Below are 144,179 nucleotides of genomic sequence, written 5' to 3'. Positions count from 1 at the left end.
CACGGCTGTAATTTCCAGGTGCTCCCCACCCTGACTGTTCTTTCCCAGTCAGGGGGCAGGCAGCCAACATCTCCTGGGTCGGATCAGGCCCCGATGTGGCTTCAGGTTCCCTGCCTGCATATGAAGGAGGAGGGTGAGTACCTGGCAGTGTAGCCCCCTACTCTGGGCCTCCCCTGCCACCCCTCACCTCACTCCCAGTCATCCTGCTCATGTCCACAGCTGGCTGGCAGGGAGAGCGACTTCCCCCATGCAGGACTGCGGACAGCACCTGCTTGGGGCCACAGCTGGGACATGGTGGAGCTGGGGCTAGAGCTCAGAATCTGGCCTGGGAAGGCCCCAGTCTGGCTTGGCCTGCCTGGCACTCTTGGAGCATCACCTGGCAGCCTATGCCATGCAGTTAGCAGGTCCAGACACAGGTGTGTGCCAGAGGAGCAAGAAGCTGGGCCTGTGGCTGACCAGGGAGGGGAGCGAGGCCCTTGTCTGAAGGGGTGGCTGCTGCCTGGCTTTAGCCACCTGTGGCTTTGTGGGGCTGCAGTTCACAGGTGGCAGGCCACAGTCCCCTTCCACCTTTAAAGACATGCTGGAAATTCAGATTTTAGACAAATATCTTCTGATATTAAAATGTTGGCCATCAGTTAAAAATGTTAAGATGCTCTGTGAGGACCAGATAACACAAATCTATGGCCTAGAGTGGCCTCCAGTGACCGTTACACCCTCTGAATCATGAGCCTTTCATTAAAATTTTGCACCCAATTTATAAATGAGGCTACTGAAGCCCAGAGACCTGCGTGACTGCCCCCATGGGGATCCAGGTCTATACATTCTACCCCACCCGTTGGTCCCCTTGCCAGTCTGGCTGCCTCGCTGAAGGTTTGATAGTGGCTGCAAACCAAACAGCTGCAGCTGCTGCTGCTCCTGCTTGGTGCATGATACAGAGGGCCTTGTCAGAGTCCTGCCAACAATAGACACCTGGAAAGGGGCTTCCAAAGCCAGGCCTGGCACTCGGAACAGTCTGCAGGTCCTGGGCCTGTCCCAGGGATCCCGTCAAGGCTGAAATGACAGCAATGGGACCCACAGCCTGGACCTGTCTCAAGGAGGCTGCCAGGATCACCTTTTTGGGCCTTTCCTATCTGCTGCTCCTGACACACAGGGAAGGGTCCTGAGGACTCCAAGGCCATAGTGTCCCAAGCTGAGCTGTGGCAGCCTCTTGGGACTGAAAGTACACCTCTTGCCACTTCCCTCGGAGCAATTTTTGTGCTTCTGGCTGGAACCAGGTAAACAATTCTACCTCCTCCTCATCACTGAAATCGGGAGCACTCATGTTTACATACCACTCATGGTGTGCTATGAACCGTGTTAAGCACCTCTCCTGCACCATTTCACACATTCCTAGCTATGGTCTTCTGAGAGAGGTATCATTTTTGTTTTTGTTATACAGATGGGCTGACATTGCCTGTGGCAATACTGGAATTTAATGACAGAATCAATACTGGGACCCAGACCTATCTAGTCTCAGAGTCCTTGCTTATCAACAGTATGTGTCTTCCTTCCCACATAGTCCTGGGTTCAAGTCCTGCCCCAACTGTCACTCTGTATCCCTGAGCCTTGGTTTCCTCCTCTGTAAATAGGCTAGCAATCCCCATGTGCAAGTTTGTTATCAAGCTGTGAGCAAAGAATTAACACAGCAGGTCTAGTTGCTCAATCTTTATATGTCCTTGGGGGAGCCTAGAATCAAGAGTGACCCTTGGCCAATTCCTTGGAATGTGGCCCTCAGAATCTTCTTTTTGCTACTGATTGATGATGTTGTGTATGCCTGGATCAATGGGGCATTGCTGGAAAGTACCATCCAGGATTTTTCTGTGCAAGCATCAGGACAGCTGATGTATTGGGTGGGCCAAAATATTCATTCGTTTTTTTCCGTTAGATGGCTCTAGTAGCACTTAGTTGTCTTTAACTTAAATTGAAACAATTTTGTTAGATTGTATGTGAAAGCTGTCATATCAGCATGCATTTAAAAAAGACATCAAAATAGGTGAATTTTTGTCCTGCCATTTTAATATTGAAGATGGAAGAAAAAAGCAACATTTTCAGCATATTGTGCTTTATTATTTCAAGAAAGATAAAAATGCAACTGAAATGCACAAAAAGATTTGTGCAGTGTATGGAGAAGGTGCTGTGACTGATCGAACGTGGTTTGTGAAGTTTCGTGCTGGAGATTTCTCGCTGGATCATGCTCCACAGTCGGGTAGACCAGTTAAAGTTGATAGCAATCAAATCGAAACAATAATTGAAAATAATCAATGTTATGTCACTTGGGAGATAGCCGACACCCTCAAAATATCCAAATCAAGCGTTGAAAATCATTCGCACAAACTTGGTTACGTTTAATCGCTTTGATGTTTGGGTTCCACATAAGTTAAGTGAAAAAAACCTTCTTGCCTGTATTTCCACATACGATAGTCTACTTAGACGCGATGAAAACATTCCATTTTTAAAACAAATTGTGACGTGTGATGAAAAGTGGATACTCTATAACCATGTGGAATGGAAAAGATCGTGGAGCAAGCAAAATGAACTACCACCAGCCACACCAAAGGCTGGTCTTCATCCAAAGAAGGTGATGTTGTATATATGGTGGGATTGGAAGGGAGTCCTCTATTATGAGCTCCTTCTGGAAAACCAAACAATTAAATTCCAACAAGTACTGCTCCCAATTAGACAAACTGAAAGCGGCTCTCGACGAAAAGCGTCCAGAATTAGTCAACAGAAAACCCATAAACTTCCATAATGCAAGACTGCACGTTTCTTTGATAACCAGGCAAAAACTGTTACAGCTTGATAACCAGCTTTGATAACCAGCTTTGATAACAGCTTTGATAACCAGGCAAAAACTGTTACAGCTTGGCTGGGAAGTTCTGATTCATCAGCCGTATTCACTAGACTTTGCACCTTCAGATTTCCTTGACTTCAGTCTTTATAAAATTCTCTTAGTGGAAAAAGTTTCAATTCCCTGGAAGACTGTAAAAGGCACCTGGAACAGTTCTTTGCTCAAAAAGATAAAAAGTTTTGGGAAGATGGAATTATGAAGTTGCCTGGAAACTGGCAGAAGGTAGTGGAACAAAACGGTGAATATGTTGTTCAATAAAGTTCTTGGTGAAAATGAAAAACGTGTCCTTTATTTTTACTTAAAAAACCGAAGACACTTTTTGTCCCATCCAATATCTGGTTTCTTCTCTGGGATCCTAAGTGTTGGTTGCCAAAGCAGGATGTGCCTATGTGACCAGCTCTCTGTAAAGCCTGGATCCGGAGACTTGAATGGGCTTCTCTGGACAGAGATACTTCACACAGGTCCCTGTAGTTCTCTGCTACAGAGAAAAGTGTGTCCTATGTAGCCCCAGTGGGGGAAGGACTTGGAAGCCTGAGCCTGACCTTCCTGGACCTTATCTGATGCACATCTTTTTCTTTTTTGCTTTTACTTTGTGTCCTTTTCTGTAATAAACCTAGACATGTGTATAACCTGGTATTGAGTCTTGTGAGTTCTAGGATGGTCTTGAGACCCCTGAAAACAGAAGCTTAGAGGGAAGTTATGTAAAGTGTCACCCATGGCTGGAACATGGAGAGGGCCTCGGCAATGGTGGCCAGAATGACTACTTCTGGGACTTCAGCCTGTTTCCAGCTTTTCCTGTTGACTTCATCCTCTCCTCTGACCACTGGTGGGGTTTGACCTTGACCCTCAGCTCTGCTCTTTGCTTTCCTAACTGGATTTAGCATTCACTCCCCCATGACTTCTTCAGAGATTCCACCAGAACATCCCGGATCAGGGCTGGGCCCTGTCCCTGGCTGGGGATACAAAGTGAAGATGGTGACCCATGACCTGATGGGTGAGGTCAGTCAGTTCCACAGCCCAGCCTACCCCTGAGAAGTGATAAGTTGTGTGGCCCAGGCAGGAGAGCAGACCTGCAAGGGAAGGGAAGGGTCCAGAAGGCTGTAAGATTTGAATGAAGCTCTTCCCTTTGCACGTGCTGAAGCCATGTCTTTTCATGGTCTCCTGGGGCCAGTGCTAAGACACTGCTTCCCTGTCCCAGAAGGGGGTCAGTGTAACTGGTTTAGTTCTATGGGGCCAGAGTGCAGGAAATGGAATCAGGCCCTGGGAGGGTGGGGCAGGTCTGGAACCTGCGGAAGAAAGGAAAATGTATGTGGACAGACAGTAAATATTGTTGAATGAATGAATGGTGTTAAAGCCCACCAGTCAAAGACCACCAGGAATATACAGTCATAGACAGTCTACAGCAAAGGGAGAGCACACATTCTAAAAGGACCATGGGAGCTGGGAGGGACTTGTAGAATGTGGGCTTGTGCTGGATGATTCTAAGGAGCATTTTGGGGAACGCAGATCAGCTCTAGACTGGATGCAGGGGCAATTTGGCGATTCTTAATAACATTTACTTAGGAGATAGGAGGAACAAAGAAGTTTAGAATTGTCATTAGTAAAGAAGCAGTAGTCACTCAGGGATCCCAAGAGAGGGACAGTTGGTATTTGTGTGGCTGTGTGATTTTCTCTGTCTAGTTCTACCATGTTCATGGGGTGGCCTTGCCTGATTATTGTTGTACTCTACAGAGGTTGTTTGTGTTCAGTTGGGAACAATATAGCCTCTGTGGCAGCTGCCAGCTGCTGGGACATTTTTCATGTTCTTGGTGCATCATCCAAGTGACTCCATATTTTCCTCTTCTCTGGGGCCACCTTTCCCCACCTCCTTTCATTTCTAGGTGACATAACCTAGGATGGTCCCTGCTGGCATATTTCTGAGAATTCTTAGGCGGTATGGACTCATTTTGGAAATTGGTGGCCCACGATGAATCACACTTCTCAGCGTGCATATCTTGCGCTGTCCATTTCCTCAGAATGTGGGCTGAGCCTGTGACTTGTTTTAACAAACAGAATAAATCAGAAGTGACTCTGGGCCAGTGACAGTCCTGAGTCTGAGGCCTCAGGAGGCCTTTCTACTTTTACACTCTTGAGAGCTGGATGTAAGAAGTCCGGCTTTCCTGCTGGAAAGCCTACTGGGAAAGACCACATGGAGGGAAGGAGGAGGAACAAGGAACTGGACAACAGTGAGAATGGAGGCTTCAGAAGTATGACCGCAGCTGAGCCAGACCTGCCAGTTCCTGGCAATTTGAGCCATACTAACTGAAGCCCCATCAGATGAATGAAGAAGCCATCCTGAATATTTGGCCTCAGCAGACATCATGTGGAACTGTACTCTGTCTGAACTCCTGATCCTCGTGGCCTTTATTTTCCTTTGATGAAGGTGTGGGAACAATATTTTGCAGTATCTTAACATTCTCTTAACTTTCTCTTACTCTACCATAGAAATGGTGGAAATGCAGTGATGGATTGTAGCTGGCTCTGGCCTCAGATATGGAGGCTGTGAGGAATAGTGCATTCTACAACAAACAGGTGAATGCATGCCCCAACTAAGCACAGCCCTGCTTGGCCTTAGGTGTCAGTTGCCAGGTGGAAATGAGGACCACGGCTGCCCAGCTTTCAATCTGTCAAGAGAGGTTAGCGATTTCAGTGCATGTGAAATCTCCCAAGTTTTAAATTCTGACTCAACATGTTTTTTAAACTCTGTGTATATACCCTTCCTCCAAAGGCAAAAAAAAAAGGAAAATCTACCTGCAGTTTTATTTTGGCTTGTGGTTTATCATTTTGTAACCTCTCATCTAGAGCAATGCTTCTCAACACTTTTACTATTAGAAAGTATTTTCATTAAAAAAAATCAAGCATTTCATGCTCCCTGAGTAGTAGGAACTCTTAGTTTTTTGTTGCTGTGTAAGAAATGAGCCCAAAGTTTAGTGGCTTAAAACAATATGTATTTATTATCTCACAGTTACTGTGGGTCAGGAATCAGGTGTGGCTTATCTGGTGTCACTGACTCAGGGATACTTACAAAACTGTGGTCAAGGTGTCTGAAGGCTTGACTGGGGAAGGATCCACTTCCAAGCTCACACATACGGTTTTTGGCAGAACCTGTGGGCTGTTAGACTGAGGACCTCAGTTTCTCACTGGCTGTGGGCCTGAGGCCATCCTCAACTCCTTAGCACATTGGCCTCTTCATAGGGCAGCTCACAACACGGCAGCTGGCTTCACCAAAGAGAGCAAGAGAGAAAAAAGTGCCAGTGAAAGAGAGTGCGTGAGCAAGGTGATGTCACCTTCTTTTACAGCCTGATCTCAGAAATGACATGCATCACTTTTTCTGTGTTCTATTTTTTAGGAGCTTATCACTATGGCCAGCCCTCCCATTAAGTGAGCTACAGGACTGTTCTCACACCCAAATTCACCAGGCAGAGACGAGAACCAAAAGTGACAGTGACCACCAGTCACTGCAGATCCAGAGAAGGGCCAGAGCTTGCTCCCACAGCCATTGTCATGGGATAGAGGCTGATATCTCAAAGCACCTTGCCTCTTGGGGGCTAGCCAGCCACCATCACTGGGATTCAACCCAAGGTCTCTTCTGGCAAGGTGGAAGCAAGTGATTATCACAACACAACAACTATATAGTTGACCCTTGAACAATGCAGGGGTTAGGGGTTCAGTGGAAAACTGGCTTATAGCCTTATAGCTGGACCTTTTTATCCAAGGTTCCACAGCTGTGGATTCCACCGACTGAAGATTGGTACATATTTGCTGAAAAAATCCAGGTATAAATGGACCTGTGCAGTTCAAACCCACGTTGTTCAAGGGTTAAAGGTAGTGGGGTGGGAGATGGTGGGGCACACCCACGCACTTTCGGAGTAAGTACACATTAAGGCAACATTTTTGGATGTCAAAACATATTATGAGATTTAAACCTACGCCTTGTCTTGTTATCTCCCCTTCTCTGATACTCAAGCATGAGGACAAATCAGAAGATCACACAACATTCATTTTAAATGATCTCACTTTTTTGTTATAAAGCAGAAACTAACACACCATTGTAAAGCAATTATACCCCAATAAAGATGTTAAATAAATAAATAAATAAACGGAGAAAAAAATGATCTCACTTTTGTTTATAAATAAATGTATATGATATTTAAGTATATTCATATGATTGTCTCTAGGAGGTAAAATTATATGCAAATTTAATTTTTATCTGCATATTCTATGATGAAAATGAGTTACTTTTGTATTAAGAAATTATTTTACAAACACATATGTAGATTGTAGCAGTTTATTATTTAAAAACCACACATTAGAAGCATTTAAAATATTCAAGACTTGGGTTAAGTAATTATGATATAAATACAATAAACCTTTACGTGGTCATTAAAATTGTGCTTGCAAAAAATTTTCTAAAAGTTTTTAGCAGCACAGAAAAAATTTTTAAAGTTTTTAACAACACAGGAAAATCCTTATAAAATAAAAAATTAGGTATAATTTCATTTACACATTAAAATTTGGCTCCAATTGCAATGTGTGGAGGGTGGGGGTTTTCCCCACACCATCAAGCAATTCTCTGACAGCAACTGGGCGTCCTACAATTCAATTCAATTCTGAAACTATCTACCTGGAAATAGATTCCACAGTTTAAGAGCTCAGTCCCTCCAAACTACCCTCTGCTTCAGATGCCAGTTCCCAGTCTAGGTTGTTACTGGTACTTCTGACTGATTGGCTGCCATGCCACTTGTTGCAATGACCCCCTCCTTGGGCTGGATTAATTTGCTAGAAGGGTTCACAGAACTCAGTAAACTTGTTTACTCACTAGACTACGAGTTTATTACAAAGGATTTTAAAAGATACAAATCAACAGCCAATGAAGAGATACACAGGGGAGGTCCCAAATGAAGGAGCTTCTGTCTCCATAGAACTCAGCATGGTCACGCAGGAAAGTGTTCTGGTTCACTAACCTGGAAATTCTCCAAACCCCCTCACCTTTTGGGTTTTTATGAAGGCATCATTACATAGGCATAGTTGATTAAACATTGGCTACTGGTGACTGATTCAACCTTCAGTCCCTCTTCCCTCCCTGGAAATCAGGAGTTGGGACTTAAAGTTCCAGCCCTCTTCCAGTTGGGTCCCTTGGCAACCAGCTCCCATCATTAGGTGCTTTCCAAAAGTCACCTCATTAACATAAACACAGTTGAGATGGAAAGGTACTTGTTATGAATAACAAGAATCCCATTTCAGCTTTATGAATCTGTTTTCAGGAACTGAGGACCAGAAGTCAAATATTTTAACAAAAGATGCTCCCATTGCTCTTATCATTCAGAAAATTCCAAGGGCTTTGGGAGCTGTGAGCCAGGAACCATGGACAAATATACTTTGATCATCATCTGAATGACCAAATACATATTTCTTATAAATCACAGTATTGAACATATGAAGCCAGTTGGACTCAATTTACGTAATCAAATCAACACAGCTGAGGCCACAAATACCAAATGTCTGGCATGCAGTACACACTCTACCAGTATTGTGTCAATTAATCCGTTTCTCCAGCCAAATCAATTAACTGGTCTGGGCAATTGGTTTGTGGGAGGCTGGATTTGACTGGGGGAGGCTGATTAGGTCATCTGATTGGGGTTTGAAATGCCAATTTGTTAGATTACCTGTATTTGATTGCCTTTGTTTGAACATTTTGAATGATTCATGCAAATTGTGGTTAGACAGAAATGTTAGTTTATATGTGCCTAGGAACATACACTGAAAGAAATCCACCAAAGGGTAATAGTGGTTATCTCTGGATGATGAGATTGTGATAATTATAGTTTATTTTTTATACTTGTCATAGATACTATTTTGTTCCTACATTTTTACTCTCTTTTGCCTGTGAGATGTCTCTGCCCATTGACTGTGACTCTACAGTGCTTCCCTCTAGGACAAGCATACTACCCAGCCCCACTGACATTGAACATGACATTGACTTGCTCAACCAATGGAGTGTGGGCACAAGTGACTTGTACAATGTCAGAGTAGAAACTTTAAAAGCCATTGTGTGGTTTGGCCAGATCTGTTTTTCTTGCTATGAGAAGAGCATGTCCCAATGAGACTGATCCTTCAGCCTGCATCCTGGAATGAAGATACACAGAACAGAGCCTGCTGACCCACTGCCAATATAAAACATGAGTGAGAAATATTGATAAATCTTTGTTACTGTAAGCCACTGAGATTTGGGGGATCATTTGTTACTGTAGCATATCTCAGTGAAAGCTGACTAATTCTTTCTACAAGTAATATGCATGAGATTTATAATCAGTTTCTAAAGTTATTAAAATACATATTACTCTCTAGGTATTTAGTGTTTTATTCTAAATCTTTTTATCTGTCCAGAGTCTGTGTTATGAAAAAAAGCCTTGGATAGTCTCACTAAATTAGAGTTTGACGACGACAGAGGTCTGAAATTTATCTGAGAATAATTCAAGTAAAGTAAAAGTTGTTCTGAGATCTTCTGCCAGCCTGACCCTATGAGGATGCTCAGAAGGAGTCTGCTGGCCCTGAGTGGAGCTGAAGATGGTCAAGAAGCAAGACGTAGGTATTAGAGGTTGGCATTATTTCTGCTTGCCCAGTACCCTCCCCACTTCTGGTAAAAATGCCCTTGTTTTTCCACAAGGAAGCAGCCCTCCTCTACAGTCAGCCCCAGAGGTCTGATGGGCTGACCCACTTCCCCCACTTCAGGGCTGAGTGTGTAACCTAGACCTGGCCAGTCAGAGCAGTGAGACCTCCTGGCCTTGGCAACTGGCTCAGGGAGTCATATAGCCCTCAGCAAGCTGTAATACTATGTGTTTAAAAACCACTTTATTCTCCTCCTGTGCCAGCTCTGGCCAGTGGAATACGGGCAGAAGTGATGGATGCCACTTTTAGGCCTGCACCCTAACACATCTCTCACATGGGATATTCTCTCTTTTGCCTTTCCCTGATAACCATAAAGTCTCACATTGAAAATGGTCACAAAATGGGAGGAGCCTGGACACCTTGGTGACTTAGAGCAAAGCCCCCATCCCTCAAACATGTTGGACTGTAATATAAATAAGGAGTGACTTCAGGATTTACATGTTACCATGGCAAAGTCTAGCCTACTCTGACAAATATATGACCCAAACCCAGGCCAGACTATTAGAATTAGAGTCAGCTCTAAGGACTCTAGCTTAGAAAGAGTTACTCTCTTTTTCCTGGAATTGCTAAGCTACTATAGGATCTAAACCTGGAATGCTAAGCCCATCATTCATTCATTCATTCCACAAGTTTTTCTTGAACCCCTAAAATACTCCTGGCACCAGTCTAGTCTCATAAGCCAGGGCTACACAGTGGGGAACAGCAAGTCTGAGAATGAGGCTAACAGAAAAAAGCCAAGCTGAGAAACAGAGCATTGATTTAGACTGCTGGATCCACCCATATCGGTAACTACTTGCACTCTTTTTCTTAAACCATTTTTAGTGGGGTTTCTGACACTTGCATGTAATAATTCATAACTAATTCAAGGGTAGTCCTGAAAAGAAAGCAATGTCACAGGTCTGTGTTGTCATCCAGATGGGCTCTTAGAGATAGGGTGCAGATATCGGCCCAGACAGAGCTTGCCAGAGCAGTCCGGTGGGCACACAAATGATATGGTGTGCAGGACTGGGCATGCCCTGGGTCACTGGAACACAGCCTCAAGGATGGGGGAGGGAAGAGCAGCCCTGGCACCGAAACTGCACCAAGATTTGCTATGACGCCCAGCCAGTGTTCCGACTGCTCAGGTCAGTTCCGCCAGCACTGACCTTGCTCCTGACCTCAGGCTTTCAGGCTGCTCTTTCCTGGGCTATGACTGACTGTGGGCTTGGATTTGACAAAAATCTGCAAGTCAAAACTGGAAGGGACAAAAATAAAAGTCAATTCAATTGCATCTAGCACATGCTTATAGTGCTCCTACTGTATTCCATTTTCATTACTGGTTTGGAAAAACTGTCTTAAACACTTTCTGCATGTTAAGGACTTTATCCTTTCTCCCTCCCTCCCTCCCTCCCTTCCTTCCTTCCTTCCTTCCTTTTTTCCTTTCTTCCTTCTTTCCTTTCTGCCTTTATTTTATTCAACAGTAACTGTACATAATCTCAGCCAGGCCCTGTGCTCTGTAGTGATCACTGAAAGATCAGTGGGACATAGGGGCCCTGGATTCACAGAAAGTGTGCTAGTTGTTAATGCTGTTTACTAAATATTTTTAGCTCTTCATCTTCTGGGCAGATGGTAGGGTCACACTTCCTCCCCTCCTTGTTTGAGTAGGTTTGAATGACTAATGAGTCAGACAAATGAGTTTGTGAATTTAATTGCTTATGCAGGATCTGCTAAAGCTCTTCTTCCCACTGTTATGGTGACTATTAATATTTCAAATGATGCCTGCTTCTTCAGCCTGAGTCATGGAGACAGAAAATACGGAGCAGAACCCATACATAACCCATTATAAACATGTAACATGAGAAAGAAATAAACTTTTGTTGTTATAATTCACTAAGAGTTTAGGGTTCTTTGTTATTTCAGCATGGCCTTCCCTATCCTGACTGATACACACATTTGCCAAAGTATGTAACATTGAGTAACATTCACGACAGAGATACTTCCATAGGGTAGCTCCATAGCTATACCAAGAATACCTCCTCAGAAACACTGGGTTCCTCCCTGGTTATAAGTCTTCTCTCCTGCTAGGGCCTCTGCCTGCATGCTTTTGCTCTTCCCACAGCAGATTGCAACTGACTTCTCATCAGTCTGCCTGGGGTCTGACTTCTGGACTGAGAAGTCCTGGGCAGGATTACCTGCCAACAGTTGGGCCTTTCTGAAGATGTATTAGTTTCCAGGGCTGCTGTGACAAATTGCCACAAACAAGAGATATTTATTCTCTTGCAGTTATGCAGGCCAGAAAACCAAAACCAAGGCCAAACAGGGCCCACTCCCCTCTGAGGTTCTAGAAGAGAATCCATTCTTTGCTTCTTCTAACTGTTGGTTGATGATATCTTCCTTGGCTTGTGGCCATGTGACTCCAATATCTGCCTCCATGTTCATATCACCTACTCCTCTGTGTCTGTCTCCTCTTCTGTATGTCTCTTATAAGGTCGTTTGTCATTGGACTTAGGGCCCACCCAGATAATCCAGAATGAGCTCCTCATCTCATGATCCTTAACTTAATTACATCTGCAAAGACTCTTTTATCCAAATGAGGTCACATGCACAGGTTCTAGGGGTTTGGTCATAGACATATCTTTTGGGGGTCCACCAGTAAAACCCTACATGTGTCCCTAATCCCAAAGAGCGGGGTAAGGGAATGTCAGAGCCTAAAACAATGACTCTTTTGTTTGGTTTTTACATTTTTATTTTAACGGAATGTTTAGGCAATATAAAATAGACAGTGAAAAGTAAAATAAGCAAAGCCTCAGGACTCTATTGCTTGAAAGGACATGGGCCAGCATCTGCACTAGTTCTCTTCTTTCCACCTGAGTAGACGTGGTGTCCAGGGCTGGAATGAGAATGTTCACATTATCAGGGTGCTGTCTTTTCCCCCCAACAGTACTTCATGTGAACTCTCCATCTGTCCAAATAGTCCAAAACTTATGCCTTAGAAATGATTCTGACTACTGAATGTGAGTTCATTATTACCTGGGTTATTTTAAGAGTGCTTAATGGTTTTTTTTTCTAATTTTACAAGCAATAATGCTCATTAGAGAAATGTTGGAAATGACCAAAAAGTGTATAAGAAACCTCCCCAAATCCTACCATCCAGAATTAATTGGTAAGATTTTGTTAAATATCCTCTCAGTATTTACTCCAACCATATATTTGTTGCACTTTATTCCCAAACCAGATTGGGGACATAGGTTCTGGTGAAGATGGAATAAGCACACTATCCTACCCCTCCACTAAATGCAATGAAAACTTTGGACAGAATGAGTGGAGCAGCTTGAGGACTATGAAAAACAAATGAGATGCCCAGTTTCCAGCCTGGAATGTAAGGAGCTTGGAAGCCATCACTCCACCCAAATGGCAAAAAGTTAAACAAACTGAAAAATCAACAAGTCTTCTTAGATCTGTCAGAGAAATGAGGTAATAGGGCAAACCACTGTCCCCCAAATTAGACAGACAGACAGGTTGATACACAATCACAAATTACCAGAGTAGAAACTGCAGAGCAGAAACCTACAGAGGAACCAGCTCCTGAACTACAAATGACAAGTTGGAAGCACCGTGTGGACAAGTCTGAGAGTTAAAAGCTCCAGGCAAACCAGTCTTGCAGGGTGGGGGGGGGGGGTTACCCATACTTTTGTGAGTTTTCCCTCCAGGAGCTCTACTAGATTCTCACAGTGAATATCAGAGAAAAGTCCCCTTGCGCTTCCTGCAGAGAGAGGGAAAAGTAACCATTTTAAAATATGCCAGAACTCTCTGTTCTTCTTAAAAGGCCTGTCCTCAAGTGTAATTATTTTGCCAGAGCCTTACCTATTGGAGTTATCTGACTGACCTGGGGGAAGGAAAATACCTATTTTCATCTCCCTTTAAGCCTTCTACCTGGGGGAAGAGAAATACCCAATTCTATTCCTCTCTAGTCATTCTGTCCTACCTAAGGCAGTGAAAAACTGAGAAGGACTTGTGAAGTTCACAGTCCCGTGGCACAGCCTCACTTAAAGACTGAGACCTAATCATAAGACTATGAAACACTTCCCTCTCCCCTCACACATTACTACCACATTATTAAAGGCCTATTTACCAGAATCTCTTTTACCTAGTCCATCATGTCTGGCTTTCAACAAAAAAGATTACAAGGCATACTAAAAGGCAAAAACACAGTTTGAAGAGATCAGACCCATACTCAGATATGGCAGAACAAGCATCAGACCCATACTCAGATATGGCAGAGATATTGATATTATCATACTGAGAATTTAAAGCAATTATGATTAATATGCTAAGGACTTAAATGGAAAAAGAGGACAACATGCAAGAACAGGTAGGCAATGTAAGCAGAGAGATGGAAATTATAAGAAAGGGTAAAAAAGAAATGCTTGTGATGGAAATTGCTGTAACAATAATGAATGATTTTGATGAACTCGTCTGTAGACTGGATGTAACTGAAGAAGGTATCTCTGAGCTTGAGAATATGTCAATAGAAACTTCAAAAACTGAAAAGCAAAGAGATAAAATACTGAAAAAAATGGAACATAAAATTCAAGAACTGTGGTACAAACTATAAGAGGTGTAACATATATGTAGTGAGAATACCCAGAGAGCGGTCAAGATGGCAGAATAGGAGGACCTGGGGTTCACTTCCCCACAAATACATCAAGAATACATTTACAAGTGGAACAATTCACACAGAGCACCTGCTGAACACTAGCAGAGGACCAGACACCTAAAAGGACAAGAAAAGATCCCTGCATAACTGTGTAGGACAAAGGAGAGAAAAAGAAAAAAGGAAACAGGATGGGACCCGCCCCCCTGTAGGGCAGCTGAAGGAGAGGAGAAGTTACCGCAGATGGGGAAGCCCCCTGACCGGAGGTGCAATACGCTGAAATGGCAGGGGGTGGTGGTGGAGGGGCCTTCAGGGGCTATTGGAAGAAAGTGCAGTGGCTCGTCTGTGGCAGGCAGGAAAGAGTGAGACTTGCATGGACGGTCTGTACCAGAGCCCTGTGTGCCCCAGCCTGAGACAGGTGTCTGCCAATGCAAGTCGGGGTTGGTTGGGTGCTGAAGCGTGGGGTTAGGAGAGTGGACCCGGGGAGAGGACTGCTGTCGGCTGCGTGGAGATAGCCTGAGGGGATGGGACTGAGGAGTTCTGCAGGTAGGAATGCTCCTGGAGGAAGCGTGGACTGCCTTGGAAGTGAGGCGCCATTGTTGAGTGGCGTGCAAGGGGCGGGGCCACCATTGCGGCCACTCTCCCCACACGCCAGCCCCTGCTTCCAAGGGCACTGGGAGAAATTCAAAACAGAGCGAGTGTGCGCCCCAGTCATAGGCACCTTATCCCCCTCCTGCTTGAGCAAGCACGTGCGCCCCAATTGGTTGCCACCTCTGGCCCCTCCCACCTAAGCAAGGAAGTGTACCTCAGTCAGTTGCTCCCTTCGCCACTTCTCACCTGGGTGGGGAGCAGACGCTTGAGGGTGGTCCACACGCAGAGGTGGGGCCAAAACCAGGTAGTGTAGGGGATGGTACTGGAAGCAGGAATGTGTTGTGAGATTACTTAGAGGTAGGAGCTCAAAAAACCATCTGATTCCATAAAATTATGTATGAACTCCTGGACTCACCTCTGATCTGTACATGTACACACATGAATCTGACTCTAAACAGCAAATCTATAGCTTTGAGATCTGAACCATATAGTAGACCACCATCCAGGTCCCAGATTAGCCACTGGGTGGTGCATATATAGGATAGGTATAAATACACTGCAAAAGCCTTGAAAACTGAACTGAGATTAGAACCACAACCCTCAGAACACTGCTAAAACAAACAAACAAATAAAAACCAACAACATTCTCTACAGCATTTAAAAAAGACTTAGAGTCCCATAATGTAATATTCAAAATATCCTGGAGACAAAAGTATTTGACATATGAAGAACTAGGAAAATATTGACATTAACTCACACAGGACAATATAATCAACAGACTCCATCCCAGAGGTGACACAGATGCTGCTCCAAGAAAACTTTAAAGCAATGATTATATTCATGCTCCAGGAGGTAAGGGCGAACAACTTTTGAAATGGATGGAAAGAAAGTCTCAGTGGATAAATAAAAGATACTAAAAAGAACTAAGTGGAAATTTTAGCTTTGGAAAATGCATTAGCCAAAATAAAGAAGTTCCCTGATTAGAAAAGGAGCCACTGAACCTGAAGATAGATCAGTAAAATTTATCCAAAATGAACAACAGAGGAAAAAATGTAGAAAAAATGAATAGAGTCTCCAGAACTTATGAAGAAATATCAAAAGGTCTAACATTTATGTCATCACAGTCCCAAAAGGAGAGGAGAAACAATGTAGAAAAAATATTTGAAAAATAATGGCTGAAAACTCCCCAAGTTTGGCAAAAAAAAAAAAAAAAAAAAAATCAAGAAGCTAAGTGAATCCCAGACAGGAAAAACTTAAAGAAATTCACACCCAGATACATTATAATCAAACAGCTGAAAACTTATGTAGGGAAATATGTAGAGAAATATGTACATATACACACTAGCTGAGAGAAATAAAAATTCAAATGACTGCAGATTTTACATTAGAAACCATGGAACACAGACGGTCATGGAAAGAATATTTTTATGCTGTTAAAGAGGCTGTCAACATTGAATTTCAGATCCAGCAAAAATATCCTTTAGGAATGAGTTGAAATAAAGACATTATCAGAGGAAAGAAAATTTAAGATAATTTGTTGCCAGCACTAAAACAATTGCTAAAAGAATTTCTTCAGGCAGAAGAAAAATGAAATGAAAATGAAACCTGGAAAATCAGAAATAAAGTAAGAGTAACAGAAATGGTAAATACCTGGGTAAATATAATAGGCTATTCTCTTAGTTTCTTTAAAATATGTTTGATGTTAAAAGTAAAAATTATAGTATTGCCTGATGGGGTTTCAATGTATGTAGATGTAGATGTAATACATAAGACTACAATGTAAAGGGAGAAGGTATGGTGAAGTTTTCTATATTTTACTTGAATTTAAAATATTAATTCTGGGCTTCCCTGGTGGTGCAGTAGTTAAGAATCTGCCTGCCAGTGCAGGGGACACAGTTTCGATCCCTGGTCCAGGAAGATCCCACATGCTGCAGAGCAACTAAGCCCATGCACCACAACTACTGAGCATGCACTCTAGAGCCTGCGAGCCACAACTACTGAGCCCATGTGCCACAACTACTGAAGCCCATGCACCTAGAACCTGTGCTCCTCAACAAGGGAAGCCACCGCAGTGTGAAGCCTGCACACCACAACAAAGAGTAGCACCTGCTCTCCACAACTAGAGAAAGCCCGAGTGTAGCAATGAAAACCCAACAACGAAGACCCAATGCAGCCAAAAATAAATAAAAATAGATAAAAAATAAATACATTTTTTTAAAAAGAAAAAAATTACTTTAAAAAATTAAAAAATAAAATATTGATTCTGAGTAGACTGTGAAAAGCTAATTATATGTATCATAATCCCTAGAGTTACCACTAAAAAATCTATACAAAGACATATATAAGATAAATTAAATAAATATATTAAAATGGAATACTAAACATTTTCCAAATAATCCAAAAGATGGCATCTTTAGGCCAAAACCTCACTGTCTTAATTACTGAAGCTTTGGTATAAATCTACAAAACAGGGTTAGCTCTTCAACTTTGTTCTTTCCCAAAGTTGTTTTGACTATTCTAGGTCCTTTGCATTTCCATATGAATTTTAGAATCAGCTAGTTGATTTCCACAAAGATGTCTCCTAGAATTATGAACGAGATTGCACTGAATCCCTAGACCAACTTTGGGAGAATTGACATATGACAATATAGAGTCTTCCAATCCATGAACAAAGTATAGCTCTCCATTTATTTTATTTACATATTCTTTAATTTTCAGAAATATTTATTAGCAGAGTCAATATATAGGTTTTTCACATCTTTTTTCAGATGTCATATTTTAATACCATTTTAAATATTTGTTTTTAACTTTAATATCTGATTTTTCAATCCTAGTATGTAGAAACATAATTGATTTTTGTATATTGACTTTGAATTCTGCAACCTTGCTAAACTCATAAGTTCTGGTAGCTAGTAATTTTATATATTTCATCAGATTTTCATAGGGGATCATGTCATCTGCGAATAAAGTCAGTTTTTCTTCTTGTTTCCCAATTTAGATGACTTTTATTCCTTTTTCATGTCTTATTGAACTGCTTAGAATCTCCAGTACAATTTTGACTCTTGAGTGTGAACATTCTTTTCTTGTTTCTGATCATAGGGGGAAAGCATTCAATCTTTCACTATTACTATGATGTTAGCTGGAGGTTTTTCATTGAGTTAAGGAAGTTCTCCACTGTTCCTAGTTTGCTGAGATAGTTCTTATCAGGAATGGATGTTGGATTTTGTCAAATGCTTTTTCTCCATTTATCGAAATGATCATATGGTTTTTCTTTTTCAGTTTCTTAATATGTTGTACTAGTTTCCCAATATGGTGTCCTAGTTTCCCAGGGTTTCTATAACAAATTACCACAAACTTGGTGGCTTAAAAACACGGAAATTTATTCTCTTACAGTAATGCAGTCTAGAAGTCTGAAATCAAGGTGCCAGCAGAGTCATACTCACACTGTAGGCTCTAGGGAAGGATCCTTCCTTGTGTCTTCTAGCTTCTCAAGGCTCCAGTAGTTCATTGTGTAGTGGCTGGATAGCTCCAATCTCAGCAAACCTCTATCTTCACATAGCCTTCTACATGTTTGTTATGTGTGACCTCTCTTCTCTTCTTATAAAGATACCAGTCATTGGATTTAGGGCTCACCCTAAACCCAGGAGGATTTTGTTTCAAGTCCCTTAACTAATTACATCTGCAAAGTATTTCCAAATAAGGTCACATTCTGAATTTCTGAGTGGACATGAATTTTAGGAGAAAATATTTCAACTCACTACATGTGACCAAATACATTGTTTGATTTTTGAATCTTGAATCAAACTTACAATTCAACACCCATTTATGATAAAAACCCTGCAGAACATAGGCATAGAGGGAACTTTCCTCAACATAATAAAGGCCATATATGACAAACCCACAGCCAACATCGTCCTCAATGGTGAAAAACTGAAAGCATTTCCACTAAGATCAGGAACAAGACAAGGTTGCCCACTCTCACCACTCTTATTCAACATAGTTTTGGAAGTTTTAGCCACGGCAATCAGAGAAGAAAAGAAAAGAAAAGGAATCCAAATCAGAAAAGAAGTAAAGCTGTCACTGTTTGCAGATGACATGATACTACACATAGAGAATCCTAAAGATGCTACCAGACAACTACTAGAGCTAATCAATGAATTTGGTAAAGTAGCAGGATACAAAAGTAATGCACAGAAATCTCTGGCATTCCTATACACTAATGATGAAGAATCTGAAAGTGAAATTAAGAAAACACTCCCATTTACCATTGCAACAAAAAGAATAAAATATCTAGGAATAAACCTACCTAAGGAGAAAAAAGACCTGTATGCAGAAAATTATAAGACACTGTTGAAAGAAATTAATGATACAAATAGATGGAGAGATATACCATGTTCTTGGATTGGAAGAATCAATATTGTGAAAATGACTCTACTACCCAAAACAATCTACAGATTCAATGCAATCCCTATCAAAGGGCTACTGGCATTTTTCACAGAACTAGAACAAAAAATTTCACAATTTGTATGAAAACACAAAAGACCCCAAATAGCCAAAGCAATCTTGAGAACGAAAAACGGAGCTGGAGGAATCAGGTTCCCAGACTTCAGACTATACTACAAAGCTACCAAGACAGTATGGTACTGGCACAAAAACAGAAAGATAGATCAACAGAACAGGATAGAAAGCCCAGAGATAAACCCACGCACATATGGTCACCTTATCTTTGATAAAGGAGGCAGGAATGTACAGTGGAGAAAGTACAGCCTCTTCAATAAGTGGTGCTGGGAAAAATGGACAGCTACTTGTAAAAGTATGAGATTAGAACACTCCCTAACACCATACACAAAAATAAGCTCAAAATGGATTAAAGACCTAAATGTAAGGCCAGAAACTATCAAACTCTTAGAGGAAAACATAGGAAGAACACTCTATGACATAAATCACAGCAAGATCCTGTTTGACCCACCTCCTAGAGAAATGGAAATAAAAACAAAAATAAACAAATGAGACCTAATGAAACTTAAAAGCTTTTGCACAGCAAAGGAAACCATAGACAAGACCAAAAGACAACCCTCAGAATGGGAGAAAATATTTGCAAATGAAGCAACTGACAAAGGATTAATCTCCAAAATTTACAAGCAGCTCATGCAGCTCAATAACAAAAAAACAAACAACCCAATCCAAAAATGGGCAGAAGACCTAAATAGACATTTCTCCAAAGAAGATATACAGATTGTCAACAAACACATGAAAGAATGCTCAACATCATTAATCATTAGAGAAATGCAAATCAAAACTACAATGAGATATCATCTCACACCAGTCAGAATGGCCATCATCAAAAAATCTACAAACAATAAATGCTGGAGAGGGTGTGGAGAAAAGGGGCCCTCTTGCACTGCTGGTGGGAATTGGTACAGCCACTATGGAGAACAGTATGGAGGTTCCTTAAAAATCTACAAATAGAACTACCATATGACCCAGCAATCCCACTACTGGGCATATACCCTGAGAAAACCATAATTCAAAGAGTCATGCACCAAAATGTTCATTGCAGCTCTATTTACAATAGCCCGGAGATGGAAACAACCTAAGTGTCCATCAACAGATGAATGGATAAAGAAGATGTGGCACATATATACAATGGAATATTACTCAGCCATAAAAAGAAACAAAATTGAGTTATTTGTAGTGAGGTGGTTGGACCTAGAGTCTGTCATACAGAGTGAAGTAAGTCAGAAAGCGAGAGACAAATACTGTATGTTAACACATATATATGGAATCTAAGGGGAAAAAAATGCCATGAAGAACCTAGTGATAAGATGGGAATAAAGACACAGACCTACTAGAGAGTGGACTTGAGGATATGGGGAGGGGGAAGGGTAAGCTGTGACAAAGTGAGAGAGTGGTGTTGGCATTTATAAGCTACCAAACGTAAAATAGATAGCTAGTGGGAAGCAGCCGCATAGCACAGGGATATCGACTCGGTGCTTTGTGACCACCTAGAGGGGTGGGATAGGGAGGGTGGGAGGGAGGGAGACGCAAGAGGGAAGGGATATTGGAACATATGTATATGTATATACAAAGTTTCTGCTTTATTATAAAGCAGAAACTAACACACTATTGTAAAGCAATTATACTCCAATAAAGATGTAAAAAAAAAAACAAAAAAAACTTACCTTCTTGGGCTAAACCCCAAGAAGGCTAAACCCCCCATTGGTCATGATGTGTTAATATTTTATTGTTAAATTGGATTTGCTAAACTTTTGTTTAAGAATCTTGCATCTATATTGATAAGGAATTTTAGTCTGGAGTTTTCTTTTCTTGCAATGTCTTTGCCTGGTTTTGATATCAGGATAATACTGGCCTAATGAAGTAGTTGGGAAACAGTCTCTTCATTTCAATTTTATGGAAGCGCTTGTATAGAATTGCGATGACTTCTTTCTTAAATGTTTGCCATAATTCCCCAGTGAAACCATGTGGGCCTGCAGTTTTCTTTGTGGGAACTACAAATTTAATTTCTTTAATGAATATAGTGCTATTTGGATTATCTATTTTTTCTTGAGTTAGCTTTGGTAGTTTGTGGCTTTCAAGGAATTTGTGTATTTCATCTAGGTTTTCAAATTTATAGACATAAATTTTTTTCATAATATTCATTTATTACTCTTCAAATACCTGTAGAAATCACTGATGATGTAAGCTCTCTCATTTCTGTTATTAGTATTTGAGTCCCCTCTTCCATTCTAATCAGTTTGGCTAGAAATTTATTAACTTTATTCCTCTGATCTATTGTTATTTTTTCACGTTATTGATTTCCCTTTGATCTTTATTATAACCTTTCTTTTTATTTTTGTTTAATTTGCTCTCCCTTTTCTAGTTTCCTCTTAAGTACTGCTCTACCTGCATCCCACAAGTTTTGATATGTTGTGCTTTCATTTTTATTCAGTTTTCAAAATCCTTTCTAATCTTCCTTTTGATTTATTCTTTCACATATGGGTTATTTAGAATTGTTCTATTGAGTTTCCAAATAGTTGGAGATTTCCCAGATATCTTTCTATCATTCAATTCTAATTTAATTCCATTGTGGTCAGAGAACATGGTTTGTATAACTTAAATCCTTTTAAATTTATGAAGACATGAATCTCAAGGGTATTATATTGAATGAAGTTACACTCAAAAGGTTACAAACTATACCAAAACCAGACAAAGATGTCACAAAGAAAGAAAATTACAGGCCAATATCACTGATGAACATAGATGCAAAAATCCTCAACAAAGTACTATCAAACAGAATCTAACAGCACATTAGAAGGATCATGCACTATGATCAAGTGGGGTTTATCCCAGGAATGCAAGGATTCTTCAGTATATGCAAATCAATCAACGTGATACACCATATTAACAAATTGAAGGAGAAAAACCATATGATCATCTCAATAGATGCAGAGAAAGCTTTCAACAAAATTCAACACCCATTTATGATAAAAACTTGTGGAGAACAGTATGGAGGTTCCTTAAAAAACTAAAAATAGAACTACCACATGATCCAGCAATCCCACTACTGGGCATATACCCTGAGAAAACCATAATTCAAAAAGAGTCATGTACCAAAATGTTCATTGCAGCTCTCTTTACAATAACCAGGACATGGAAGCAACCTAAGTGCCCATCAACAGATGAATGGATAAAGGAGATGTGGCACATATATACAATGGAATATTACTCAGCCATAAAAAGGAATGAAACTGAGTTATTTGTAGTAAGGTGGATGGACCTAGAGACTGTCATACAGAGTGAAGTAAATCAGAAAGAGAAAAACAAATACCGTATGTTAACACATATACGTGGAATCTAAAAAAAGAAAAAAATATTGGTCAGAAGAACCTACGGGGGGAAGGATACAGGGAGGGGGAACGGTAAGATGGGATAAAGTGAGAGAGTGGCATGGACATATATAAACTACCAAACGTAAAATAGATAGCTAGTGGGAAGCAGCCGCATAGCACAGGGAGATCAGCTCGGTGCTTTGTGACCACCTAGAGGGGTGCGATAGGGAGGGTGGGAGGGAGGGAGGTGCAAGAGGGAAGAGGTATGGGGACATATGTAGATGTATAACTGATACACTTTGTTATAAAGCAAAAACCAACACAACATTGTAAAGCAATTATACTCCAATAAAGATGTTAAAAAAAAGAAAAAGGATACAAACTGTAATGATTCATTTATATGACATTCTGGAAAAGACAAAACCATAGGAAGAGAGAACAGATCAGTGGTGGCCAGTAGTTAAGTACAGGGGCTGGGTTTTCTACAAGGGGGGTGGTGTGGGGGTGTTTTTTTGGGGTGACAAAACTATTCTCTATTCTAATTGTGCTTACGGCCAGACTTCCCCAAAGCTGGAAGCTGAACTTCCTCCTCCAATTACCTAGACATTAAACATGTCCTTATTTGACCCCTATGTGTGGGACTTGGCTGGGCAGTGTGGGGAACAAAGGAGACCTATGCCCTGCCGCTTGTGGGGCATCAAACATGATTAAGTAGAGAAGCAAGGCATAAACACCACAGTATCCCAGTCTGATGTACCAAAGCCATGACTCTACATTCCATAGCTTGTGTTGATCTTTGACCTGAGATTTGTGGTGCAGAACCCCTGTCAAGCCGCTCTCAGGTAAAATTTTTCCAATTCTGTAATTTCTCAACCACCTCATGTTTTAAAACCAGTGCATTCATAGTTCTTCTCCCACCCTTCGGCCAGGGTGGCATCTAACTTCTAGGGTGCAGAGGTGATGGAGAGGAACTGATTTCAAGATGCCTACAGCAGTAGCCACTTTGGTTCCTCAGCCTTGGTGCCTTCTGCAGCTTTTGGGCCGCCCACACTCCCACACTGACCCAGCCACATCCCGCTTCATTTGGTGCTGCTCACACAGGCCTACCTACCCCCTAATCCCTCCTGGAGCCCAAGAACTCTGAGTAGTTGCCCACATGTCTCCCTAGAGGCTGCACTCAGGCCCAGAGCGCTTGCTGCTCTCTGGTCTGCAGTGCTAGACTTGACCTTCTTGGTGGACTCCCAGGTCCTTGGACTCGTCTGGGAAGCAAGACCAGGTGTCCTCTCTCTCAGTTCTGGCCCAGCCTGTGCTCTGGGTAGCCCCCTGGGAGGTAGGGGAAGTTGAAATCAGGGTCCCTTCTCAGAGGCTCATACCAGCTGGTCTCAACTATACTTGCCTACATCCCCAGGAGGCTCCATACCTGCCTGGGAGACCTGGCCTCCTCAGCATCCTGCCCATTAAGGGCTCACACTCTGCTTTGGAATTGAACATCTTCTGTCTTTTGTAACTGAAGGCCTTGCTCTAAGAACCATGGATGATCCTAGCCATTGTTTTGAGAAGTCCCGCAGTAAGTACCTGACTGAGCCCTGTGACTTCATTTGGTCATTTCTCCAGGAAACACCCGCCTCAGAAGGCCATGAAGATAGACAGCTGCAGCACTGCCTGAACAAGAGATAGGCAGGGAGCAGGAAATACAGAGGAAAAAAATCCCAGTTATTCTGCCAAAGTGGTTTTGGAGACAATCGGTCAGAAATAGGTTTGAATACCTTACCTACTTCCTAACTTTGTGACCCCAGCAGCTTCCTAATCCTTAATCCTTGGACACCATCAGGGCCAGTCTGCAGTGAGAAGCAGTAGCACGTGGCCATCAGAGCCCAGCAGAGGAGAGGGACTCCACACGATGAAGGACTGCCCAGGTTTAGGGACCTGTGGGGTCAGACCATCTGCCGAGGAGCCATGTGACTTTTGAAAAGGCCCCATTCCTGGTGTGAGCCTGTTTCCTAATCTGTAATACAGGATAACAATACATAACTCACAGGGTCACTGTACAAATCAAAAGAGATCATGTAAGCAGAGTGCACCTGGCAGCATCATCAGCATATCACTCCTGCCCTGATGATGACGGTGATGATGGTGATATTGACAATGACAATGACATTGATGATGTGATGATGAGAGCAATAACAATGATGGAGATGGTGACAGTGATGATGACCAAAGGGATCTGATGGGCCAGGGGTGAGAGACTCCTGAAACCTGAGACAGAGGGATCCTCCTTGTCCTGATATGAACCCCCTGTGTCACAACCTTGAAAATCTCTGGGGAAAGGAGGCAAATGAATAATCCTCCTTGCTTCTTGGAACAGAGGTGTGTGTCTGGTTAGAGACCCATTACCAGGGCGACCTGGGCTCCCTCCTTGGGCTTATCTGGGACGTGATCGGTGCTGTGTTTGTCTAGTGGGCACAGCCTGACTGAACCCTGGTGTAGGGAAGAGACACTGGGCAGATAGTTGGGGCCACTGGGAGGATCTCTGACTCTAGACTGGGCAGTCTGGTTCAGACTCCCAAGGTGGCAGGGAACTACTTTAAACAATTTTGAACAATGTGTTTATTTGTGCATTAAAGAGAACATTTTAAATTCAACTTCTATACAACTTACTATACACAGGTATGTACAAACAGAGAGGATGGGCATTCTCATGTCCTGGATCTGTCTTGATGCCACCTCCCTCACCCTTGCAGCCCAGATGAGGGTCTGAAGCAGCTCCTCACCCTGTCCCACCTGGGCCACGGGGAGTCCCTCTGTGTGTGACAGGACCTCCCTGCACAGCTACAGGAATTTGCTGAGCTGTTAGTGTTCCACAGAGGCTATGTTCCTCATGCCCTTTCTTCCCTCTCCCACCTCCCTCCCCAAACAGGCATCCATTTCTAACCATATGATATCTAACCTTTCTTACCTTTCTCTCCACGTTCTATAATCAGACACACACCCAGGTTTTTTGTTTTTTTAATTAATTAATTTAATTAATTAATTAATTATTTTTACATCTTTATTGGAGTATAATTGCTTTACAATGTTGTGTTAGTTTCTGCTGTATAACAAAGTGAATCAGCTATACATATACATATATCCCCATATCTCCTCCTTCTTGCGCCTCCCTCCCAGCCTCCCTGTCCCACCCCTCTAGGTGGTCACAAAGCACGGAGCTGATCTCCCTGTGCTATGCGGCTGCTTCCCACTATCTATTTAACTTTTGGTAGTGTATATATGTCCATGTGACTCTCTCACTTTGTCCCAGCTTACCCTTTCCCCTCCCTGTGTCCTCAAGTCCATATTCTACATCTGTGCCTTTATTCCTGTCCTTCCCCTATGTTCGTCAGAACTTTTTTTTTTTTTTTTAGATTCCATATATATGTGTTAGCATATGGTATTTGTTTTTCTCTTTCTGATTTACTTCACTCTGTATGAGAGTCTCTAGGTCCATCCACCTCAGTACAAATAACTCAATTTCTTTTCTTTTTATGGCTGAGTAATATTTCATTGTATATATGTGCTACATCTTCTTTATCCATTCATCTGTTGATGGACACTTAGATTGTTTCCATGTCCTGGCTACTGTAAATACTGCTGCAATGAACATTGAGGTACATGACTTTTTTTTTTTTTAACATCTTTATTGTGGTATAATTGCTTTACAATGGTGTATTAGTTTCTGCTTTATAACAAAGTGAATCAGTTATACATATACATATGTTCCCATATCTCTTCCCTCTTGTGTCTCCCTCCCACCCACCCTCCCTATCCCACCCCTCCAGGCGGTCACAAAGCACCGAGCCGATATCCCTGTGCCATGCGGCTGTTTCCCACTAGCTATCTACCTTACGTTTGTTAGTGTATATATGTCCATGCCTCTCTCTCGCCCTGTCACAGCTCACCTTTCCCCCTCCCCATATCCTCAAGTACGTTCTCCAGTAGGTCTGTGTCTTTATTCCTGTCTTACCCCTAGGTTCTTCATGACATTTTTTTTCTTAAATTCCATATATATGTGTTAGCATACAGTATTTGTCTTTTTCTTTCTGACTTACTTCACTCTGTATGACAGACTCTAGGTCTACCCACCTCATTACAAATAGCTCAATTTCGTTTCTTTTTATGGCTGAGTAATATTCCATTGTATATATGTGCCACATCTTCTTTATCCATTCATCCTATGGTGGGCACTTAGGTTGTTTCCATCTCTGGGCTATTGTAAATAGAGCTGCAATGAACATTTTGGTACATGACTCTTTTTGAATTTTGGTTTTCTCAGGGTATATGCCCAGTAGTGGGATTGCTGGGTCATATGGTGGTTCTATTTTTAGTTTATTAAGGATCCTCCATACTGTTCTCCATAGTGGCTTTATCAATTTACATTCCCACCAACGGTGCAAGAGGGTTGCCTTTTCTCTACACCCTCTCCAGCATTTATTGTTTGTAGATCTTTTGATGATGGCCATTCTGACTGGTGTGAGATGATATCGTTTTGTAGTTTTGACTTGCGTTTCTCTAATGATTAGTGATGTTGAGCATCTTTCATGTGTTTGTTGGCAATCTGTATATCTTCTTTGGAGAAATGTCTGTTTATGTCTTCTGCCCATTTTTGGATTGGGTTGTTTGTTTGATATTGAGCTGCATGAGCTGCTTGTATATTTTGGAGATGAAACTTTGTCAGTTGCTTCATTTGCAAATATTTTCTCCCATTCTGAGGGTTGTCTTTTCATCTTGTTTATTCTCTCCTTTGCTGTGCAAAAGCCTCTAAGTTTCATTAGGTCCCATTTGTTTATTTTTTATTTCCATTTCTCTAGGAGGTGTGTCAAAAAAGATCTTACTGTGATTTATGTTATAAAGTGCTCTGCCTGTGTTTCCCTCTAAGAGTTTGATGGTGTCTGGCCTTACATTTAGGTCTTTAATCCATTTTGAGTTTATTTTTGTGTATGGTGTTAGGGAGTGTTCTAATTTCATTCTTTTACATGTAGCTGTCCGGTTTTCCTAACACCACTTATTGAAGAGGCTGTCTTTTCTCCACTGTATATTCTTGGCTCCTTTATCAAAGATAAGATGACCATATGTGCATGGATTTATCTCTGGGCTTTCTATCCTGTTCCACTGATCTATATTTCTGTTTTTGTGCCAGTACCATACTGTCTTGATTACTGTACCTTTGTAATATAGTCTGAAATCAGGCAGCAGGATTCCCCCAGCTCCGTTTTTCGTTCTCAAGATTGCTTTGGCTATTCGGGGTCTTTTGTGTTTCCATACAAATTGTGAAATTTTTTGCTCTAGTCTATGAAAAATGCCATTGGTAGTTTGATAGGGATTGCATTGAATTTGTAGATTGCTTTGGGTAGTATAGTCATTTTCACAATGTTGATTCTTCCAACCCAAGAACTGGGTAAATCTCTCCATCTCTTTGTATCATCTTTAATTTCTTTCATTAGTGTCTTGTAGTTTTCTGCATACAGGTCTTTTTTCTCCTTAGGTAGGTTTATTCCTAGATATTTTATTCTTTTTGTTGTAATAGTAATTGGGAGTGTTTTCTTAATTTCACTTTCAGATTTTTCATCATTAGTGTATAGGAATGCAAGAGATTTCTGTGCCTTAATTTTGTATCCTGCTACTTTACCAAATTCATTGATTAGCTCTAGTAGGTGTCTGGTAGCATCTTTAGGTTTCTCAAACAGTGACAGTTTTACTTTTTCTTTTCCAATTTAGATTCCTTTTTCTTCTCTGATTACTGTGGCTAAAACTTCCAAAACTATGTTGGATAATAGTGGTGAGAGTGGGCAACCTTGTCTTGTTCCTGATCTTAGTGGATATGGTTTCAGTTTTTCACCATTGAGAATGATGTTGGCTGTGAGTTTGTCATATAAGGTCTTTATTATGTTGAGGTAAGTTCCCTCTATGCCTACTTCTGCAGGGTTTTTATCATAAATGGGTGTTGAATTTTGTCAAAAGCTTTCTCTGCATCTATTGAGATGATCATATGGCTTTTCTGCTTCAATTTGTTAATATTGTGAATCACATTGTTTGATACGCGTGTACTGAAGAATCCTTGCATTTTTGTGATAAACCCCACTTGATCATGGTGTATGATCCTTTTAACGTGATGCTGGGTTCTGTTTGGTAGTATTTTGTTGAGGATTTTTGCATCTATGTTCATCCGTGATATTGGCCTGTAGTTTTCTTTTTCGTGACATCTTTGTCTGGTTTGGGTATCAGGGTGATAGTGGACTCATAGAATGAATTTGAGAGTGTTCCTCCCTCTGCTATATTTTGGAAGAGTTTGAGAAGGATAGGTGTTAGCTCTTTTCTAAATGTTTGATAGAATTTGCCTGTGAAGCCATCTGGTCCTGGGCTTTTGTTTGTTGGAAGATTGTTTTTTTTATAAATTTATTTATTTAGTTAGGTATTTTTGGCTGTGTTGGGTCTTCGTTTCTGTGTGAGAGCTTTTTCCAATTGCGGCGAGAGGGGGCCACTCTTCATGGTGGTGTGCGGGTCTCTCACTGTCGCAGCCTCTCATTGTGGAGCACAGTCTCCAGATGCGCAGGCTCAGTAGTTGTGGCTCACAGGCCCAGCTCCTCTGCGGCATGTGGGATCCTCCCAGACCAGAGCTCAAACCCGTGTCCACTGCATTGGCAGCCAGAATCTCAACCACTGCGCCACCAGGGAAGCCCCTGTTGGAAGATTTTTTTGTTTGGTTTGGTTTTATTTTTTTGTGGTACGTGGGCCTCTCACTGTGTGGCCTCTCCCGTTGCGGATCACAGGCTCTGGACGCGCAGGCTCAGAGGCCATGGCTCATGGGCCCAGCCGCTCCGCAGCATGTGGAATCTTCCCAGACTGGGGGACGAACCTGTGTCCCCTGCATCAACAGGCGGACTCTCAACCACTGTGCCACCAGGGAAGCCCTGTTAGAAGATTTTTAATCACAGTTTCAACTTCAGTGCTTGTGATTGGTCTGTTTATATTTTCTATTTCTTTCTGGTTCAGTGTCGAAAGGTTGTGCTTTTCTAAGAATTTGTCCATTTCTTCCAGTTGTCCATTTTATTTGAATATAGTAGCTTGTAGTAATCTCTCATGATCCTTTGTGTTTCTGCAGTGTCATTTGTTACTTCTCCTTTTCATTTCTAATTCTGTTGATTTGAGTCTTTTCCCCTTTTTTCTTGATGAGTCTGGCTAATGGTTTGTCAACTTTATCTTCTCAAAGAACAAGCTTTTAGTTTTATTGAACTTTGCTACTCTTTCCTTCATTTCTTTATTTCTGATCTGATTTTTATGATTTCTCTCCTTCTGCTAACTTTGGGGGGTTTTTTGTTCTTCTTTCTCTAATTGCTTTAGTTGTAAGGTGAGGTTGTTTGTTTGAGATGTTTCTTGTTTCTTGAAGTAGGATTGTGTTGCTATAAACTTCCCTCTTAGAACTGCTGCATCCCATAGGTTTTGGGTCATCGAGATTTCATTGTCATTTGTTTCTAGGTATTTTTTGAGTTCCTCTTTGATTTCTTCAGTGATCTCTTTGTTATTTAGTAGTGTATTGCTTAGCCTCCATGTGTTTGTATTTTTTACAGTTTTTTTCCTGTAATTGATTTCTAGTCTCATAGTGTTGTGGTCAGAAAAGATACTTGATATGATTTCAATTTTCTTAAATTTACTAGGGCTTGATTTGTGACCCAAGATGTGATGTATCCTGGAGAATGTTCCATGAGCACTTGAGAAGAAAGTGTATTCAGTTGTTTTTGGATGGAATGTCCTGTAAATATCAATTAAGTCCATTTCATTTAATGTGTCATTTAAAGCTTGTGTTTCCTTATTTATTTTCATTTTGGATGATCTGTCTTTTGGTGAAAGTGGGGTGTTAAAGTCCCCTACTATGATGTGTTACTGTTGATTTCCCCTTTTATGGCTGTTAGCATTTGCCTTATGTATTGAGGTGCTCCTATGTTGGGTGCATAAATATTTACAATTGTTATATCTTCTTCTTGGATTGGTCTCTTGATCATTATGTAGTGTCCTTCTTTGTCTCTTGTAATAGTCTTTATTTTAAAGTCTATATTGTCTGATATGGGACTTGCTACTCCAGCCTTCTTCTGATTTCCATTTACATGGAATATCATTTTCCATCCCCCCACTTTCAGTCTGTATGTGTCCCTAGGTCTGAAGTAGGTCTCTTGTAGACAGCATATATATGGGTCTTGTTTTTGTGTCCATTCAGCCAGTCTATGTCTTTTAGTTGGAGCATTTAATCCATTTACATTTAAGGTAATTATCAATATGTATCTTCCTATTACCATTTTCTTAATTTGGGGGGGTTTGTTTCTGTAGGTCTTTTCCTTCTCTTGTGTTTCCTGCCTAGAGAAGTTCCTTTAGCATTTGTTGTAAGGCTGGTTTGGTGGTGCTGAATTCTCTTAGCTTTTGCTTTTCTGTAAAGGTTTTAATTTCTCCATTGAATCTGAATGATATCCTTGCTGGGCAGAGTAATCTTGGCTGTAGGTTTTTCCCTTTCATCACTTTAAATATGTCCTGCCACTCCCTTCTGGCTTACAGAGTTTCTGCTGAAAGATCAGCTGTTAACCTTATGGGGAATTCCCTTGTATGTTATTTGTTACTTTTCCCTTGCTGCTTTTAATATTTTTTCTTTGTATTTAATTTTTCATAGTTTAATTAATATGTGTCTTGGCATGTTTCTCCTTCGATTTATCCTGTATAAGACTCTCTGTGCTTCCTGGACTTGATTTACTATTTCATTTCGCATATTAGGGAAGTCTTCAACTATAATCTCTTGAAATATTTTCTCAGTCACTTTCTTTTTCTCTTCTTCTTCTGGGACCCCTATAATTTGAATGCTGGTGCATTTAATGTTGTCCCAGAGGTCTCTGAGACTGTCTTCAATTCTTTTCATTCTTTTTTCTTTATTCTGTTCTGTGGTAGTTATTTTCACTATTTTATCTTCCAGGTCACTTATCCGTTCTTCTGCCTCAGTTGTTCTGCTGTTGCTTCCTTCTAAAGAATTTTGAATTTCATTTATTGTGTTGTCCATCATTGTTTGTTTGCTCTTTAGTTCTTCTAGGTCCTTGTTAAGCGTTTCTTGTATTTTCTCCATTCTATTTCCAAGATTTTGGATCATCTTTACTATCATTACTCTGAATTCTTTTTCAGGTAGACTGCTTATTTCCTCTTCATTTGTTTGGTCTGGTGGGTTTTTACTTTGATCCTTCATCTGCTGTGTGCTTCTCTGTCTTCTCATTTTGCTTAACTTACTGTGTTTGGGGTCTCCTTTTCACAGGCTGCAGGTTTGTAGTTCCTGTTGTTTTTGGTGTCTGCCTCCAGTGGGTAAGTTTTGTTCGGTGGCTGTGTAGGCTTCCTGATGGAGGGGACAGGTGCCTGTATTCTTGTGGATGAGGCTGGAACTTGTGTTTCTGGTGGGCAGGACTGCATCTGGTCGTGTGTTTTGGGGTGTCTGTGAGCTTATTATGATTTTAGGTATCCTGTCTGCTAATGGGTGGGGTTGTGTTCCTGTCTTGCTAGTTGTTTGGCATGGGGTGTACAGCACTGGAGTTTGCTGGTTGTTGAGTGGAGCTGGGTCTTAGCATTGGGGCGGAGATCTCTGGGAGAGCTCTCACTGATTCCTATTACGTGGGGGTGGGAGGTCTCTGGTGGTCCAATGTCCTGAATTCGGCTCTCCCACCTCAGATGCTCAGGCCTGACAGCTGGCTGAAGGCATCAAGACCCTTTTGGGAAGTTTGAGGTCTTTGGCTAGTGTTCAGTAGGTGTTCTGTAGGAGTTGTTCTACATGTAGATGTATTTTTGATGTATTTGTGGGGAGGAAGGTTATCTCCACATCTTACTCCTCCACCATATTGAAGGTCCTACTCACCCAGGGTTTTTTGTTGTTTCTTTTGTTTTGTTCACTTTACAAAAGTGGGATATTGCATTTCCTTCTCTGTATCCTGCTTTTCTCATGGAAAAGTTTACCATAGAAGTCCCTCCAAGTAAATTGTCTTGAATTTAATTCATTTTTCTAAGCTGCTTAACCTTCCATGAAATAGTTGTGCCACACATTACTGTATCTCTTCCTTATCGACAAGCAATCTCTTTTTTCCCACTGCTTGTGTTATACTAATTGGCAAATGAAGGTGGGGGGGGGCCTGTGGTGGTGGAAGGTGCTGGAGGGAGAAGGTAAAGTTGATGAAGCTGGAGTTGTTGTTGGTGATTACGTTTCCATGTGCCAGGGACTGTATGGGGTCAGTCGCATGTCTCGTGTGTCACCTAGGATGAGCCCAAACTAGGATACAGAGCACAGCTGTCAGCTGAATTGCTGGCCAGGGGCCTTGTGCACTTATTTGCATGGGTGGCTGTCTTATTTGCACTTTTCTTAGTTTCTGGGGTTGCAGAGGCTTGGCATGAGAGAAGGGTGCAGATGGAGGGAGTGGAGGATGCAGGAGGTACAGGTCTTTGGGGTTCCTGTGGGGAGAGGCAGAGGCTGAGTCTTCAAGAGACATTTTGTGAGAACTAAAGTGCGTGCTTTTCAGGTTACAGGTACCCAGTGAGGCAAGACAGGAATCGAAACAGGAGGCTGCAAACACATCAGTCACTGAAGACACGGGGGCCATAGTACCTGTGGGAACTGCTAGTGAGGGCTTGGGAGAGAGTGTCACTCAGCAGTCACAGGCTCAAACATGTAAGATGCCCCTGGAGGCCCCCAGAAATGCAGAGGACCAGGGCTGGTGTTTCCATACATGGGAGCCAGGCTTGCTTGGTGGGAAGGCTAAGGGGCAGTGTACAGAGTGGTGGGATGGCTGGAACCAGGGCTGGGCAGGAGCAGGAGCCAGGCCAGCTGGAGTAGGTAGCTTCAGCAGGGCACTGGGCTGTCTGTTCTCTCCTTAAACCCACAGGATTCAAAAAAAAGAAAGAAAGAAAACCCACAAGATTCACAGCCCAGGAGGGCTGCTCCGATTGGCCATGCCTGCCTGGCCCTTGCTCCTCGAGGCCACGGCAGGCTGGGCCCATGATCAAAGGTGCCACTAAGACCCATGGGGCATGGTGATTCCCCAAGTGAAAGTGGAGTACCATGACTTGAAGCAGGAGGAATTGACACTGGGGCACCTGTACTTCATTATGTCCACTTTACAGATGGGGATATTGAGGCACTGAGACGGGGAGCCATTTACCAAAGTTTGCTGTCTCATTTGGTTTCCCCAGAAACAGACTCTGAGACAAGGATTTGTGTACTAGTGTTAATAGTTAACTGAGTGCTGCAGTAGGTTATTTGGGTGCAAGTTTGTGGGAAGCACTCTGAGGGAGTGAGGAAGGGAGAAACATCCATAAACAGTGTGTTAATGAGCAGGCTACTGCTGGGGCTCAGTCTCCTGGGGAGCTTCCAGACACTTGGAGGCACACTCTTTGAGAGGTCCCACTGAGTGGCAAGGAGGCTGGGACACTGACACCCCCACTCTCATCCTGGGGGGGGGGTCACTTCCTCAACATCTCAGGCCTGCCCTACCCAGAGGCGGAGATATGTCTGGAATAATCAAATGACCTCATAGACCAAGACCTGGGCGTGCCATGTGACCTTAGGATAGGCCTTGGCTGTGGACAGGGCACCTACTGGCAGTGTCTGTACAGTTCCATTCCTGGAACGGGGCGGACCGGGGGATGCAAGCGACAGCAATCAGCCTTACTCTGTTATCATGCCCTACTTCCCGCCTCATATCGAAGTATTTTATATATATCATGTAGTTGCTGGTGGGGGCCAGTTGGCACCTCCTCTCTGCAGGGCAGTTTAACAATGGGCCACTTTAGATGTGAGGAACAGATGTCCCCCCACAAGACTCAAGCCACAGGAGTGAACGGAAACCAAATTTCAGTGTCAAAGTTGTCAGAGGGCCTGAGAAGATGCTGAGCACCTGGGCTCTCTCTTCTTTTTTACTTTGCAGCTTCATTTGGTCAGTTAGTCCTGCCCCAGCCCTCCAGAGCCGCAGGAGCACCCACTTCAAGCTGCGGTCCAGGGTCCAGAGCATGAATCAGGAAGGAAGATACCTTCTTGTGAGGGAGGAAATCTCTCCCCAGGCTCTGCCTCCAACGGGTGTCCCTGAGGCCAGATCTGGGTCTGTTCTGACCAAGGTGGTGGTGTTGGCTTGGGGTTGGTAGCACCTCCTTACACCCTGGCCACAACCTCGATGTGCACTGGACCTGGAAGAGTGACCCTAGACCGGGCCTGTGGCAGCCAATGCACCAGTGTCCCCAGCCCAGGGTTAGAGTCACCTCGAGACTTCTCCATGGCACAGGTGGACTGGGGAGCCCTTCCCAGCACACACTCAGCCAGAGTCTAGACCCCTCAGTCCCCAGTGTCCTTATCCTTGGGAGGAAAGCCAGGGAGAGAAGGCCTAGGGCAAGAGCCCCAGCCACTATGCAGGAGGGCCTGCTGCAGGCCTGGACAGGTGTTGGGAGCCTGGCACGTGTCCTTGTTTGCATTTCCCAGTGCTCGGGGTGCTAACCAGGGTCTGGGGTCCAGGGAGCTGTCCATCCTGGTTTCCTCTACCCCTGGAGCATCCCCAGTCCTGGCAGCCTCTATGCTGAGGTAACAGCAGCTACCACGAAATCTCTGAGCAGCTTACCATTTATATTGTTAAATTAATTTTAAATACTCAGGTAATACATGAATACATTTTTCTTATGCAAATGAAATTATTTCAGTAAAGCCAAGACTCCTTGACCACTTGCCCCTTGCCGAATCTCAGGCCCCAGGTAACACTGTTTGGATTTGCTGACTCTCCTTGCTGGTCTTCCCTATGCATTTACAGACACGTGCATCCACCTGTAGCATATGCAAGCATCTCTGTGTGTATGTTATAAATAGCATAATCTGTTCCTATTTTTCTGCAGCTTGATTTTTTCAACATCAACCGTCTTGTCGAGTGGAGTATATGTTAGTGCATGCTTCTCTGCCGTTCATCTAATGGCTGCTGTACTCCCCAGTATGACCGACTGGCTGGTGAAGTGTTTCTCCTACTGATGGATATTTGGGGTCTGGGTAAGATTCTGCAGTTCCCTTCCTTGGGTTAGATGGTTTCTCCTCCATTATTGTAGGGCATCTCTAAACCCCTTTGGCTCCTTCTTCGCTACCTGCTCCATGGCTGGTTCCTCCACTGCCTTGCCACAATTTTTATCTCTGTGCCAGCGAGCCCACATCTCCACCTCCAGTGGGAACCTCATCTGGCCACCTCTACTGGACTGCCTCCGGGCATAGCTGCCAACACACTAGCCTCTACATTTCATAAGGGACAGTGACCAATAACAATTGTTGAGCCAGACACTGTTGGTCATGCTGTGTCCTTCTAGAAGAAATTTTTTTTTTTTTTTTTTTTTTTTTTTTTTGCGGTACGCGGGCCTCTCACTGTTGTGGCCTCTCCCATTGTGGAGCACAGGCTCTGGACGCACAGGCTCAGCGGCCATGGCTCACGGGCCCAGCCGCTCCGCAGCATGTGGGATCTTCCCGGACCAGGGCATGAACCCGTGTCCCCTGCATCGGCAGGTGGACTCTCAACCACTGCGCCACCAGGGAAGCCCTAGAAGAAATTTTTAAGGGCAGCCTTAGGGGGGCATGTTTACACACCGAAAGTTTCCTCGATCGCCACTGTGGAGGGCAGCCAATGCCAGGGCCAGCTGTGATACATGACCCAGCCTGCACCTCAAGGAGGAGCCTTGCAGAAAGCAAGAAACCTGGGTCACATCCTGCCCTGCCTCTTCCCAGCTCTGGGCCCCCTTGCCAGTCAGGACCATATCTGAGCCTTGAGGGGGAGATAAAGATTCCAGTTAAATGACACTGCAAGGCAGCCCAGACAAATTGGGAAGGAGGGGACACTCTAGAGGATGACTCATCTGGCTCATGCAGTAAATCAAAGGCAAGAAAAGCAAAAGGGTGAGGAGCACTATAGATTAAAAGAAATTAAGAATTATAACATCCAAATATCCTGTATGGTCTTTGTGTGAGATCTTTTCTTCCCAAAAGAAAAGAGACTTTATTTCTGAGGCAACAGGGAAATATGATCGTGGATTGGGCATTAAATGACACCAAAGGCTTCTTGATTACTTAGTGTCATAATGGTATTTATGTAGGAAAATGTCCTTATGAGGTATATAGGGGATTTTAGGATTTTAGTTATTTTCTGTAAGATGTCTAATTACCAGTGGCCTCTTTATTCATCCGTAGTGTAAGAATATTACAAGAAGCAATTTTTATTTCTAAAAATGGAAGAATAAAGCTGTTTGCAAAAAAATTGAAAAATTAAATAAGAATCAAAGTCAGTAATACCGTAGTGAAACCAAGTATATTCATTTACTGATAGTGAGAGTGTAGAAGCATATGGGAAGATAATTTGGCAATAAGCAGCAAGAGCCGTAAAAATGTTTGTTCATATCCTCTAGCCCAAGAATCTCACTTCTGGGAATTTACTCTGATGAAATAATCCAAAAGAGGGGGAACCTCTCACAGCAAGGCGTGGCTGTTTGACTTACATACTTTGGCTTGATGGCGTTGGAAAGCAAAGTGCTAAGAGCTGTGTCGCAACTTGGAGGCCTGAGCAATGCACTGTGATTACAGCCACACGAAGGCACGTGTGCCTGGGGTCCATGGCAGCAGAGAGCCAGGAGAGTGAGAGTGCTGCCACGTCTGGGGAAGGGGCAGCCCTGCTGGGAAGCAGGAGCTGGAGGTTTTTCCAAGCTGGTACCATGCTGTCTTGGCCACAAATATAACTTCCTTGGAAATGGATTGTGAGCCTGGAGTGGCTTGTGATTATTCCCTTGTTGAGAATCCAGCACAGCGACTTTCAATAGGGCAAAGCTGGGCTTTCAGGGGTACTGGGAAGCCCTGTCCTTGCCCCATGTCTCCCAAGAGCCCTTCTCCGCCAGTCTTGGAACTCTGACAGGCCTTCCCCACTAGGGTGAGATTGTCAGACCCTCTCCTGAAATCTTGGGTGGAAAAGGAGGGGAGGAGTGAGGGCCTATAGAGGGGAGAGGGAACAGAATAAAGTAGACTTACTGGTTTAGGTCCTTGGCACAAGTTATCCTGCTACCTCAAAACCTTAGAATGAGGCATGGCATAAAATCTCTCTTCACCATTTCTTCACCATAGTCTACAGTAGATATTATTATCCTCATGTCAAATGGGAAACATGAGGATACAGAGGAAACATGAGTCCACAGTAGATATTATTATCCCCATGTCAGATGGGAAACAGATGAGGAAACTGAGGCTCCAAGAGATTGGTAATTTCACTAAGTTTACTGGTTTCATGTGTAAAGCTGAGTTGCTAACCCAGATCTGTGTCTTTGGGGTCAGGCTCTGGGGAGCAGGCACTGAAGATAAACAGACATGAAGAACCAGCCCTCACCAGGTTGTCTCTCTCTACGGTGTCCTCTGGGACTTCTAGAACAGGAAACTGAGGCCAAACCCTTACAGGCGTGCACAGGTGACTGCACTTCCAGCTTCCTCGATTCTTACCCCATAATCTGATTTCAAACCCTACTGTCAGGGTTCTGGGCCCTTATGTCCCATTTAAGTATGGATTTAAGGCTTACAGAGCTTTCTGCTGATCACACTTGTCATCTCTGAGGGTCTCAGAGAGGAGACTTAAGAGATGGGTCATGTACAGGGTCTTCCACAAGGAAGTGGAGGAACAAGGACTTGAGCCCTGACTACTGATCATGGAAGGGACATATCATAAGATAGATTCGTATTTTACTTTTATTAAAAATTGTGGTAAAATACACAAAAATTTACCATTTAAGCCATTTTAAAGCATACATTTCAGTAGCAATAAGTATATTTATAATGTTCACCCATCACTACTATCTAGTTCCAGAACTTTTTCATCATCTCAAATGAAAACCCCACACCCATTAACAGTCACTTCCCATTCTTCCCTGGCTCCAGCCACTGGAAACCATTAATCACTTTCACCTGACAACCACTAATCTGCTTTCTATCTCTATGGATTTGCCTATTGTGGATTTTTCATTAAAATGGATTACAATATGTCATCCTTTGTATCTGGCTTCTTGCAGTTAGCATAATGTTTTTCAGGTTCATCCAAGTTGCAGCAAGTGTCAGCAATTCATTCTTTTTTTAGATGAATAATATTCCATTGTATTCATAAACTGCCTTTTGTTTATCCATTCATCTGTTGGCAGACATTAGGTTATTTACCCATTTGGGCCATACTGAATAATGCTGCTATAAACATTAGTGTACAAGTATTTACTTGAGTACCTGTTTTCAACTTTTTTGGGTATATACATAGGAGTGGAATTGCTGGGCCATATTACTGTATGACATTTAACTTTTTGCGGAACCACCAAACTGTTTTCCACAGTGACCGCATCATTTTCCAATTTCTCCACATACTCGCCAGCACTTGTTATTTTCTGTTGTTATTATTATTATTGCCATCCTAGTGGATGTGAAGTGGCATCTCATTGTGGTTTTGATTTGCATTTTCCTAATGATTAGGGATGTTGAGCATATTTTCATGTGTTTCTTGGCCATTTGTATACCTTCTTCTTCTTTGGAGAAATGTCTATTCAAGTCCTTTGTTCATTTTTAATTTTTTTTTTTTTTTTTTTTTGCGGTACGCAGGCCTCTCACCACTGTGGCCTTTCCCATTGCGGAGTACAGGCTCCAGGCGCGCAGGCTCAGCAGCCATGGCTCATGGGCCCAGCCACTCCGCAGCATGTGGGATCTTCCCGGACCGGGGCACAAACCCATGTCCCCTGCATCGGCAGGTGGACTCTCAACCACTGCGCCACCAGGGAAGCCCCTTTGTTCATTTTTAAAATTGGATTGTTTGTCCTTTTTGTTGAGTTATAAGAGTGCTTTATATATTCTGGATATTAGACCTTTATCAGATATATGAATTGTAATATTTTCTTCTGTGGGTTGTCTTTTCACTCTCTTTTTTAAAAATTAATTTCTAAATTGAGGTTTAATTGAAAATTAAGAATTTTCTATACTTAAGATGATTAATTTAGATACAATTTGATGATTTGATATACACTGGGAAATAATCACCACATTCAAGCTAACATATCCATCTCTTCAGATAGTTAGCATTGTGTCTGTGTGTGGTGAGAACACTTAAGATCTAACCTCTCAGCAAATTTCAAGTATACAATCAAGTGTTGTTAATATGGTCACATTGTTATACTTTAGAACTTTAGTACTTATATATCTTGCATAACTAATATTTTGTACTCCTTGACCAACCATCTCCCCATTTCCTCATCCCCCATCTCCTGACAACTACCATTTTATTCTCTGCTTCTATGAGTTCAACTATTTTAGATTCTACATGTAAGTGAGATCATGCAGTATTTGTCTTTATATCTGGATTATTGCACTTAGAGTAATATCCTCCAGGTTCATTCATGTTTCCATGTTGTCACAAATCACAAGATTTCCTTCTTTTTTACAGCTTGAATAATATTCCATGTGAGACATATATATATATAGGTATCTGTATGTGTATATATATATATATCTCACATTTTCTTTATCCATTCACTTGTTGATAGACATTTAGGTTGTTTCCATAACTTGGCTTCTGTGAATAATACTGAAATGGACATGGCAGTGCAGATATCTCTTTGAAATTCTGATTTCATTTCTTTTGTATATATACTCAAAATTGAAAGATTGCTGGATCATAAGGTAGTTCTATTTTTAATTTTTTGAGGAACATCGTAATGTTTTCTATTAAGGCCATACCAACTTATGTTCCCACCAAAAGTGCACAGGGGTTCCCTTTTCTCCACATTCTCACCAACACTCGTTATCTTTCATCTCTCTGATAATAGCCATTCAACAGATATAAGGTGATAACTCACTGTGGTTTTGATTTGCTTTTCTCTAATGACTAGTGAAGCTGAACATCTTTTCATATACCTGTTGGCCATTTTTATGTCTTATTTTGAGAATGTCTATTCACATCCTTTGTCCATCTTTCAATTGAGTTATTTGGTTTTTTGTTATTGAGTTGTTCATGTTCCTTTTTTATTTTGCGTATTAACCCCTTATTAGAAATATGGTTTGCAAATATTTTCTCCCATTCCATGGATTGCTTTTTCATTCTGTTGATTGTTTCCTTTGCTGGGCAGAAGCTTTCTGGTTTGATGAAATCACACTTTCTTTTTGGTTTGGTTGCCTGTGTTTTTGGTGTCATTTTCCAAAAAATCATTGCCTAGACCAATGTCAAGAAGCTTTTCCTCTATGTTTTCTTCTAGTAGTTTTATGGTTTCAGGTCTTATGTTTAAGTTTTTAATCCATTTGGGCTTGACTTTTTGTGTATGGAGTGATATAACTATCCAACTTCATTATTCTGCATGTGGATATCCAGTTTTCCCAACACTACTTATTTAAGAAATTATCATTTTCCCATTTTGTATTCTTGGTACCCTAGTCAAAGATCAATTGATTGTAGATGTTTAGACTTATTTCTGGGCTATCTATTCTTTTCGTGGTCTATATGTCTCTTTTTAATGCCAGCATCATACTGTTTTGATTATTGTAGCTTTATCACATATTTTGAAATGGGGAATTGTGGTGCCTCCAGCTTTGTTCTTTTTGCTCAAGATTGCTTTGGCTATTCATGGTCTTTTGTGGTTCCATATGAATTTTAGGATTTTTTTTTCTATTTCTGTAAAGAATGCCATTAGGATTTTGATAGGGATTGCATTGAATCTCTAGATTGCTTTTGGTAGTATCACAATCTTAACAATATTAAGTCTTCTAACCCATGAGCACAAGTTGTCTTTCCATTTATTTATGTTTTTTTTAATTTATTTCAGCAATGTTTAGTAGTTTTCAGTGTGCAAGTCTTAAACCTCCTTGATTAAATTTATTCATAAGTATTTTATTCTTTTTGATGCTATTGTAAATAAAATTATTTTTCTTAACTTCCTTCTCAGATTGTTCAGGCTAGTATACAGACATGCAACTAGTCTTTGTATGTTTTTGTTTGGGGGTGTTTTGTATCCTGCAACTTTACTGAGGTTTTTTTTTTTCTTTAGTCCTAGCATGTTTTTTTTTCTTGATTCTTCAGGATTTTCTACACTTAAGATAGTGTTATCTGTGAATAGAGAGAGTTTTACTTCTTTTCCAACTGCATATCTTTTTTTCTTTTTCTTGCCTCATTTTTCTTGCTAGAACTTCTAGTATAATGTTGACTAAGGCAGCAAAAACAAGTTCCTTGGTCTTGTTCCAGATCTTTGGGATCAGTTCTCTGTTGAATATGTTGTTAGCTGTTGGGTCTCCATATATGGCTTTTATCAATTTGAGAAAGTTCCTTTCTCTTCCTAGTCTTTTGTACTACTGTACGGTCAGCATTTTTTATCATGAAAAGGTGTTACATTTTATCAAACACCTTTTCTGCATCAATAGAGATGGTCATTTTATCCTTTATCCTATTAATATGGTGTATTGTATTGATTTTCATACAGAACCATTCCTGGGACAAATCCTGCTTGATCATGGTGTAAAACCCTCTTAATAGCTGCTGAATTTGGTTTACTAGTACTTTGTTGAGGATTTTTGCATCTGTTTTCATAAGAAATATTGGTGTGTACTTTTCTTGTTATATCTTTATCTGGCTTTGGTATCAGTGTAATGCTGCCCTTATATAATGAGTTCAAAGTGTTCCCTTCTCTTCTATTTTTTTGGAAGAGTTTGAGAAGTGGTGTTAATTCTTCTCTAAATGATCAGTGGAATTTACCAGTGAAGACACCTGGTCCTGAACTTTTCTTTGCTGGGTGGTTTTTTAAGTATTAATTCAATCTCTTTACTTGTTATAGGTCTATTCAGATTTTTAATTTCTTCTTTAGTCAGTTGTTTGTGTTTCTAGGAATTTGTCCATTTCATCTAATTTGTTGGCATACATAGTATTCATGGTACATAGTATTCTTCTATAATCTCTTAAATTTCTGTAATGTTGGTAGTAATGTTCTCACTTTTATTTCTGATTTTAATAATCAGCGTCTTTGTTTTTCTTAGCTAATTTAGCTACAGGTTTGTCAATTTTGTTAACCTTTTCAAAGAAACAACTTTTGGTTTTGTTGATTTTCTATGTTGTTTTTGTATCTTCTGTTTCATTTCACTTCACCCTAATCTTTATTATTTCCTTCCTTCCACTATCTTTAGTTTTACTTTGTTTCTTTTCTCACTTCCTAAGGTTGAATGTTAGGTTATTGATTTGAGACCTTCTTTTTCTAATGTAGGTTTCTTTTCAGCTATAAATTTCCCTCTGAGCAGTGCCTTTACTGCATCTCATAAGTTTTGGTATTTTGTGTTTTCATTTTTATTTATCTCAAAGTATTTTCTAATCTCCTTGGTAATGTCTTCTTTAACTTATTGCTTAAGAGCATGTTGTTTACTTTCCACATATTTGTGAATTTTCCTTCTGTTATAGATTTCTAGTTTCATTCCATGTGGACATTCTCTGTCCTAGAGAATGTTCCATGTGCACTTGAGAATACTGTATTCTGCTGTCATTATATGGACTGTTATGTATATTTTCTCCTTGGTCTAGTTGGTTAATACTATTGTTTAAGTATAGTTGACCCTTGAACAATACAGGGGTTGGGGCACCAACCTTCCACACAGTTGAAAATCCACATATAATTTTACAGCCAGCCCTCTGTATCTGCAGTTCCACATCATGGATTCAACCAACTGCAGATCATGTAGTACTGTAGTATGCATTTAGTGAAAAAAAATCCACATATAAGTGGACCCATGCAGTTCAAACTGAGGTTGTTCAAGGGTTAACTGTATGCTATTTATTTATTGATCTTCTGTCTCATGTTTCTATCATTATTGAAAGAGGTGTATTGAGGTCTCCAACTATTATTGTAGAACTATCTATTTTCCCTTCAATTCTGTCAATTTTTGTTTGGTATGTTTGGGGGCTTTATTGTTAGATGCATATGTGTTTATAACTGTTATATCTTTTTATTTTTACAATTTTTATTGGGGTATAGTTGATCCACAATGCTGTGTTAGTTTCAGGTGTAGAGCAAAGTGAATCAGTTATACATATACATATATCCACTCTTTTTTTTAGATCCTTTTCCCATATAGGCCATTACAGAGCATTGAGTAGAGTTCCCTGTGCTATACTATAGGTTCTTATTAGTTACCTATTTTATATATAGTAATGTATATATGTCAATCCCAATATCCCAATTTATCCCCCAACCCTTATCCTCTGGTAACCATAAGTTTGTTTTCTGCATCTGTGACTACTTCTGTTTTGTAACTAAGTTCATTTTTACCCTCTTTTTAGATTCCAAATATAAGTGATATCATATGATATTTGTCTTTCTGTGTCTTACTTCACTAAGTATGATAATTTCTAGGTCCATCCATGTTGCTGCAAATGGCATTATTTTGTTCTTTTTTGTGGCTGAGTAATATTCCATTGTACCCATCTTCTTTACCCATTTTTCTGTTGATGGACATTTAGGTTGCTTCCATGTCCTGATTATTGTAAATAGTGACGTGGTGAACATTGGGGTACATGTATCTCTTTGAATTATGGTTTTCTCTGGGTATATGCTTAAGGGTGACATTGCTGGGTCATCTGGTAGTCCTATTTTTAGTTTTTTAAGGAACCTCCATACTGTTCTCCATAGCGACTGTACCAATTTACATTCCAACCAACAGTGTAGGAAGGTTCCCTTTTCTCCACACCCTCTCCAGCATTTATTGTTTGTAGCATTTTTGATGATGGCCCATCTGACCAGTGTGAGGTGATATCTCATTGTAGTTTTGATTTGCATTTCTCTAATAATTCTCTAATATTAGAGATGTTGAGCATCTTTTTATGTGCTTTTTGGCCATGTATGTCTTCTTTGGTGAAATGTTTATTTAGAGCTTCTGCATTTTTTGATTGAGTTATTTTTCTGATATTGATCTGCATGAGTTGTTTGTATATTTTGGTGATTAATCCCTTGCACATATTTTCTCCCATTCTGAGGGTTGTCTTTTTGTTTTGCTTACATTTCTATCATTATTGAAAATGGTGTATTGAAATCTCCAACTATTATTGTATTGTATTTTTATTTATACAGTATGCCTGAGAGCTTTATTGTTAGGTGCATAGGTGTTTATAATTGTTATATCTTTTTGGATAGATTTAAACTTTTAGCAGTATATAATGCCATTCTCTGTCTCATGTAAAATTTTTTTACTTAAAGTCTATTTTTTCTGATATTAGTAGAGTCACTTCAGTTTTCCTTTGGTTATTATTTGCATGGAATATCTCTTTCTATCCTTTCACTTTCAATTTTTATGTGTGTCTTTGGATCTAAAGTGAGTCTTTTGTAGACAGCATATAGATAGATCACTTTTTTAAAAAATCCATTCTGCTACCTCTACCTTTTAATTTGAGAGTTTAATTCATTTACATTTAAAGTAATAACGATAAGGAAGAACTTAATGTTGCCATTTTTCTGTTTATTTCCTTATGTCATACCTTTTTTGTTCCTCAATTCCTCCAATACTGCCTTCTCTTGTGCTTTATTGATGTTTTGTAGTCTACTATTGATTCCCTTTTTATTTCCTTTTCCGTACACCATGTAGTTAATTTTCTTAGTGGCTGCTTTGGGGATTACAATTAACATGTTAAAGTTATAACAACCTAGTTTTAATTAATACCAACTTCTTTTCAACAGAATACAGAAACTCTGCTCCTGTATATGTCCATCCCTCCCCTTTTATTATTTATTTATTGTCACAAATTGCATCTTTATACATGTGTGCTCACTTACATAGATTTATAACCATTGTTTTATGTATTTGTATTTTGAATCATATAGGGAAAAAAAGAGGAGATGCAAACAAAAAGTATAAATATACTACCTTTTATATTTACCTATGTAGTTACCTTTACCAGTGTTTTTTATTTCTTCATATGACTTTGACTTACTGCTTATGTCTTTTCATTTCAGTTAGAAGAATTCCATTTAGCATTTCTTGTAGGACAGTTCTACTACCAATGAACTCCCTCAGCTTTCCTTTATCTAGGAACGTTTTAATTTTTCTTTCATTTTTAAACTATATTTTTCTAGATAAAAAATTCTTGGTTGACAGTTTTTCTTTTCTTTCAGCATTTTAAATATGTCAACCTTCTGGTCTCCATGGTTTCTAATGGGAAATAACCTATTAATCTTATTGAGGTTCCATTATATGTGACTAGTCACTTCTGTCTTGCTACTTTCAAGAGTCTCTCTTTGTCTTTGTTTTTCAACATTTTCATTATGTGTGTCAGTGTGGATCTCTGAGTTTATCCCACCTGGAATTTGTTGAGTTTCACAGGTGTGTAGATTTACGTGTTTTTATTAAATTTGGTAAGTTTCTAGCCATTATTTCCTCAAATATTCTTTTTGCTCCTTACTCTCTCTTCTTCTGAGACTTCTATGATGCATATGTTGGTATGCTTTATGGTGTCCCATAGATCTCTTAGGATCTGTTAATTTTTCTTCATTCTGTTTTCTTTCTAATTGTAAGACATTTAGTTTGTTTGAACTATTTTTAAGTTCTCTTATTATTCTTCTGTTAGCTCAAATTTGCTTTGGTCCCCACTAGTAAATTTTTCATTTTAGGTTTTGTGCTTTTCATCTTTAAGTCCATTTGGGCTGCCATAACAGAATATCATAGACTGGATGGCTTTTTTTTTTTTAAGCATTGACTAATTTAATCCTCACATCCACGGTGGCATTAGTACTTTTGTTTTAAATTAATTTATTTATTTTTGCTGTGTTGGGTCTTCGTTTCTGTGCGAGGGCTTTCTCTAGTTGTGACAAGCAGGGGCCACTCTTTATCACGGTGCGCTGGCCTCTCACTATCACGGCCTCTCTTGTTGCGGAGCACAGGCTCCAGGTGCACAGGCTTAGTAGTTGTGGCTCATAGGCCTAGTTGCTCTGCAGCATGTGGGATCCTCCCAGACCAGGGCTCCAACCCGTGTTCCCTGCATTAGCAGGCAGATTCTCAACCACTGCACCACCAGGGAAGCCCCTGGATGGCTTTTAAACAAAAAAAAATTTAGGAGGAATTCCCTGGCAGTCCAGTGGGTAGGACTCCGTACTTCCATTGCAGGGGGTATGGGTTCGATCCCTGGTGGGGGAACTAAGATCCCACAAGCCACGCAGCACAGCCAAAAACAAACGAACAAACAAAATGTACTTCTCACAGTTCTGGAGGGTGGAAGTCTGAGAGCAAGGTGTCAGCAGATTTGGTGTCTGATGAGAGCCCACTTTTTGTTTCACAGACTACCATCTTTTCACTATACCCTCACATGGTGGAAGGGGCAAGCAAGCTCTCCAAGGTCTCTTTTATAAAGGCAGTAATCCCATTCATGAGGGCACTCCTTTTCCTCAAAAGTTCCACCTCACATTGGGGATTAGGTTTCAACACAAATTTTGGGGGGACAAAAACATTGAGTCTAAAGCAATCTCTAAAATTTCTATTTGGTTCCTTTTTATATTTTCTATTTCTTTATCAATATTCTCTATTTGTTGAGACATCCTTCTCCTGGTTTCCATTCACTCTTTGTCCATAGTTTCCTTCTTTTTTTATTTTCCTTTGAGTATAGTTATGACAGTTAAATTAGTATTTTTCTAGTAATTCCAATATGTATGCTTCCTCAGGGACACTTTCTGTTAATTTTTTTTCTTGTTAATAGGCCATAGTTTTTGGTTTTTTGAATGACTCATTTTTTTTGTTGTTGTTTAAAACAGTGGGCATTTAAAATACTATGCTGTGGTAATCTGGAAATCAGATTCTACCTCTTCATCAGGATTTTTTGTTGTTGCTTGCTGTGAGCTTCAGCTGCTTGTTTGTTTAGTGACTTTTTAAAACTACTTTTGTAAAAACTGTATTCTTTGTTATGTGTGGCCTCTCAAGTCTCTGTTTCTTTAAGTTAGGCATCAGCTAGTGGTTCAGTAGAAATTTTTTCAGATGCCTTGAGCTGAGAGAGAGAGAGAGAGAGAGAGAGAGAAAGAGACAGAGAGAAGAAAAAAGAACAAAATACTGTTCAGGTCTTTGCAGATTGTCTCTGTGTTGAGGCACCCTGTCAATGCTTAGCAAGGTCATTTACAACTTCATCTTGGCCTTCACTTCATGCTTTTGTGAAGCCTAAGGTCATCAAGAGGTAAAAGCTTAGGGTCTTCTCAGGAATTTTCTAAGCACAAATCTTTCCTTGGGTATACACAAGGTTTTTTAGGTCCCTCATTATATGTGGGAGCTTTTCAAAGCCCTTATTCTTCAGAGTATCTCATCTTCCAACTTTTCTTCCCAGGTTTCTGGCATGTCTATTGTTTGCCCCAATTGTTATTTTCTTCCTCAGGTGATAGCAACTTGGTTCACTTGCCTTTCAATGTTTTTGATGAATATCCTCAATGCAGCCACTTCTCCACCCAGAGAGTTTGAAGTTGGCAAAACAAAGGCAAGTCCCTTGCATTTGTCCTTCAGGGAACCTCATAGATACGTCAAAACAGGCAAACATACATCCTTGGGAACAGGGTTCACTCTGTTCCTGGATACCACACTGGGAATGTGGACTGCTGTTTTCAACTACTGCCACTCCAAGGAGGGAATTGGGAAAGGGTATGTTAAACTGCCACAAAGCTCTCCCATAATGTTTCAGTGGCCTTTCTTTTGGTTAGGTTTTTGCTTGGTTGCTGTAAATATTTGACTATTTTCTAGAGTTCTGATAAGGTTGCTTTTAGAAATTTTTGCCAAGTTTTTTCAGTGTTTTGGGGGAGGAATGGACCCCCAGAATTTCCTACTCTACCATTTTCTGTAATGCCACCCATATCTTACTTTTTAAGAAACTGTCAAACTTATTTCCAAAATTATTACACCATTTGACATTCCTACCAACAGTTTTGAGAGTTCTAGTGTCTCCATATCTCAGCCAACACTTGGTATGGTCAGTCTTTTTAATTCTAGCCATTTGTTCAGATTGTCTCCTATTCACCCTGTTGGCAAGGGAGGGAATCCCACCTCAAATAGCATGAGCTGGCCGAACACATGACACCTAACACTGGACAGATGAGACAGACAACAGTTTATTAGTCACATATACTCATAGCTCAGGGGAAGAGGACGTCATATGCCATGCAGGGCCACATGGGGCCTGCACTCAGGAGCAGAGTGAACCAGCAGGGGCTGTGGGACACAGGATTTGTAGTGACAAGAGGGTGGACTGACCCTTTGCTCCTGTGGGAGGCTGTGATTGGCTTGTTTGAATAACTTCATGGGCTAGCAGAGAGATGAAACCGCTTAGGCTGTGGACTGGGTGGGGTGTAGCTGGTCTAGCTGATAGAGGAGCTAGCTGGGTGGGGAGCCTTTCCCTCTGGATGGGGGCATGTCTGACAAGAGCAGGGAATTTTGGTTCCCATGAGGCTCAAAGATGTCAAGTCCTTATAATACACCATTCAGTTAGGTGAGTGTTGGCATCACATCATAACTTTAATTTGCATTTTCCTAATGACTGATGAGGTTGAGCAACTGTTCACATGCTTATTTGACACCCATATATTTCTTCTGGTGTAATGACTGACTGAATAGATCAACTCATTTTCCTACACATGAACAAGGTATATGCTTCCATTTAGTTAGATCTTTTAAATTTTTTGTCAGCAATGTATTGTTGTTTTCAGTGTACAGGTGTCATGCATCTTTTGTTTGATTTATTTGTATTTCACTTTTTTGTTGCCATTAAAAATGTTCCTTTAAAATCTTCAATTTCTTACTATGGAGGTTCTAGCCAGTTCATTAAGGCAAGAGAAAGAAATAAAACCAATCCAGATTGGAAGAGAAGAAGTAAAAGTCTTTATTCAGAGACCACATGATTGTCTATCTATGTAAAATCTGGTAGAATCTATAAAAAAGCTACTGGAACTAATAAATGAATTTAACAAGGTTGTGGGATACAAGATCCAAATACAAAAGTCAATTTTATTCCTATATATTAGCAATGAACTATTGCAGATTAACATATTAATTCTCCTAAAATTAACCTTTAGATTCAATGCAATCTCAATTAAAATCCAGCAAGCTGGGAGTTCCCTGGTGGTGCAGTGGATAAGACTCCACGCTCCCAATGTAGGGGGCCTGGGTTCGATCCCTGGTCAGGGAACTAGATCTCACATGCACACCGCAACTAAGAGTTCATTTGCCACAACTAAGGAGTCCACATGCCACAACTAAGGAGCCCTCCTGCCACAACTAAGACCTGGCTCAACGAAATAAATAAATAAATATTTTTTTTAAAATCCAGCAGGCTTTTTTGTAGAAATTGACAATTTAAAAAATTGTAAAATTTAGGAAAATATTAAAATCACACAAAATAGTCAAAATAACTTTGGTAAAGAAGAACAAAATTAGAATACTATCACTACCTGATTTTAATACTAGTTACAAAGCTATATAATCAAAATTGTGTGGTATTTGCATATAGAGAAATAGACCAATGGAACATAATAGGGTTGAGAAATTAGACTCACACATGTATGGAGAACTAATTTTTGACAAATATGTGAAGGCAATTCAGTGAAAAAAGGATAGTTTTTTTCAACAAATGTTTCTGGAAAAATGGGATGTTCATATTGGGAAGAAAAAAGCCCTCAACATATACCTCACATCTTACACATAAATTAACAAAAAATGGATCTGAGACTAAATGTAGAATGCATAAGTATAAAACTTCTACAAGAAAACACAAGAGAAAATATTTGTGACCTTGAGTTAGGCCTAAGGCTGAGTAATTAACTATTTTCCAGTTTTCTATATTATAAATAAACCTAGGTTTTTAGTTAAAAATGCTAACTTGACACACACATTAGACCTCTGCTCCATATAAACATCCCACTAAAATGAAAATAAGCAGGCTTTCAAAAATGCAAAGAATAGCAAATTAAACTCAAAGAACATAGGAGGAGGAAATAATACTGATAGGAGAAAAAATGAATGAATATAAAAGAAGCATACACATAGTGAGAATTTAGAAACCGAAAATATTAGCTATTAGAAGATTATGACGTTTATAAACACCTAGAGAGATTGATTAAGAAAAAAAAGAAGACACAAATAACAAGTAACGAAAAAGGGAATGTTACAACATATTCTTTTTTATAAATAAAAATCATGTATATTTAAGGTATACAATATGATGTTTTGATATACAAATCATAGTGAAATGATTACTACAGTTAAGCTAATTAACACATTCTTCTCCTCACAGGGTTACCCGTGTGATCTTACTTAACTGTAACTTTGTACTCTTTGACCAACATCTCATTTCCCCCACCACCGCCCTGCTTCTGGTAACTACCATTCTCTCTGCTTCTATATATTCAACAGTTTTAGATTCCACATGTCAGTGATGTCATGCAATATTTGTCTTTTTGTGTGTGGCTTATTTCACTTACCATAATGTCCTCCAGGTTCATCCACATTGTCACAAACGGCAGGATCTCATATTCTTTAGACATTAAAAATATCATAAGATGTTATGTAAAACTTTACGACAATAAATTTGAAAATCTAGATACAATAGATTCCTGAAAAAAGCACAACCGAAAATAAGTTGTGCTAAGTACAACTTAGTAAAATGGAAAGAATAAAGAATAAATAGAAAGAATGAATAGAAAGAATAAATAGAAAATATGAAGAGTTTAAATATTAAAGTGATTTAATCTATAATTTAAGACCTTCCTACAAAACATTGCAGGCCTAGTTGGCTTCACTGGTGAATTGTCCCACACATATAAGGAAGAAACTGCAATCATCTCACTTAACTCTTCCAGAGAAAAAGAGGGAACATTTTCATAAGAAAAGGTTACAGCAAGTCTGGACCTCTTCTTCAGAGAAGTAAGCCTGCCTGGGAAAATGGCCTCAGTTGCCTTCCTCAGAGCATTGTTTCCTTGAAAGCATATGGAGTATAGATACAGGTAGAATGCCGCTGTGCACCAAGAATCGATGACGGGCCCTGATAACTGCGGATCTTCAGTCTGTGTGACTATGTCCGGATCAGGAGACCTGTGAATTGGCATGGAGGCCAAGGGCCCAAGTGACTGGAGGGAAACCAAGGCAGTGGCTTCTCTGTGTTGAAGTGTGATAGATTTGTATCGTGTCGAGTTAGCCAAACTAAAACTGTTTCCCAGAATTTCCATCCCTGCATAGTTCCAGGTTATCATGGGTCTTGTCTTGTTCTTCATTCACTGACCTCAGCTTGGAAGCCCTGGGCAGCTGGCACACTCTGCTTTTGGCAGAGATGGAGGTGGGCTGCAAGGACTAACAGGAGGGAGGAGAACCTGGGGCCCTGAGCCAAGGCCCTGCCCTGCACTCAAGATAAGAATCGACAGAGCTAAGGGGAGAGGGTGACAAAGGGGGCCACCCCATCCAGCTGTTGTGCAAGAAGAAAGGAATGTCTCTGGTCAAATTTCAGGGCTAATGGGAACTGTTTTCTGGTCCTGGCTCAGCCCCAGCAGGCCCCCTCCTCACTGGCCCAGAAGATCTGAAGTATGGAAGGTAAGAGAAGCATTTCTCATTGTCAGGGAGAAGACATTCTCACCCCAGTTTACAGACAAGAAAACTGGAACTCAAGGAGTCAATAAAGCAGCCAAAGGACCAGGCAGGTGGGAGCAGGCTGGAAGCAGCCCAGGGTTGCTAACTGCTGACACTGGGCTGTGGAAGGAGGAGCTGGATGGGCTCATGCTGGGAAAGGGCAAACCTCTGCAGCAGTTGTAATTACTGACCTGGAGAACAGGAGGTCTGAGAGTCGGGAAGGCCGACAGGAGTCAGGGGCACAGAAGCCAAGGTGAGCTTGGGCCAGCAGGGTCAGAGCTGTGCTGTGGACTGACCCAAAGGGCATGGTCAGGTCAGGAGGCAGGGCATCGGAGTGGCCCAGGAGTATCACCTGGATCCCACTCAGAGGCCTCTGGGGCTTCCTGGGCCCAACATGGTCACCCAGTGTTTGAGGCCCTCTGTGTTCACATCCCTGAACCCCTCCAGTCATTCCCATGATTCTGCCTTTATAGGTCAGTCTCTTCTCTCTCCATAAGCACAGTTCCATCTCATCTCACAATTGACCCCGCCTGAAATAGTCTGTACTTACAAACTACAGCTTACTAAAACCCTGAGCTTCTGTCCCCTACTTCCAGCTTTATCTCAGGAAGGGCTTCCAGGGATCATTTCCTGACCACTCCTACCACAGGAACCTGGAATTTCTCTGGATCCTGGAACATGTCAGTGAATCACTCAACACTGGCAGAAAAACTAGTGTATGCTGGGCACTCATGGAGAAAAGAGCACCCACCATCCTCACTTCTTGGAGCTGACAGTTGTGGGGGAGACAGACAAGCAGGGGAAGGAGCAAATATACCATGGCAACTTTGACATGGTGATGAAGGGAATGATCAGTGTGCTGAGAATGGAGATGAGAGCTGAGGCCTCTCTGAGGTGGGGAGGTGGGGAAGGAGCCTGCTACAGAAATCTGCTGGCATTCCTGAGTGGGCCTGAGATGCAGCAGGAAGGTAGGAGGCTGGTGCTGCTTGTTGGGGGGAGAGGTCCAGGCAGAGTGGGACAGGTTGCATGTGCTGAGGACCTGGTAGCACATTTGGGCTTTGTTCTTAGATCAATAGGAAACCACGGGTAGACTCCTGGGAAATGTGTAGGAACCATTTGCGTTTGGGAAACTTACTCTGGCTGCTGGGAGTGGGGAGAATGGGAGAGGTTAAGACTGGATCCTGGGACATACCTGAGGCCATGGCAGTCGTCTGGTAAAGATGACGTTCTTGAACCAGGGTGGTGGCGGTGGGAATAAGAAGCAAATGGATTTGGGGAAATCCTTCAGTGCTACCCACCCTTCCAGACGGATTTCATCTGCACTCAGGACTTAGCCATCACAGGTATGCTCCCAGTTCCCACACCCTGCACCTCTTGCCAGATCCGGACCTACTCCCAGGATCCTCCCAGACACTACACCCAGGCGTCCTCAGGCACCCCTGAATCCCATAGGGCCAAATGAAACTTACATAATCTTCCCCCACCCCCAACCCCCTGCTCACTGCTGGCGCCTGCTTCTCCTCTTGCATCCTCTATCAGGGTGATGTCACAAAAGCCAGAAAACTAGTCAGCACTCTAGACCAGGGCTTTCAGACTTTAAGGTACACATAAATCACCTAAATACAGGTTCTGATTCAGCAGTTCTGGGAGGCCCCAAATTCTGCATTTCTGACAAATCCCCAATGCTATTGGTCCTCGGAGCCCAGTTGGAAGAGGGTGGCTTTTGGTCTTCCCTCTCCCTCATCTCCCCCTCCACATTCTGAATACTTCCTGAATCTGTCCCCTCTCCCCTTCTCCTACCACACCTGTGTTCAGGTCCCATGGTCTTTAACCTGGATTGTTTCAGCACCTCCTGACCAGTCTTCCTTTGGTTCATGTTGCTAAGTAGTGTTTCTAGGAGAAATCAAATGTTCCATGAGAAGTATTACTTATCCAGGCGCCTTGGCCACAGTTGCCAACAGGGTTATGACCAAGGGCAGGCTGCTGTCCAAGATGCTCCTTACCACTCATGCTGTACAAGCCTGGAGGATGTGCACAAGGCGGAGTCCTGGAGGGACTATCAAGATCAAAGCCAGGAAATGGACTCTAATGGGGTCATCCCATCAACCCTCTGACAGTGGGCCTGAAGGTCCTGAGCCAAAGCAAGAGAGAGCCTTTTTTGTTTTTTCCGTTTTTTGGGTTTTTTCAGTGTGGAAATTTAATTTATTTCCCTCCCAAGTAGCCAGAATATACATACCCTCTTAGCTCTGAGAAATGTGATAATGAAAATACCAACAGGATCGATCATACATTAAAAAAAAGAAAGAAAAGTACATACTGCACAGGAAACATCCCTCAGTCCACCCTAACCTAGTAGTGCAAGTTAATGGTATGTTTCTGGCATTGTCACCTTTCACTTGATTTATAATAATTTTACAGGACATATTTAAAGCAAAGATTTTTATTTTATTTTTTAACCCTAGCAGATTTTTTTAAAAAGAGGTTATATTAAATGACAATACATTCTGTTTTTTTTCTTTTTTTATTAATTTTTAGTGGAGTATAGTTTCTTTACAATGTTGTGTTAGTTTCTGCTGTGCAGCAAAGTGAATCAGTTATACATATACATATATCCACTCTTTTTATTTTATTTATTTATTTATTTATTTTTTGCGGTACGCGGGCCTCTCACCGTTGTGGCCTCTCCTGTTGCGGAGCACAGGCTCCAGACGCACAGGTTCAGCGGCCATGGCTCACGGGCCTAGCCGCTCCGCGGCACGTGGGATCCTCCCGGACCGGGGCACGAACCCGTGTCCCCTGCATCTGCAGGCGGACTCTCAACCACTGCGCCACCAGGAAAGCCCTATTTCTTTCCTTTTTATGGCTGAGTAATATTCCATTGTATATATGTACCACATCTTCTTTATCCATTCCTCTGTAAATGACAATACATTTTGAATCGGGGTAAGAAAAAAATTTAAAACTGCAAACTTCTATCAGTTTACTCAAAATAAAAATACACATAGAATTATGGAAATTTAGGTTGACTATTTCCACTATGTAAATTTTGAAAGGCTTGCAAATTATTTTTCAAGTTTTTTTTTTTTACATCTTTATTGGAGTATAATTGCTTTACAATGGTGTGTTAGTTTCTGCTTTATAACAAAGTGAATCAGCTATACATGTACATATATCCCCATCTCTCCTCCCTCTTGCGTCTCCCTCCCACCCTCCCTAATTTTTCAAGTTTTTAAAGTACATCTTAATCCCTCAGTAAAGTATACCTATATTTGCTGGGTGCTAGTTTCTGGGAGGGAAACCACCCCACGTGCTCAATCAGTGGGTTTCAGATTTTCGTAGTGTGGACTAAAATCACTTGTTAAAATACAGATGCCCTAGCCCCCAAAAAGATTCTGATTCTGTCTCCCTTGGGGAGTTAGTATTTTAAAAGAAAAAAACAAAAGCAATTCAGGAGATGCAGATGCCCACCCAACTTTGGTGCTGGCTGCTCTTCTTCACTGATGTCAATGGCCCCACCTGGCGGTCTTAGGGTGAGTTACACGCGCTCCTAAAGGGAGGTTACCAGTGAGTCCCCTTCTTGGACATGGGATAGGCTCGTTACACACAGTATCTCTTCTAATTTTCCCCCAAACTCCTTACATGTGATATCCTCATCCTGTTTCACTGATGGGGAAAATAAGACTCAGAGAATAGAGGTGACTAGCCTTATCGTGATGATCCTTTTGCACTATCTACAAATATCATTATGTTGTACACCTGAAACTAATATAATGTTATTTGCTAATTATACCTCAATAAAAGAAAAGGGAAAAAAAGGAAAGAGAGTGTTGACAGTTAAAGATTTCCACAGAGGATTCGGGAGTGTGTGAATTGGGCTGCAGCAGAACCTCCTGGGACCCTCAAGCCCACCCAACCCAGGGGGAGTTCGGGAGCTTAGCTGTCTGTGGGGCCCAATAGTACCAGGCTGGCCAAGGCCGGGGCACCTGCCCTCTCCCAGGACAAAGTCAGCTCTGTGGTGGCAGCTGCCAGCCAGCAAGCCCTGTGCACAATATACTGGTTGTTTCTTCCCTGTACATGCGAACGGAAGAACAGGAGCCACCTGGCACTTGATGAAAAACTAATTAGAATCCTCATATTGCATTTTTTATCCTCACCTAAAAGATGTCCACAACTTGCTTTTTTCTCTCGGTGTGGTTTTTGAGATTTACTCATTGTAAATAAATCAAGTAATTAAGTTTTTCAAAATGCCTTTGTATGCACGTTTCACAATTTATTGAATGACATTTAGGTTGATTTGGTTTTGCTTTGTTTTGGTTTCTGCAATTACAAATAATGCTTAATAGCCCTGTGACTTTGGAAAGTTACTTTGAACCTCTCTGGGCTTCTGTTTACAGAAGCTAGGCTTATAGCTACTTATCTGTAAAATGGGGGTAGCAGTAGGTTTGTGATTAGGATTAAATGAATTCATAAATGTAAACAATGTGTCTCAATCAAGGGCAATTTTGTACCCAGGGAAAATTTGGCAACGTCTGGAGACATTTTTGGTTGTCACAACTTGGGGAAGGAGGCTGCAGCTGTTACTGGAATCTGGTAGGTAGAGGCCAGGGATGCTGCTAAACATCCTACATTGCACAAGACAGCTCCCATGCACAAAGAATTATCCAGCGCAAAATGTCAGTATCACCAAAGTTGAGAAACCCTGGAATAGTGCATGGCGCAAAATAAGCACTCAGTGAATATTAGTTATTTTTCAAGAGTGGCAGTGAAAATTCTTTTTCTTATTTTCTATATACAAGCATGAGTCTCTCTCACAGAAACAATCACTGCCTACAAGTACTCACGGAACACTTACCAAAATTGTTTTACTCAGCCATAAGGAGCACCTCAGTAAATTTTAAAATATAGCAATTGTGCAGAGTACTTTCTTACCAAGAAGCAATAATTGAGAATATAATTACAAAAAGAGAGCTTCTTCCTGCCCCACCCTTATTCTCTCATACCTACTAGAATTCCAAAGCCACCAGAATTTTATTTTTTGTTTGTTTGTTTGTTTTGCGGTACGCGGGCCTCTCACCGCTGCGGCCTCTCCCGTCGCGGAGCACTGGCTCCGGATGCGCAGGCTCAGTGGCCATGGCCCACGGGCCCAGCTGCTCCGGGGCATGTGGGATCTTCCCGGACCGGGGCACGAACCCGCGTCCCCTGCATCGGCAGGCGGACTCTCAACCACTGTGTCACCAGGGAAGCCCCGCCACCAGAATTTTAAAATTTAACAAGTAACTATTTTTTAAAAGGAGTAACATAGAGTGAAATATTAATTTATAAAGTAATATTAATAATAATATTATATATTAAAAGATATAGAGTACAACCAAAGGAAAACACAGGAAAAAAACCCACAACAATCTTATGAAATTTTATAAAATCCAGAAAATTTAAAACAAATGAGGTAAGCATTCACTCTAGAAAGAAAATAAATAATAAAATAAATACCAAGAGTAAGAGGAGGAAATTAATAAAAATTTAAAAAGAAATCAATGAAATAAGAAACAAAAATAGCCCCAATAAATAACTATTTTTTGAATGCCAGTAAAATAGACAAAACTCTGACAAATGCACCTTTAAGGGGGAAGAAGCTAGAAACAGAAATGAGCAATATTGGGAAAGAATATGACCTTAGATTTATAGGAGATTATAACTGTAAGAATTCTGTTTGGATAGAGTACTGTCTGTATGTATTTGATTTCACTGCCATGAAAACCACAATAAAGGGATGAAAAGAGGTAAATAAACCCACAAAAAGAAAAGGGGGAGAATTGAGAGGGAAAAACATCAATAAAAATTTGGAAGCTAGAAAGCAGATATTTGAATCATAATTGACTTACATTCCAGATAATCAAAACAATAAGCCAGGAGTGAGGAAAGCTGAGAAACTTGATTAAAACCTCAAACTAGATTAAAACCCTGTACCACAACATGGACCATGTGATCCACCAGCAGCTGCAGATCAGCAAAGCCCCTTGGTTACACCAGCTTCCACGCCACAACCAGTGCACAGGTGATGGTGATATCTGCTTGCAGCAGCAGCAAAGTCTTGGTGTGTCCTGGATAACACTCTACAACCAGGGACTAGTTGGCCCTGCAATGGCACCACCAGGAAAAAAGCTATGCCTCCCTGCCCTTCACCTGGTGGCCTAAGGTGACCCAGGTCCAGTATCTTCTGTTGTAGATACCCAGAAATAGCAGGTAAACCCTGTAAGCACCTCCTGCCCCCACAGACGGCACCAGCCAGTGCTGAGCAGGAGCCCAGCAGTACCAGAAGAACAAAGCTGACCAGAATGCATGGCAGGGCTCAGAAAACTAAACTGTCATTGGAACTAAAGTCTACAAAAGTAGACAGAACCCACAGACAAACCTGGTGACTGCCTGATAGCATGGAAGATTGAATGGGACTGAGAGTTCCCTCACATAACCACCCAAATGGAAGGGTGCTATAGAAAGTCACTTGTCATACCAAGAGGCAGGAAAACCACTATCCAAATGAGAAAAGATAATCAAGTGAGGCCAATACTGAGATGAATCAGATGTTGGAATTATCTGACAAGGATTTGAAAGCAGCTGGCATAAAAAAATGCTTCAACAATCCATCACAAATTGTCTGGAAACACATGAAAAAATAGAAAGTTTCAGCAAAGAAAAAAGTTATTAAAAAAGAATCCAATGAAAATTGTAGAACTGAAAAATGCAACATCCAAAATTTAAAAACTCACTGAATAGACACAACAGTAGAGTGGAGATGACAGAAGATAGAATTAGTGAACTTGAAGACAATCTGAACAACAGAGACTAGACTGAAAAAGTAATGAACAGAGACTCAGGGACCTGTGGGTCTATATTAAAGGATCCATGTAATCAAGTTTCCAGAGGAGAGGAGGAAGATGTGGGACCAAAAAGGCATTCAAAGAAACAATAGCTGAAAATTTCCCAAACTTTGTGAAAGACATAAACCTCCAGATTCAAGAATCAGAGAGAATCCAAAATATGAGAAACCCAAAGAAATCTACACCAAGACACATCATAATTATACTTCTGAAAACTAAAAACAGAGGAAAAAATCTTGAAAACAGCTAAAGTGAAATAATGTACTACCTACAAAGGAACAGCAATTCAAATGACAGTGGATTTCTCATCTGAAACCATGGGGGCCGGAAGGAAGTGGCACAAAATTTTTCAAGTGATGAATGAAAAACTGTCAGCTCTGAAGCATAAATTTGGTGATACTGTCCTTCAGAAAATAGGAGGAAATAAAGACATTCTCAGATAAAGAACATCTAACAGAATTTACTGCCAGCAGACCTATCCTTAAAGAATGGCTAAAAAGAGCTCTCCAGAAAGAAAGGAAATGATGACAGAAGAGAGCCCTCAGAAAGGAAAGAAGAACAATAAAGAACAATAAAATTAGTAAACAGAAGTAAGCACAATAGATTATCCTTCACCTCATGAGTTTCCTTTATTATATTTTATGGATGAAGCAAAAGTTATAGCACCACTGGGTGTTATAACTTTTAATATATCAACAGTTGCTTTAAATGTAAATCGTCTAAATACACCAATTAAAAGATAGAGCTTTGGGAAAAAAGACAGATATTTGGAAGAGTAGATTAAAAAATAATAACGCAACTATATGTTGTTTATAAGAAATTCATTTCAAACATGATGACAGAGGTAGGTTCAAAGAAAAAGGATGGAAAATATAGTATCTCCAAGCCCAGACATTCTCTCATTGGAGTATTTTACCAAACATTCAAATAATTAATAACTGATTTTAATCTATTTCAGAAAATAGGAGAGGAAGGACACTTCCCAACTATTTTTATGAGCCTGTATTATTCTGATCCCAACATCAGAAAAGATAGCACAAAAAAGAAAACTACAGACCAATATCCCTCATGAATTTAGATGCAAAAGTCCTCAAGAAAAATTTAGCAAATTAAATACAAGAACATATAAAAAGACGATACACCACAACTAAGTGGGATTTTTTTCCAGTTATAAAAGTTGGTTAAATATTCAAAAATCAAGGATGAAGGTCATATGATTATTCCAATTTATGCAGGAAAAACATTTGACTAAATTCAACTACCTAACCGTTCATGGTAAAAATTCTCTGGAATAAAAGGGGATTTAACCTCACAAAGAGCATCTACAAAATCAATAGCTAACATCATACTTAATGGCATGACCTTTCCTCTAAGACTGAGAAAACAAGGCAACAATGTCTGCTTTCACCACTCTGAATCAACATAATACTGGAATTTCTAAACACTGTGACAAGGCAAGAAAAGGCAAAAAAAAAAAAAAAAGTCATACAGATTGGAAAGAAAGAAATAAAACTGTCTCTACTTGCAGACAACATGATTGTCTATGTTGCAAAATTCCAAGGAATGTATAAAAATCATCTAGAATAAGTGAGTTCAGTAAGATGGCAGGATACAAAGTTACCATGAAAAAGTACTTCTATATACTGATGACACACAAGTGGAAGCCAAAATTAAAAATACCATTTAGAATTGCTCCAAAGAAATGAAATACTTAGGTATAAATCTAACAAAACATGCACAAGATCAGTATGGTAAAATTTATAAAATGCTGATGAAAGAAAGAAATCAGTGAAGACATAAATAATTGAAGATATATACCTTGTTCAACATTTGAAAGATTCAACACAGCAAAGATGCTAATTCTCCCCAAACTGATCTACAGATTTACCACAATCTCTATCAAGATCTTAACAAACTTTATTTTTATAGATACAGAAAGCCTTATTCAAAATTTTAGATGGAAAAGGAAAGGCCCTACAATAGCCAAAACAAAGTTTAAAAAGAAAAGTAGGAGTAATCATTCTTTGAGATGTTAAGCTTTTACTATTAGCTACAGTAATAAAAACCGTATAATATTGGCAGAGGGATAGTCATATAGATTAATTGAACAGATAGAAAATGAAGAAACAGACCTACACAAATATGTTCATTTATTTTTAAACAAAGGAACAAAGCATTTCAAAGAGAGAGAGATGAGCCTTTCAGTAAGTGGTGCTGGAGCAAGTAGGTACCCACAGCAAAAACAAAAAACCTTGAACTAATCCTCCAATTTTATACAAATTTTAACTCAAAATGGACCATGGACCACGAAAAATGTAAACCTTCTAGGAAAAAAATAGGAGAAGACCTATTCAAGACCTAGATTAGGCAAAGAGTTCTTACCTGAAAGCATGATCCATAAAAGGAAAATTTGATTAATTGGACCTCATAAAATTTAAAACTTTTGTTGAGAAATTGACCCTATTAATGAATATGAAAAGACACATTACAGACTGGAAGAAAATATCTGCAAATCACATATTTAACAAAGGACTTGTATCTAGAATATACAAAGAACTCCTCAAACCCAACATTAAAAAGATAATCCAATTTTTAAAATAGGCAAAAGAAATGTGTAAACATTTTATCAAAGATAAAGATATATGAGATATACAGTTGGAAAATAAGCACATGAAAAGATGTTCAACATCATTAGAAAAATGCCAAATAAAACTATAATGAGGGCTTCCCTGGTGGCGCAGTGGTTGAGAGTCCGCCTGCCGATGCAGGGGACGTGGGTTCGTGCCCCGGTCCGGGAAGATCCCACGTGCCGCGGAGCGGCTGGGCCCGTGAGCCATGGCCGCTGAGCCTGCGCGTCCGGAGCCTGTGCTCTGCAACAGGAGAGGCCACAACAGTGAGAGGCCCGCGTACCGCAAAAAAAAAACCCAAAAAACCCCCAAAAACTATAATGAGACATCACTACATACCATTGAGAATGACAGAAATAAAAATAGTAATAACACAAATGATGGTGAGGATGTGGAGAAACTGGGTCCATCATACATTACTGGTGGGAATGTAAAATAATACAGTGTAATATAATTTTTAAAAATGCTGTCTTGACCCAGTTTTGAGGCCCTGGCTAGAGGTTGGTCAGTTCTCCTTCTTGAGCAGCCAATTAAGCCCATACTCCCAACTATTGAGTTTACTGGGCTTTCATTCATACTATTAGACACTATACACCTGCCCTAATCACCCCAAGGCCGGGTACCATACAACCAAGGACAGACCCTATGCCCCAGGGCTGACTGAAATTACTCAAATTATCCAGTGCTAAACCTGCTTACCTTGCCTGAACCATTCCTTCCTGCAGAAACCACAATAAATATGCTTGCCCACAATTCCCCCGTCCCTCTGCCTCCTAACTGACCCTAGTACTTCCTTGTGTGGCCCTGTGTGAAGTGCTCTGTTCTCTCCTATTGAACTTTGATTAACCATTTTTTCTCTCTTGACCTGTGTCTGGCCTCACCATATCCCACTCAAGGTAATATGATTAAAACATACAGGTACTCTGGAAAATAGTTTGGCAGTTTCTATTAAACTAAAAATGAAATTACCATATGAACAGCAATTAGTCTCTTGGGCTTTTAGCATAGAGAAATGAAAACTTGTTTTTATGCAGAAACTTCCACATGAATGTTCTAGCAGCTTTATTCATAATAGCACCAAAATAGAAATGACCCTAATGTCTTTCAACTGACGAATGTTTAAAGAAACTATGGCACATCCATACCATGGAATGCTATTCAGCAATAAAAAGGATGGAACTATTGATAACATGCAACATCTCAGATGAACATAATGGAAATTATACTGCACTAATCTCAAGAGGATACATACTGCATAATTCTATTTATATAACATTTGTAAAAGAACATAATTATAGAGATTAGTGGCTAACCAGGCCAGGGCTGGCTGTGGAGGGGAGGATGTGACTGTAAAGGGGAGCACAACGGAGACTTGAAGTGATGGTACGGTTAAGTATCTTGATTACAGTGTTGGTTCCCTGAAGCTACACATGTGACAAAGTTGCATACAGCTACACATGCACACGCATGCATGCACACATATGCGCACGAGTGCATATACTAACTGGTGAAATCTGAATAAACTCAATGGTTTGTACCTAATGTCAGTTTTCTGGGTTTGATATTGTTCCGTAGTTTTGCAGGATGTAAATATCAGGGGTGGTAGGGTGAAGGGTGCATGGGACCCCCTGCACATTTCTTTGCAACTTCATGTGAATCTATAATTATTTCAAAATGAAAAGTTTTTTTTTAAGGGGAAAGGGGACTCCTGTGAAGGAAAAAAAAAAAAAAAAAACTTCAAAATCTTCAAAGGTCTCAGAAATTGGCATCAGCTACAGCTGCACCTGAAATTTATACTTTTTTTTTAAGTGTAGGGGAGGATAAAATCAAGAAGGACGGGAGAAAGCACTTTGAGAGGAAATTAGACCTCAGATTCTCTCCCTCCCTCTGCTTAGCCAGGTGTCTGCCCCTCCCTACTCGGAGGGTTTGTTTTCTGTTGAGAGTAAAGCAGAGGGTTTTCTAGGTATTTATTCCTACTCAACTCTAAGAATGCTGGCAAGTAAAGGGAGGGTGGGAAATTTCATCTTTGTGCTGGAAAAAGAGTTATCCTGCAGTCCTGGTACAACTTCTCTCTTTGGCCTCCTATATATCCATGTGCACCCTTCTTCCCATACACAGAGCACTCTCCCCAAGGGGGCAACATAGAGGCCAGTGTAGCTCAGAGTAGCCAGCAGGTCCCAATGTGGCTTCTTGTGGTCCAGTAACCTGGGAACTAAAAGACGACTGCCTCCAACACACAGAACATATAACTGTCGGTAGGAATAGGACAATTGTAGCAAACAAACAAACACAGTCTAATTCAGAAAGTGGGAGGATGGTAGACATACAGTAGTCACTGGTTCTTGCCCACTTGGTTTTCTAGGAACACCACAGTCTCCCTTCTCTGGAAGTAGTGTTATTGATCAGCCCACCTAGCAGTCTTTTGTCCACTGGCTTCTAAAGCTTTGTCCCTGCCTTCTGGCAGTTATATTTTCTTTCATGGTCACATAAGACTTGGGAATTAAAGCATCTGCTTCCTGCTGGTGCATGTGTGGGAGATTGGGCACATCTTTGGGGGTTAAAAGATTATAGAACTGTAGGTGGTCTCTTTGACATTTCCCTAAAAAACCTAGTAGGCTTCCAGTCTACTCTCATCCTATTAGTTCCATGTGACAGTACCCATAGCCAAAGGTCTGCCTGGACATAGTTTTTAAATTTTAAGACTTGCATCATCTGCCTTTGTGGTCTGCTCATTACCCAATTTCATGGCTTAATGAATCTGAGGCCATTTTTAAATTAATCAACTTAGTTTGTAAAGCAACACTCTCAATCTACTTTCTGCCAGCAAGCTTCTGGTTTCTGAATGGCAGGGCATCAATCTTATCTCCTGCCAAATATTACCATGATTTTGGAGGAATTCAACCTAGAACTGGTGTGGTGTCTGCTCCATGAAATGTTCAGAAACCAGGCTTCTTTCAGCTCCCTTTCTTATTCTGATATCATGGGCCTCATTCTCGTGGTCCAAGACAGCAGCTCCACATTCTAGGCAGCAGGAAAGAAGAAGGACTAAGGGGAAGGTTGCAGCAATGGATGGGGCCTTCTTTGGGGACAGGAAGAATAGGTGCCATTTGTTGGAAGAAGCATAAATGGGGATATTTGGTAGTCACAGGGGTGGATGGTGGCAGAGATATTTATCTGCTCAAAAAAATTCATTTTTTCCTTCCATTGTTGCTGAGAAGCAGCTGCTCAGATGGAACTAAGTTATTTCCAAGCTTGTGAAAACCTTTCCCAAGTCTTCTTCACATTTGGTGGGGATATGTGACTAGTTCTTGCCAATTGAGTGTGAGGAGAAGTGCTGTGAGTGACTTGAGGTTGAGCTAGTTAAGAAGCATTTGTGCTTTCTCTGCATCTCTCCTCTCTTTACCAGTGGATACAGAGGTCTCCAAACCAAGGGCAGGAGTTCTTGACAGTTTTTATGATATGAGCCTCTTGGCAGACACCCTGTTCATAATAATGTTTTTTAAAATGATAAAATAAGGGGGGGAGGGATAAATTGGGAGTTTGGGATTGACATATACACACTATTATATATAAAAGATAACTAATAAGAACCTACTGTATAGCACTATTCAGTGCTCTGTAATGACCTATATGGGAATGGAGTCTAGAAGAGAGTGGATATATGTATATGCATAACTGAATCACTTTTCTGTACAACAGAAACTAACACAACATTGTAAATCAACTATACCCCAATAAAAAAATTAATTAAAAAAAGCATTAAATAAAATACTGGGTTGGCCAAAAATTTCCTTTGGTTTTTAAGTAAAAATAAAAGACGCATTTTTCATTTTCACCAAGAATTTTATTGAACAATATATTCACCATTTTGTTCCACTACCTTCTGCCAGTTTTCAGGCAACTTCATAATTCCATCTTCCCAAAACTTTTTATCTTTTTAAGCAAAGTACTGTTCCAGGTGCCTTTTACAGTCTTCCAGGGGATTGAAAGTTTTTCCATTAAGAGAATTTTGTAAAGACTGAAATAAATGGAAAGCCAAAGGTGCAATGTCTGGTGAACACGGCAGATGAATCAGAACTTCCCAGCCAAGCTGTAACAGTTTCTGCCTAGTCATCAGAGAAACATGCGGCCTTGTGTTACCCTGATGGAAGATTACGCGTTTTCTGTTGACTAATTCCAGACGCTTTTTGTCAAGAGCTGTTTTCAGTTGGTCTAATTGGGAGCAGTACATGTTGGAATTTAATCGTTTGGTTTTCTGGAAGGAGCTCATAATAGAGGACTCCTTTCTAATCCCAGCACATATAAAACATCACCTTCTTTGAATGAAGACTGGCCTTTGGTGTGGTTGGTGGTTGTTCATTTCGTTTTACCCATGATCTCTTCCATTCTATATTATTGTACAGTTCCACTTTTCATCAGCCGTCACAATTTGTTTCAAAAATGGAAAGTTTTCATTATGTTTAAGTAGAGGATCGTATACAGAAATACAGTCAAGAAGGTTTTTTTCACTTAACTTATGTGGAACCCAAACATCAAAGCGATGAACATAACCAAGCTGGTGCAAATGATTTTCAGTGCTTGATTTGGATATTTTGAGTATGTCGGCTATCTCCCAGGTGGTAAAACGTTGATTGTTCTCAATTAATGTCTCAATTTGACCGTTATCAACTTCAACTGATCTACCCGACTGTGGAGCATCGTCCAGTGAGAAATCTGCAGCACAAAACTTCGCAAATCACTTTTGACACGTTCGATCAGTCACAGCACCTTCTCCATATAATGCACAAATCTTTTTTTGCATTTCAGTTACATTTATACCTTTCTTGAAATAATAAGGCATAATATGACAAAAATGTTGCTTTTTTTCTTCCATCTTCAATATTAAAATGGCTACACAAAAATTCACCAATTTTGAGAAGCTTTTTTTAAATGCATTCTGATATGACAACTGTCACATACAACCTAACAAAATTGTTTCAAATGAAGTTAAAGACAACTAAGAGCTACCAGAGCCACCTTAAGGAAAAAAAACAGATGAACTTTTAGCCAACCCAATACAGAGGATAACAAAGGAAACCGGTTATATTGAAATAGTTACCAAAATATTTTAAGTGTTATGACATAATAGTATTTATGCATTTAAATAGCATGTTAAATGCATGTTCTACTGGTGGGTCTAATATCTACCACATTTTCAAAGTCGTAAATGAGTGAAAATGATATTTCTAGATATACCTAACATTTTCCTTTAGGATGATGAAACTGTTTTAGAAATAGAGAGAGATATGGTTGCACAACATTGTGAATGTAGTAAATATTACTGAATTGTACACTTTAAAATGGTTAATTTTAAGTTATGTAAATTTTACCTCAATTAAAAAAAGAAAAAATGAAATTGGAGGAAATGATCTCTATTGTACAATTGTGAGAGGATATGAAAATATCAGGCTGAGGTTTGTCATTGGTTATAGTCACATCCTACTGTGGTTTGTTATTTAGACTCAAAATGGCAGGAAAAGCTAAACTTGACCCATCTGGGTTTGCTGCACCCCTCCCTGATTTCTATCCACAGATCTCTTGGGGGTACATGGACCCCAGAATGAGAACCCCTGTCCTAGGGGATGACAGAGCCGTAAGAGGAAAGGCCCCTGAGTCACTAGTAGGAAGAAAAATCACCTGCTGAATGGTTACATGAGCAAGAAATTTTGTATCTTTATTAGAGAAGCTAGTATTATCCTGAGCCAATACACTCCTATTTCTGCTTAAATTACTTCAAGTCAGGTTTCCAACACCCTATATCCCATAATAAGCAGCAAAGTAACAAAATATTTTTTGTCCAGGGCAGTATCAATGATTAATCTGCCTGTAGGCCTTAAATCAAACAGCCCTAAAGGCTGTCCTACATTTGGACTTTCAGTGATGGGAGTCAGTAAATATCCTTATTCGGTACGCATGTTTGAGAATGTTTTGGTTTGTTTATTTTATTTTGTTATTTAAGGCCAAAGCCTTGTAAACAATTCAAATCTTTGAGGAGTGTGGCTGGAGTCGGGCCAGGGATGAGACCTCCACTTTCTTATTCATGCCTTTCTGTAATTTAGTCTTTTTTTTTTAAACCATGACCACAAATTATTTTTATCACAATGAATAAGGTGGTTTAATCTTAGGGAAAAAAACTATATATGGACAAACTTCAGAGATATTTTGGGTTCAGTTCCAAACCACTGCACTAAAGCAAATATCACGTTAAAGTGAGTCACACAAATTTTTTGGTTTCCCAGTGCATATAAAAGTTATGTTTACACGGTAGTGTATTTAGTGTGCAATAGCATTATGTCTAAAAAAATGTACATACCTTAATTAAGAAATACCTTACTGCTGGGACTTCCCTGGTGGTCCAGCGGTTAAGACTTCACCTTCCAATGAAGAGGGTGTGGGTTCAATCCCTGGTCGGGGAGCTAAGATCCCACATGCCTCGCGGCCAAAAAACCAAAACATAAAACAGAAGCAATATTGTAACAAATTCAATAAAGACTTAAAAAAAATTTTTTTAAAAAAAGAAATGCCTTACTGCTAAAAATTGCTAACCATCTGAGCCTTCAGCAAGTCATAATCTTCTTTTTCTAAAAAAATAATTAATTTATTTTTGGCTGCATTGGGTCTTTGTTGTGGTGCATGGGCTTCTCATTGCAGTGGCTTCTCTTGTTGCAGAGCATGGGCTCTAGGCGCACGGGCTTCAGTAGTTGTGGCTTGCGGGCTCTAGAGTGCAGGCTCAGTAGTTGTGGCGCACGGGCTTAGTTGCTCTGAGGCATGTGGGATCTTCCCGGACCAGGGCTGGAACCCGTGTCCCCTGCATTGGCAGGTGGATTCTCAACCACTGTGCCACCAAGGAAAGCCCAAGTCATAATCTTCTTGTTGGTGGAGGGTCTTGTCTTGATGTTTATGGCTGCTGACTGATCAGGGTGGTGATCGCTGAAGGCTAGGATGGCTGTGGCAATTTCTTAAAATAAGACAATAATGAAGTTTGCCATATTGATTGACTTCCTTTCATGAACCATTTCTCTGTAGCATGCAATGCCATTTGATAGTGTTTTGCCCAAAGAAGAGCTTCTCTCAAAATTGGAGTTAATCCTCTCAAATACTCTTGCTGCCTTATCAACTAAGTTTATGTAATATTCTAAATCCTTTGTTGTCATTTCAAGAATCTTCACCAGGTGTAGATTCCATCTAAAAAAACCATTTTCTTTGCTCATCCATAAGAAAAAACTCCTCATCCATTAAGTTTTATAATGAGATTGCAGCAATTCAGTCACATCTTCAGGCTCTTCTTCTAATTCAAGTTCTCTTGCTACTTCCATAACATCTGCAGTTACTTCCTCCACTAAAGTCTTGAACCCCCTTAAAGTCTTCCATGAGTGTTGGAATCAACTTTCTTCAAACTTCCATTAATACTGATATGTTGACATCTTCTCATGAGTCATGAATGGCATCTAGAATGGTGAAACTTTTCCAGAAGGTTTTTGATTGACTTTGCCTTGATCAGACGAATCACTATCTATGGCAGTTATAGCTTTATAAAATCTGTTTCTTAAATAAGAAGACTAGAAAGTCAAAATTACTTCTTGATCCATGGGCTTCAGAATAGATGTTGTGTTAGCAGGCATGAAAACATTAATGTTGTACATCTCCATCAGAGCTCTTGGGTGACCAGGTGCTCATTGTCAATGAGCAGCAGTATTTTGAAAAGAATCTTTTTTTCTGAGCAGTAGGTCTCAACAGTAGTTTTTTCGGTAAACTGTGATTCAAACAGGTGTGCTGTCATCCAGGCTTTGTTGTTCCATTTATATAGCACAGGCAGAGTAGATTGAGCATAATTCTTAAGGACCCTAGGATTTTTGGAATGGTAAATGAGCATTGACTTCAAGTCACCAGCTACATTAACCCCTAATGAGGCAGTCTGCCTGTCTTTTGAAGCTTTGAAGCCAGGCATTGACTTCTCCTCTCTAACTATGAATGTCCTAGATGACATCTTCTTCCAATATAATGCTGTTTTGTCTACATTGAAAATCTGTTTAGTGTAGCCACCTTCATTCATTATTTTAGCTAAATCTTCTGGACAACTTGCTGCAGCTCCTACATCAGCACTTGTTGCTTCACCTTGTACTTTTATGTTATGGAGACGGCTTCTTTCCTTAAACCTTGTAAATCATCCTCTGCTAGCTTCAAACTTTTCTTCTGCAGCTTCCTCACCTCTTTCAGTCTTCATAGAATTGAAGAGAGTTAGGACCTTGCTCTGGATTAGGCTTTGGCTTAAGGGAATGTTGTGGCTGGTTTGATCTTCTATCCAGACCATTAAAATGTTCTTCATATCAGCAACAGGGCCGTTTCACTTTCTGGTCGTTCATCAGTTCACTGAAGTAGCACATTTAATTTCCTTTAAGAACTTTTCCTTTGCATTCACAGCTTGGCTAACTGTTTGGCATAAGAGGTCTAGCCTTCAGCCTATCTCAGCTTTTGACATGCCTTCCTCACTAAGCTTAATCATCTCTAGCTTTTGATTTAAAGTGAGAGATGTGTGACACTTCCTTTCATTTGAACACTTAGAGGCTATTGTAGGGTTATTAACTGGCCTAATTTCAATATTGTTGTGTCTCAGGAATTAGGGAGGACTGAAGAGAGGTATAAAGACAGAGGAAAGGCTGGTCAGTGGAGCAGTCAAAACACACACAACACTTATTAAATCTGTTGTCTTACGTGGGCCCAGTTCGTGGCGCTTCAAAACAATTACAAGAGTAACATCAAAGATCATTGATCACAGATCACCGTAACAAATATAGTAACAATGAAAAAGTTTGAAATATTGTGAGAATTATCAAGCATGACATAGAGACATGAAGTGAGCAAATGCTGATGGAAACTGATGCCAATAGACTTGCTTAATGCAGAGTTCCCACAAACTTTCCATTTGTAAAAAATGCACTATCCTTGAAGCACAATAAAGTGAAGTACAACAAAATGAGGTATGCATTTGCAGCTGGAGCTGTTAGAATCTAAGCCTGTAGATGCTAGTGGCCATCTTTCCTGCCTGGTTGCACAGTCCTTGTGAAGCCAGTGGGGAGGAAAGCTGAGTGGAGGGTGGAAGAGTGAGATTGGATTGATTCTTTTTTTTTTTTTTTTTGCGGTACGCGGGCCTCTCACTGCTGTGGCTTCTCCCGCCGCAGAGCACAGCCTCTGGACGCCCAGGCCCAGCGGCCATGGCTCACGGGCCCAGCCGCTCCATGGCATGTGGGATCTTCCCGGACCGGGGCACGAACCCGTGTCCCCTGCATCGGCAGGCAGACTCCCAACCACTGTGCCACTAGGGAAGCCCCTGGATTGATTCTTGTTGATATTTTAAGATGTCTGAACTTTTCAGTTATGTGATACCTGAATACATAAATGACCTCTTTCTTCATCAAGCCTATTTGAGTTTGGGTTTTATAACTTACACAGGGAAGTCTTGCCTAATATGAGGGGCACTTTGATCTGGATCTGGAAAGGCATTTGGTGGGGTTCTCTTCAGATATTCAGAAAGAAGAGGATGTGCACAGGCAGGGCCACCATTGGTTCCTTCTCTGTGGTAGCTAGTCTACTGAGATGGCCCCAAATAAGTCTCTCCTTCCCTTTACGTGCATGCAGCTCCTGCACTGCTTATGTTCTCTTCTCTTAAATCTGGACTGGGCTTGTGACTGTTTTGACCAATAGAATACAGAGAAAGTGACATTCTTCAAAGGGTCTGCCACTTCCTCTCTCTTGGAGCCCTGGGTTGCCATGAAAGATGTTCAGGATAACCTGCTAGAGAGAAGCCACAAAGAAAAGTGGGAGGATAAAACACTACAAAGGGAGGGCTTGCTGGGGACATGGAGGTGCCAGAATCCAACCCCAGCCACCATCTCAGTAGAGGCATGAGAGACCCCAAGTGAGACCTGGAGCACTAGAATAATGAGATGTAATAAACTCATGGTTCTATGCAAGTTTTTTTGTTATGCAACTGGACTTCCCTGCCCCCATACACATGGTACCAATCACAAAAAGTAGCTCCTTCTGGTCAGATGAATTACAAAAATTCACCCCTCTCTCCAGGCTGGAGCACAGGTTGCCAGGGCACAGCATTCTCATGGGGTGCAGAGAGTGCCACTGGCTCCTCCCTCAGTCTGGTGAGACTTTGTAGAGCACAGGGACTGCACAACCCCAGTATTCAGAAGCCTGGGGTTGGAGGCTGTGGAAGGATGCCCACAGGCAGCCAGTCAGTCTGCACTTGTTCTTAGCAACCCCCTACCTCTCCTGGGCTTTCATGTTACCCTGCTGTTGTCTAGTGTCCTCTGACACTAGAGCACTGGACCGTTGATGCTGAAAACTCAGCCTTCGTGCACTGGTGCTGAATTGAATCTTGGAGTTTTGGGTGAAGAGGAAAAGAATAGCTTTATTGCTTTGCCAGGCAAACGGGGGACACAGCAGGGTTGTGCCCCTGAAAAACTGTGTGTCCCAACCTGGAAGGATTTGGTGAGTTTTATAGCAATGGTTCAAGGGCAGGGTTGCTGATAAGATTAGGGTGTGTGCAGGGCATTCACTCCTTTAATCTGGTCTCTGGTAATCTCTTGATGAGCTTCTCTGGTTCCTTTAATCTGGCCTCAAGTGGTCTTCTCTGGAATGATAATGCTGACATCTTCTATTTGTTGGGGGTTTTAGTTCTGTAAAGAGTTCAAAGATAGTTATGTGTATCCCTTGAGGTAGTACCAGGACCCTGCCCCAAGGCTGCACTATTATTTCTTGGCTGTTCCTCCCTTGTCTCTGCAACCCCTCCCTTCCCTGATTAGCAACGGTTTGAAAAGCTTCTGTGCCCAGGAGTCCTACGGTCTCAATCTTTTCCTTGCCCTTCTAGCCCTCCTCTGCCCCAAAAGCAGCCAACCATTTCCCATATGCTCTAGCCCAGTATAGCAAGAGAGGGTGTCTCATTTTCTTGCTATTGTTAGTTCCTGGAACCCGTTTCACTCTCATTTCTTCAGAGTTGATTTTCCAGGAAAGAGCCAGGAGCCCATCCTAGTTTGCCATGTAGGTGAGTGGACAGCTATTCCTTTTTCCTCAGGCCATGCCTGTCCTCATGCACCTCTAATGAGTTTTAACAGTCTGTTGAGTGTTTCTCTTGTCCCTAGGCTGTGAGCTTACTGAGGGCAGGCTGGGGCCTGATTCATCTCTTTGCCTTGGTCCCAGCACAGGGCCTTGACCACCAGTCAACTAATGTGCACTCATGCAAGCATCATCAATCCTTTCTCTGCTCATTTTCAATCTCCACCTGAATAGAACATCTTGCTCTTTGAACACAGCTGCGGACAGTTACTCCGGGCTAGGATCCCACCAGAATTGTCCCTGAATTTACTGGACTGAATGACCATTAATGGACCGAAACGTGCCATTAATTAGTTTTTTCTTCATATCTGAGGCAGGATGAATCAAGCCACTGTTCACGACTGCATGTCTTGTCTTTAGGCAGCTCAAGATACTGGCTAAGGGTCAAAAGTCTGAGAGCTTGTCCCTGTTTCCATGTAATAAGCGACACGAAAGGGAGGAAGATCAAGGAAATTGAGGGAAGAGAGGAACAAAAATGAACAGCGTGAGACAAAAAAAAAAGAGAAAGAAAGGAAAAAAAAAGAGCTAGTTGAAAAGCGTAGGAGCGTTAAGAAGATGAGAAAGTAGAAGCAACAAGGCAGGAAACGAGCGAGGAGAGCGGGAAGAGGAGAGGGAGGTCTGACCCTGGAGCGCGCCCGGCCGGCTCACTGCTCCCCATCGCGGGGGTGGGGGAAGAGAGGGACGAGCGGAGAGCGACCTCCCCGGATGCTGAATGGTCGCGCCCGGCGGCGGCGGCCAATGGGCGGCCGGGATGTTGGAGCGGCAGCGTCGGTCGCGGCGCTCGCAGGCTTGGGGTGGGTGGGGGGAGGGGGAAGGGGTGGGACGGCGGCGGCCGCCATGATGCTTGTTTGCTTTCAATGAAAACGAGGGGGGCGCAGAGGAGGAGGAGGCGGCGGCGTCGGTGGCGGCGGCGTCGGCTGCGCGAAGGGGAAGGCAGCGGTGGGTGCAGTGAGGAGGGTGAGGCCGGAGGCCGAGAGGCCGGGAGGCCGTAGTGGCGGCCCATCGAGGCGGCTGAAGAGGGCGGCTGACGCGGTGGATCTCGGAGGGAGAACAAAGAGCAGCGGCTGAGGCGGCAGAGGAGCGGCGACGGCGGCGCTGCAGCAGCGGGCGGGACTGGTATGGTGGTTCCACAGGTCAGACCCCGCTGCACTCACAGGGAGGAGGCGGCGGCAGCGGCGGAGGAAGGCGGCGCACCCCAAGAGGTGAGCGAGACCAGTCCGAGGCCCGGCTGGGCGCTGCTCCCCACACTGCTGCCCACGGGCCCCTCTCGGTCGTGTCCCCGGGACCGTAGCGCGGGGGACTCGAGCAAGAACACCTTGAGTTTTGCGTGCAGCGGGCCCGAAGACTGGAGGAGATGGTGGCTGTTGGGGGTCCCTAGACGCGCGGCTGTCGCCATCCAGTTGGTCCCCGGACCGCGCCCCCGCGCCGAGTCCGGGGCTGGGGGGTGTTGTTTGACGGCGGGGGCGGGGCCGCGCAGGGGCCGCCAGGGTTGGGGGATGCCCTGGCTGTCGACCCTGTCTCTGGTCACCCGGAGGAGGGGAGTTGGTGTCCGGGACTCTTGGCTGGGATGGGTGGCAACTTTGGAGAAGTGGCGGTGTGGGATTGCGCGGAGTGGAGTGTGGAACTTCGCAGTTACCGCAAAGCGGGAAACCAACTGTTTACCCCCTCCCCCAAATGTATTTAAAATTCAGTTTAACACAAATTTTTTGGGGGGTGGGGGGATGGGAATGACATGGTTAAAGAAACCCTTAGCACCAGATGAAGAGATTTATGATATTGCTGAGGACTCAGAGATAGTTCTAATTACTTTAAGTTTTGTGTAATAACCTGAATCGTATCTCTTTTCTTTTTTTCTAAACACCAATCATTATTTTCTTTGGAAATTTTTTTTTTGACTTTTTCTCCTACAGCTTCCCCTGAGAGCCTGCTAATGAACACCTGTAACCTCTTCTTGAACTGTTACTGCAAATGACAACATTGTGAATGGTCATCTTGCTTTTCCTTTTTGGATTTGTTATTGTGTTAAGCTGACGTTTAAATAATCTCCTTTAACATGAGTTCCCATACTTACCTGTTTTCCAGGTGGATTGCCCCATTAGTGGTAGTGTGGAATCTTGCCTCTTTGTGTCTGGGGGTTTTAATTTTGGAGAGGAAGAGAGTGAATATGAACAAGTGAAAAATAAAATGGCATATAATAGCACTTTGTGTTTTTCACAGTGCACTAGAATTTATCATCCCAAAACAGTTTTGTAGGCTTTAGGAGCTGTGTCCATTGATCAAAAGGTTTTGAAGACTTGTTTTATAATTGCTATCAGAGCAATTATCGCAGTCTTTAGAATGTGATGACTTGTAGAATAAAAATTGCTTAATATTTTTAGACCAGTGATCTAGTCCAGTCAACTTGCTTTAAACAAAATATTTGAATAGCTGCTGTTGAGGAAACAGGCCTAGAAAGGTTAAAGTGACTTGCCCAAGATATTACAGTTAAGAGGGAAAGGACCAGGTTTTGTGTAAATGGGAGAGCACATGGGAGTGAGGTACTTGATGGAGATTAGTTTTTTTGGGAGGGTGGAGTGCGTTTTAATGGCTGGAAGTTATTTGAGGTAGTTGAGTCTGGTCAGTTCTCAGTAGGTGAATAAGATACTTAATGAAATGGTCAAAAAACGAGGATGTGACAAAAGACAAAGTTTCCTGTGAGACTCAGAATATTTTGCATAGTTTCAGAAGTGTCTTGATCATTGGTAACGTAGATGAGGAAGCTCTTTTGAATGCCTGTTTGATTTGTAGGTATTTTCAGGTTTCTTAAACCTTGGTGGCAAAGTAAAACTTTTCAGACTCTTGAACAGATATGAGTTGGTTACAGAATTTGGTCCTGGCTACAAATAAAGGCATTTGCTTCTGTACTTATGGTTCATAAATAATGCATTTATTTTGGTTAATGTGTAGGCATTCCACCACGTTCATATTAGCCTTTTTTATATTTAAAGCATAAACCTTTTTCATATCATAGTGCAACAGAAAGGGATAATATATGTAAGGCATCCTGGAATAAAATGGTCAAGGTTGCTCACAGCTGCAGCCTTTGGGCCATGAGAGGTGAGGGCCGTCTTCAGCACACTGGTAACTTTCCCATATGGAAGGTATACTGGTTGGGAAACTGCTTTTAAAGTGTTTATTTGCATGTAAGATGGGGACTCATTTAGACTGCCTTAATCTTACCCTTCTCTGGGCTTTACCTCTCCCTCATCCATTTTTATTTTCTTGGTAAGTTATGTGCAAGGAATAGTATATGCTGGACATAATGTTAGACCCTGGGAATTAAAAAGTGAATAACACCCATTTGCTGTCTTCTTTTTGTAGTCTTAGTAGGTGTACAGAGTGCTGTGGGGAGAACAGTAGAGAACGATGAAATTTGTAGAATGTGTGGGAGCAGTTTACAGAAAATAGCACGGAATAGGTGTTTGTCAAACTGGAGAGATGGGGTCATTTCAGACAAAAGGAACTGTGGGTGCACTGAGGTGCCAAGTGTTGGGGTAAGGCCAATATCGATGTGTTACTGAAACAGGGAGAGATGAGACACTCTCTCATCTCTCCCTGGAGAGACTGGAGATGAGCCCGCAAAGGTGTGTCCATCCTAGATTTTGAAGAACCATACTTACTAAGCTAAAAGTGAGGTTTATATCTTTATTCTGTAGCAAAGGAGTGAGCCAAAATATTTTTCATAGGGGAACAAGGTGATTTAGAGATCATTTGGGCATCAGTGTGGAGAATTAAGTGGAGCCATACATATAAAAAAGTCACATTTGAGATACTGTGGAGTTAGTGACTCTGAATCTATTTTAAACTTGGCTATAGGGTCTTTTGTGTCTGATCCATTTTATAGTGGGCTTGAGGGCTCGGTTCAATTGCTCTATAATACAGGGTAATTTAAAATCAAAATGTTTTGAAAAAAAGTTAAGAGCAATAAAAAAAAATGAAACCCATATAATGGTACATGTGAAAGTTCAGGCATTCAGAACTTGTCTTCTGAGTTAGGCTTAGGCAGACTGTAGAGCTTAAGCTGGAAAAATCAACTCTCTGCTCACCAGAAATGAGAGCCACCAAGCTTAACGGTTATGGCTGTCCTAATGGTCTGTGAGGATATGGACTGTAAACATTTTGTGAAATTGGGGAGAGGGCAGAGTTTTTTCTCCTGTATATTATTGGAATTGAAATATTGAAAATTTCTTAAAACCTCAGAACTCCTCATACAGCTGTTAATTTATATAGTCAGTTCTGCTGTAAAGCAACATGTGAGTTCCTAAAAATCACCATGATATGGAAAATTGTGCAGTAAAAACTACAGGCCTTTTGGGAAAAGTGGAACTAAAGCACAACACTCAAAACTTTGTCAGTGACTTATTTTAATAAAAAGGAACCTGGTGGGCTTCCCTGGTGGCACAGTGGCTGAGAGTCCGCCTGCCGATGCAGGGAACATGGGTTCGTGCCCTGGTCCGGGAAGATCCCACATGCCGCGGAGCGGCTAGGCCCGTGAGCCGTGGCCACTGAGCCTGCGCGTCCAGAGCCTGTGCTCCGAAATGGGAGAGGCCACAACAGTGAGAGGCCCGCGTACCGCAAAAAAAAAAAAAAAGGAACCTGGTAAAAATGGTAGCATAGTTTTACACATGTTAAATGGTTATGGTATACATAAATACTACAATAAATGTGTCACTTTACCTTGAAAAAGACCTGGTTTGCTTGTGTTAATGGGCATCAGAAAGGTTGCTGCTTGTGAGTTATTGTACAGTGGTGGAAGGAGAGTTACCTGAAATCGAATGGAATGTTACAGTAACACCAGAGGTGGGTGGGTGTGGCTCAGCTCTTGTGCACACACACAGAGTGAACTGATGTAGCTGGTAGGTGTTTTAAGGTGTGTGTATTTTGTGTATTTCTATGCAGCTCAGTTCAGCTGGGGGCAGGTTTCTACCTTCGTCTAGTTTTTTTCACAGAAAAAATCACACATAAGCAAATGGGAATTTTGTGTTAAGCTCAAATTTTCTAATATATCGGTTACGTTGGAACAGATTATTTTCAGAATAAGTGATACAGCAGAACTGATTATACTTGAACACAGCATTTTAAAATAGGGCTAAAACTCAGTTCCAAAAATACTGGAAACACCCATGTGTCAGGCACCATAATAGACTTGCTCCTCTAATAGGGCTTATGCTCTTTTATTCTAAATGGGTTTATAATGGTATGGAGAGAAAAACAGATAAACCAATAAAGTGCTCATCAAGTTATATAGTAATGAGAAATACACAAAGCATTTGGGGCATGCTAAAGAAGGAGCAACTAATTCTGCTTGGGAAGCTTGAGGGGGTCATCTCAGAGGTCTTTGGGCTGAGCTTTGAAGGTTGAATAGAGGTTTGTTAGACTGAGTAGGACCTTTTAGTGAGAAGAAAGAACATGTGCAAAGTCAAGTTACGTACAACTTGGGCTGTGAAACATAGAATGCAAAGATGAAAGGGACAGGAGGAGTGACCAGAAACAGTCTGAATAGTCTTAGGCTTTTTCTTAAAGTGTTGAGACTTTCGTCTGTATATAATAGGGATTCATTGAGAGTTTAGGTGGATAGGGGTGGGGAAATTGTGTGTGTGACATACTTTTTCAGGAGACACAGTAAAAATGTGAAGGCTGGATGAAGGAGGCGGGGCCAAGAAACTGGGGTCAGAGAGTTCATTTAAGCCCTGTGAGAGAAATATTCTAGAGTTGTTAAAGGCTTCTTGATGATTTATAAGGTCAGCATTTCATGAATAATTTTCTTTCTCAGTTTTTAGGGGAAAAAAAGACTAGTGGGTCAAAACTCATTGCTACTATATTAGAACTTCCCAAAATGATTGTATACATGAATTAGCAGCTAGAATAAATGTTGAATGCCTCAAAAGGCCAAAATTCCAACTAGATAAGGGTAGCTAGAATACTGTGATTGTAAGAGTGGGAGGAGCAAATAGATTATGGTAACTGGCAAAAGATAAGAAAGAAATGGAAAGATTTCTGTTGGTAGCCATCATTGCTGAAGGTGTAAACTAGACGGCTGTTGCTTGTCTCATACTAAGAGAACAGATTTAACATTGATGGCTCCCTCTCCTTTCCTTTTTGATCTCGGTGATGTTTCATCACACAAATCATGGTTTGACTTAATGTTAGTAGGCCCTCAGCTTTGCTGGCTAGATCATAAATCTAAATTGTCCTAATATGTTCTTTTGTTCCATACTTTATATTTGACTTAAAATATAGAAATTAAAAATTTTAAGCTAAGAAGTGTTTGTGTTTTAAATTGAAATTTGTGGATGACCTATACTTGGTGTATCTTTATAGTTCTATTTTGAGTTAATTTATTGAGTTGAATGAAATTGCTAGTATTTGACCATTTTTGACCTTCAAAATTGGTAGTTTCCTGTGGTGTTGCAGTACATTCAGGCTTCTCTCTGACTGTATTTTATATTCACTTGTGTTATTAGGCACGGGCACATGATTAGAATTGCATTTTAACAGCAGTCTAGTAAACTCTTATGGGCTGTTGGTTATTGGCTGGGCACTGCGGATGCAGATGGGTATGCCGGTCTTCTTTTAGAGCTTAGACTAACTACTACATCTGCTGTTTGACTCTGTTTTGGAGGAATATTTTATCATAATTTTAAAATTTTTTTTCGCAGAGGTCTTACTGATTGGAAATTTTAGTTAAACCAATATGGACTTAAATTTATTCTTATTCTACTTGAGAAAAGGATTTAAGGAATTGAGATTTTGGGAGGCAGGAGGAGGTGGCTACAGAAACCTTAAGTTCTTAGAAATATTACTAAGATTATTTGCCTTTTTCATTCTCTTCCTCTTATGAGTATACAGTGGAGTTTTCCAGAGAATGACAAAATGATATGTAATATCTGATCAGTTGAATTCAGAGCAGATAGGTGAATCCAGCTGTCTTCTAGCATGTCAGACCTTAAAGATTTGCAAAAATGTAAGACAGTGTCACTCTTCTCACAAAATTTTACTTTTTTTTTTTTTTTTTTTGCGGTACATGGGCCTCTCACTGTTGTGGCCTCTCCTGTTGCGGAGCACAGGCTCCGGACGCGCAGGCTCAGCAGCCATGGCTCATGGGCCCAGCTGCTCCGCGGCATGTGGGATCTTCCCGGACCGGGGCACGAACCCGTCTCCCCTGCATCGGCAGGCGGACTCTCAACCACTGCACCACCAGGGAAGCCCTACTTTGTTCTTGAAAGTAGTTACTTTTCATAAAAATGTTAACATGTGATAGGTTTTATTATATTTAATGAGTAATACATATTTTAAAATTCCTTATTTCTAATTTCTAGTATGGTAAATGTTGATAGATATAACCCACACAATTGAAAGGTCTTTGAGGTACTTGAGTATAAGGGTCCTGAGATGATAGCATTTGAGGTCTGTTGTGTTAAGTATTAGGCAGAGTTTGGGAGTAGAGAATACAGGTAAAGAGTAGTTTGGAAAGGTGATACATCTGAGAAGGAAACTCAGGGGCTCATGGTCTTAGCAACATAATATTTGGAGAATGAACACAAGATCTTGGTTTCATCAGTGACAGAATTCTAGACTTGTGTGAGGCATTGGAGTACAGCTTTGCAGCTAGATTGTCCCAGGTTCAAATCCTAGCTCTACTGCTTACTAAGTGTGTGCAACCTTGGGCAAGTTATTTAAACTCAGAGTCTCAGTTTCCTCATCTAAAATAAAATGAGGATAGTGTCTGCTTCATGGATCGTTATGAGAATTAAATCGAGATAATTACCAGTAAATTATTGCATAGTGGTTGAAAGCATAGACTTTTGGATCAGACTTGGGTTAAAATCACAGTTGTGCCAGTAGGATCTCTGTGATCTCAGGTAAATGACTTATTTTCTGGACCGTTCTTTCTTTATGTATGGAGAATAATACAATAGTATTTACTCATAGGAGTCCTGAGGGTTAAATGAGATAATGCATGTGAAGGGCCTGCCAGTTGGAGAGTGCTCAAAACATGTTAGCTGTTATGTGCCTAGTTTAGAGTATGGCAGATAGGCACTCCAACACAGTTTTGCCATTACCCCCACCTGTTTGAGGTTTGCTCTTATTTTGCCATAGCATGTCACTAAGATTATGTTTATACAGTTTTACCTTTAAGTTTGTCCCTTTGCTTCATATCCCAGCCTATCCTAGAGCGAATATTCTCAGCCTTTGGTCACTTAGGTCCTTTCTGTCTGGTTTCTCTAGATTTTGCCTTCAAGATTAGAGGCCTATGTTAGTTTTTCTTACTCCTGGTAACATGGGCACTGCTTCTGTTAGCATACTTATCTCTTACACAATGTTTGCTTTTTTTTACTGTCCCAGCTTATCCCCTTAATTCTTATAAGTATTCACCAAACACTATTTGCCAGGCTCTGAAAATATAAAAATATTTAAAATGTAAGTGCAAAGACCCTATATTAGAGTAGGTGAATGAGACATGTCAAAAAAAATTAAGGTGGGATTAAAGAATATAACATTAGAAATATCTTCAAGGTTCAGGATAGCTCAAAGCTGGGAATGATAAACTCCTGTGTTTATGAGGGGTAGGGAAGAAGTCCTAAATTAGAGTGATGTTTGTAAAAAGGGTTGTAGTGTGATTACATCGTCGTAAGATTTTTGTTTGCACTCCCCAGTAGATTAAGATCCAAGATCATGTACGTATTTCCTATTTATTCTTTATTCCCAGAACCTGGCAGAGTGCTTGGCACATAGAGGCAGAAGGTGCTTAGTATATATTGGTTGAATGAATGATTCTGTAAAGAAAGCTCCCTTAAGGAAGCATGGTTTGGATGTATTGAATTGTTTTTTTTGGATTTTTCTTTGAAAACCTGATTTTGAGTCATGAAGGAATGTTTAGACCAGTTTATTAGTACAACATGCTAGGTCTTACACAAGACACTGGGAGATACAAACTGGGGTGATAGATGCTGTAGTAAATGTATGGTGTGCAGAGGAAAGAGTAGTGAATTTGTGCCTTTGTTGGGAAGGGCTTACAGGGACTCTGACATCTAACCTGAGTTGCCGTGAAGCGGGTGAGTAGGAGTTTAGGGTGAAGGTTTCCTTTGGTGAAGGGATTAGCATGTGTTATTGAAAGACTATGCCTTAGAAGTAGGTTTGCTTTGATTAATTTAAGACTTTATAGGGTAACTTGTGTGTCAGTGGCTGAAGATGAGTGAGAAAATAGTTGGCCTAAATCCAGATTGTAAAGGACTTTAGCTAGGTAGGCAGAAAAGGCCATCTTAGATTTTTAAGCAGGAGAGTGACATGAGCAGGCATCTATCAGGAAGGTATAGAGAAGGTTGTTTAAAAGTTACAGCTGAGAAATGAGGGTGTAAATTAACTTCAGTAGCTGTGAAAATGGAGAAGACAGGTTTAGAAGTCCTGAAGAGGTAAAAATCAGTGGGATTTAGTGAAAAATTGGATAAGACGTAGTGAAAATTTGGATAGGAAGAAGTAAATTGGCAACAAGGCTAGTGGCACTACCTTTTCATATATTCCATAACTTGTAGCTTTGTGAGGCTCCTGATCATCAAATAAAAGGATTTTTCTGCACATGAGTTTATTTCTTCCTTCTCCCCTCCCTTCCTTTTCTCTGCGCCTTTTCCTTTTTTTCTCCTTTGTATATGTAAAAGAAGTAAAGCACCAAGAATGGAGGAGAAAATGTAACAAGCAAGGAAAGGAAAAGAGGAAGTTAGCATTTTATCTTGTCAGTTAAGATTGGCTATAACTCAGCCTCATTTCCCTTGGAAAAAAACCTGGCCAATACAATTTAAAATAAATTATTTAACTTCAGAGTGCCTTTTAACAAGAAATGCATTTTTGTACATTGCCAAAATAACATGATCTCATAATAATTCATTAATATTTCAAAATATGAACTAGGTATTAAATGTTTCTCGAACAGTCCGCAGAATGTCCTTTGTTGCAGATTTGTGGATCCTATATAGGGACCATTCATTGCATCTCATTCTATATATCCCTTAATTCTCTTTAAGTCTAGAATAGTCCTGACACCAGCTTGTTAAAGGTAGCAGACCATTTACCCTGCAGAAAGTCCTGCATTCCAGTTGCTTCTTTGGTGTCATCTGGCTAGTTCCTCTAGCTCTTAATCAACATAAACATTGTTGGTGTGTATTTCATATTCTGTCAGATCCGAAGACCCACAGTATCTGGTTCTGCCTCCATTAGTGTTGGGAAGATTGATGAAGGGGGTAACAGTTTATTCCTCTCTTGAACATTTTCTACCCTATAATTAAAAAACAATCTGGGTGGTGGTGTTACCTTAGCATTATGCCAGTGCCAATGATTCATCTAATGGTTTTAACCCAGTTTATAAATCCTGTTTTAAAAAGGCTCATTAGGAATTATGAAATGATGTTGTTTTTGTTTTTTTTATTAATTCTTTAATTCTTCATTTATTCTTTTGTAAAATAGGACACGTTTTCACCTGGGGCTATTTGATGACTATTTACAGTACCCACTGAAAGGATAAAGACTTAAATCTTTCTCTTTAGTACCAATTTTCTTAGTTTAAAAGCTGCCTCAAATGGTGGCTGACTTGCACTTATGGTCTCTCCCCCGCCCTGCGCCCCCCTGTGTCTTCCCTCTTACCCCCCTCCCCTGTGTATTTTTTAAGCCATTTCATAAAATGTTTAATAATGAAAGCATATCTTTCTCTGCTGGTAAATAATGTCCTGTATTTCTTTAAGGTAAATAATTATTCTAAGATACTGAAAAACTTTCTCTGAGATCTAGATCAGGGACAGATTTTATGCTGCCAGGATCAGTAGTGATGTTTGGCACTGGACTGGAGGAATTAGAGATTGAATAGTCAGGGGCTGTATACCTGCTGACTCTGGCCTACCTATTTTTTAAAAGTCTTTTAATTCTACTTGACAGTTTTCAAGCCTCTTTTGGAAACATTTTATTCTTTTTAGGTAGTAATCTGCAGTGGCATACTGTATTTTTTAGAGAGTAAGATCTGCTTGTTGATTTCAAGCCTTGGGAAAAATCCTAAATTGTTTGTATTCTTATATCCTTTTCTCTACCTAGTTTCCAATACTATGTTCGGTTGGACTCCAAGAAAAATGGGTGGGGTTGCTCACTGGGCAGATAGGCTCCTCAGAAGGGCTTGATTGTCTAATTTGCTGCCGTTTCTTTTATTCTATCATATTCTTTTTTCCCCCCACTTCCTAATCTGCACTGTCAGGGATTTGGAAAATAAAGAAGATCTCCTCACTGCTTTCAAGTAATGAGCTGTCTCTTAAATTTTAAGGCAACACATCATATGTCATGAAAACCAAGAAAGGGCATGGTTGGCCGCTTAGGCAGAAATCATGACTCTTTGATGGAATGACCCCAGGTCTAGGGCTTGGATTTCAGATTTCAGTTCAGTAATACTTGTATTTATTCTCTGAAGTGTGATCAAACTCCGGACATTGATTCACACTAAATAAGCTCACATGAGAGAGGTAAATCAGACTTCTGAACTTTCACTAAGAAGTCAAATGATTAATAATTAATAGTAACTCAAAATACTAACCTCAGCTGGAGAGAGCAGCTTACCATTATTAAATTCTGTTTGGAAAAGCCAGTGAAGATCACACGGTCGTAAGTAAAATCTAGTCAGAATAGTGGCATTTGGGTGATCTTAAGGAATCTTAAGGGATGTTGTCATCAAGCTCTGGTAACCTTACACAGCATTTTGTTATTACTGGTATATTCATATGATTCAGAATGGGCACTTGCTTCACCATATTGTCCTCTAGATGGAACAGGAACAGTTCTTGACTGTATAGCTTTCTCTGTTAGGTATTTTTTGTATTAGTCTAAAAACTTCAGGCACTGTATTTCTGTTTTGGAGAAATTAACGTGTAGGAGAACAGTTTTATTAACAGTATTTGACAAAACAAAAACGTGCTGTTTCTTATACAGATGATTAGTCTCACCATTTATATTTTTACTTTCTTCAAAAAGCTTTTCAGGATTACTTATCTCCTGTGTTTTGACTACATGGTCAAAACCATTTCTATGTTTGAAAGATAGCTCTACTTCTCATCATTAGAGGAGCAGCATAGCATAATGAAAGTTGCTTTAACTTTTTTCCATTTTTTTTATTGTAGAAAATATACATAACATAAAATTTACCATCTTAACCATTTTTAAGTGTAGCATTCAATGGTATTAAATACATTCATAATGTCGTGCAGCCTTCGCCACCATCCATCTCCATAACTTTTCTTCTTGTAAAACTAAAACATCGAACCCGTTCAACAGTAAGTCCATTTGACGTAAGTGATTGCTGACTGGCTTACTTTAAATTCACATGATGGTAGGTTTTTCTCCAGCTTTATTTAGCTGTGTAGGTATCCAGAGTAGGTAGAGACTTGGTTAAAGCAGATTATGGCTCATCCAAACACATAAGGTGAAGTGAGACTGGAGCAAGGCGTTTGGGAGAATATGCAAGGAAGTGAGATTTCATTTCACCTGAATATTTCAGAATATTTCTATAAGAATAAGAATTTAAAAAATAACCACAAGCAAAATGAACAATAGTCCCAATATCAACTTAGGTTTAGTTCTTCTTCAAATTTGTCCAATTCTCAAAAATGTTTTTTACACTTGATTTGGTCAGATCAGACCCAAACAAGGTCTATACATTTCATTTGATTGTTGTGCCTCTTAAGTCATTTAATATCAACTTCCTTTTACTCCTCCTTTTTCATATCATTCATTTGTTGAAGAAACTGGGTCTTCTGTCATATTGAACTTTCCATGGTCTATGTTTGGCTGGCTGTATTCTTGTGGCATTATTTTAAAATTAAGAAAAAATTTTTTAATCATGGTAAAATTATAACAAAATTTACTATCTTAATAATCATTTTAAGTGTACAGTTCAGTAGTGTTAAGTATATTCACATTGTTGTGCCTCGTGTTATTTTTAACATGTTCCTCTGTCTCCCTTACTTAGTGTAAACTGGTACTAGATCTAGAGAGGCTGATTTGATTCAGGTTCAATTTTACTTTTAATTTTTTGGATGAAGGGGCAAGGGCATACATAGTGTTGGCATGTAAGTCTAGTTGTCCTAATACTGAGATCGATCCTTGGGTTGAGGTCTTACAGCCTGATCTATCTATTTAAAATTTTTTCATTGGATTTTTTTCACCTAATACTTTTATTAACCGTTGATGGTCATCCATTTTTTCATTAGAGATTGTGAAATAGTGTTTTTTCTAATTATGTAACTCTTTTTACATTTATTAGCTAGAATTCTGTTAAGAACATTTCCTCATCTAGTTTCTGCCAGAAATGCAGGATAAATGCTTGATTCTTTCCCTTTATTTTCCAATTTTCGGGTGACTGCATTTTTTTTTTTCTCCTGTTAAAGTTTTGGATTCATGCAGTTTGAAATGTAGTCTTTCTTTTGATGTTCAGATTGTCATGTCTGTGGCCAGTGGGACCTCTTCAAGCTGGCTCCTGTGTCCTTCACAGCCACAGCATCTTTCTTAGTGTCCAGGCTTATTTGTATTTTTCCTGTCTCAGACGTGAAATCTTCCATTTCTCCAAGGAGCTCCTAGTTCCTTTTAGTGGGAAATTGTGTTTAGAGATATAATATGGGTGTCTACTTTTAAAAAAGATGTTATTTTCAGTTATTTGATTCTTCTGGGTATTGATTGGTTTCTTTTCTTAATTCAACAGGCATGCCCAAAGAAAAATATGAGCCCCCTGACCCTCGGAGGATGTACACAATTATGTCCTCTGAGGAAGCAGCAAATGGAAAGAAATCACATTGGGTGGAGCTTGAAATAAGTGGTAAGACATGCAAGCAAAAATTTATGGCATGGAAGTTAAGATATGGTAGAAAATTGTTTTCTAATGCTAATACACAAGGAAAGCAATGTTATGTTTTACCAGTGCTAATTTATCTTAGAAGCTGGAAGTTTCAGTAGAAAGAACATGGTTTGTGTCAAAGTTCAAAACCCATTCATTGCTTATTCTCTCACTATCAGTGTCCTTTTGTAAAATGGGGATAATAATATCAAGGATGGAATGAAAATAACACATGTGAAATGCCTAGTGTACAAAGGTTTGTTCTGATACTTAATTCTCTAATAAAGTAGGATAGAGCTTTTACATTATCAAATTACAGGTTTCCAATGAAGTGGGAAATGCCGGTTCTATTATAGGTTCTGGGATAGATTTGTTTCTCCTTATTTTCTTCATTTGCTTTTTCAGTCTTAGTCTCTGGGGACAGCCTTATTCAGAAACAAAATCTTAAAAGCGATTGGAACAGCTCTCAAAGTTCCCTTCTGCCTTTAATTCAGTCTTCAAAAGTGGCAAAGGGACATTATTACTTCTCAAGGCAACCAGTGCTAAAGAAAGTTTGTGTCATGTTGGCCTCCCCATACTTTCCTTCTAGTTTGTCTTGGTTTTGCCTTCTGAAATAATACAGATCAAGTTTTCTCTTCTTTCACCTGACTGCCCTTGATTTTTCTTTTTTAATTAATGCAGCAAACATACTGAGTATATGCTATGTGTAAAACATTTTGCCAGGTGCTATACTAGGCATATGGAAAATATATAGATGAAAAAAACATATCCTCTTTCATTCTGAAGCTTATGCCATATTAGGGAGTGAGAAGAAGGGAATAAACCAGTGTAAATAACTAATAGACAAAATATAACTGCCAAGTCTAAGCAGAAGGGTGCTATACAGAAAGCAAAAAGGAAGTAATGATGATAGTATTTCTCCCTTGTCAGCTTAAAAGTTCTGATTAATCTATTGAGTAAACCTAAACACCCTCCTCTGCAGCCATAGTAGAGGTCGGTGCCCACATGGGTCTCTCCTTTTCTCCCTCTTCGATTTTTGGAGAGCTGGTATGGTGTGATAGAGAGTGAAATTTCTCTCTTCTTTTGCCTCTCCTGTCAAATTTGATTTTCTATGTCAGGGGAGCCTTTGAAGCACAGGCAGTCACCACTCCAACTTCCCCTTTTAATTTCTGCCGCATTGGTATTTAACTATATTTTTCTTTTTTTTCAGTCTGTATTAGCAGTTTTTGAATTACAAGTCCTTTGCTTCTAGAAAGTTTAGGTAATCTAGAAAGTGCTCACTTGGGTCAGTGAGATTGTATGTCTGAGGTTAAGGGGATTCTTCGCGCTCTCCTCCCTCTACCTCATGTTGGGAACTCCTTGGCAATTTTGAGTCACTGTTCTCTGCTTACTCTAAACTTTGGGAAGAAATCTGTGTACAAGATAGGAAGGAAGAGGAGAGATTCCTCTAAAGTAACATTCTTAACAAAGTCTTATCTTTACCAAGTATCATGGAGGATAAACTATTGATTGAATAGGTCTGTGGAACAAGACCTTATAATTAAAGCCACTATCAGGAAGGTCACTTTATTGTCTTAGTCAATCCCTAATACATAAACTCCTGTGTGTAGAAATTTTCAAGGCTGAGTTCATTTCATGCTAAGACAGTTATTTCATGAATATGCTCTAGCATCAGTTCCTTAAGATCTGTGATATAAAGTTCCAGGGATTTGAGGTCATTGAATCCTGGACCTGCAGTAATCTAATATACTCTTCTGGTTCTAGGGAGATGGGTGGTTAGATCCTTGTGCCATTTGGAGGTAACCAGATAAGCCAAATGACTATTAATCATTTACTTTTTAAAGAAAACCTTGTTTATTGTAAAATGAAACAGAGATAAAGAAAACCGGGAATTCCGTGGCTGTCCAGTGATTAGGACTCTGAGCTCTGACTGCCGAGGGCCCGGGTTCAGTCCCTGGTTGGGGAATGAAGATTCCCCCACCCCACCCCCCAAAGAGCTGCGTGCTGCAGTCAAAAAAAAAAAAAAATCCTCAAGAAAACCACACAGATATATTAGTGAATTATTATAAGGCCAGAAGCCTTATAATACACAGGTCAAGAATTAGAAGTTTTTCACTTATCCCAGAACCCCTTCCACACCACAGCCAATCATAAGCCCTTCCCTGCTCCCCAAAAGTAACTGTTACCCTGACTTTTATAGTAATCACTTGTTTCCTTATAGTTTTAACACCAAGTTATGTACACCTAAGCATTTTAGTTTAGTCCCCCCCTTTTTTATTTGATGTGTCTTAATTTACATGTTCCCCCTCCATCCTTTTCTTTACAACTTATCTGTTGAACCTGAGCAGTTTGACCTGTTGTTACCCCACAGTCTATATTTTGCTACATGCATTTCAACATATTTCTCATCCATATGGGCAGCAGGATGCAGAGGCTTGATCAGACTCAGAATTTAAGACCCTTGACAGGACTGAAGGTTGTGTTGTGTATGTGGTATTGTCCTTTTACTTCAGGAGGCAGATAAGGTAAAAAGGCCTTCTTTCCTACTGATGTTCAGTGCAGTGCCTAGAGCCATTAATTCTTTGAGGGTTGCAAAATAGCGATATTCTGTCTTTTTTTTAATTACGTGAGCTGCATCTGTAAAGAGATAATTTCCTTCATTTTTTTAAAATTTAATTTTTATTTTATATTGGAGTATAGTTGATTTACTCCCTCATTTACTAATTGATTACTCAAGGTACAATTTGTATAGGAAAGGCAGAAAAGAATGCTTATTTCTTTCCTTTTATTTACTAGTTTTCAGGATAAACTATTGTCCTTTGAGGGTGACCAATTAGATTTTTAAAGTATCATTATTAACTAGTATATTTTGGTTTCAAACATACGCCATGAGTTGTCATGATTACTCTTACTTTGTTGCTTAAAATTGTCCTGCTGTTGGCAAATGGGAGAGATTCATTAAATGACTTCTGGGTTCTTTGATGTAACCTTAGTTGTCTTTGGTAGTTTCCTTGCTATCTGGAAAGATTAAATGGCAAGATTTTCTTGCCTCATCTTGTATTTCCTGCCTCAAACATGAAGTATGTCATTTTTTCCCAAGGAAGAATTGGTTGTTTTACTTGGAAATGCTATTTCAAGACCATAATATCTATTGCTAGGAGTGCTCATTGCTACTGGGTTGGTCATTGTAGGTCTTTTCACTGGACAGTGCTAGGAAATTTGACATATATGTATGTGGTTATATACATTTATGATGAAAGATGTGATAAAAAATATATACGTACTTTTATGATAAAATATCTTTAAAGCTATAAAATATATTTGTATATTTAAAATTAAAATATCTTAAGAAAATATACTATTTTTGACTCAAATTCAGAATAACAGGAGTTTTAATTAACCTTTTTTATAATTACATCTATATCTTCTTTCATACTGAGAGTCCCAGTTCTCAGGGTCATGGGATGCTGGAGTTTGAGTATCCCATAATTACTTAATTGCTTTATCCCATATTACACAATAATCTTACAATAACAGAACTAAAAATACCGCCAGTAATATGAGTTTTTATCCACCTGCCCAATTAAATAGCTGTACTTAATCTACATTGTCATAGTATGTAGCCATTACATACTATCAGCTTTCCCATTTAACTTGCATAAACCCTCCCATTTAGAATTAGCTTTGCAAGTAACTATATATTCAGTACCTCCTACCAGTTCATTTGTTTCCTAATCATTTTGGTTTTCTGGAAGCTTGTTCTGTAGATGTTTCCTTAGAAAGGGCTCATGGGAACAATATTCTGAGTTTCTTGCAAGTTGATAACAACTTGCAAGAAACTCATTTGAGAGTTTATATTTGAGAGTCAGTTTGGTTTAATGAAATTCCTTGGGATTAAGGAAATGTGAATTCTTTCCTTAAGTGTCTTAAATATGTTACCCCAGTTTTGCTGTAGGCTTGATGACAGTGTGATTTTTTTTTCATTATTAGTGATTTGCCCAAAGGATTTTTTCCCCTTAAAATAAGTAATTTTACTTGAATATATTTTGGTATAGGTTGTTCTGCCTTGATATTCTCAGGTATAATATACTCTTTCAGTGTGTAGTTTCAATTTTTTCTCTTTTAATTTCAGGAAAGTTTCCTTGGATTATAATTTTAGTATTTGTTCTGATCCCTTGCTTTAATTTTTCTTTCAGAGAGATTTATTCTCTGAATTTGAGTATTTCCATATTTGTCTCAGAATCACTTTTAAAAATAAAGTACAGGGCTTCCCTGGTGGCGCAGTGGTTGAGAGTCCACCTGCCGATGCAGGGGGTGTGGGTTCGTGCCCTGGTCCGGGAGGATCCCGTGAGCCATGGCCGCTGGGCCTGCGCATCCGGAGCCTGTGCTCCGCGATGGGGGAGGCCACAGCGGTTAGAGGCCCGCGTACCGCAAAAAAATTTAAAAAAGTAAAAAAATTTTTTAAAAGTACAGTAAGTTCAGTCCCTTACTGTTGTACCATTCTTGTACAAGTACAGACAGACAGTCGTGTAACCACCATCACAATTACAATATAGAATGGTTTCATTCCCCCCAGAAAACTTCCCCCTGCTCCATTGTAGGCAGACCCTCCCCCCACTTTCAGCCCCTCGCAACTGCTGATTTTTAATTTTTTTTTTTTTTACTAGACTATTTTTTAGAGCAGTTTTCGGTTTACAGGCACCTTTGACATAAAGTACAGTGCATGACCCCTCCACTGTCAACATCCCCCACCAGAGTGGTGCATCTGTTACAATCCATGAACCTACATTGACACGTCATTATCACCCAAAGCTCATAGTTTACATTAGGATTCGCTCTTGGTGTTGTACATTTTGGGGTTTAGACAAATGTATAATGACACGTATCCACCATTGTCATATCATACAGAATAGTTTCACTGCCCTGAAAATCCTCTGTGCTCTGCCTGTTCTTTCCTACTTTGCTCCCCCTGAACCCCTGGCAACCACTGATCTTTTTACTGTCTCCATAGTTTTGCCTTTTCCAGAATGCCACATCCTTGGAATCAAACAGTATGTAGACTTTTTAGATTGGGTTCTTTGACTTAGTAATGTGAGTTTAAGTTCCTCCATGTCTTTTCATGGCTTGATAGTTCATTTCTTTTTAGTGCTAAGTAATATTCCATTGTCTAGATGTATCGCAGTTTATCCATTCACCTACTGAAGGATATCTTGGTTACTTCCAAGTTTCAGCAATTATGAATAAAGCCGCTATAAATGTCCACATGCAGGTTTTTGTGTGGATGTAAGTTTTCAACTCCTGGGTAAATGCCAAGGAGCACGATTGCTGGATCATATGGTGAGAATATGTTTAATTTTGTAAAAAAAAAAAACCCTGCCAAACTGTCTTCCAAAATGGCTGTATCGTTTTGCATTTCCACTAGCAATGAATGAGAGTTCCTACTGCTGTACATCCTCTCCAGCATTTGACATTGTTATTCTGGATTTTGCCCATTCTAATGGGTATGTGTAGTGGTATCTCGTTATTTTATTTCCCTGATGACATATGACTAAGAGCATCTTTTCATATGCTTATTTACTGTGTACGTATCTTCTTTGGGCAAGTGTCTGTTCAGGTCTTTTGCCCATTTTTTAATTGGGTTGTTTGTTTTCTTGTTTTAAGAGTTCTTTGTATAAATTAGATAACAGTTCCTTATCAGCTATGTCTTTGCAAGTGTTTTCTCCCAGCCTGTGACTTGTCTTCTCATTCTCGTAACAGTGTCTTTCATAGAGCAGAAGTTATTACTTTCAATAAAGTCCAGTTTACTAATTATTTCTTTCACAGATTGTGCTTTTGGTGGTGTTTGTAAAGTCACTGCAAATTCAAATCATGTAGATTTTCTCTTGTGTTATCTTCTAGGAGTTTTATGGTTTTGTGTTTTATGTTTAGTTGTATGATCTATTTTGAGTTAATTTTTATGAAGAGTGTAAGGTTAGTTTTTTGTTTTTTTTTTTTTTGGCTTGTGGATGTCTGGTTGTTCAGCACCATTTGTTGAAATGAGTTTTCTCCATGGCATTGCCTTTGCTCCTTTGTCAAAGATCAGTTGATTGTATTTATGTGGGTCTATTTCTGGGCTCTGTTTCATGGATCTATTTATGTGTTCTTTTGCCAATACCACAGCCTTGATTACTGTAACTTTATGGTAAGTCTTGAAGTCAGATAGCATCCAAATTTTGTTCTCTCCTTCAATTTTGTGTTGGCTATTCTGTATCTTTTTCCTTTCTATATAAACTTTAGAATTAGTTTGTCAGTATCCACAAAATAATTTGCTGGGCATTTAGTTGAGATGGCATTGAATCTATAGATAAGTTGAGAAGAGCTGACATTTTGACAAAGTTGAGTCTTCCTATTCAGGAACATGGAATATCTTTACATTTATTTAGTTCTTTGATAGCTTTCATCAGAGTTTTACAGTTTTCCTCATATAGAGCATGTGCATATTTTGTTAGATTTATAACTAAATATTTCATTTTGGGAGGTGCTAATGGTATTGTGTTTTTAATGTCAAATTCCATTTGTTTATCTCTGGTATATAAGAAAGTGATTGGTTTTTTAATCCTTTTTTATTTTTTCCTTTGTGATTTAAAAAAATTTTTCTCTTTTCTAAAAGTGTTCTCTTGTGTGGTTATGCATTATTAAGTTCTTTGTAGTTTAGTTTTCCTTTACTGAGTTTTTCTAAATCTGATTTATGTTCTTTTATTGCATTATCATTTCTTAATACCTTTCAGCTCATTTTGAAATTGTAGGTGATAGTTTTTGGAGTGTGTTTGTGTTATGTTTTTGTTGCCTATAGGGAGTTATTCTAATCCTTACACTCTTTTTTCTTATACTATCTTTTAAAAATATATAACTACTTTTACGGGATTTGACCTTAAAACTTTTCTGTTGTTCATTTTTATTTAAATTTAGTTTTTCTGAACTTCTAGTTGTGATTCAGGATACTTTTTCTAACTTCCGAGCTCCCTCTTCTGTGTTTTGTTTGTTTGCAGAGTGTTCACAATGTGGGAAATTGTTTTCTGAAACTTTCTGGTTCTGTTCCCTTCTCTCATTTTTATCTGGACCTTTTTTTCCCTTCATCTCTTTTTATACCTATCCTATTTAATTTTATTTCCATTTTTGGAGCTTTTTTTTCTCAGTGTGGGGCCTTGGCTGCTCAGTTTGGAGAATCTCTGGGGCCCAGACTACTTTCAGACTTACTGCGGACACTTTGCACTCATTACTGAATTGCACTAAATTCCTCCCAGTTGTGATAAAGTGGCTGGGTGGGTGGGAGTATTCTCTTCAGATCTCCAGAGCTTTCTATCTGTTTAGTCTCTCCTTTCTGGCCCTCTGCCCTGTGAACTATAGCCACCTTGGCATCTTTGGACTCTCAGCTTTATCTCCTCAACTTACATAATATCGCCAGACTCCACCTGGTTTCTGTCTCCCTGCATTACTTTCTGGAAACTGTAGCAGTAAACTGGAACAGTCTTAAGGGCTCACCTTGTTTGTTCCCCATGTATCAACGATCACTGTCCTGTGCTGCCTGGTGTCCAGTGTCTGAAACTCAATTTTTCATATATTTGTCCGTTTTTTTCGTTGTTTTAGGTGGGAGGGTAAATCCAGTCCATATTACTCTATCTTGCTGAAAATATAAGTCTATATCAATTTTTTAAAAAAATTGTGTTTGGTAACTCCAGTATCTGAATCTCCTAGGGGTTCTGTTTTGTTGTTTCTCTTTTTCTTCTGTTTTTCACTCCCTTGGTCTTGTAATTTTTATTAAATACTAGCAATTATATATGAATTGGTAGAATAATTTGATGGTCTGGATGGTATTCTCTTTCTTAGGAGTGAATTTGCTTCTGTGTTTGTCAGGCAGTTGTGATAGGAATGGGTGGGTGACCCTAATCTAATCAGGGATTCATTCATCTCATTTAAGCCTGGTGTTCAGTGGTTGTAAGAGTTGACTTACTGCAGGGTCAACCCTATTCCATTTATAGATGCCAACTGGAATCTTGATGGTTAACAGAGTCTAATTACTTGGTGGTTCTTCAGTTCCCATTTTGTCTTCCCAAATGTGTAAGAGGACTTAAAGTTGTGCTCAACAACTCAGTCTTTCAGCCCCAGCTTTCACCTCATCTACTTGCTTCTGCTGCTTGTGATTCAACATATTCTTCCAGAAGTAACGTGGTGGGATGTGTCTCGCTCATTACTGCTTGTGATTTAACATATTCTTCCAGAAGTAATGTGTTGGGATGTGTCTCGCTCATTACTTCTGTTTGCTTCCCTTTCCTCCAGGTTCTTTGTCTCTCACATCTTTGCTGCCTCTGTAGTCCTCCATTGCTTTTGAGCTCATTTTGGGGCGGGGGGGGGTTCTTCTATTTTTACCTAGTTTTTCTTTCCCCCGGGGAATGATTGGTCAACAACAAATTACTCTCTTGTTATAGGAAACTGAAATCCAGATGTGCACAGATTTGAAAATTCTGCTTAAAGAATCTGCAGATACCAAACAACTCTCAGATTCCTCATTTGGTGGTGGTCTTATTGCTTTTTCATTGTATGGGCGCAACACTGGTTACCTGGTTTTGAGATACATCTGTATTCCAGAACAACTACTTGTTCCAGGCTCTTGAAGTAGCAGTGTAGGGCAAGGAGAATGTACTAACCAGAGCCACATCCAGGAACCTTCCAGGAAATAGGGGCTTGGGTCTGGACTCCTTGGTCATTAAATGATCTTTGAATCAGGTGCCCTGGCTGTAGGCTGCATATTAGTCTTTTCTACTTTGTGACATTTTCCAACATTTTGAAAGCTTGAGTTTATCATGAAAGTAATCTGTATTCACTCTTACTGTTTTTCCATAGGAGAGTGATAGACCATGTCTCTCAAATTCTGGATCAAATACTTCTGATTTTTTAAAAAAATTAAATATTATATTTGGCTCTGTTTTGGTAATGTGAGAAGTGTAGCTCCAGAGTCAGGTAGCTTTAGTTATGTTATCAGCTTGTGCATCTGCCCCCCCCCCCCCCACCCCCTGGACAACTCTGGTGTCTGCTATATGGAAGTTCATAGTGGGGGTGGGTAAACAGGGGAGGGGGGAAACCCAAGTAGAGATAACAGATACTGAATGGTGGCTCTGAGGCCATCATGAACTCATTGGAATCACTTACATGTCACTCATTCATTCATTTATTCTGAAACTTCTGATGGGATATAAGATTTCAGGAATCCAGCAGGCTATAGGAGGAAATTCCCACAATAAGGTAATTATCAAACCATGATAAATACAGGGGAGAAAGCTTGAACCATTTGTCATCTTTAAGATTGTCTTAAACAGGGGAAATCATGGAAAGCATCCTTAGAATAGCTGACTCCTGAGTTAATGATGTTAGTCAGAGGAAGGCAGAGTTAACCACATCTTAGGAAGAGGGGACATTTGAGAATATAAAAAAGTATACAGTGGAAGTCTCTCATCCCCCTGTTAAACCTCCTAGCATGCACAGGCATGTGGCCATTCACATACAGCTTTATTAATTTCTTTTGCATCCCTTTGGAATCCTTCTGTGCATATACAACATAGATTCTTATTCCATACCTTATTTTTAATTCAAAAGGTAGTATATTATACACATATTTCTGCACTGTGCTCTTTTTTTTAATGTAACATGTTTTAGAGCGATTTCTAAATAAGTATATAGATAGCTTTCCTATATGTTTTTAGCTCCATAATGTTCTATCACATGTTACTGTAATTTATTTCCGTGGTACAGTACTGATGGTCAGTCTGTGACAAACAGTGTTGTAGTGAATAACCTTGTAGGTTATTTTGTATTTCTGCTGATATATTTGTAGGTCAAATGGTATACGCGTTTGTAATTTTGACAGAAGTAATGTAATGACTCGTTGGGAAGAAATGTAAAACGATGATCTCTTTCTGTTTTATTATAGGGAGTCAAGTTTAAAAGTGAAGCATGCAGTTAAAACTATAAAGACTCTAACCTTTAATGTGTTTTAGAACTTCTCTTAAACTTAGAGGGATTTTAGAAAATCTTTTGTAGCAAAAGAAAAAAAAAAAGTTTGAAGGTCTATATAGTTCCATTAGTTTTTCATTTTTCCTTTTATTAAATCAAATTAAAGAAGCATGTATAGTTCAGTCCATTTTGATTCCTATTTATTTTTCATATTAACAATATGAATGTGATATAATGGTAGTTATGCTGGGTGATAGAATTTTTTTTAATGGTGCTGTATTATTTAATAAGCATGTTCATCTAAAAAATGTTATGTTTTTAAGAAAAGTGTAAGATTAACTAGTTTAGATGTTAGTGACTCAGCTTTGCAAAAAGACATCTTCTTTTCTTTTTCTTTTTTTTTTTTTTTTTTGTGGTACACGGGCCTCTCACCGCTGTGGCCTCTCCCACCGCGGAGCACAGGCTTTGGGCACGCAGGCTCAGCAGCCATGGCTCACGGGCCCAGCCGCTCCACGGCATGTGGGATCCTCCCGGACCGGAGCACGAACCCGTGTCCCCTGCATCAGCAGGCGGACTCTCAACCACTGCGCCACCAGGGAAGCCCCTAAACATCTTCTTTTCTTAAGGGCAGTTATTAAGTGGTAGAGCTACTTAGTGGTAGAGCACAGAACTGTAAAATGTAAGTCCCCTGACTTTGAATGTGTCATTCTTTTCTACATCACACTGTGGTGGTCATTTTATTTTGAACTAACATTCTCCCCTTTCTCTCACTTTTTGTCTTCTTCCTAATATTTGGCCTTAGTCTTTCCATTCTCAGGTTCTAGGCTTATTACCTTCAGGTATAATCTTTTACTTATTAGATCTGTTTAATTTGAACAAGCTGCATCTCTCTGTTGCTATGAGGACATGAATTCCTTCCCACCACAGTTCAACAGATGTGTATGTACCTTTGTAATTGTGTTTTCCTTTATCGATCAAAACTTCCATTTGTTAACTCATATGAACTTAACACTTGGTGCATTAAGTTCATTTCCTCCCATGTCAACGCTGCTATTTTTAAACTAAGCATTATTGCTATATTTAATCTGCCAGATGTTTTCCTTAGCACCCTTTGTGTAATTTAATCTAGTTTCTTTCCAAATCTTACAACAGAGTCTTCCTTTTGTGAGGTTGCAGTTTCCCTTGCTAGGAGCCTGAAATCCTAGTCTTGAACTTCATCAGGAGTTGTGACTGGAGAAAAATTCAAATTACTACCTTTTCCAATTATAGTTGATTCTCATTATTTGCTGTAGTTATGTTCTATATAACTACCTGAGTTAGCAAATACTGAACCATTACTCCCAGAGGAAATAAAGAGTTAGGTTCCTATGAACCTCTGGTGGTAACATTTTTGTCAGCTGATCAATACTTAAGCTGTTTTGTGTGTTTCTATTTAAAGACACCTTGTTTAATGTATATTGTCACTCATTAAAATTAAACTCATGGCCAGCAGCCCTGTAACTTGTGCCTGAAGGATGCTTTATCTAAGGTACATCACACAGCCTTGCATTCAGCACTACACTTGAGGGCCATTTTATACATCAGAATCACTTAGAAAGCACAAAAATGCAAAAACTGTGGCACTAAATAGTGAAAAAGATACTTGTTTACATTGTGAGAGCTGCAACAAGAAGAAAGAGTGTTGCCTTGTTGGACCTCAGCTGGAAACTTGAGCAACTCCAATTTTTACTACTCTGCGCATATTTGTGAATGACTGTGAAATCGTTGTAAGAATTGATTTGGGAATTACACATAAATTTGAAGGAGTGGGCAAATTGCAAATACAGAATCCAGGAGTAATGAAGATCAACTGTAATTCTTATTTCTTCTACGATGTCAGAGTTTTAGAGATTTAGTCAAGATTTCGGGTTTTTTTCTGAATCTGCAAATGTGGAGGTAGTGATCTCTCTGTAGGTAACCATGATTACACCTGATCTCTTTAGTGCTTGCTAATCACCCCTCTCATTTCAGAGAGCACTAATTAGATTCTTTCTGTCTCCTGATATTTAGCAATAAAGGATTCTGGGCACTTTAGAATGAAATTACTTATCAAAACAGGGCTCTTAACCTAGACCAGGATAATCCCAGCTTTTCTCAAGTCACTAAACTGCTTAAACTTGAATGCAAATTTTTGTGTGCTCATGAATATGTTCAGTTTATGGAGAAGTAAATAGATGTCATCAGAACCTCAAAAGTTGTCTTCCTTGTTCATTGCCCTCTACCAGAAAATTAGGAACCTTAATTTCTTGGATAACCTAGTTCTACTAGTAGAGATTTATCTTTCTCTACAGTATGTTACATTCTTTTGCTTCTATAACCTTTGATCTTTTTTTTTTTTTTTTTTGGTGGTACATGGGCCTCTCACTGTTGTGGCCTCTCCCATTGTGGAGCACAGGCTCTGGACGCGCAGGCTCAGCAGCCATGGCTTACGGGCCTAGCTGCTCCGCGGCATGTGGGATCTTCCCAGACCGGGGCACGAACCCGTGTCCCCTGAATCGGCAGGCGGACTCTCAACCACTGCGCCACCAGGGAAGCCCAACCTTTGATCTTTTAAACGAAATTTTTTTCAAAAATGGAGTACTATAATATAATGCTTTGAAATTTGCTTTTTTCCTACTTTCTTTTTTTAAAAAAAAATCTTTCCATATCAATGTATATAGCTCTACTGCATCCTCTTTAATGGCTGCAGAATTGCATTGTATGTGTGATCCAAAATTTAAGTATGCCCTATTAATGATCATTTATGTTATTTCAAATTTTTCCCTACTACTAACAGTATATATCTTGGCATACTTGAATAGCATTTTCATAAGGTAAACCTCTAATTGTGGAATTGTGGTGGGGCAAAGAATATTCAGATTTAAAATTTTAGTAGCTGTTACTACAGGATTAAAATATGGTTTAAAATATGGTTGTATTTTTCCCATAATGCATGAGTGCATCTCTTTTCCCCTTAGCCTTGTCATTACTGGGTATTAATCTTCTTTGCTATTTTCATAGGTAGAAGTGTTTTATTTAAATTTGCATCTCTTTCATTACTGAAATGAACTTTTTAAAATTACTGATCCTTTGTTTTTTATTGATTGATTTACTTGTTCTTATCTGTTGTTCGTTTTCCTATTGCTGATTGCTTTATTTTTTGTTTTATTGTTTAAAAATTTATTTCATTTATTTATTTTTGGCTGTGTTGGGTCTTTGTTGCTTCGCGCTGCTTTCTTTAGCTGCAGCGAGCAGGGGCTACTCTTCATTGCAGTGCGCAGGCTTCTCATTTGCGGTGGCTTCTCTTGTTGCAGAGCTCAGGCTCTAGGTGCATGGGCTCAGTAGTTGTGGCTCGCAGGCTCTAGAGCACAGGCTCAGTAGTTGTGGCGCACAGGCTTAGTTGCTCCACGGCATTTGGGATCTTCCCAGACCAGGGGTCAAACCCATGTCCCCTGCATTGGCAGGCGGATTCTTAACCACTGTGCCACCAGGGAAGCCCATACTTTTTGTTTTATTTTTTATTATGGAGCTCACATAAAAAATCCTGAGGGTAGGAACTTTGTCTTATTTACCATTCTGTCCCCACACCAGCATACTAGTCACTGAAAGTTGGCTGAATTAATGGATGTTATCTCTTTGGCTGCCGAACATGTTGACATCTCCACCATATACAGTTGACCCTTGAAATTACCGGTTTGAACTGCATAGGCCCTCTTATATGCAGGTTTTTTTCAGTAAATGCACACTGCAGTACTACACGATCCAAGGTTGGTTGAATCTGAGGATGCAGAACTGCAGATACAGAGGACTTACTGCAGGTTATGTGTGGAGCCTCCACATTGTTCAAAGGTCAACTGTAGAGGTTTTAAATTTTAATGAATTCAAACCTGACAGTGCTTTCATTGTTGGATTCTAGGATATGAGTTATGCTTAGATATATTCTCTTCCATTTCTTTTCTGGGTTTTGATGTTTATAAATTTATTCCAGAACTTTTCTTTTTGGCGTATGGTAGAGATCTGAGTCTTCCCTTCCCTTCTGTCTCCAACCCCTGTATGATTGATGTATTTATACATGATTCCTTATACTTGACTTTTATTTTTCCCTTCCCTTCTTCACAGACTTTCTGGTTTTCTTTTAGGCTACCTTATTGTTTGAGAATTTTATATCCTTCCAATTAAGTTGAAGTATAAAAATACATTTCTCAAGTCCTTTTAGCTTTTCTTCTTAAGTAGTACCTTGAGTGTAGGGGGCTGAAACACGTGGTGGGCTCTCAGTAAATAGTTTATTATATTTTAAGTGCTTTATTCATATTGAATATTAGCTGTGTGTTTCAGTTTTATGACCTGAAAATTAAGTAAATCAAATTGAGTTTACAAATAGTCTGTGTCACAGATTCTACTCTTATTATACAGTAAGGAAAAACACCTTCTTAGGTCAAGATAGATTTTATTACACAACTTTATTGATGTATAGTTGACATGTAATAATTGAGTAATGTGATATATTTTGATCTATGTGTACATCTTTGAAACCATCACCACATTCAAGAATGAACATACCCATCATTCCCCTAAATTTGTAATCCATCCTTCCCTGCCACCCTCATTTCTTCATCCCCTCTCCCATACACAGGCAACCACTGTTCTGGTTTCTATAACCATAGATTACATTTTGTAGAATTTTTATGTAAATGAAGTCATAAGGTATGTACTCTTTTATTTTTGTCTACTCTACTTAATTTGAGATTTATCCATTTTTCTTGGTCAGTACTTCATTCTTTTTATTATCGAGTATTGTTCCATTATTTAGATATGCCAACATTTGTTTATCATTCACTTGTTGATGAACATATTTGGATGATTTCTAGTATTTGGGTATTACAAATTAAGCTGCTGTGAACATTTTATGTGTAAGTCTTTGTGTGGGCATAGCTTTGTTTCTCTTGGGCAAATACCTAAGAATGGAACTGGTCATATGATAGGTGTATGTCTAACTTTTAAAAATACTGACAGACTGTTTTGCAAAGAGGTTGTCTCATTTTACATTCCTGTTACATGTCTTTGATCCATACCCTCACCAACACTTGGCAAGGCAAGTGTTTTTAATTTTAGCCATTCTTCTGGGAGTGCACTGGTATCTCATTGTGGTTTTAATTTGAATTTTCCTAATGACTACTCATGTTGAGCATCTTTTCATGTGATTATTTGCCATCTCTATGTTGTCTTTGGTGAAGTGTCTGTTCACATCATTTACCTGTTTTAGGTTGTTTTCTTTTTATTGAGTTTTGAGAGTTCTTTGTATAATTAGTCCTGAAATCAGGTAGTGTTGGTCTTTTAGCTTTGTTCTTTTTCAGAGTTGCTTTGGCTTTTCTGAGTCCTTTGAATTTTCATATGAATTTTAAAATCAGCATGCCAGTTTCAAACTTGTTGGTATTTTCATTGGGATTGTTGACTCTGTAAACCACTTTGGGGAGATCTAACATCTTAACAATATTGAATCTTCTGATCTGTGAACACTGTATCTCTCTTCACTTACTTAGGACTTCTTTAATTTCTCTCAGCATTGTTGTTCTTAGTATACATGGGTTCTGCACATTTTTTTGGTCAAATTTACCCCTAAATGTTTCATAATTTTGATATATAATACAGTAATTGTAAATGTTATGATTTTTAAATTTCAATTTCTGATTGTTCATTGCTAGCCTACAGAAATACAGTATTTTTGTATATCGATCTTTTGTTCTATGACTTTGCTAAACTCACATATTGGTAGCATTTTTATAGATTCCATAGGATTTTTAAATAGATGATTTGGTATTTGCAAATAAAGAGCTTTACTTTTCCCTTTTCAGTTTTTAATTTTTCTTGTCTTCTTGGAATGGCTAGGACTTCTGGTATAATGTTGAATGGTAGTGGTGAGAGTAGATACTCTTGCTTTGTTTCTGACCTTAGGGAAAGGATTTATCCCTTAACCACTAAGCTTTTTTAGATGCCCTTTATCAAGATTGAGGAAGCTCTCTATTCTTAGCTTACTGAGAGTTTAAAAATTTTTTTTTAGTGTACAAGAGGATTCATTTTATTTTATTTTTATTAAAAATTTTTTTCAAATTTCTTATACAATCTTTAGAGGTTACACTCCATTTACAGTTATTATAGAATATTGGCTATATTCTCCGTGTTGTACAATACATCCTTGTGGCCTGTCTTTCACCCAGTAGTTTGTACCTCCCACCCGTATATCGCCCCCGCCCTCCCACCACTGGTAACTACTAGTCTGTTCTCTATACCTGTGAGTGTGTACCTCCTTTTTGTTATATTCACTAGATGTATTTTTTAGATTCCATATATAAATGATATCATACAACATTTGTCTTTCTCTTTCTGACTTATTCACTTAGCATAATGCCTTCCAAGTCCATCCATGTTGCTGCAAATGGCAAAATTTCATTCCTTTTTATGGCCGAGCAGTATTTCATTGTATCTATATACCACATCTTTATCCATTCATCTGTTGATGGACACTTAGGTTGCTTCCATGTCTTAGCAATTGCAAATAATGCTGCTATTAATATTGAGAAGCATGTATCTTTTGGAATTAGTGTTTAAAGAGTGGAATTGCTGGGTCATCTGGTAATTCTATTTTTAGTTTTTTGAGAAACCTCATACTGTTTTCCACAGTGGCTGCACCAGTTTACATTCCCACCAACGGTGTAGGAGGGTTCCCTTTCCTCTACATCCTTACCAACATTTGTTATTAGTGTTCTTTTTGGTGATAGCCATTCTGACAGGTGTGAGGGGTATCTCATTGTGGTTTTAATTTGCATTTTCCAATGATAAGAGATGTTGAGCATCTTTTCATGTGCCTGTTGGCCATCTTCATTTCCTCTTTGGAAAACTAATCAGTTCTGCCCATTTTTTAATCGGGTTGGTTGTTTTTGATATCGAGTTTTATGAGCTTTTTATATATGTTGGATATTAATCCCTTATAGGTCATATCATTTGCAAATATTTACTCCCATTGAGTAGGTTGTCTTTTTGTTGTGTTGATGGTTTCCTTTGCTGTGCAAAAGCTTTTAAGTTTAATTAGGTTGCATTTGTTTATTTTTGCTTTTATTTCCTTTACTTTAGGAGACAGATCCCCAAAAAATATTGCTGCAATTTATGTCAAAGATTGTTCTGCCTATGTTTTCCTATAGGAGGTTTTTAGTATCTGGTCTTAAATTTAGGTCTTAAATCCATTTTGAGTTTATTTTTGTACATGGTGTTAGAGAATGTACTAATTTCACTCATTTACATATAGCTGTCCAGTTTTCCCAACACCACTTTTTGAAGAGATCGTCTTTTCTCTGTTGTGTAGTCTTACCTCCTTTGTCATAGATTAATTGACCATAAGTGTGTAGGTTTATTTCTGGGCTTTCTGTCCTGTTTCACTGATCTATGTGTCTGTTTTTGTCACAGTACCATACTGTTTTGAGTACTGTAGCTTGTAGTATAGTCTGAAGTCAGGGGGTATAATTCCTCCCACTCTGTTTTTCTTTCTCAAGATTGTTTTGGCTGTTCGAGGTCTTTTCTGTTTTGATACAAATTTAAAATTTGTTTTTCTAGTTCTGTGAAAAATGCCATTGTTAATTTGATAGGGATTGCATTGAATCTGTAGATTGCCTTGGATAGTATGGTCATTTTAACATTATTGATTCTTCCAATCCAAAACATGATATATCTTTCCATCTGTGTTTGTTGTCTTCAGTTTCTTTCATTAGGGTCTAATAGTTGTTTGGAGTACAGGTCTTTTGCCTCTTTAGGTAAGTTTATTCCTAGGTATTTTATTCTTTTTGATGTGATGCAAAATGATGTTTCTTTCATTTCTTTCTGGTAGTTTGTTGTTAGTGTATAGAAATGCAACAGATTACTGTATATTAATTTTGTATCCTGCAACTTTACCAAATTCATTGATGAGCTCTAGTAGTTTTCTGGTGGCATCCTTAGAATTTTCTATGTATAGTGTCATGTCATCTGCAAACAGTGACAGTTTTACTTCTTCCTTTCTAATTTGATTCCTTTTATTTCTCGTCTGATTGCTGTGGCTAAGACTTCCAAACTATGTTGAATAAAAGTGGCAAGAGTGGGCATCCTTGTCTTGTTCCTGATCTTAGAGGGAATGCTTTCAGTTTTTCACCATTGAGTATGATGCTAGCTGTGGGTTTGTCATATATGACCTTTATTGTGTTGAGGTAAGTTCCCTCTATATCCACAACCTCTGGAGAGTTTTTTTATCATAAATGTATGTTGGTTTTTTTCAGAAGTGTTTTCTGTATCTATTGAGATGATCCTATGGTTTTTATTCTTCAATTTGTTAATGTGGTATATCCCATTGATTGGTTTGTGGATATTGAAAAATCCTTGCATCCCTGGGATAAATCCCACTTGATCATGGTGTATGATCCTTTTAATGTGTTGTTGGATTCAATTTGCTATTATTTTGTTGAGGATTTTTGCATCTATGTTCATCAGTGATATTGGCCTGTAATTTTTTTTGTTATATCTTTGTCTGATTTTGGTATCAGGGTGTTGCTGGCCTCATAACGAGATTAGAAATGTTCCTTCCTCTATAATTTTTTGGAATAATTTTAGAAGGTTAGATGTTAACTCTTCTCTAAAAATTTAGTAGAATTCACCAGTGAAGCCATCTGGTCCTGGACTTTTGTTTGTTGGGAGTTTTAAAGTTATTGATTCAAAATCAATACTGGTAATTGGTCTGTTCATGTTTTCTATTTCTTCCTGGTTAATTCTTGGGAGATTATACCTTTCTAAGAATTTGTCCATTTCTTACAGATTGTCCATTTTATTGGTATATAGTTGTTCATAGTAGTCTCTTATGATCCTTTGTATTTCTGTGGTATCGGTTGTAACTTCTCCTTTTTTCATTTCTGATTTTATTGATTTGGGCCCTGTCCCCTTTTATCTTGATGAGTCTGGCTAAAGGTTTATCAATTTTGTTTATCTTTTCAAAGAACCAACTTTTAGTTTTATTGATCTTTATTATTTTTTTAGTCTCCATTTCATTTATTTCTGCTCTGATCTTCATGATTTCTTTCCTTCTACTAACTTTGGGTTTTGTTTGTTCTTTCTCTGGTTGCTTTAGGTGTAAGTTTAGGTTGTTTATTTGAGATTTTTCTTGTTTCCTGAGGTTAGCTTGTATCACTATAAATTTCCCTCTTAGAACTGCTTTTGCTGTGTCCCGTAGGTTTTGGATCATTGTGTTTTCAGTTTCATTTTCATTTTCACTTGTCTCTAGGTATTTTTGATTTCCTCTTTGATTTCTTCAGTGGTGCATTGACTGTTTAATAGCATATTGTTTGTGTTTTTTGCATTTTTTTTCCTTGTACTTGATTTCTGGTCTCATAGCATTGTGGTCAGAAAAGATGCTTAATATGATTTCAGTTTTCTTAAATTTACCAAGGCTTGTTTTGTGGCCTAGCATGTGATCTGTCCTGGAGAATGTTCCATGTGCACTTGAAAAGAATGTTTATTCTGCTGCTTTTGGATGGAATGCTCTATATATTTATCAGTTAAGTCGTTTTGTCTAATGTGTCATTTAAGGTCTCTGTTTCCTTATTGATTTTCTCTCTGATGACTTATCCGTTGATGTAAGTGGGGTGTTAAGTCCCCTACTATTATTATATTATTGTTGATTTCTCCTTTTATGTATGTTAATATTTGCCTTATATATTTAAGTGCTTCTATGTTGGGTGCATATATATTTACAGTTGTTATATCTTCTTCCTGGATTGATCCTTTGGTCATTATGTAGTGTCCTTCTTGGTCTTCTGTAACAATGTTTATTTTAAAGTCTGTTTTGTCTGATATAAGTATTGCTACTCTGGCTTTCTTTTGGTTTCCATTTGGGTAGAATTCCTTTTTTCCATTCACTCACTCTGTGTGTGTCTTTAGTTCTGAAGTGAGTGTTTTGTAGGTAGCGTATATAGGGTATTGTTTTTGCATCCATTCAGCCACTCTGTGTCTTTTGGTTGGAGCATTTAGTCTATTTACGTTTAAGGTAATTATTGATATGTATATTCTATTTGCCATTTTGTTAATTGTTTTAGATTTGGTTTTTTAGGTCTTTTTTCCCTTCTTTTGTTCTCTTGTGATTTGATGACTGTCTTTAGTGTTACGTTTGAATTCCTTTTTCTTTTTTGTGTGTATATCTATTATAGATACTTGGTTTGTGGTCACCGTGAGGTTTGTATAGCAGTGTATATGCATTCTAAAAACCCTGCATTTGTACTCTCCTCCCCTTACAATTAGTGTTTTTGATATCACATTTTACGTCTTATTTTTTTGCGTATCTCTTAACTGCTTATTGTGGACATAGTGATTTTACTACTTTTTGTTTTTTAGCCTCCCTACTAGGATTGTGTGTGTGTATGATTTCCTACTTTTACTGTATGCTTGCCTTTACTGGTGAGCTTTTTCATTTTCATAACTTTCTTTCTAGTTGTGGCCTTTTATTTTTCACCTAGAGAAGTTCCCTTAACATTTGTTGTAAAGCTGGTTTGTTGTAAAGCTTAGCTTTTGCTTGTCTTTAAAGCTTTTGATTTCTCCAAATCTGAATGAGAGCCTTGCTGGGTAGAATATTCTTGGTTGTAGGTTTTTCCCTTTCATTACTTTAAATATATTGTGCCACTCCCCTCTGGCCTGTAGAGTTGCTGCTGAAAAATCAGCTGGTATGAGATTTTTAAAAATCAGGAATGGATGCTGATTTTGTCAAATGCTCTTCCTGCATTTATTTAGATGATTTTCTTTTCTGAGAAAACATTTTTTAAATTATATTTTTTGAATGTTCAACAAACCTAGCATTTTCTGGCACAAATCTTACTTGGTCATTATCCTTTTAATATATTGTTGGATCTGTTTTGTCAGTTTACATTTATGTTCATGAGGATGTCATTTTGTAACTTTCTTGTACTAGTTTTGTCTGGTTTTGGTGTCAGGATGATGATGACCTTATAGAATGAGTTGGGAAGTGTCCTCTTCAGTTTTCTGGATGAATTTGTGTAGAATTGATACTAATTCTTCCTTAAATGTTTGGTAGTATTCGCCAATGAACTCTTCTGGTTCTAGAATATTCTTTGTGGGAAGGTTTTTTTATCAGATACATTCATAATGTTGTGCGTCCATCACTACCATCCATCTCCATAGCTCTTTTCATTTTGCAGTTTGCCATCACTCTTGAAAGTTTTTTTCTGGGTTGCTAGGTCAATAGGACATTTTTCCTTCAGTGCATTAATGTGGAAATTTTTCTGTCTCTGTATGTGTGTGTCTGTCTGCCTCTCTTTTGGTGACAGCTGTAATTGGTAACAGTATAATTCACACAATTCACCCACTTAAGGTGCAAATTCAGTAGTTTTTATATATTTACAGAGTTGTGCACCCATTACCATAGTCAATTTGAGAACATTTTCACTGTCCCCTCAACACATTAGCAGTCATTCCCCATTTCCTCTTAACCATGGTGTTCAACTTTAGAAATTCAATTTGAGTGTGCTATCTTGTATCACTAGTTACTATGTTTAGCCTTCTAGCTTCTGACCATATGGAATGTAATTAAAGTAACTTTTAATGTCTGTCTACTAATTTTATCATCATTATCTTTTCTGGACTGGTCTTAATTGACTGACTTTTCATTATGGATGATATTTTCCTGTTTCTTTGCATACCTAGTAATTTTTAATTGGGTGCCAGATATTGTGAATTTTACCTTATTGAGTGATGTGTGAACCTGGGTGATGTGTGAACCTAGGGGTTGTTACCTTTACTCCTTTTGGGTGTTTTTTTCCTCTGGCTCAGGCAATTTCTCACATACATATGGTGATCAGTACTCAGTTGACAACTTGAGGGGAACCTCAAATCTCCAGACCTTTCTGTTCATCTCTCTCCTCTCTGGTACTCTGCCTTTGTAAATTCTAGTCATCCTGGCTTCCCTGGACATTCGCTCTGTGTCCTGAACTTGCGGGAGATCAGTGTTCTTTCCCTGGAATCCCCTCCCTGTGCTGCTGTTGGCCTGTCTTGTTTGTTTTTCATCCTTCAGGGATCACTCTCCTGTGCCTATTGGATCAATCTCCTGATTGATCTCTGATATTTGTTGATTCATGTATATTGTCTGGTTTTATACTTGTTCAGGTGGGATAGTAAATTTGGTCCCTGTTATTCCATTTTGATTAGAAGTCTCTAGACTGCTTTTTCAGCCAATAGAAAATCAGTTTTCAAAGACTTATATTTTCATTACATCCATTTGTTTCATTCTCTCTCAGACTATAACCTGCACTATTAAAAATATTATGGGGAGGGCTTCCCTGGTGGCGCAGTGGTTGAGAGTCTGCCTGCCGATGCAGGGGACACAGGTTCGTGCCCCAGTCCGGGAAGATCCCATATGCTGTGGAATGGCTGGGCCCGTGAGCCATGGCTGCTGAGCCTGCACGTCTGGAGCCTGTGCTCCGCAATGGGAGAGGCCACAACAGTGAGAGGCCAACATACCGCAAAAAAAAAAAATATTATGGGGAAAATTCTTAGGTGAATTTAGAAACAATTGTCATCTTACCAGGAACTGCCAAAGTACAGATTTAATATTGCATTGAAAGAAATTATTGTTTCTAGTCACAACTCTTACCTCTTGAATCCTATGTCTGTTACTGTTTGATTATGTATAGTTATGACTTAATATCTGAAATGCTTCTGGGCAGGTGTTTTTCCTTTTAATTATACAGTACAGATTTGTCTAATTACATGATTATTGATGAAATTATTACTTTGGTACTCTTGGTTTTAAAAGTTTGCTAAGCTGAGAATATCTCACGTATCTTCTGTTTTTAGGCAAAATTCTTGTTTTCTGGAGTATAGATTATGAATAGCCTCTGAGATACTAGATTTGATTTTTTTTTTGCATAAGTCCAAATCATTCATGTTGAAATATTGGGCTTATCATTACTATAAATTATTCATGCTTTTTCTTGTCATAGCTGAGGCTAATTTAAAGGATAAAGTCTTAACTATTGTATTCTTAAAAATAACATTGGAATCTAAATATTGATATATTGCCTTAAATGGGTTTTTTTTTTTTTTAGTCTGCCAAGTGGAGAGTTTATAACTTAATCATAGCAGTGAATTGTTCTAGAATCGGTAAGGTTTCTACTATTGACCCCTTTCTCACAATTTTTTGTGTGATAAGTTATTACTCAATATGGGACTTCCCTGGTGGCGCAGTGGTTAAGAATCCACCTGCAAATGCAGGGTATATGGGTTGAGCCCAGGTCCAGGAAGATCCCACATGCTGTGGAGCAACTAAGCCTGTGCGCCACAACTACTGAGCCTGTGCTCTAGAGCCCGCAAGCCACAACTACTGAAGCCCCCTCTCCACAACTGCTGAAGCCTATGCTCCTAGAGCCCGTGCTCCGCAACAAGAGAAGCCACCACAATGAGAAGCCCGCACAGCACAATGAAGAGTAGCCCCCACTCGCCACAACTTGAGAAAGCCCATGTGCAGCAACGAAGACCCAACACAGCCAAAAATAAATAAATAAATTTATTTTAAAAAAATTATTACTCAATAAAATATCTAAAATGTTACTTAATCCAGGGACCAAACTGTAGAGAACACTATATAATTTTTTAACATCTTTATTGTAGTATAATTGCTTTACAATGGTGTGTCAGTTTCTGCTGTTTAACAAAGTGAATCAGCTATACATATACATATATCCCCATATCTCCTTCCTCTTGCATCTCCCTCCCATCCTCCCTATCCCACCCCTCTAGGTGGATGCAAAGCACCAAGCTGATCTACCTGTGCTATGCAGCTCCTTCCCACTAGCTATCTATTTTACATTTGGTATAGAACACTATATAATTCTTACCCATTTTTTTCTTCTTTTACAGGAAAAGTGAGAAGCTTAAGCTCATCTTTGTGGTCACTAACTCACTTGACAGCTTTGTATCTAAGTGACAATTCCCTGTCCCGCATTCCTTCAGACATTGCCAAGCTTCACAATCTGGTGTATCTGGACCTGTCCTCTAATAAAATCCGGAGTTTACCGGCAGAACTCGGAAACATGGTATCACTCAGGTATACAGATTCAACTTAGTACATAGCTATATACCCCCTAAAAGAATATATTATTATATTGTTAGGAAACACCACTTTGTTGGGAAACGACATTGTCAATTTAATGGTATTTGAACACAATTAAACATGACTATGTTCTTCAGGTAAAGTTTTCTGGGAAAATTGAATGTCAGCTAATAAATAAGTCATTTAGATCCATTGCCTAAAATTTACTTTATTGCTGTTTTGTGTAATATACTTTATTTTTGAAACAAAATTTTTGGACAAAGTGGGGCAAACAAATAGAAGGCACTTGTATTGTCCCATATATTCACTCACCTGTGACAGACAGTTGAGATGCTTTTCCCCCACTAAATTCTGGGGCCCTATACCATCCTTAATATGGGATCCAGGAAGCCATTGACAATTAATGATCCCATTTTGGCCATCCCAGGGCTTGTATGCATGACAGTAACAAAGCCAGGACTTGAAAGAAGCTAGAATTAGTGATTGAATATGGGGACCTATAGTGTGGGCTATAGGAGGTTGATAGGATGTGGAGTCACACAGAGTTCAGGTTAGAAACCTGACTCAGTCATTTACAAGTTGTGTGATTTGGGGCAAGCTTCTTACAACCTTGCAGAGTGTTTCTTCATCCATGAAGTTGCTATGATAATGACCCAACTAAGGATGAGATTAGAGATATTTGAGATAATGACTAAGAAACTACTAGCAACACTGCTTGGTACATATTGTATTAGTAAATGGTAATTGCTGTAACATCTGTTTTATAAGATAGATGAGATCTACCCAGATTGAATATAAAGCCAATTTCCAGCTATTATGTTAATCCCAATAGAAAATCTTGCCCCATTTCATATTACCTCCCCCCCCTTTTTTTTTTAAATTCCACTGGCTTTTCTGCTGCCTTCTATCATTTGCTGCATAGTAAAAAGGAATAAGGACCTTGTGAGAGTTTCTTTACCTCTATTGCTTCCATTCCAGCCCTTTGACATTTTTTAGGCTTAATTATTGAGTGTATACCATGACTATTTTTAATCCCCTGAACCAAATTTACTTAAAGGACCTCCTTTCCTGTGTGATATATTTGGAAATAAACAGGAACCAAGTATTCAGAGTGAGTTTTTCTTATTCAGTTTATGGCCTCACCAACCTCTGGTTTACTCAGTGGTAACCAAGCTTCATTTAAATTCCAAGAACCAAGGGCTATAGAAGTATCAGTAGTTCACATTCACATGTAAACATTGACAAATAAAACTTATCATAGGGGCTTCCCTGGTGGCGCAGTGGTTGAGGGTCCGCCTGCTGATGCGGGGGACACGGGTTCGTGCCCCGGTCTGGGAGGGTCCCACATGCCACGGAGCGGCTGGGCCTGTGAGCCATGGCCGCTGGGCCTGCGTGTCCGGAGCCTGTGCTCCGCAACGGGAGAGGCCACAGCAGTGAGAGGCCCACGTACCAAAAAAAAAAAAAAAACTTATCATAGGACATTGCCAATATCTTAATATTGGGTCTTTCTTTTTTTCCTACTGAAGATTCCTTTCATAGTTATATTTTCTATACAAAACAAATCATTAAAATAATCAGTAGTTATTAATATAGCTGCCATTATTTCTAAAGTAAAACTTTAGTATTATTAATCATAAACATATTGTGCAACTACCATAAACTATTTTGATTTGGTACTATATGATCATTTAAATTTTCTTTTAACAATTCACATGTTAGGCTGCTTTATCATTTCCACTTTCTTAAACATGTGTATTAGACCTCCATGTATGCTAGACCAGTTCTGCTCTCAGGGTGGTATCTGGACTGTGCCATTTTCAAAGTGTGTCACCAGCCTGCAGTGAGATACACAGCAAGTGTCTTTTGAATCCAATACCCTTAAAAAAATTGGGGCTTATATTTTGTTGGTCTTTTTTTTTCTCATCACATTTTTATAGTAATTGATTTTTTTCCTATGTTTTACAAATGTATTGGTCTGTGGCAGTTTGGGGTTTTTTTGTTGTGTCTTTTTGTTTGTTTTTTTAACCACATATGATTTAAGAAGCACTATACTAGACATTGGCATATAATACTAAATTTTGTATTCTTAGGAACTTACATCTTATATTCCTAGAAATTATATTGTTGATTTTAGCTGTTAGTTAAAGGTTAATATATCTTCTGACTTCCTGGAATTTTTACATCAACAGGGAACTCCATTTAAATAACAACCTGTTACGAGTTCTACCTTTTGAGCTGGGAAAACTGTTTCAGTTGCAGACTTTAGGCCTGAAAGGTATGACTTCCCATATTTGTGCTTCTTGTGGTTTGTATGTATGTCTTTTGAGTCTAAAGAAGCCATTAAAGGGAATCCTTTTGCCAGGGATTTGCAGGTTCACTCTTCCCCAGAGTTCATCATTTTGTTAGATACAGTCCAATGGTTTTCTTTCTTTTTCACCTATAGATTGTCTGCTAGTCTTCTTATTATTTTTTGCTCCTAGCCCAGCCTTGCTTTTCTAGCCTTTCTTTTAGTCACCTCTATGTTTTGGTGATACATTCCTGACGTCAGACTTTATTTCATCATCCTGTAAAACAGCTTTTTTTGTTTGTTTTATGTTCAAATCTCAAAAAATGGAGATTCTCACAAAATGCAGAAAGCAAGTAGAAAATTTTGATCTGTTTGGATCCTCTAATAAAGACCAGTATTTAAGCATTTCTTTAAAACTCAAAAATAAAATTGATTTATAAGGACTTTACTAATATTTTAGAACTCGGAGACATAATTAACCTAGTAAGAACTATTGGGAAATATTTTTTTAAACCAGCAAGGTTAAAAGTCCCATTTTAATAATATGTCAAAACCTATAAATTTTTTTATCACATTGTGGTTCTTCACCAGTCTTGTAGATGTATCCAGCTTACTCTATAATTGATTCCTTAAAAAAGATCACAGGGGGACTTCCCTGGCAGTCCAGTGGTTATGACTCTGCCCTTTGCTGCAGGGGGCATGGGTTTGATCCCTGGTGGGGGAACTAAGATCCCACACCCACATGTGGTGTGGCCCCCCAAAAAAATCACATGATGAAGTCTTCAGGAAGTGTACTTTTATTTCTTAAAAATACAGTTATAAAGTGAGGTTTTATTTCTGTAAATCCATTTCATATTATAAAAGTAATGGTATTGTTCACAAAAACAAATGGAAATTGCAAACAATACATTTACAAATATATGCAAAACCATGTTCAACAAACATCAGCTTTATAAATCATTCTTTGGAAAGTTTTTGTCTGTATGGGCTACACTGGCTGAGGCCTCTTAAAATGGAAGTCAGGGAAATGTGAGCTGCAAATGCCTTTTCTGTTGTATCTCCCTATGATAAGTCTAATTTATTCTTATTTTCCTATTTTGAAATTTGAAAAACAAATATATAAAATGTGGCAAAGTGTAATTCATATACAGACTACCAGAATTAACAATTAATATTTTTTCACTTTTGTGTCCATTTTTTAATGCAAAAGAAATAGAACATTACAGAACGTTAAGGCCCTCTTTGTTCCTCTTCTAGTCTCTTTTTCGTCCCAGAGGCAGCTACTGTTGTGTGTCCCTCTGGTTCAAGGTTTTGTAATCTTACAGTATATATTTTACAAACCTTAATCTGTATTCATTTCTCTAAGGATTTACAAACTTTATTTGAAGTTAGGGTCATTGCTCACAAATTTTCACACTGATTTAAGTAAACGCTGGGGCCAGGTAGGGAAGTCTTTATGGCACATTTGTTTTTGATTAGTCCTTGGTCTTCCACTTCAGAAAGATCCTTTACTGTTCAACATTTATGCCTTTATGTTTCTTTCTTGGAAGTATAGTTTCACCGAGATAGTTCGTTTATCTCAGCTATTCTGTTGGACATTGTTACATGTCTGTCTGCAATAGCAGTCTTTTCACTTGATTTCACCTTTTTAAGACAAATCCTATGTTATTTTCCTGACTTTGCAACTTACACTTTAATGCTGTGCTAGCTACTTCTTAAAACAGTTACATTTTCCTTGCTCTCTGAAAACTTCTTTAATGATTTCTCATGGCACCTGTTAATTATTTGGAAGAGAAAATATATCACTTAGTTCAAAAATCATGTCTATTTGCTATTTTATCCATTTGTACAGAGCCAAAGTACTTCTGCCTCATGAATCAGTTCATATCATTTTCTTTAAAGTTGATTGCATAGGGCTAGCATGCGTCACTTTTTTTTTTTTTTTACATTTTTCCATGTTCTTCAAAATTGTTCTACTGTGAAAGATAGGACTAGAACCTTAGATAGTGTATTCTTTTTTTTATTTTGAGATAAGAGATTTATGTGAACCTGTAAGAAATAATTCAGGGAACAATCCATGTGCCTTTTACCAATTTCCCCCCAGTGATAACATCTTTCAAAACTATACTACATAGACTTGCCTGGTGGCACAGTGGTTAAGAATCCGCCTGCCAATGCAGGACACACAGGTTCAAGCCCTGGTCCGGGAAGATCCCACATGCTGAGGAGCGACTAAACCCGTGCGCCACAACTACTGAGCCTGCAGTCTAGAGCCCGCGAGCCACAACTACTGAGCCCACGCACCTAGAGCCTGTGCTCCGCAACAGGAGAAGCAACCGCAATGAGAGGCCCACACACCACAACAGAGTAGTCCCCGCTCGCTGCAACTACAGAAGGCCCCCGCGCAGTAACGAAGACCCACTGCAGCCAGAAAATAAAAAACAAAAAACAAAAACTGTAGTACAGCATCACAACCAGGATATTGACATTGATACAGTCAAGGTACAGAACAGTTCCATCACCAAAGGATCCCTCATGTTGCCCTTTGATAGGCACACTTGCTTTCCTCTTGCCCCAGTTCACTCCTGAACTTCTGACAACCACTGATATGTTATCTATTTCTATAATTTTGTTATTTAAAAAATAATATATAAATAGAATCATGCTGTGTGTAACCTTCTGAGATTGGGTACCCCTCCCCATACCCAAGGTTAATTCTTCGGAGATTCACCCAGGTTGTGGGTGTTTGCTCCTTTATATTGTTGAGTAGTATTACTTGGTATGGATGTATCACAGGTTGTTTAATCATTGACCTATTTAAGGACATCTGGGTGGTTTCCAGTATTTTGCTGTTACAGATGAAGCTGCTGTTAACATTCTGTGTGCAGGTTATTGTGTGAATGTAAGTCTTCATTTCTCTAAGATAAATGCCCAGGAGTGCAGTTGCTGGGTCATAGGTTAATTTCATGGTCAGTTTTTTTTAAGAAACTGCCAGGTTGTTTTCCAGACTGCTGTACTATTTTACATTTTTACCAGTAATAAATGAGTGATCCAGTTTCTTTGCATCCTTATCAGTGTTTGGTATTGTCACTATTTGATTTTTTTAACATCGTTATTGGAGTATAATTGCTTTACAATGGTGTGTTAGTTTCTGCTGTATAACAGAGTGAATCAGTTATACATATACGTATATCCGCATATCTCCTCCCTCTTGCACCTCCCTCCCATCGTCCCTATCCCACCCCTCTAGGTGGACAAAAAGCACCGAGCTGATCTCCCTGTGCTATGTGGCTGCTTCCCACTAGCTATCTGTTTTACATTTGGTAGTGTATATATGTCCATGCCACTCTATCCCTTTGTCCCAGCTTACCCTTCCACCTCCTAGTGTACTCAAGTCCATTTTCTACATCTGTGTCTTTATTCCTGTCCTGCCCCTAGGTTCTTCAGAACCATTTTTTCTTATTTTAGATTCCATATATACGTGTCAGCATATGGTATTTATTTTTCTCTTTCTGACTTACTTCACTCTGTGTGACGGTCTCTAGGTCCATCCACCTCACCACAAATAACTCAATTTTGTTTCTTTTTATGGCTGAGTAATATTCCATTGTATGTATGTGCCACATTTTTATCCATTCATCTGTTGATGGACACTTAGGTTGCTTCCATGTCCTGGCTATTGTAAATAGAGCTACAGTGAACATTGTGGTACATGACTCTTTGAATTATGGTTTTCTCAGGGTATATGCCCAGCAGTGGGATTGTTGGGTTGTATGGTAATTCTATTTTTAGTTTTGTAAGGAACCTCCATACTGTTCTCCATAGTGGCTGTATCAATTTACATTCCCACCAACAGTGCAAGAGGGTTCCCTTTTCTCCACACCCTCTCCAGCATTGATTGTTTGTAGACTTTTTGATGATGGTCATTCTGACAGGTGTGAGATGATACCTCACTGTAGTTTTGATTTGCATTTCTGTAATGATTAGTGATGTTGAGCATCCTTTCATGTGTTTGTTGGCAATCTGTATATCTTCTTTGGAGAAATATCTGTTTAGGTCTTCTGCCCATTTTTGGATTGGGTTGTTTGTTTTTTTTGATATTGAGCTGCATGATCTGCTTGTATATTTTGGAGATTAATCCTTTGTCAGTTGCTTCATTTGCAAATATTTTCTTCCATTCTGAGGGTTGTCTTTTGGTCTTCTTTATGGTTTCCTTTGCTGTGCAAAAGCTTTTAAGTTTCATTAGGTTCCATTTGCTTATTTTTGTTTTTATTTCCATTTCTCTAGGAGGTGGGCCAAAAAGGATATTGCTGTGATTTATGTCATAGAGTGTTCTGACTATGTTTTCCTCTAAGAGTTTTATAGTGTCTGGCCTTACATTTAGGTCTTTAATCCATTTTGAGTTTATTTTTATGTATGGTGTTAGGGAGTGTTCTAATTTCATTCTTTTACAAGTAGCTGTCCATTTTTCCCAGCACCACTTATTGAAGAGGCTGCCTTTTATCCATTGTATATTCTTGCCTCCTTTATCAAAGATAAGGTGACTGGGCTTCCCTGGTGGCGCAGTGGTTGAGAGTCCGCCTGCCGATGCAGGGGACGCGGGTTCGTGCCCGGTCTGGGAAGATCCCACATGCCACGGAGCGGCTAGGCCCATGAGCCGTGGCTGCCAAGCCTGCGCGTCCGGAGCCTGTGGTCCACCATGGGAGAGGCCACAACAGTGAGAGGCCCGCGTACCGCAAAAAAAAAAAAAAAAAGATAAGGTGACCATATGTGCGTGGGTTTCTATCCTGTTCCATTGATTGATATTTCTATTTTTGTGCCAGTACCATACGCTCTTGATTACTGTAGCTTTGTAGTATAGTCTGAAGTCAGGGAGCCTGATTCCTCCAGCTCCGTTTTTCTTTCTCAAGATTGCTTTGGCTATTCGTGTTTTTTTGTGTTTCCATACAAATTGTGAAAAAAAATTTTTTTTTTGGCGGTACGCAGGCCTCTCGCTGTTGTGGCCTCTCCCGTTGCAGAGCACAGGCTCCGGACGCGCAGGCTCAGCAGCCATGGCTCACGGGCCCAGCCGCTTCGCGGCACGTGTGATCCTCCCGGACTGGAGCACAAACCCGTGTCCCCTGCATTGGCAGGCGGACTCTCAACCACTGTGCCACCAGGGAAGCCCCAAATTGTGAAATTTTTTGTTCTAGTTCTATGAAAAATGCCATTGGTCATTTGATAGGGATTGCATTGAATCTGTAGGTTGCTTTGGGTAGTATAATCATTTTCACAATGTTGATTCTTCCAATCCAAGAACAAGGTATATCTCTCCATCTGCTTGTATCATCTTTAATTTGTTTCATCAGTGTCTTACAGTTTTCTGCGTACAGGTCTTTTGCCTCCTTAGGTAGGTTTATTCCTAGGTATTTTATTCTTTTTGTTGCAATGGTAAATGGGAGTGTTTCCTTAATTTCTCTTTCAGATTTTTCATCATTAGTGTATAGGAATGCAAGAGATTTCTGTGCATTAATTTTGTATCCTGCTACTTTATCAGATTCATTGCTTAGCTCTAGTAGTTGTCTGGTAGCATCTTTAGGATTCTGTATGTATAGTATCATGTCATCTGCAAACAGTGACAATTTTACTTCTTCTTTTCCAATTTGGATTCCTTTTATTTCCTTTTCTTCTCTGATTGCTGTGGCTAAAATTTCCAAAACTATGTTGAATAATAGGGGTGAGAGTGGGCAACCTTGTCTTGTTCCTGATCTTAGTGGAAATGGTTTCAGTTTTTCACCGTTGAGAGCAATGTTGGCTCTGGGTTTGTCATATATGGCCTTTCTTATGTTGAAGTAAGTTCCCTCTGTGCCTACTTTCTGGAGGGTTTTTATCATAAATGGGTATTGAATTTTGTCGAAAGCTTTTTCTGCATCTATTGAGATGATCGTGTGATTTTTCTCATTCAATTTGTTAATATGGTTTATCACATTGATTGATTTGTGTATATTGAAGAATCCTTGCATTCCTGGGATAAACCCCACCTGATCATGGTGTATGATCCTTTTAATGTGCTGTTGGATTATGTTTGCTAGTAGTTTGTTGAGGATTTTTGCATCTATGTTCATCTGTAATATTGGCCTGTAGTTTTCTTCTTTTGTGACATCTTTGTCTGGTTTTGGTATCAGGGTGATAGTGGCCTCATAGAATGAGTTTGGGATCGTTCCTCCCTCCGCAAATGTGTTTGGGATTGTTTGGAAGAGTTTGAGAAGTATAGGTGCTAGCTCTTCTCTAAATGTTTGATAGAATTTGCCTGTGAAGCCATCTGGTCCTGGGCTTTTGTTTGTTGGAAGATTTTTTTTTTTTAACTTCTTTATTTTTTTTTTGGGCCGCGTTGTGTCTTCGTTGCTGCGCACAGGCTTTCTCTAGTTGCAGTGAGCGGGGGCTACTCTTCGTTGCGGTGCGCGGGCTTCTCATTGCAGTGGCTTCTCTTTGTTGTGGAGCACGGGCTCTAGGCGCATGGACCTCAGTAGTTGTGGCGCACGGGCTTTCTTGCTCCGCGGCATATGGGATCTTCCCGGGTCAGGGCTCGAACCCGTGTCCCCTGCATTGGCAGGTGGGTTCTTAACCACTGCGCCACCAGGGAAGTCCTGTTGGAAGATTTTTAACCACAGTTTCAATTTCAGTGCTTGTGATTGGTCTGTTTGTATTTTCAGTTTCCTAGTTCAGTGTCAGAAGGTTGTGCTTTTCTAAGAATTTGTCCATTTCTTCCAGGTTGTCCATTTTATTGGCATATAGTTGCTTGTAGTAATCTCTCATGATCCTTTGTATTTCTGCAGTGTCAGTTGTTACTTCTCCGTTTTCATTTCTAATTCTATTGATTTGAGTCTTCTCGCTTTTTTTCTTGATGAGTGGCTAAAGGTTTATCAATTTTGTTTTATCTTCTCAAAGAACCAGCTTTTAGTTTTATTGATCTTTGCTATCATTTCTTTCATTTCTTTTTCATTTATTTCTGATCTGATCTTTATGATTTCTTTCCTTCTGTTAACTTTGGGGTTTTTTTTGGTGTTCTTCTCCTCTCTAATGCTTTAGGTGTAGGGTTAGTTTGTTTATTTGAGACATTTGTTGTTTCTTGAGGTAGGATTGTATTGCTGTAAACTTCCCTCTTAGAACTGCTTTTGCTGCATCCCATAGGTTTTGGGTCGTCGTGTTTTCATTGTCATTTGTTTCTAGGTATTTTTTGATTTCCTCTTTGATTTCTTCAGTGATCTCTTGGTTATTTAGTAGTGTATTGTTTAGCCTCATGTGTTTGTAGTTTTTACAGATTTTTTTCCTGTAATTGATATCTAGTCTCATAGCGTTGTAGCCGGAAAAGATACTTGATACTATTTCAATTTTCTTAAATTTACCAAGGCTTGATTTTGTATCATTCTACTTTGTTGAACCCAATTCTAGTTCTAGGAGTTGGTTTTTCTATTTTTTGTAGGTTTTTTAGTAATTAAAAAATTTTTTTCTATGTAGAAAATTAGTCACCTGCAAATAGGGAGAAGTTTATTTCTTTCCAATATGTATGCTTTTCTTTCCTTTTTCTTGCCTTATGGCACTGACCAGAACTTGCAGCTCTATGTTGAATAAGAGTTGTGAGAGCAGAGATCCCCCCTTTTCCCCGACCTTAGAAAGTATTCTGTCTTCATTGTTCAGTATAATGTTAGCATGGGTATTTTGTAGATGCCCTATCAATTTGAGGATTTTTCCTTCTATCCTTCTTTTTCTGAGAGTTTTAAATCATGAATGGGTATTTAATTTTGTCAAATGTTTGTTCTCCATCAGTTGATATGTGATATATAATTTTTCTTCTTTAGCCTGATAATTAATTTTTGAATATTGAACCAGGCTTGCATTCCTAGAATAAAATCCGCTTGATCATGGTGTACAATTTGTTTATTGCTGGTAAGTGTATGCTAATATTTTAATGATTTTTGACTGTATTCATGAGAGATATTTGTCTGTAGTTTTGTTTTTTGTTTGTTTTATACTCACTTTGCCTGGTTTTGGTATCAAGGTGATATTAGCTTTATGAAATGAATTTGAAAGTGTTCCCTCATCTTCTGTTTTCCAGAAGAGATTCTGTAGAATTAGAGTTAATCCTTTTTTAAATGTTTAGTAGAATTTTTCAGTGCAACAGTCTGGGTTGATTTCTTTTCTGGTAGTTTTAAATTCATTTCCTTTACTAGGTGTAGTGCTATTAAATTATCTACTGGGTGAGTTGTGATGATTTGTGTTTTTCAGGGAAGTGGCCCATATCATCTGTGTTGTTAAATTTATGTATGTAGAGTTGTTTATAGTATTCCCTTATCCTTCTGATTTCTGTAGGGTCTGTAGTGATACCCTTATTCCCTTTCGTTGTTGATATTAGTAATTTTTGTCTCTCTTTTTCTTTATCAGTCTTGGTTAAAGGTTCGTCAGTTTTATTGATCTTGTCAAAGAAACAGCTTTAAAATTTTTTTCCTCCATTTTTCTGTTTTCAGTTTCACTGATTTCTGCTCTTTAGTATTTCTATGCTGCTTTTTCTTTGGGTTTATTTTACTCTTTTTCTCTTGGTTGTTAGGGTAGAAGCTTAGATTATTGAATTGGGACTTTTTTCTTCTGATGTATGCATTTAGTGCTGTAACTCTCCCTCTTGGCCCTGCTTTAGCTGTGTCCAGCAACAAATTTTATTTTCACTAGCTCAGTGCATTTTGAAATTTCCCTTCAGACTTCCTCTTTGACCCATGGATCAGTCAGAATTTTCCAAGTGTTTGCACATTTTCCTGTTGTCTTTCAGTTACTGATTTTTAGTGTCATTCCATTGTGGTTGAAGAGTACATTCTACATAATTTCAGTTCTTTTAAATTTGTGGATGTTTGGTTTTATGGCCCAGGATATGATCTATCCTAGTATTTGTCCCTTGGGCATTGGGCAAGAGTTTTGTATTCTGCTGTTACTGTGTAGATGATGTATAAATAGTTAGATCCAATATATTTGTCTGATATCTATTAGATTGATGGTTTGTGGACTTTTGTCTGGTTCTATCAATTTTTCAGAGAGGGGTGTTGACGTCTTCAGCTGTAATTGTAGACTTCTCTATTGTCCTTTCAGTTCCATCAGTTTTTGGATGGAATTGTTTTTGCTTAAAATATTTTGCAGTTTTGTTGTTTGATAGATACACATTTAGAATTGCTAATTCTTCTTGGGGGATTGGCCCTTTATCGTTACATAAGGCCACTCGCAGTGTGGTGATTTTCTCTGAAATCTACTTGATCTGATATTAATATAGTCACTCCTGCTTTCCTCTGACTAATGTTTGCATGATTTTTTTTCCATCCTTTTCCTTTCAACCTGCTTATATTGTTATATTTGAAGTGAGTTTCTTGTTGATAGCATATAGTTGGGTCATGTTTTTAAATCCACACTGCCAATTTTCTGTCTTTTAATTGGTCTATTTAGACCATTTACATTTACTATAATTGTTGATTTATTGGGGCTTACATCGGCCACTTTATTTTTTGTTTTCTGTTTGTTCTCCTTGCTTTTGTTTTTCTGTTTTCTTTTTCTTGCTTTCCTATGGGTTATTTGAGCATCTTTTTACATTTCCATTTTAATTTGTCTGTGATGTGTTTGAATTATCTTTTTCAGTGGTTGCTCTAGGTATTTCAGTATATAAACTTAATTTATCATAGTCTTCTGGTGTTACTACTTTACCAGTTTGAGTGACATATAAAAACCATAGCTCTTTTTATGACCTTTTATTTGCCTGTTCCCCCAGTTAACTGCCAAACAAGATTCAGAAAACTTGAGAAGGAAAGCCTATTATATTTGCCCCCCCTTTTATTAAACCATAATCTTTTTTTTCCTTCCTGATATTCCAGGGTTCCTTCTATTATCATTTCCTTTCCATTTAGAGAACTTTCATTAATGGTTCTCTTAGGGGAGGGTCTGCTGGCAACAGAGTGTCTTAGTTCTCTGTCATCTGAAAATGTCTTTGTTTCTCCTTCATTCCCGAAGGATATTTTCGCTGGATATAGGATTCTGGGTTGACAGGTGTTTTCTTTCAGCACTTGAAAAATACCATGCCACTTTCTACTGGTTTGTGATGAGAAATTTGTGGTTATTCATATTGTTTTTCCCCTACAGATAAGGTTGTTTTTCTCTGGCTGCCTTCAAGATTTTTTCTTTGTCTTTAGTTTTCAGAAGTCTAATTATGATGTTGCTTGGTATAGATTCCTTTGGGTTTGTCCTGTTTGAAGTTTTTGAATCTGTAGGTTTAGGTTTCTTGCCAAATTGGGGGAACTTTCACCATTTCTTTAGTACTTCCTCAGCCCTGTGCTCTTCTGCTTCCGTTGCTCTGAGGACATGAATGTTAAATTTTTTGTTGTAGTTCCACTGGTCCCTGAGGCTCTCTGTTCATTTATTTTTTTCAATCTGTTTCCTTTCTGTTGTTCAGATTGCATAATTGTAGTGTTATACCTTCCAGTTCGCTGATTCTTTCCTTTGACCCTCCATTCTGCTGTTGAACCCATCCAACTGAGTTTTTTATTTCATTTATCCTATTTTACAGTTTTAATATTTCCATTTGGTTTTTACATTTCATTTGTTTACCAAAACTTTGTTTACTGAGTCTTCTTATTTTTTTGTCATTTTATTTCAGGCATGTTTGTAATTTTTCATTGAAGCATTTTTATCATGCCTTCTCTGTTTTGCTCAGATCATTCTAATGTTTCTATCATCTCAGTATTGGAATCTATTATCTTTTTCATTCAGTTTGAAATTTTCCTGGTTCTTGGTATGATTAGTGATTTTCACTTGAAGCTGGACATATTCACATTATGTTATAAGACTCTGGATCTTATTTAAACCTTTTTTGCTGGCTTTCTCTATCACTGCTGTGGCAGGGAAAATGGAGAACACCATCTCCTTACTGCCAGGGGAGGTAGGAGTTAAGATTCCACTTAGCCTTTGTTGACACCTGAGGGTCAGCTGGGTACAGGTGGCAGTTTTGGCTCCTTATGTGGTCTCCATAGTCACTGCATTGGGGTGACCTCATTACTGTTGGGAGATGGTAAAAGTCTTGACTCTCCTCAGCCTCCTCTGACGTCATCCCCAGAAGGGAGGTGGAGGAGCACCTCATTACTGCGGGTTGGGGTGATAGTCCAGGCTTCCCTTCTTGGTCTCTGCAGACACCACAGGGCGGAGGAGGAGGTGCTTGTTACTGCCTGGAGGGGATAAAAGTCCCAGCTACCTTCTTGGCCTTCTCTGACCCTACCCTGCTAGGGGTGTTGGGGTACCTCCTTACTTCCTCATAAGGGTGTAAGTCTAAGCTCCCTGCTTGGTCTTTGCTGGCCTGAGTAGAGAGGATGCCATGTATGTTTCTTTGGTGTTTAGCTGTAGTAGAGCTGTTACTATCTAAAAGTTTTGTTTTGTTAGGCTGCCCTTTCCTGGCCCTTTGGCGTTTGTTGGAATTTTTTTTCTGTACCCATAGGTGTTTCTGTGTTGCTGGCTTCTTAGCTCTGTGTCTGGGATATATGAGACAAATAGTAAACCCAAGGAATTCACCACTGTGTTGTTCCTCAGGTCCTGAAGTCTCTGAACATTCTGCCTTCTTACCACATTTCAGAGTCTTACATTTCTTTACACATAATTAATGGGATTTTAGTTGTATTCAGCAGGAGAAATAGGGAAAAGTATGTTTACTTCATCTTTCCAGAAACGACTTCTCTCATTCACTTTTGTTCCTTAGTTCTGAGACTCAGTATCATGTTTTAATTCCAGAATTGTATTGTACTTGTTAAGTTTACCCTATGTGTATTATTTTTCCAGGCAATGAAAAGTAGATTAAATTTAAAGGAATTCCAAAGAACAAGCAGATGTTGTGGGAAATATACCATTTGGCTTCATGCATTTATTAGGGAGTCAAAAATAGATGTTTGGGTTTGGGGATGGTTTTTAATTTTATAGAAAGATCTTAGAAGGGAGGATCACATAGTTATAAGTACTCAGCAGTTGCCTTTAAATATTTTTTGCACTAGAAAGTAGTAAAAATAACAGCAGTAATGTAGGTCTAGTTAGAATGGGATGCTTACCTGGTACTGAGAAGTTTTTTGATTGACTTCATTTTCTCAAGATATCCTTAACAGGGTCCTGGTAACTTTGAGGTTATAGCTACCTATCTCATAGGATTGTGACTAAATGAAAATTTTAGGACTCTGGTATCTGTAAAGAACTGTACACATATGGGGAATGATACTATTGTTACTTGTCTTCCTACAAATATATACCTTGCACTTATAGGAGCATGTTTTTACCTTTACAGTTCTTAAAATCCTAACTTAGGATTCTTCCCATCCGTGTAATCCAGCTTTTAATGAAGGATACTTCACTACCTCACAGGTCAGGGCATTTCATCTTAAATAATTCTAATGTTTAACAAACACTTCTATTCTGAGCTTGGTCCTCATTCTGCCTTTTGAGTCTACTCTTTCACAAGAGAAAAGGAAAAAAATACTTTTTTCTTTGTGTGGTGATCATTCTTATAGTCCATACCTTTTTTTTTTTTAAATTTGGAATGGCTAAGATCTCTCATCATTTTACCTATCTTCCATCTATAGAATTTATTAGTCTTTCTTAAAATGGAGCATGGGTAGGAACTTTGCTTTTGAAACAGTGTACTATGCTGTTCCTTGTACATAAGAAGTCCTTCTGAGAGAATTTGAGACTATTAACAATACATGTAAATCATTGCATTAGCTTTCATTTTTGGCACTTACGAAACAGTGATTGAATTTACTGTTGGATCACTGCCCTGGGGTTTTCCCCTTCATTAGTGGCTTAATCTTAAACCAGGTCTGTCCCATCCTGTTACTTTATTCATTAGAATTTTAAAAAAATCTAAGTGCTAGACAGCATTTGTCATTAGGATGTTTTCTTATTAACTTTGTAGCGTTCTTAAATTTTGATTCTGTGATTCATTATATTGGTTCTCACCTTTCCTTTGCCTAGTCCTTCTTCCAACTCTTCCCCAATCCAGTTTTACTCTCTTTTGATCATTATGAAAGTGTTGATGAGGCAGGGTCAGATGCAGAGCACTATTAGATATCTTCTAGATTGACATCAGTACATTAATAATCATTTTTTGGATACTTCTGTAGAATGTGGTATGAATCTTTTTTATTCTTCACATCAAAAGCTGAAAAAAAATAATATTCTAGTTTGGTATGTTGAGTTAATATAGTTTTTTATATACAGTTATATATGGTTAATATATATAGTTAATATACATTGTTATAGATGATCTGATAATTTTGGTATATTTTTCAGTTTTGAAATATTTTAGTATTTGTCTTGGTTTCATTTTACCTATTTAAAAAACATTTCCAGGAAATCCACTTACCCAGGATATATTGAACCTCTATCTGGAACCAGATGGAACAAGAAGGCTACTGAACTATTTGCTTGATAATTTGGCAGGTACTGCAAAAAGAAGTAAGTGGTCATTTGATTAAACCATTTTTTTTAGAAAGACATGTAAGAATATTGTTTAATTTTGTGTTTTATATTCAACTAGTTTCAACAGAACAACCACCTCCAAGATCTTGGATTATGTTACAAGAACCAGACAGAACACGGCCAACTGGTTGGTAGCCTAATTATTTAAATCTTATTTTTACTTTTTCTTTGTAAACCTAATAGTATTGTTGGTATGCTTTAGATTTTGGGCAGTGTTACAGTAGAATGCTTAAGGTTGATTTGGTTTGGGAGATAATAACGAAGACTTGATTACCTGGCCTCTTTACTATGCTACGGAAAGTTTGGTATAAAGCAGTACTTCTCAACCAGAGGTGATTTTATGCCCCAGAAGACATTTGGCAATGCCTGGAGATATTTTTTGATTGTTAACAACTGGTAGAAGTGCTCTTGGCATCTTGTGGCTAGAGATCAGAGGTGCTGCTGTTGAGGAACTCTGCTCTAAAGTATTGATCAAATTCAGTTATAATAAATACATGAAAATCTTTCTATACTGTAAGTTTCCAAACTGTACTGTGTTCCAGATGTATTTGATAATACAAAAGTTTAAGATAGCCAAAACACCTACTTAAAAGAGAAGTTGAACTAATGACCTCTAATCTCCTTTTAAAATTGTATGAAAATAGTTTGAGCACTTCTGTGATGTGTGCAACAGGATTTGGTCTATAATACCCCTTTTCTTTCATGTGAATTAATAGTAGTTGCTCTGTAGAAGAAAAGTAGAGATGCCTGTTAAGAAAACTACCTGTCGGGTTTTCACATTCTACATTAACAATAGTTGAAGTGGTGGAGGGAACATAGAAATGAGGAGCCCTGGTCTTAGAGGCTGAAGGACTTAAGATCGTATTCTGTTAGTTTTTGAACCTTCTGTGTGTACCTCTGTAGCAGGAAACACATTATTTATTTATATTATAATTTGTTCACGTATCTGTCCTTCATTTATTTTCTAACATTACTTATGCCATGTCTGGCATATAGTAGTTTTTCAGTGAATATATATTGAATAAATAAAGTCAAACTTAGCATTTAAGTGAAAACTATTGAAATTAATTATGTTTTTTTTTTTCTGCCACGTGTGTGAATAAGTAAAGTTATCTTTCCTACAGCCTTGTTTTCTGTCATGTGCTATAATGTTCTTTGTGATAAATATGCGACCCGGCAGTTATATGGCTACTGTCCATCATGGGCACTAAATTGGGACTACAGGAAAAAGGCCATTATTCAAGAAATCTTGAGTTGCAATGCTGATGTCATAAGTCTTCAGGTAAGTCATCAGAAGAGCACTTGTTTAAATTGCAGAAATGCCCCAACATTGATCAAGCAAGGAACAGCTTGGGAACGCATTACACTGACACATATGAAGTCCTAGCTTTAGCAGTTATTAAAATATGGACTTTTTCTGTATTTAGTGAATTCTGGGAGCATTCACTGCCTGCTGTGCTTTGTAGCAGTGTGCTGCCAAATTAAGCAGATGGGTTAAGCTGGGTTTTAAGTGTTTGCTATGACAGCTAAATGTTTACTTTTTCCTCCCTGATGCTCCTGTACACTATTTTTTAATTGGGTGGCAATGTTACTAAAATTGTAACACTATCAAGGTATAATTTTGCTTTACTACCAGTGGTAATTGAATAGTTAGGTCAAAGTAGAAAGGGCATTGAACCTGGTGCACAGTAACTGAGTTCTCAGTCCAACTCTCATAATAACTTACATGACCTTGGGCAAGTCACTCTCCTTGTGGTGTGAAATTTGATCTGTGGAGTTCCTGTTACCTCTCTGATTTTTGTTCTACACCAATTCTAAAATATAAGGAAAAATATATGCATAGGGGTATATGTCTTTCTATTCTTTACTCCTAAACAATAAAGAATTAACCTTATCAACTGGTACCTGTAAAATGACAGGTAGGTGTTCTGATTGGTTTCAGATAAATTACATCGAAAAAATGTAATTCTTCATTCTGCAGATCAGTCCTTTGAAATTCTTTTAAGTTCTTAAACTGTACATATAAAGGTAATGCATAGGACTGATTTTTGTCTTATGAAATAACTCTGCTATTTACAATTTTTCAGGAGGTTGAAACAGAACAGTATTACAGTTTTTTTCTGGTAGAACTGAAAGAACGTGGCTATAATGGATTCTTTAGTCCTAAATCTAGAGCTAGGACAATGTCAGAACAAGAAAGAAAACATGTTGATGGCTGTGCAATATTCTTTAAGACAGAAAAGTAAGTCATCTTCTTTCTTTCTTTCTTTTCTTTTTTTTTTTTTTTTGCTGAGCCACATGGCATGCAGGATCTTAGTTTCCAGACCAGGCATCGAACCTTGCCTCCTGCAGTGGAAGTGCAGAGTCCTAACTACTGGACTGCCAGGGAATTCCCAGTCATCTTATTTCTTAAAAAGAAAACTTTCTCTGTTTGCAGGATGGAGGCCAAGGGAATGGAAGTTAGTTGGCAAATAAGAGAATGAGGCGTTTCATTATTACTCAAGAAAACAGTACTGTTGACTTAGAGGGTTTTGTTTTGATTCATCAGAAATAGTGTTTTGGAGGGCATGTTGAAAGTGCTGCTGTTTCTTCAGGTGTTTGCTAGGGTTTAACTCCAGTTGTTACTTGAAACACCTTGTAATTGCATTCCCTCTGGGATGGTGGAGAGATTCTTAAGCGTGTACTTAGGAAGAGAATTATTTTAAAATTATAAGATGGAATTTTCCAATGTGAAACCTAAACAGAAGATGACTACATTTTCTTAAGTTGTAAAAGTTTATCAAAATGTTATTTGTATCCGTAACAGACTGAGAACAACATAAATGGACATGGGAAGCTTGGTGTTAAGTGTGGAGGATTTTCCATAATGTAATTTACATGCCATCATATCTGTTAAGGAAGTTGGGGAAAATTGCATTTTCCACAAAGCTAATGTCTTGGTATTCTCAATTTTATATTTGTGTGTGTGTGTTTGTTTTTGTTTTAGATTTACTTTGGTTCAGAAACACACTGTTGAATTTAATCAGCTAGCAATGGCAAATTCAGAAGGGTCTGAAGCTATGCTGAATAGAGTCATGACAAAAGATAACATTGGAGTTGCTGTACTGCTAGAACTTCGAAAGGAATTGATTGAAATGTCATGTGAGTGACTTTTCCACTTCCTATGAAATTGACCTCCAAAATTTAATAGAAAACAAAAAATTTGTTACATATTAATAGTCTTGTCTAACATCTGAAGAAACTCAGAATTTAAATCTTAGATTCTAAAACCTTATATCCATTTATCTCTACCGCAAAGCTCAAGATGAGGAAACATTGCCCAGAAAACTATGTCAAATCTTAAAAGGCTTAAAGCCAAAGGAAAAAAACAGCTTTCTTTTCTCCTCAAGAATTTTTCACATAAAATGCTGAAGTGTAAATATTAGTTAAAATGACTGCTCAGAGAGAAGAACTCCATACACTTACATAATTTCTTGGCAACAGGGATATTCTGTATGCTGACTTCTCTTCCTGACCTTTTTAGTCATTATTTTAAAGGTCTTGAGTTTAGGAGAAATGGACCACTTATTTCAAATTAAATGTGTGTTTAGAGTGACCTTCATGCTACGAACTGAAACTTCTGTCACTTGAGGAACAGTTGGAAATGGGGATATTTAATCTGAGGGATAAAAAGATGAAAGATGGAACTTAATGACTATCTTAAACATATCTTAAGAAAAAGGGTGTCAGTTTAATTTTATGATGCTCAATTTAGGACATCTAGAAGACCAGAAGTTTTAAGGAGATGGAACTATTTAAAAATCAAGCTGTCCCAAATAGAATGGGCTGTCTCTGTTCAAGTAGTGAATACCCTATTCTGGAAGTACTCAACCGAGAGGTTAGATGTCTATTTCTCAGGTTTGTTGTAGGGTAGATTCAGTCATCAGGTGGGAGATTGTTAACTAAATTTTAGACTTCTTTATTATTCCCAAGATTCTGAGATATTACTTGCTTTCAGACCCTGTGAGCATATATGGGGTTATGGACAGGTTTTGTTTGTTTCTTTTCTTTTTATCTAATATAGCTGGAAAGCCACATCTTGGAACAGAAAAACAACTTATTCTCGTGGCTAATGCTCATATGCACTGGGACCCTGAATACTCTGATGTGAAGTTGGTTCAAACAATGATGTTCCTCTCAGAAGTGAAGAACATCATTGATAAAGCCTCGAGAAGCCTCCAGTCCAGTGCATTGGGAGAATTTGGAACTATTCCACTGGTGTTGTGTGCAGATCTTAATTCTTTGCCGGACTCTGGTAAAAACAAAACAAAACAAAACAATGCTATTTTATATAGAATGCTTACTGACTTAAAATGTTTTTGTAATGTGTTGTTTCTTATAATTCCAAATTTAGTCAAAATGAAAATTCAATTTATAGTGGCAGCTATGAATCAGGTTAAAAAAAATGTGTTGTGGAGTAGGGGAACCATTTTGAAAATGAAATGGTATTATGAAAAACCTCAGGAGGAAGGATGTTAATCATCTTCAGTAAACACGTAGGTGATAACTTGAAGTAACTTATTAAAGAACATATAATTGTATTTCATTATCCCCAGGTTATATGTAATGCACACTCTGAAAAGGTTATTAAGACAGACTCTTTGGGATTCCAGCATGTGGTAATAAAATCCAGTTTAAATTTGACCGTATATTAAAGGATCTCCAGTTTTGATGGGCTTGATTAGAAAAATACACCTCAGGTGGAAATTGAGATTTTTTTTTTATTTACTCAGATCAGGCAAGTGATTTTAACAAAAAAAGATCAAGAATCTTGATTTTTAATCACAAAGTAGAAGAATACAGAAAGCCTTATTCTTAAATACTTTTCCATAGTTAGTACAGTGAGTAAAAGCCATAGTCCTTGTAATATCAAACTAAGTATTTCTTTTTGTCTTTTGGCTCCTTGTTTATACTTTCTCACATACATACACAAGAATACTTTTCCTTGGACTTACATGCATGCAAGAATGCGCACATTCACACGCTCGGAGTGGTTAAATTCAGTAGCACATCACTGCTATCACAATAGATGAGAGAATAGATAATAAGTTAGAAACTATGTTAAAATTCGTTTTCAGGGCTTCCCTGGTGGCGCAGTTGAGAGTCCTCCTGCTGATGCAGGGGACACAGGTTCGTGCCTCGGTCCGGGAAGATCCCACATGCCACGGAGCGGCTGGGCCCGTGAGCCATGGCCGCTGAGCCTGCGCGTCCGGAGCCTGTTCTCCGCAACGGGAGTGGCCACAACAGTGAGAGGGCCGTGTACCGCAAAAAAAAAAAAAAAAAAAATCGTTTTCGGGGAAATAAAGGTGTCTAAGATCCATAATTCTTCTTTCAAAGCCATCTGGGGATTACCGGCAATTTCTCTACATGCCTTGCATCCTCTTTTTAGCTACAAAGTATCTGAGGGGCCAAGAGAGACTCTTGTCAAATAATGCAGATCTTAGGACCTATTTCCATGTTGCAAAATACAGTATTTTAATAGCAAACACATGGGAAAATGTCCAGTCTTGTTAACTAATTAAATGAAAGTTAAATATTTGCAGAACCCATCGTATGCTTCGCATATTGGAAAAATACTGTCCAGGGATGCTGAAGTTGCTCTGTAACTCTTTCAGAGTTGGCTCTGTGTGTGTGTGTATGTGTGTGTGTGTGTGTGTGTATACATTTTTCATTTTCACCAAGAACTTTATTGAACAGCGTATTCACCGTTTTGTTCTACTACGTTCTGCCATTTTTCAGGCAACTTCATAATTCCATCTTCCCAAAACTTTTTATCTTTTTGAGCAAAGAACTGTTCCAGGTGCCTTTTACAGTCTTCCAGGGAATTGAAATTTTTTCCATTAAGAGAATTTTGTAAAGACTGAAATCAATGGAAATCCGAAGGTGCAATGCCTATTGAATATGGCTGATGAATCAGAACTTCCCAGCCAAGCTGTAACAGTTTTTGCCTGGCCATCAAAGAAACATGCGGTCTTGCATTATCCTGATGGAAGATTATGCGTTTTCTGTTGACTAATTCCAGACGCTTTTTGTCGAGTGCTGCTTTCAGTTGGTCTAATTGAGAGCAGTACTTGTTGGAATTTAATCGTTTGGTTTTCCGGAAGGAGCTTATAATAGAGGACTCCCTTCCAATCCCACTATATATACAATATCATCTTCTTTGAATGAAGACCGGCCTTTGGTGTGGTTGGTGATAGTTCATTTTGCTTGCCCCACGATCTTTTCCATTCCACATGGTTGTACAGTATCCACTTTTCATCAGCCATCACAATTTGTTTTAAAAACGGAACATTTTCATTATATTTCGGTAGAGAATCGCACGCGGAAGTTGGTCAAGAAGGTTTTTTTCACTTACGGGGAACCCAAAAATCAAAGCAATTAACATAACCAAGCTGGTGCAGATGATTTTCAACGCTTGATTTGGATATTTTGAGTATGTTGGCTATCTCTCGCGTGGTACAGCGTTGATTGTTCTCAATTAATGTCTCTGTTTGATTGCTATCAACTTCAACTGATCTACCCGACTGTGGAGCATTAAACATTGAGAAATCTGCAGCACGAAACTTTGCAAACTACTTTTGACACGTTCAGTCAGTCACGGCACCTTCTCCATACACTGCACAAATTTTTTTGCGTTTCAGTTGCATTTTTAACTTTGTTTAAATAGTAAGGCATAATATGCTGAAAACGTTGCTTTTTTTCTTCCATCTTCAGTATTAAAATGGCTACACAAAAATTCACCAATTTTGAGAAGTTTCTTTTTAAATGCACACTGATATGACTGCTGTCACAGTCTAACAAAATTGTTTCGAATGAACTTAAGTGCTACTGGAGCCATCTTACGGAAAACACTGAAAGAACTTTTTGGCCAACCCAATGTATATTTAGGAATGATGAATCCTAGTCTTGGTATTTTATACTAAGCATAGCAGAAACCTACATACTAAGATGTTGATTATAGTATTCTTTTTTTTTTAAGGTAGAAATAACATGAATTCAAAAAAATAAGGAACTAGCTTAACAAATACTATACATCAGCCCAGTTGTATTATGCAATCATTAAAAAAAATAATTGAGAAGACATATGAACATAAGTTCATGTGATACAGTATAGAATATTCAGTATACTATGATTAAAACCGTGTAAAAATGGGTTTATACAAGTTTTGGCAAATGTGAAAAACAGTGAAACATTTTAGAAAGTGGGAATATGTGTGATTTAAAACTTTACTACCGAATTATGTTTTTAGTTATGTGTTGTACACTGTGTATTATACTTGACAGTGCAAAAAGTACATTTATTTTCATTATAGGTGTTGTGGAATATTTGAGCACTGGTGGAGTAGAAACAAATCATAAAGACTTTAAGGAACTGAGATATAATGAAAGTCTTACAAACTTCAGCTGTAATGGGAAAAATGGGACAACCAATGGAAGGATCACTCATGGTTTCAAGTTAAAGAGTGCCTATGAGAGTGGCCTGATGCCTTACACAAATTACACGTTTGATTTTAAGGTGAGTTTTGAGATAATAAACTTTTAAAGCCTTCATTTCTTTAAAGTGTCTTATAACTTTATGATGGCTTTAAATGTTAATGCTCAGAATGGAATTAAGCCATCTCGAACTAGTTGACAGCAGCATTCTTTTATTACCGGCCTCTCCCATTGTAGAGCACAGGCTCCGGATGCACAGGCTCAGCGGCCATGGCTCACGGGCCTAGCCGCTTCGCGGCAGGTGGGATCTTACCGGATTGGGGCATGAACCCGTGTCCCCTGCATCAGCAGGCAGACTCTCAACCACTGTGCCACCAGGGAAGCCCTCTTTTATTACTTTTAATGTAGAATTCCATGTGATTAGAGTCCCATCCGTACTTTATAGATACCTATTAGAATCATTTCCAAGGTAAGAAATCAGATGAAATAATGATAGTAAATCCTGAGTTAACTGTCACCTTTTTGGGGCAATTATTTTTTTTTTATAGGCTCATTACTAACAGCTGGATATGCAGGGCCATCATATTTAATTTGCTGTCAAATTTGTTCCATCTCTATTTCAGTTTAACTGAAACTGTACTACTTGAGAACCAAAATGTCTTTTATTATTAGCCATTTTAAAATTTCTAATATATATATTATTTATATGCCTTGTTACACAATTAATGGATTACAATATGGAGCCTTTTCCTTAGTAATTCTCCTCATTTTTATTATCTGTGGTTGTTTAGGACTTGTGTTCAACTGTCCTTTTTAGCCACCTTTTGCATTTACGCTCTCTAAAATCCTAATTTTCCATTTCTAACCTGCTGAGAAAATAATCATTCAGGTTAGATTGTCTATTAGAATAGTGTAAATACTTGTGTTAACTGGTTCTTAATTTTAGAGGGGAGGTTGTTTAGACTCCTTTGAGAAACTGTTGAAAACTGACGATTTTTTTTTATTTGGCTTTGGAGGATCCACAGTACTGTAGATAATGATTTAACCCTGGGAACAGATGAGTGTGTAGAGTTGAAGAGAGACTGGAGTAGACTGGGGAAAACTAACATGTAGATGACAGTAACCAGAGAGGTGGAAAACCAGAACAGTATAGGAACTTAAATGCAAGGAAAGAAAGCCTTTCTAGGGAAAGAGGTGTGTGTGTTAAGCTTCAGAAAGATATTGATAAGAGTTGTTTCACTTGAGAGCTAGTAGTCAGAGAAACTAGAATATGATGAGTTGGAGAATAACTGAGCAATGAGGTAGGAAAAACCAACTTTTAGATTCTTATTTCAAGCAGGTTGATTGAAGAAGAGGTGAGGGTGATAACTAAAAGGTGGGAGAGATTAGGGATTTTTTTTTTTTTCCTCTTGTTCCTGTTCCTGATAGAAAGTTAGGAAGAAGACTCTTGAACATGCTTAAATGTTCTTGGCCAGGAGCATGTAAAGGAGAGTCTGAAGTTATAGGGAGGAAAGGAGCAAACCAAGAGTAACCTAGCTGTGTGCCAGATGCTGTGTCTGGGTACTGTTGAGGTTGTTGAGAGCAGAGACAGCCTGGCCCTCGTGGAATCATGTTCTGGTGGGAGAGATAGGTCTCAACCACACAAATGAGTATATAGTTACACCTTGGGGGAGTGTGTTAGCAAGGGAAAAGAATCAGAGGTGGTAGGAGCTATTAAGTGGGTGAGGGCAGGATTCAGGAAGGCCTTGGGAAAGTGATTAAACTTGGCACTTGAAGGTTGAGAAGGAGTTAGCCAGTTGACAAGTAGAAGAAAGTGTTCCAGACATGTGTGGAGGCCCTGGGGCAGGAAAGAGCTTGGCGCCTACAAGGAATGTACCCCACTTCACACCGCACCTCCCTACTCCCCAAAAAGGGCCAGTATGGCAGTGGAGTAGTGAGCAAGGAAAAGTGTCACAAATTAAGTTAGGAAAGAGAAGCAGAGGCCCTATCATGAAGGATTCTTTAGGTCGTGTTAAAGATTTTGAAAAGATTCAGATAGGAGGAAGAATGATTATCATCCCTAAACTTTCTTCATTCTCACATTTGGGGATGCCATTTGGTTTATGTAGTATTGCCTTTTCCTACAGGCTAATAAGTTTCTTTGTTTGACTCTAAGAATATGTCTTGAAAGTTCTCAGTGTTCAAGTGTTATCTTATGTGGGGCCTTGTCTTTTTTTTCTTTTTGCCTTCTGTTTTTCAGGGTATAATTGACTACATCTTCTATTCTAAACCTCAGCTGAACACTTTAGGCATCCTGGGACCTCTGGACCACCATTGGCTAGTTGAGAACAATATCAGCGGCTGCCCACACCCACTCATCCCCTCTGACCACTTCTCACTTTTTGCACAACTGGAGCTCTTACTGCCTTTCCTGCCCCAAGTTAACGGCATTCACCTTCCTGGCAGGAGGTAGTCAAGTACCTTCAGAGGATGACCTCAGTTTCACTCGTAAACTCGTAAAAAATCTGAATATAGGGGAGTGAGGTATGGCCACTAGGGATTTTTTTTCCTTAATGATGATTTGAGTTTTCAATCTGATTATTTGATAAGGATATAGTATGAAAGCCAGGTGCTAGCAAACAGACAAATTCTGAGCCCGATATGCTTTATATACTGTTAGACAGGGACTGGTGTGTTTGCACCTATCTTTAATTTGTTACAAGTAATTTTCCTGTTTCTTCTATCCAATATAATATTTTCATGCCTTGAAATAGGAAAATGTTTGAACAGCATATTCTCTTTGCACAGAAATCTGTAGCACTACTTTTTTGAGGCCAGTAATAACATCCAGAGATCATTCTTCCATACTTTACTCCCTCCTTTTTCAGACTTGTTTGTAAAATATAGAATTTAAATTTAGCCTTTATGATTGTATATGATCCACAGAAGACCTGATTTATGAAATTTTGTACTAAAAAAATCAGATTTGGAAATGATTGTATTGTAATCTAAGGCTAAGTTTTTTTTACCTGTTTCATGTGTTATAAAGGCCAGCTTGTAAAAGAAGTTGCAACAGACTTTCTCTGCTGATGATTTGCACTGTTAGGGTTTTGTTAGCCCTTTTGTACTACTTTGTTTTTAAATTGAGAACATTGCTCTTTAAATCTAAATCTGTTTAAAGTTTAGGACATTTTCTTGGACCAGAGGCAACTTACCCATGAATTCCTGGGTTTTTACAAAAAACTATCTACCAGGACAGATAAGCTGAGCAGTGAATGATCTGTAGGCATTATGGACTGAATGTAATGGTTGATATATGTACATTCTGATATTTTTAAATCCTCAGCTTTTTTAAGTTACAAAATTACAGCTGCTTAGGGACAGCTTCTTAACTCCTTTTTGAGACACTTCCTGTCCTATCTCCACTGTGCCTGCCTGAATTTGTTCTCACCAAGCACTGCCTGTGCATGCAGAGAAAATCTGTGCATCCTCTTTTATATTTTTAAATACTGTTTAACATTTGTCAGAGTTTTATGAAAATGCTTTTGTATGGGCTGTGGCTTTTTTTCCATTGTGAAGCATTGAATATCACATTTTGGAACATGTTCATAGGGTGGGTCCCTGGGTCTTTACTCACCAGACCCAAGCACTGCTTCTTGGTGTCATTGCACAGTGCTGTTCATCACCCAGAGTACTAGTATCATGTGAATTCTTTTTGTTTTCTATGTATTCCTTAGTTTCCATGTTTTTTAGAAATCATTCCTTTAAAAAAAAAAGTAATTTTCCATTTATGAAGCAGTATAAAATAAATGAGATGTATTTTCAAAACAGGTCCCTAAGACAATACTTCAGATCATTTTAAAAGTGACTAAGTCATTTTAACATGTCAACCAAGATAAAAGTTATATTATACCTTGTATTTTGCCCATAGTGCTGTTAGTAGAGATTAAAGCCAGCTTTAACTTTGCAAAGTTAACTCCTATATGTTCTGTTCTCATTCATTCATTCTCTCAAAAAAATCAAATGAATTCACAGGGAACTTGGTCTAACTGCTTTTGTTTCAACTGCAGGCAGGGGAGCAAAAGGACACCATGTATGTGAGCATTAAGAAAAGAAATTGTTGAATGTTAGTAACAGTTTTTATACAGAGAGTGAGTCATTTTGGATAATGACTTAAAATTTTATGAAAAATGTTTAGCACTTAAATGTGCTTATTCTGTTTTTAAGAGAAAATAAAATCTCATACTGTTTAAGTAAATGATTCTTTTTTTTTTTTTTTTCTTTTTCTTTAAAAAAAAAGAAAAAATTCTCCAAAAGGTTTTGATCTTGAATCTTTGTCTGGGACCTGGTTTTTCCTTTGAAGTTTTTTTTTTTTTTTTTTTTTTAAACATTTTGTTGTGATGGTTTTTTATTTTTTGCTTTTTGTTTTAAGTTGTGCTGGCACCGAACACATCCAGTTTATAGTCAGTACATTGGAAAGCTGGTATTACTGATATAGAACCAATGCATAACTTTTATGGGGTTTCTTTTTGGGTTTTTTGTTTTGTTTGTAAAGTGTGAATAAAAGGTGTGTTTACTCATTTATCCTAAACACTGTGTTGGTAATGTGCATCATGACAATTTCCAGCAAGGGCAAGCTGGAGCTGGTTGGACTGATGAGATGAAGGAAACTGCTTTTCTTATGATCTGCATTATATAATAACAGGTCCAGAGAGCTTTATGGAAGGGGAAGGGGAGAAGCACTTACTCTGTTTATGGAGGATATATTCTTTTCATAGATGCTGGAACTAGAGTGCACTTGTTAGATGCTAAAGGTTTGAGCTTTACATAAAATGTTTTCATCTGTGTTTGTTACTGTCTACAAAATATTTGAATTTGGGGGCAGCATAGTAAGATATAATGGCCTGTTACGTCTTGAAAATATTTGTTCTTGCCTCTTCTAGGCAGACTGCATTCTGTGGCAGACTACCTTCTGTGGGTCAGTTTGAACAGCTTCTCCACCTTATTAGATAGTGATAAATTGAACCAAGAGTGTAGATTTACAACTGTAACCTTTAAAAGAGAGAAAAATATTTTAAGTCTACAGGGAATAAATGGTCACACCAAAATAGACTGATAAGCAAGATTTTGTGTTTTAAGTATCTTCTGTGTCCTGAATAATTTCCAATAATCCGTACTCCCTAAAATGCAATAAAAACTAGTATGTTTTCACAGTATAGGTTTTCTTCAAAAATTCTGTAACAAATATATTTAATGTGGTGTTGCCATAATGTAATTTCAGTATTCTTACTGGATAAATCCATTTTATGAATGTTTTACAGAAAATTCGGGGTATATTTTCTGTTTTTAATGATCAGAAATTTGGAGGCGCTCAGTTCCTTGTAAATCTCTTGAAGTACAGTTTACTGTATTAGTGATAATTATTTATGCTTTAAGAATTTAAACAATGTTCATCAAAATTAATTTATGGCATAATTTAAACTAAAGTTGTAGAAATAAATTGTTGATTGCAACTTTAATAGTCCTAGAAGATAGGCAGGGAACATCTCCAAGAAATGTGCTTTTATTTTTACTTGATTTGGTGACAGCCAGGAAAACTTACTTTGAGTTAGCACTTTGAAACCTAAGGACATTATTAAATTGGGTAGAATGCACTTCTAAATGTTGAAATTAAAATTTCAAAGCTCTTAAAAGATTTCCGGTTTTCAATAATAAACTCCAATTTTAGTATTCCATTTTTTACTATTTAAACTTATAGAATTCGTTTCCATAGTGACTTTTAAGGTTTTGGGGTCATGCTATATAAGTATAAAAGCCAACCTAAGCAAAGCAGTTATAGCAATTTGCTCTTTTAATGAACCAATAAGAATACCCGGTACAAATGCTGCAGATATTTCAAAGAAAACCTTTAGCAAGTGTTTCTCCCCTACTTGTAAACAGTATTTTGAGATGTTCACTTTGCTCTTCTTTTTGGTTACATAAATTTTAGTAACCAGTATGTTGAAGTAGTGTTTAAAATAGAATATCTAGTCTTTATTTACAATACATTAAATTGTGTAATGCACTGGACTAAGTTTTGTTTACCATTCATGTAACAAAACCCAGCACATTATCTGCACTAAGCTCAAAGAATGTCCCATTTGCCTAGGCAGCTCTTCGATAAGGGTAATGGGAAACTGAATATGACCTATGGACTGGTGGTAACAAGGGCTTTTACTCTTCTTTTCAGTGGAACCTTCTTGGTCAAATTGTAACTAGCTAGTATTATATTTATATACAGGGTCTCTTTTCTTTACCGATGTATTTTCCTACTCATAGTCAACCAATAAATTCAATTACCTGTTTCAAATATTTTTAAAGTGTAATTTGTATAGCTGTAGTATTGAGGTTTGAGAAAATATGTGTTAATCAGCAGACCACCTATTTAAAATTCTGAGTCATCTGGGACAGGGTTATAACTCACCCTTTGAAAGGGAAGAGTGAACGGGGACAGTGCTATGATATAGGGAGATGGTGTAAACTTAAGGATCTCCTTATTGGCTGTGGTATTCTGTATAACACTCATATCTTTGCCAAAGTTCAATTTTATATTTAGGCAACTGATGATCCTTTTGTATTTAGGATTTTTGTTGTTGTTACCATATACCTCATAGTATAAGAAATGGGCTCATGTGTCTTTCATCCTTTGGAAGGAGGTTGACATATTTTGAATAAATGCTTTTAATACAGTAGCAAACATTGTATTGGTGGGGTTATATTAATTCATTAAATGTTTTAATTGTTACATGTATAGTTTGTTGTATATATAAACTTTAAAATTGTCTGACTTCCCAACTCTTCAGAGCATTGAGTCTATTTTTAGAAACTACTTCTTTAACAAATAAATGTAAATTTTTATATAGATGCTGGAAAAAAAATCCTTTAAAATCACAGCACAATTAGATAAAATGAATGTTTGCTGAGATGTCCAGTTTTTAAAGTAGGCATTTTCTACCTAATCCTTAATATATAATTTTATCTCTCTAACAGAAGTCTTGTTCTTCCTTATGATTGCCAAAAAAATGTTGTAGAAGTTAATGAAATATGCCCATATTTATAAATTCTAGTTCTGTAGAGGAACAAGTATCTAAGGAAACATGAACTGACATATATATGCAATAAAGTTTTCAGGTTTTAGGTAAAAATGTTATATATATTGAGAATTCCCTTCTTTGAGTGTTATTTATGTATTCAAATTTAAATTGAGTTTAAAATAAGCTTTCATAAATACTTTAAAGGCAATTTTAATATACAGTTTATATATTATAAGAATCCTTAGAAGATAGTTTTTACTAGAATTTTACAAGAATTTTAGGCTATTTCTGTAAGTTAATAATTTGCTCCAAATAATGAAAAATGTTCTAAATAGATTGTTCCTCAAATGAGTCTAACCAGCTAGTCTATAGCTAGGAATTGAGAAGACTGCTGGATTACCAGGTGACTTGAAGACCAGTTTCTGCAGTTACTTTAGCAACATTGACAGTTTAAATCAAATGAGTAGGGAGATGTCCATTTTCTCATTTTCTTTGAACTGCACACTTCAGTTCACTCTAATCTCAAAAGCTATTAAATTATTTTGGGCCTGTTGTAAGACACTTTGTTCGCTACACCAGTGTGACTGGAGGTGGTGTCTCAAGAGCTCCTACTGCCATATACTTTTCAGGCTTACTAGCAAAGTGAATTTAAGCTGTGGGGTCCCAGAGAGCCAACTCAGCATGACTGCTTCATTAATTTATTAATGGCTTTTTTTTTTCTTTTTTTGTGGTACGCGGGCCTCTCACTGCTGTGGCCTCCCCCGCCGCGGAGCACAGGCTCTGGACGCGCAGGCCCAGTGGCCACAGCCCACGGGCCCAGCCGCTCCACGGCATGCGGGATCCCCCCGGACCGGGGCACAAACCCGCGTCCCCCGCATCGGCAGGCGGACCCCCAACCACTGCGCCACCAGGGAAGCCCTATTAATGCCTTTTGACTGCCAACCCTATAGCCCTGGTGATTTCAGTATCTCCGCTTCATGGCAGTCCTGCTAGTACTATTTTTTCCCAAGCTTTGTGTAATTCTTGAAAGCCTGATCCATGAAAGACATTGAAAAGGGACGCTGGTGTGATCAAATTCAAGGAGAAGAAAGCTGTAAAATGCAGGACTTGCTTTCCTTTTAATATTCATACTGATGCAGGTGGCTCCTTCTCAGGGCAATGATGTAGGTGTGAGGGGTATATGCTCACATTCTGAGCTTTATATAGGGAGTTACCATCTCCCCTCCCCATTAACATGATGCTTGCTAGTGGTGACTTTGAACAGACCTGATGAGTGGGAGGACTATATGTAATTAGTCCATTGCGATGAATCAGAGTTGTCCTTAATCTACTTTTCCTAGTCACCATACTGATCAATACTTATTTAGAATTTCTTCTTGTCAGACACTATGTTTAGATTGGAAATAGAGATTTATCAGACGTTCTCTGACTTCAGGTTGTTCATTGGTCATTATAATCTAGTGTTATAATGTGCTGAAGATACACCAGGTATGGAGGGAGCAAATCTCTGTCTACATGGGTCTATAAAGCCTTCCAGGTGACTGTAGAACTGGTTTTGAAGGACTAAGAACTTGTTTACTGGATGAATAATAGGAGATGTATTAAATGCCTTTGTGAAATGTGTATAGCTATGAATGGAATGGATTTTGAACATGATGAGGGTCTTTCAGTGAGAAGTGCACTAGTGGAGTGTCTGGAACACAGTGGGCACCTTTGAACTTTGAACCATGTACTAAAGTATGAACTTCATCCTGTAGGTGGTGGTAAAGAACCACACAGGGTTTTAAATGGGAGTAGCATTACCCAATTTGTGTTTAGAAAGGTCATTCTAGCAGTGTTGTGGAGGGTGGATTAAGACAATGACAAAAGACAGTGTTTTACAAAAATGAAATATCTTCAGTTAAGCCACTAATTACCTATAGAATATAAGACCTTTCTAATAGTACTAAAGATTAGTTGATTCAGAATTGAAAAACTGAAACTATATTATCTTTAGATGAGCTGTGATGTAAAAGACACTGCCCAGTTAATACTTTGTATGCTTTGTATTAAAGGAGTTCCAATTTTACAAAAAAATATGAATTCTCAGCCTAAAAAAATCACTTGTGGCATGTTTTTGCATCTTTGACATCTGCAGAAGAATTTTGCTAGATACAAAGAAAAAAGTTACTATCACTACAGAAAGTGCTTCTGCTATGTTAGGTCAAAAATCTGGATCTCTTGGAATTTTTTAATGAGCCTGGATTTCTCTTACTGTTTTGTTTCACCTAGTGATGCTTATTGCAAATAAGTTTTCTGAAACAGACTCTTTGAAAAGTGTCACTATTGTTAAAATTGATCAGTATATAGGTTCAAATCCAGGAACCATAACCAGTTTGTGATAAAAGACAATTTAACAATCTTGTCTTCCTTACTAATGCTCATTGGTTGAATTAAGAATTTTTAACAATGATTTACGTTTCTATTCCAGTTTCAGATTTTCTTGCAACAAAAGGAATGCCAAGTATTCAGTAATCAAGAGCAAAACATGTCAGTGTAATACACACTTTCTTGCTGATATCACACTGTATATGAGTAAACCAAAATTAAAACTCCAAGGAAAGGAAAAGCTTGTCACCTTCACAGATAGGTACAAAAATTTATGTTGAAATTGAAGCATCATGATACGGATCCAGAAATGCTGATTTTGCATAGTTTCTGACATAAATTTTCATTGTAATTAGCATTTTGTAAATTTGCTGCAAAAGCTATCAGGAAAATTTGAAAAACACTTAGTTGATATTGAATAAGCTTAGAGTTGCTTTTGAAATTATGTAAATACCCCTCCCTTTGAATTTGATTTAATCTAGAGTT

General features: G+C 39.0%; 1 protein-coding gene across 5 annotated transcripts; it reads left to right on the top strand.

Moving 5' to 3' along the window:
• Positions 1–73,809: 73,809 nt before the first annotated feature.
• Positions 73,810–141,037, top strand: CNOT6 (CCR4-NOT transcription complex subunit 6). 5 transcript variants are annotated; one of them, XM_027096485.1, is made up of 12 exons: positions 73,810–74,171; positions 86,732–86,845; positions 110,804–110,990; positions 113,186–113,271; positions 126,673–126,777; positions 126,860–126,928; positions 127,926–128,083; positions 128,889–129,043; positions 129,788–129,942; positions 130,865–131,095; positions 134,154–134,356; positions 136,550–141,037. In XM_027096485.1, the coding sequence occupies exons 2-12, from the start codon at positions 86,734–86,736 to the stop codon at positions 136,724–136,726; spliced, it is 1,638 nt and encodes a 545-aa protein (XP_026952286.1). In that variant the 5' UTR covers positions 73,810–74,171; positions 86,732–86,733; the 3' UTR covers positions 136,727–141,037. The 5 variants fall into 5 exon arrangements, with proteins under 5 accessions (XP_026952286.1, XP_026952285.1, XP_026952284.1 ...); XM_027096484.1 differs by having other exon boundaries at positions 73,811–74,171; positions 126,673–126,762; positions 136,514–141,037; XM_027096483.1 differs by having other exon boundaries at positions 73,812–74,171; positions 136,514–141,037.
• The last annotated feature ends 3,142 nt before the right edge of the window (positions 141,038–144,179 follow it).

Source organism: Aethalodelphis obliquidens, unplaced genomic scaffold, assembly GCF_003676395.1.
Source record: "Aethalodelphis obliquidens isolate GAN/ISIS:26980383/991018 unplaced genomic scaffold, ASM367639v1 scaffold102, whole genome shotgun sequence".
Lineage (NCBI taxonomy): Eukaryota > Metazoa > Chordata > Mammalia > Artiodactyla > Delphinidae > Aethalodelphis > Aethalodelphis obliquidens.
This window is presented reverse-complemented; position numbering and strand designations above follow the sequence as displayed.

Bases quoted from the DNA above. Each gene is read 5' to 3' on its own strand.
- CNOT6 (XM_027096483.1), top strand. From the start codon at position 86,734: ATGCCCAAAGAAAAATATGAGCCCCCTGACCCTCGGAGGATGTACACA. The intron at 126,778-126,859 runs GTAAGTGGTCAT...ATATTCAACTAG, and splicing joins GGCAGGTACTGCAAAAAGAA to TTTCAACAGAACAACCACCT. The intron at 126,929-127,925 runs GTTGGTAGCCTA...TCTTTCCTACAG, and splicing joins AGACAGAACACGGCCAACTG to CCTTGTTTTCTGTCATGTGC.